Below are 131,272 nucleotides of genomic sequence, written 5' to 3'. Positions count from 1 at the left end.
TTGTCAACCGAATGAATTTTCCGTTACGCAACACGCAAATACATATACCCTTGTACAATTTACATTTCTGTCGTTATTTATATTTATTTATATTTATTTATTCGTGTATTTGTACGTTATGTATTATTCTATTTGATCCCGCTGTAATTTAATCAAAAACTGTGGATACATGTAAATGCACGCGGTAAACGGACTGCTTATCACAGCTTTCTAATTGCAGCGGCGTAATTGATACGTTGCTTCTAATTTATATTTCAGTTTAATGCGCGAGCTGTGATACCTCGACAACCATGTCAAACCGGTAATTCTCTTTGGCACGTATTTATATCCCATACTCAATATCAAACGCGACCGTAATTCTTAACTTGCGATAATACGATCTTACTTTCGTGTTACAATGTGGAGGCCTCGATATATATCAGATCGACCGGAATTCATAAGCGAACGAATTAATTGGCCGCTAAATAAGGATTATGACTATCTGCGAGATAGTCCTCCGGAGGGAGGGGGAATATACGTGTTCAGAGGGGGATGGGGGGGGAAGGGGAGGATAGCGGGGACCGAGCATCTCTCCCGATGGTTTGATTAGTTATTATCCGGATAGGTGGTACATTATTCCCATCGTCTTCTGGCGGCTCCTGTGTTACAGGCGACAGCGGGATGACCGCCATTGTTCGGGAAAAACTCAAGTGTAGCCGGCGGGAATCAAAAAGACCCGCGAGAGGGAGAGGTGAGGAGATGGACGGCGAAGGTAGGAGAGAGAAGGAGCGAGAAAAAAGGCAGAGTCGAGCGCTCGTTTGAGGTAGCCGCCGGCTCATTCACGTTTCGAAATGAGATCGGCGTTCCCCTTACCCTCCGATCTCCCCCTCCCGTTCCCCCGGCTTCATTCCGTGATATCCAGGAGGATGCTCTGTAAGGCTCCTTACAGCGGCAGACACCGTGCCCTCTCTTCCTGGAATCTCGGAGGACCACCTTTTCGACATCTACTCCGAATTCGAGCGAATACGAGCTTTACACGTCGGAATTTTCGTCCGATGTAATTTCGAACGATATTCCGATTTTTTTCCAATCACTAATTTACAGAAATTAATAGTCTTAATTAAAAATTTGATTTATATTTCTCACGCGTTACTCGATGCGCTCGTCTCGAAGAATTCCTAATCTGACGGTCAGATCTATTTCTAACGACAAAGAAACGTGTTGGAATACAATGGTGAATTTTATCTTCTTCGCATAACTTTTCCTCGTCACGTTTCACTGTGTGACCACGGTGACAATGGCAATTCATTTTCCATTCATCGAACAGAAATATTCGCCGTCGGCGGTAGAGGAATGAAACTATACGGCCGAAAACGAAAAACCCAGAATTGGCTTATTCGGTAGCAGGTAATGACGTCATTTCCCTGTCAGGGGTTTCCGGTGTAAATTAATTTATCAAGACGGCCGGGCCGACGGTCCCGTCGGCTCGCTCGCTAGTTGGACCAGCGCTACGAAAAATTACGTGCCTTTTTTTGTTCGACACTCTCCCCAAATTAGGACCCAATTGGTCCGCGGCACGATCGACCCACGCGGTGTCCCGCTGATTTCGCGATTTCGTGCATTCTCCGTCCGGACGTGGAGAATTGGGCCTCCCCCCCTCGGCTCCCCCTCCGTGGCCTCGCCACGAAGACAAATGAAACGCGGCGCTAAAAAGCCGACAAGATTAATGAAATCTAACGCACGTCGTGATTGCGGTGAAATAGCGCAACGCAACCTGCGGTCGGCCGACCGATCGTTTCGCATTTAGCCGCCTTACACTTAGAATTCGTCCACGTAAGTAAATTGGATTTGACATTCGGTTTCGTTTTCCATCGGTTTTACACAGCTCGGCCGCGCCGTGAAATTAAATCCGTCCCCGGGTCTCAGCATCCCTCGTCGCGTCCCCCCCCCCCCGCGACGCCCGCGCGGATTTTCGACGCGACGCGTGTGTGTTACATGGCGTTTTCACGGATGCCGGTCAGATGTGTAAACGCGCGCGCCGCTCGCTCACGGCTAAGGCGTGGACCACGTGTCGGCGTGACCGCCGCGACGGGCCCACCTATTATTAGAGGCAATTAATGAGATACGCTTTCTGTACGGAATGTATCCGTGGTAACGCGCGTTCGACTCGCCTATCTCGCCGTGGCGACTTCCTACCCGCCTAATTGCGAGGCCCCGGCGCCCTCGTACGACTCTTGGCAAGCGCTTACACGCGGCCCGACTCTCGTACGGTCCTTCGGAAGCGGTTTCATTACCGTATTCACAGCTCGAACTCGAATTAGCAAATGCAATTCAAAATATTCACGATGCTGTCATTTCACCTCATCGTCGTTAACTCTCAAATCCCTGGAGAATCCTTATTGGAAGCGAGGCGACTTAGCGAGGTGGTAAGAATCGCTTCTGTTTTCAGGAAACGCAATTGGCGGTGATTTACACCCATATTTGGGTGTAATTCACTGCTAATGTTAAAAATTTACAGTAAATTCACGTAACGTATATTATATATTGCCAGAGTTAATAGTAAATTTTGGAATACATCTTCTGATCCAAATTGCTTTCCGTTTATAACTTTGTTACAAATTCAATTGACACTTTTCGACTCTTCTCGAATATCGAATAGTGTCGATTGAATTTGTTGACTTGCGTCAAAAAATGTATTCTAAAATTTGCTGCTAGTGTATAATATGCGTTACGTGAATTATGGATTTTTAATACTAGGGAATCTTAAAACACCCAAACTGTCGACTGTGTTTCCTAAAAAGAAATCATCCTAGGATACTTCAGCGATCAAATTTTCCAAATCATAAAAGATTTTCTAAATTTCAGTTAAAAGTAAAAATACATTTGTTGCAAACAAGATTTCAAGAATGTTTCACGTTCCTGAGTTAAATTTTCCTAGCGGAAACCTCGCGAATTCAAGTTCCGCGAAAAGAGGCTTAAGGAGAAAACCAAACGTTTTGATTAACAAGAAAATGTAATGGTTGGAAGACGGCGCTATAATTGGTTAGCGTGTCTAAATGTATCCTTCATCATCGTGACGCCCCAGCAAAGTCAAAAGGAAATTTTATGACAACCACGCTACTTATGTTGATTATTACGGCGTCTTGTTTATATCATGTATAAATATCCGTCTTATGCAAAATTCCGCGATAAACGTTGCGCTGTAATTCCGTGAATGTCGTAAGCAAAGCTTATTCGCCACTCGAGCAGAGAAGATTCATAATTTAAGTTCTCAATATTTTTTTAATTTATAAGATAATTGGTATTTTATGAAAACGTATAACTTATATTATCTTTAAAAGTTGAAGCTTGTGCTCAGACAAAAAAAAAATCAAATCAAGGAATTTGTACGAATGAAATTGTGATAAATTTGTTAACATAAATTTATTAATATGTATTCATTTTTTTAATGTATCTTGGATAAAAATTTGCATTGATAATTCAATTAAATAGTTTTACAATTTCAATTGTAAAATATGTGATATTAAATTATGCATATTTGCTATTATATTATATTCGGAAACATTAAAGAATTTTCTTCGTCAAAATTCATAATAAAATTTATCATTGTTATTTGCTTTTTATTTGAGTGATCAAAACATTTCTACGGCTATTTTGTATTTTGTCGTGAAATAAGTAAGAATATATCTGAGAGATTTTCACTTTGAAACCATTTCTAAAATTTCTTAAAAATATCCTGGGGATTTTTCAAAAGTTCTCAACTTGCAAAACCAGTCGACTTGCCTTTTCTCAAGAAATTATTATTATTCGGACTTTCGTATTCTGTTTTTTTATATGCTACTTTTCTTTTATATTCTGTTTTAAAGTATGCGACAAAGAAACCGACACTCTATTGAATAACAATCAAATGCTTTTTTTTTTCCTTAGTATCCTGCAACATTTTTACTTCACAACGAGCTGCCAAAAAAATATTAAAAATGACCATATGGACAGAGAGAAAACCACATTTATTGTATTGACCGTAGTTAATCTTTCGATGAGACAACTTACCAAAGTATGAATTTAACTTAGAAATATTTTTCAGATTTTCTTTTCTTGATAAAACTAATCTAAATCTTTCTAATACAAAATATAAAACTGAATATATTGCGCAAAATGTTATAATATTCGCAAAAAACTACATTAAATATATTTTTATATATATTAAATAAATTATAAATATTTATTCATACGTAGCATCAAAAGAGTCAAATCGCGCTTTTAATTATCGATCAGTCATATTCTCTCTCATTATCATAGAAATTATTATTATATTAAATATTATATTTACTCAATAGTTATTGATTCGAGCACTAAAAATTATGAATGATTTTTCTCTTTATGCGCCTGTCCAAAACATTATTCTCAATATCTAGCACACTTAACATTTATATTGAAATAAAAAAATCTAAAAACAAAAAAAATGTTTCCTTTGAGATTTTATTTTCAAAGTTTTCAAAATCTTCAAAGTTTTTTTTAACATACATAAATCACAATTCTCTTAAAATAATATCAAATTTAATTTTTTAATAAAACGTAACAATGCATTCCTGGATATTCAGAAAAATGAAATTAGGAATATCAACAATAAACTAAAAAAAATTTTAGATTAATTTCTTTCTAAAACAATGTAATACAATGTAGTCATGTTAACCGCATTATTAAGCTCTTATTAATTCGTTAACGTTATATAATCCGATAATCTTCAACTCTCTTCTAATTAAAACGAATCTAATTAATCTAATTGATACGATGCTTTAGTGACACGATATATTCTAATACGATTACGCATACTGAAGCGGATCGTGGGGCTGATACAAGCGAAGTTACATCGCACCGCCAACGTAAAGCATCGTTAACACAGCGCAGAATATCGCAGTTGGCGGTACGCCGTATGCAGCGCGACAATTATCCAGGCGCGACACTGCAATTGCCGAGCAATTTCATCCCCCTCCCCTCCCAACTCCCCTTCTCGTTTCGACGGTGCAACTGTCTTGCGCCCTACCATCGGCAGCTGCAAACACGTCGAACACGACGACGAGGTGTAGGCGTGACTAAAGGCGGGCTGACGAGCCCCACTACCTCGAGCCACGACGAAACCGGACGGTGAACGTCGAAACGTGGGTGTTTCGATTCTGTTCGGGCCGAAGATGAAACACCAATCTCATCTCCTCTACCCCGAGCCGGGTTCTTCTTTTTTTTTTTCTCTCCTCGCCGCGTCATCTTGACGCCTTGGACACCTTTTATCGCGAGTTTTCTTCGTCTCGCTGATCGTCTCGCGCCTCTTCCGGACCGTTCGTCTATAGCGCGATGCCCCGCGAGAGAGTTTTGCCACCCTGTAACGGCGCCATTTTGTAGCCAAAGAGATCGTGAGAGTAACGGGGCGTAAGAGTCGAGAGACAACAGAGTCAACAGAGTTGATTCCCGGCGCGACCGAAATTGCACGTCGGAAACGCACAATTTTATTCTTATCTCTCTTGAAATTACGGTCGATCTAATCGCAAACCATTTTCCCCGTTTGATATGACAGTCTAGCTTTCCTTTAATCCGATGAAAGATTAGCCTGTTGCGGCACACGAGAAATGAACTGTTCATTTATATAATGTCAAAAGGAAATTTACCGACGTCGGCAATAAGAGCTTACTCTTTACAGCTGCACTTTTGTATGTACGTTTCCTGCGTTCAAAAAAAGAAAAAAAAATTGAGGAAATAAAACGAAAATAAAAATCGACAGAAAATGTATATATGAACTAACTTAATAATAATAATAATAATAATAATAATAATAATAATAATAATAATAATAATAATAATAATAATTTCCTTCTGTACAATGATAAAAACTTTTCGAATGAATTTGGTATCTTCTGAAAAACTCGTTTATTCGCTGATGAGGATCTTCATTTTTCAAAGTTATATGGAAGTCACGTTATTATAAAGTCTCACTCGTGCGCGAGAGATCGGTGCACGAAATGTGGGTAGTTTCATATGTGCATAGTAGTAGGTAGTTTCACGTGTGATCCGCCGCTTGTTATTTTACGACCGGTCAGTCTTCTGCATAAACGCGATCAGAGGTGGAACGATGTTTACTAAATTCGAAATGAAATACGGCACGCAATCGCGGTGTTCTCAAAGGGACCCTCCACCTGGTAGGAAATACGACTTCCTTGTTCCTTCGTTTTACTTTTTCTTTCTTTTTTTTTTTCTTTTTTTTTTTTCCCTTCGCTTCCACAAAGCGCCGCTCGTGGTGCAAGCAGGCAGGTTGAAGGCGAGCGAAAGAAAGAGAGGAAATCACACGCCGCGAGGAGAGAAGCTCGCTGCGAGAAGCGGCGCGAGCTTTACAGCGGCGATTCCGCGCGCAAAAGTCGTAAATCTTGAGGTTTTCCGTGTGTCACGCAGATGTTTATACGACGGCGCTATTTAAACGCCGCATTTAGAATCGGTTAAATCAAGTTTGGCAAATCAACTGGCGATCCCTGAGCGATGGATCCCGAAGCTCTGAATAGTCAATCTTTTCGAGGTAAAAAAAATACATACTCCATAGTTTCTTCTTTAATAATATAAATAAAAATATAAATAAAGATAATAATACAAAATAATATAAATAAAATAAGAGATCGATGATTTATGAGATAATTTTATATTGATATTTGTATATCGAAATTTTTCTAAAAATTTATCTGAAGTAATGCAGAAATTGATAAACAATTATATTTGAACACAGATATTCCTCTTCTGAAGGTGAATTATGATTTATGGAAATTTAGTTAGCATCACGACGTTTCTGCGGTGTACGTTACAGCCACTCTTTGAGCCGGCTCGTAAACCGCAGGTGGCACAATGGCGACAGGTTAACTGTGTAGATGCCGTAAGATAGGTCTGTCACGCGATCCTTGAAGGATTCACAATGCACACGCGCGTGTATAAGTGAGCGTAATAATGCGGCTACCGGTGTTGCCGGCGTCCTTTAAATTTCGCCCCGTCGTTTTCGAAACCCTGTGACTCGACAGATTCCTTCCCCCTCCCCCCCCCCTCCTCCGCCCCCGCCCCTGCCCCGGCGGTTCTTCTCGAGATAGATGAGCGGATGGATATCACCTCTCGTTGTACCGTTACCGGAATAATGTTCCACCTTTACGACTGTGGTACGCGGCAATTTACCCGCGAAATTATCTACACGGATTGTGAGTGCGAAAATAACAGTTTAAAATACTGGCCGTAATTAATCATCTCTCTCTCTCTCTCCCTCTCTCTCTCTCCCTCTCTCTCCGTCGTTGTTGTTACTATTATATCGTACACCCTACGAGAACACATGTTCTACGATATGAAAAGTAAATTACTTCCCCTTCCTCATAAATGAGGATTCTAAATTATTATTTGATTATATGGCGCGTATAATAATTACGTCTCTCTTTTTCTTTTTCTTTTTTTGGTCTCGCGTATATATATATATATATATATATCGTCTATAGGTGTTATACATTACATATCGAACGGAAATCATTTGCGTTAAAACAAAGCGCTCGTTTCGAGATATGGCACTTAACGACGTTATCGTGATCGTCAGAATAGAAGTGTTAAATACATAGCGGCCGTCAAATTGTCATTAGTCCGAAAGTCAAACAAACGATATCGTAATAATAATAAAAATTGTCAATGTAAGATTGCTCAATAAACTGTCGTACGTGTCGGCCCATCGTACATATACCGTCCACGAGTTTAATTTAATATTAATATTTTACTCGCGTGGAGGATCATTGAGACGCGTTAAAGCGTATAAATGAAGAGAATCTTTGATGACTTTTTTCCATTACACCTTTTCATTATTTTTATTATTACATGTTAATTACATGTTACTCGAATTAGCAGGTGATCAGATGATTGTGTATCTTGGAACGAGATGAAATTTTACAAAATTGAGGAAATTTACTAGCTTCGATACATAAAATTGACACAGACACTCTAGTGAATTTTTGTAATTTACACCTTGTGTCAAAGTATACAATTGACTCTCAGTTTCTGAATTTAATGCGAATTTTCTGCTTATTTAAAACTGCCCACATCTCTTTGCCGACTTAAACTTGAATAATACAATCATAATCGTATTATTGTTATTATAAAAAGTTAATGGTTTTCTTTTACTTATCTTAAAGCTAAGATTGATCATCGATAAGATGTCACTTCTAAGCGTCGTTGATCTTATCGAAACATACGCGATAAAGATCCAGAAATAAATCCAAAATACTATGTCCGAGAGTGAAAGGAAGAAAAAGGGCGGCCTCCTCCGATTTCATACGTAGCCTTCTGGTGGCTGCTGCCAGAAATTTGTCGCGGCACGTTCACGGTTATCCTTCCACCCCACAGCTGTTTAACCAGCTGTAACGTATCACACCTTCTCCCTCGATGGCCGCCTTCCTGAGCGCGGGTGGGGAGGGGGGAGGACCCGGCGGGCCGGAATTTTTTCACAAAAGGCACGTGTGCATCGATAATCTACTGTACGTGATGCGTGACTGCCGCTTCCGTCCGATCGAATTTGCGTTCTCTTCTGTCAACTTATTTTTTTCCTTTTTTTTTTTCAAGTAGATCCGGTATCTCCTCGCGTCGCGCATCTTCCCGCATCATCTTTCGCTTCGCCCTCACCTATATTACGACGATAATTTCATTCGTTTCTTTCTTTTTTTTTTTTTAATAATCATTTCCGTTTTTTATTTAAGTTTCATTGAATCTCGAAGAACATCTTCCATTTTAGTTTGGATGATAATTCTATTTTTCATTTTTTTTTTTTTTTTACTTGCTTGATGAAAATTATAGGCGGTTTTCGCAGAAATGCAATTTCGCTAGTATAGCATTTTGGGGCTCTTAAACGAGTCTGAGCCGAGAAAATTATGCGTTTGTAACCCCCTACGAACACCAGTAGTATCGTGCTTTTATAACAAGGCATTATAATACGACGATAACATTATTCCGGTCTTGACTCTTAACGGGACATTGTCGGGACAGCGACGAATGTCGAAAAAAATGTATTTTCGTGGTCGAGGTATTTTTCAGAAATTTTATGCCAGTAAATCTCTATTTTATGCTCTATTGTAAATGGAACGTATAAATATTAAAAGGCACGTGCCTCGTAGGGGAATAAACTCTCAAAGAATTGGAGAAAAGACACAGAGGGAGGAAGAGGAATGAAGACGAGGGATCTAGGTATAGAATCGGACCGAGATTTACGTTTTTCCCAGGACGAATGGTAGCTAAACAGTGATGGAGAGAAAGTGGAGTGTCTATTTGAAGGTTTTTATCCTTTGTTCCGCTGATTTACGAGATTATTCGGCCAGTCGAATGAAAACGATGAAAAAAAATAGGTCAAGCTCCTGCCACGCGACCCGCGAAAGCCAAGAGAAAGAGAGAGGAGAGATCGTTCGATACTCTTTGGTATCAAGCAAAATAATACATAATTCCTCGAAACATCTCCAGACAAAGGACCTTACTTAGAGGCCATTCACGTATCGGAATTGAGATATTCCAAAATGTTGAGACCGTCGTTGGGCATCGAAGAATAAAAGCGTGACATTTGAACATTCAACGTACCTATTTTTACCTACTTTTCCAAACATACAAATTTTGATTTGTCGAAGCTGTCGATGGATTTCGAGCAATAGGGAAAGTAAGAAAATGAATAAAAAAATGCCAATGAAATGGAGAGAGGGGGGGGGAGAAACGGAAAATATTATCTCCGATCTTCCAATGATTTTTCAACGTCACGTTCGCGTCTTTTAACGCGGTCTGTCACTCGCAATCCCGCGGGGGTGAACGAACTCAACGGCACAGATCGATCTTGCGAGAGACGCGTCGGCGTCGGCGTCGGCTGTAAATTAGAAAGTTATTAACGCCCAATTGCGTCCCGATTAATTCGCCCTTGTGGCTAATGCGAGCATCCTACACGACAGCCGCGTTACCACGCGTAGCGGTGCGCGCCTATGGGAACCCGTATACCGGGTGTCAGTTGCTCCGTGAAATCCTTCATCAATCTACGAAATTATCCGCCATATGGCACGCCGCGAGAAATTTTTCTCATTTTTTTCCTCGCGTTTGCGCGCGCGCGCGCGCGCGCGCGCGCGCCCAGTGCTTCCGGTTTTATAGGCGGGTATATCTCTTGCATATCTCGATGCGGTTGTAATTTACAAAGAACGAACGAAAATCCCTCTTCGGCGCGCTCGCAGGTTTCCCAACTAGCGCCGTATTTTTCCTCGCGGCGCTTTTTTTCTCCCCTTCGTGCTTCATTGATCCTCGCGTTCTAACGACTCGGATTGCATAAGCGATCGCGATAGCGATTTCTCGCCGTCGCGGGCTCGTCGCGCGTACGTACGATCCAAATGAAATTTTTCATGTCGTTTTATTGCGGCGATTATCGCGCGGTCGGCAGATCCCGGGCGTTTCGCAACAAATGTATGATGCGTGTGGTAAGGGCCCCTAAATGAGAGGGATGGTGGTTCGAAGATGGTTAAGTGCGGTCGCACGTATTCAGGGCGGTCGGCATGGGATGGGCTCTCGCAGTTCAAAGTTCACGGTGTACGTACGAATTATGCATTCGGGATGCAGCCGGGATAATCGCTGAGCGCGTGCGTCGTTTATCCCGCGAGGCTTCCGTTTTACCATTTCCCACCTGGCACGAAATCCCGCATCGAGGATCGTCGTCGAAAAACGAGGAAGCGGCACGCCGAGCCAATGCGCGATTAATCGATGGTTCTAGTGAAATTAATTCTACTTATTACCAAATTAATCCTATATATATATATATACACCAAATTTTATATTACGCGTTTTATATGTCTGCCGTTTCTTCATACTGATTATTTTCTTAAGTTTTACTTAGTCTGCGCGTTATTTTCTATTTCATTTTTATTTACGCTTTATAATTATTTATTCTATTTGTATCTAGTTTTATCTTTTTATTTACCATATAATTGTAAGTTTTGTAGTTTCAATGTCTTTTATTATTAATATTATATATTATTTTTACTATAGTTTTTATGCACGTTTTGGCTATTCCACATTTACAGTGTCAACTTTTCGTTAAGTCAGCTTTAAGTTTTCGCCTTTTGATTTTGTTATTCCTATCTAGCGTATATCACTGTTTTTCTTTTATTGCATCGATAAAGTCATTAATGTTATAATTATCATATAATAAATTTTATTTTTAATACGACTGCACTAGTTCAACTCTAGTTATTAATAATTTTATTAAGAATTCGTTAATAACTATTATTGTTTTTTTATATTACAACGTTCATAGAAATTAATAGTTATATGATGGAGCAGCGACATTGATTATTCTAGGAACTTTGCTCTTGAAAACACTTTTCCATCCATGTCCTTTTACACGATAACTTTGTTTAATCTTATATCTTCCTGGTCCAGGAATGCCCCTTGGTGGAAGCGGTCGTATATACTGTATATTGCTATCGAAAGGATATCTTTTAGTTGAACTTGGTCTTTGTAGCATTCGAGGATTATAATGAGCAGGCCCCGGCTCATCAGGATCCTTGTAACATGTGCTGATATTTTGTAACATCATCCTCGTAGTCGGTTTCTTCGTGAATCTTTAAAACGACATTTTATCGTTTAAAATAATTTATGTATTTTCCATGTTACATGTAAATTATATTCAGAATTTATCTATCATTATTTATTTATTTTTTTTATTGTAATTTTAATTTAAATTTATTTTAATACCTAGGGTTGATGGACCATTTTCCCTTAAAATAGTTACATTTGTTCGAAAGTTTTTCTATTTCATCTGGTAATTTTCGTGGCCAATCCCCATGATCTTCTAATTTTGCACGTATCAAATGTCTAATAGTAGTCTCATCCCTCGGTCCTTAAATTACAAATAAATATTTATGCATTGTTATAATTAAATCTTTATATTTTTATTTTGTAAATTTAATTTCGAAATATTATTTTAAACTTTATGCTATACTAATATAAGATGTCACATCATATCAAATAAAATTTTTTTAATTGTATTTACTATGCTTGCAGAATAAATAAATATAAAATAATATAAGTATAATCAACTGAGAGAAAACATGGCCAATTTCTTGAAAGTAGGATTTTAGGTGCTAAATATCTATATAAAATAAATTCAAATAATTATATCACCAGTCACGTGGCATTATTTTTAACAGATTTACAACGTGACGATTTTACAACAATTTAGTTAATTAAATATTTTTAATATTAATTAAAAATATCTCCTTTATTGTAAAATAATTTAAGTATTTTTTAAAATATCATTTCTTGATGTACCTGTGAAAAGATCGTAAGGTCCTCGCTTGCCCGTAATTTTTTCGAGAAAGGCTTGCAGAGAATTTGGGTGTTTTACGCTGTACCTATTGTAAATATAAATTCTTGTACAATTTTATAAATTGTAAAAAATTCAGTGGAATGACATTTTAATGACTTTCTCTTTACCTAGTGCATGGTAGAGACCAACATTTTATAGTTTCTCGAAATCTAGGTACTAAATTATCAAACTCGAATGAAGGTATGGGAGAGAAACCTTTCAACCTTTTCTGATCCAAATAGAAAAAGGGATTGTGCGTTCTCAGCGTGTAGCCTTAAAAAAGATAGAAGACCATTGCTCAGGTAAATAAATAAACTTAAGAGAAAGAACGAATAAACTAAACATTCAAGTTGTCTTAACAATAAGACTATTCAAAGACTATTAATTAAAATTCAAAGAATTTTCTTTTAAAATGATAAATGTATAATATAAATATAATAAATATACAAATATAATATACAAATATAAAATATTGCATTTCGAGAAAAATTTTCTGCTTTGAGATAATTTAACTCATTCTTTCGAAATAGGATTTTATCAACCTGGACCAGGCGTGGTGGACTTGTAACTCGGTTCAAATCGTGGAACGGTCCCAAAGAAAACGTTTGTTTGTAAATTTTTACAGAGCATCATGGTACTCTCCGGCCAGCGAAGTATCTCGTGACTTCCTGGTCCACATCCGACTTTCATTAAACTCTTCCGATCGACAATTTTTCTTGTTAATCTGCCACCCATCGCGGCAGAGAATTCTTCCGTTTCTTGTTGCTTTTTCCAACTGCGCCGTAATTTGTACTATTTATATGGAAATTCTTACGCTATTTCGGAAACGGATCGAGGTGACAATTTACCTAATAATTACAGATTTACAATCAATCGGTCGAGGATCGTAGGAACCGACAGGCGGTGATATCGGTGCGTTTAATTTCGGATGCAGCCCTAGCTTATTACTTTGCTTCGTTCCGCTGTTGAAAGGTGGGTGTGACTTCTTTTTCCGTGGTACAAGACATTGACAACGCCATTTGTAACAACAACGACACAAACGGAAGCTCGTGGTCCCATATTTTCGTGACATTTTCTTACATTTATCTCTAAATGTTTAAAAGTGGAATTATTCTCAGAAACAATCTAGAAAAATACTGCCCTCGCTAAACTTATAAATGTAAAATGGTAAATATCTTATCACCCCTATTCATAAATTTTCCGATAGATTATGTTATTGCGAACAGGTTTTTAGGAGAAAAATATTTTTACTGAAGTTTAGGTTAAAAAAGGTGAAAGCATGCTGTGCAGTGAATCGTAACAAGTTCGCACATATTGACGCGAGTTGACAGCTCCGGACGCCATATTAAAATAGCAAATGATAAAAGAATTTTTTTTCCTTATAAAATATAAAATCCATGCTCTGAACATATTATTAACAACATATTTTAATTACAAAAAAAGAGCTTTTAGATTTATAAAGGCAAATACATAAAAAAAAAAAAAAAAGAAAAGAAAAGAAAATCATCAATAGTGTGGCAACGAGATATAGAACACTGAATTAACGGTTGTCGATATTTCAATTAATAAGGATTTGATTTTAATTAAAAATAATATTTGCGATTATAAACTTGGTTTGAAGAGGAATATCTCGTCTTTAATTTTTCAATTTTTATTTTTTCTACACGATGACTAATCTGGAGCTAACTCGTATCTGCAGTCGGCCTCCACCTATTACCTCCTTTCTGTCATTCAGAGCAAAGTTTCCTCCGAGCAACTTGAGGCACGAAGATGGCGTTTTCTTACACAACATTACAGCTGTTTATTCCGTTTACTCCATTCCTGGCCGTTCATTTCTAAACTTAAACGGCCTTGCACGCGAAGCCGTCCACTTCGTTGATATGTAAAGTCAAGGTGTTCCCTCGGAGAGCACCGACGATGGTCGCTCATGTGCAGCTCGTTGCCATCCAAATGAACACATTTATCACCATGACGTAATAGCCGATGAATTCAGACCAGCCGAGAAACATACTCATACTCGATTTCCATCGTGTGGCGCACGAACAACAATGCACGTAGTGTGAAATAAACATGTGTTGTTAAAATAAACATGTGTTGAGCAGTTTTCCGATTGCATTTTTGTTGTTTATTACCCGCCGTTTCACACCCAGGGACTCATTACACATCAGAAGAATCAAGACATATCCATTAATGTTTCAGAATTCATTTATTTATTTCATTGTATGTTAATTCTAAAAAAAAAATCGGAGGCTAATTTGTATGAGAGATGCACGAGATGATTTGCAAGAGGTTTTCGTTAAGTACAGGTGATGATAGAATTTATTAAGTTAAAGTCAGGGATTATTTATAAAATTATGTAAAATATAGTCAGATATTTTAGTTTAAAGTGTTCTCTGATTATTTAATAACCATAAGTGCCAATGCTCAGCGTGATGTAGCATCTTTATCTATAATATGATTTTATCTGTGATATGATATCGATAAATCGATAGGAAAGATCGTCCTAATTGATGAAGTAGACAGTAAAACACCAAATCTTTTATTCATTCATAATACAATCAGGACAAATGGCTATATTAAAGATGTTGAAGCGTGCTCTGTGCAAAAATATCGCGACAAGTGGATCAAGATTTGTGGGTATTATGGGACCCCTAACAATTCCACCGCTGCAGATTGCAACCTTGTATTACTTCTGGCAGGATTATTCAAGGGTCGTTGATAAACGATACTGCTCCTGCTCGTGCTGGGACACTGTCTTCAAAGGTAAAAATTTGTTTTGAAAATTCATAAATAATCAGTGTAGCAAGCCAAGTTTCAAAGAACAAATCAGAGAGGACATTATTTGATAGATCAGATCTTAAAAGTCTAATTTTTTTTATATTATTGAATTTATATCCATAAATTCGAAAATCTATAAATTCGAATTTATAGATATAAATTCAATAATAAGAAAAAATTATTAGAATTCTAATGTTCTCTTTGTCTTGTTTCTTTTACTTTTAATTCTTACACGTCATTGTGTAATTTCTATTGCAGGCTCATACGAATCCGGAATCGCACCCTACAAGCACATGTATTTCAATGCCACCTCGAACATGTTGAAAATATGGATACTCATCGTCGTCGGAGTGATCGCGTTTTACGAGACGATGAAACACCTAGCGAGATTGGCGATCAAACAGAGACTCAGGCATTCCATGATGCTCCTCTTCTCGACTGCCCTGTTCTCCAATTATTACACGTGGTGGGTCTATATTAACTACTGGAACGACGACTTCTATTCGCAATGGTATCACCAGCTGTTCTTTTCCATCACCGAGCTGATATCCACCGCCTGGGTCGTTAATCTCGCGGATAAGAAAAATCCCATAACCCACAGAAAGGCGTTCGGCATTGCCGCGATAGCCCTTTTGCATATCATGGCCGGGGGGTGGGATCAGTTCTTCGAGAACGTCGTTAGAGGAGAGGGCCACGCGCACCAGGTAACAATAAATAATGATAATAATATAAAGATAATAACGACAAAAAAGGAACATTTTTGTAATTTTGTGTCTTTAACTCGAAGGTCATACGTGATCTGGGCTTCATGATACCGGACATCCTCCACCTCGCCGTCCCGCTGTGGTTAATCAAACGAGAGAGTATTTACAGTATCCATCTTCCTAACTCGTTAGCGTACATGTCGAGCATAGTGATGATCGGACTGTGCATTTGGTCGTTTTTATTATAATGCGAGATCGTCGGGGACAGCGAAAATGAACGTGCGAAATTCCGCCGGCCGGCGATTCGATTCCATTCTTCTCTGCGAGAAGAATGGCCTTCTTTAATCTACTACGTTCTTCCCGAACCGCGGAAAATTCCGCGATGCGACAGACTCGGTCTAACGCAAACGCCAAAGTCTTTCCGTCTCCGTATCGGCGGATCGATCGCTACCGCGGGGGACACACAGCAGGAATTTTATTAATGCCGCTGAGATGTCTCGCGGGGCATGTTCCGTGATAGTATTATCGTATAATTAACGAATGTGTTCTGAAAGTAATCCGACTGAACTTGAGTTGCGTGCCTCTTGCGTTTTAAGTTACCACCGTGTCTCCACTTTCCGCAAGTATTTGACTGAGCTTGAATTGCGTTCGCCTCATGCGTTTTTAAGTTACCGGTGTGTGCCCTTTATTCAGTACCTTATTGTGTGCGTGTCTAACTTTGTTATTTATGAAAGACCTATAGTATTTATGTAATGGTGAAACGTATAAATTTTGGACGGGCGTCTTTAGACAAGCGGAAGAGGGCGGAGTCATTGAAAATTTTGTTAATACTAATTGCTTTAATTTATTTAAGCTTTAAATTATTTATTTAATTTATTAATTGCGAACGAATAGCGTTTAAATAGTCATATTACTCCACAATTTAAGTGTTACATTAATTAAGAACATATCATGTAGCTAGTTTACATAAGCAACACGTTACCATGACAGGATTGTACAACTTACAGGCAATGCTAACCAAAAAAATAGTGTCCTAACTTCTTATACAAGTGCTTAAAGTGCCTAAACATAATATGTTATTTGTATGATTATTGTTAACTTAAGGCGATAAACAATTGCGAACGAGGTCAGTTATATCGTACATTTCAATCAATGGCAAACGCAGATGATTTTATTTTAAAAATATTTATTAAAGAAAAAGAATTCCCACGCGCTGCAACAACAATCTCGATTTGCGAATGCTAGTTTTTTAACGTGTCGTATTTAACGCGTTTGACTCGTTTTACTTCTAATCTGGCAATTAGAAGCTCGTTTACTTCGATTAACGAAGCATTTAACACGCACAATATTATCCGTGCGGCAGGGTCACATTTATCCTGGTAGATAAAATGTGGCCTGATTAACGAATGCAGCTTACATCCACCAAAGTATCAAAACTACTTTTATTATTGTTATACATATACATATATTTATTGTAGGATATGTACATTAAGATAAGATCACTCCCGAAAAGTACTTGCGTAGTTACATGCGGCATTTCAATTCAATTCAATTCTCAATTCCAAAAAAACATACCGTAGACATAAACATATCGTAGCGTAACGTGAAGAAAAAAAAAAGAGATGAATATCTCATTCACGTAAAAAGACAAAATAGTGTATTGCATATATTGTAGATATAAAAGTCGTATTAAACGATCGATCGGTTATAAATTTTCGAATTTAATTTAATATTTTATTATCAAACACGGAGCGAAAGAAATAGACATATACGATTGTCGATATAATTGTAGATACATCTGTCTGATGATTTAAGTCAGAAAAAGTCTCTCTCTCAGTCTGATTCATAATGCTGATTAAAATAAAGCGGCCTAATTTCCGATAATTGCTTAATTATTTCCAATGTCCCCGTTACAACTCCCGTAAGAGTCTTTGCGCAGATCGTCGAACTCACGCATTGTCGGATCGAATTATTCCGCAAGACGCGCAAAGTTTTATTACATAAGGAAGAGACTCGGACGAGAAAAATGTAAAAATAGAAGAGACAGTCTTCCCGCATTCTTCTGTATATTATATATATATATATATATATATATATATATATATATATATATGTATATATATATATATACATATACGGCTACAATGTTGCATATTGCTCCCGGCAGACGTTATCGCCGTCTTCGTCGATCCTCGGCCTCGTCCCCCGACGCGCATGCATCCGTTATTACGCGTCTCCGCATCCCTCGCATGCGGCCCTTCCGCGTGATATCAAAAAGCCGCGCATGAGCGACGAAAAGTCAGTACAGACGGCGATTGTGAGGACACCTTCAATCCCCTTTGCCACGGAGAGGGGCTAAAGCGCAAGCCTCGAATCGATCTTCCACCCCCTCGTCCCCGGCCCCGGGAAACGTCCGCGAGGAACAATCCCCGGCCGACGACTCTGTTGTCGACCCAACAACAGTTCAAAACCGCCCGAGCAAACCTACGGCAAACATGGCGTTGGATTTCGCAGCGACGTACAAGGTTCTGGTGTTGGGCGACTCGAACGTCGGCAAGACCTGCATCGTGCATCGGTACTGCGACGAACGGTACTACGACACCTACATCTCGACAATAGGTGAGGAGACACGCGTACGTGATGAACAAAAAAAAAAAAAAAAAAAAAATAGTATACACCGGGCCTCCCGTTCTACCCTCGCGGCCTGCCGAAGCCGCGTTGATGACTTTTCACGAGCTGACGACTTTTCAGCGACTTTTGTTGTCGGGTGATCATTGCGACGCCGGCAGTTACGACCGGTTTATGAGCAGCTCGTCCCCTCGTCCCCTCGTTTCCCTCGAACAATAAAATCAGGCAATTTAACTTTGATTTGGACGCGACGAGTCGATACATCAGGTTCTATATATCGTTGACGGAGGTAGCAGTTAATTAATCCTCGGCTATTCTATCGGCGAGGTCACGTCTTTGTTTCCAACGTGAGCGAATCTCACGTATCGCTGGAAAAAGGAATTTCTATCTCAATTTGTTTCCTTGATATCTTCCTTGATTTTGCGCGTTTGATGCATCGTTCGTCATGCATCTTTCCCATTTGTCACGAAATAACGAGACCTTGTCCTTTGTCTCTTTGAATTATTTACGTGATTTACGTGAGAACAAATAACGTATTCAAAGATCTCATTATTAGATTTAACCGAATTCTTCAATTGTTGTCGCATATGGTGTATCTATTCTATAAAATGTATATTGAATCAGCATCGATCAGCTGATTATTCGGTTGCATTCGCCCCAACTTCGGAATGTAATTTTAAACTTAAAGCTGAATTAAACTATTTCCATAACAACAATCGTTCCATAAATTGACATTATTTTAAAAATACTACAGATATATTTATCTGGTTTGTGTGCAAATATTTCGCGTTTATATTCCGTTACCAAAAACTAATTCAGCTACCGTATACATAAAGTTTTAATCATCCTACTTGCACGCGAGGAAACATGAAATTCTGGTGTGTAAATTGTTGCAATATCCATCTAATTAATAACGATAGCATCTAATTGTTCCGTGCTATAAACATAATTGAGGTATATCGCGATTTCTTGATTTTATTTGGAATTTAGAATTTTTTGCTCATTGTTGTTTGCTCATATCCTACAAATATTCATGCGGTTAGATATAAATGGCGAATATATCTGCAGGTATCGATTTCAAACAGAAGATCATTAACTTAGACGGAACGCCGATTAAATTACAAATCTGGTGAGTAAATAGTAATTTTTTTGTGAATTCTCAGTGAATTCTCAGTTACCGTAAAATAATGGTCGAAAGTCAAATAAAAAGAAATACGATTTCTTTTTCACAAAATTTTACACTTTCTCTGAAGTCTCTTGTTCCATGAATTATAGCCTGTAAAGTGGCAGATAAAAATGAAGACAAAGTAACAGGAAGTATATCTGTGAAACCTTTTTTTTTTTTTTTAAAGGGATACCGCCGGCCAAGAAAGATTTCGAACTTTAACGACGGCGTACTATCGTGGTGCCATGGGTATTCTTTTGATGTACGATGTCACTAGTCTGGAGAGTTTCAACCATTTGTCATATTGGTTGCGAAATATCCAAGAAGTAAGATTAAAACCGATTCTAAAGATAGAGGCATTACCGCGAGCAGAAATAAACTCGCGTTGTATCTTCGATTGGCCGCGATCAAAAAGACCTTAAGAAGCCTAGGAAAGAATTTTAAGGTGCTACAAGACCAAATAAAATCACGATTCGAAACTTCAAAATGGAAAAAGTTCGAGCAACGAGCAAAAGTTGATAAAATATTAAATTAGAGGATTGTAAGTCGCGCGTACAGCGACACGGCTAATTGGGCTCGTTATATTCGGAATCCAGTAAATTAATTCTAAAACACGATAATGAAATTAATTTCACGAGAAAACGTTTTTTTCCGCGAGCTATTCAGGCGCACATTTGCATGCAATTGAAATGTCGTGTGAGTGCATGAATCATAAGCAATTCCGTCGTTTGCATCATAGAACGCGTCGCCGGACGTAGTAAAAGTTTTGGCGGCGAATAAATGCGACGCGACCGCGCATCGCGCCGTGGACGCCGAGAGAGGCCAAAAGATCGCCGAGAACTTCGATATGCCCTTCTTCGAAGTGTCATGCAAGGAAAATATCAACATCGAGGAGGCCTTTCTGACTCTGGCCAGAAGAATACGGGAACAACGAGGCCGCCGGGTAAGATTTCTTCGCCTCGAGTCCAATTGCGGAGGAAAGCCATCTCCATGCCGTTGCTTTCCGCATCGCTTGAGAAAGTTTTTAAAATATTTTTTCTAAAATCTAAAAATTTATCTAAATTTAAAAGGTTATAATTTAAACAAAATTACAATTATACTTTTTCAAAAATATATTTATATTTATTATTAATTAATAATAATAATAATAATTATTATTATTATTAATTTATTAAATTTAACATTAAATTTAATAAATTAATTAATTTTATTTCAATATTTTATTCAAACAAATTAATTTTTTTTAAACACTTTTTTTATTCCTTTATTCCTTTTTCCGTTATATTTTTAGATAAAGGTAAATCTTTTCTTGCGGGAAGAAAGATTCTATTCTTCAAATCAGAAAAAGACGGAACTTTCCCCGCTGTCACCTTTCGATTGCAAACGTAACGGGACCGAGCTTTCTCAAGCGCAATGAAACGATCGCTGTTGCAGGCCAGCCTGTTCGAGGCTTCCGAGAGAGAAGGCGCGGACAGTATAATTAAGGCGCAGTCACCGTCTCAACAAGGTGACGCCTGGAGATGCAGCTGTTAGTTCGGCGATCTGACGACGATCATCGGAGGTCTACCTCCGGCCGGTTGGAGGTTTCGACGGCAGCCGAGAATTAAATCCGGGCACAAGGGATTTCTGTCTGTTCATCGTGTACGAGGGGGGTGGGAGGAGAGGGGGAGGGGGAGAGGGAGGATGGTCTCTCGTTTCTATACCTGTACATATGCGCGAGGCGATATTGTGTGCGTTCGTCGGTCGTCGAGCGGAAATCGACCTGGCATCGACGCTGAAGGGTGTTCGTACGTAACTCGGCGAGAGTGACCCGGGGCAAGTATTCACGACACCACCACCACCACCACCACCACCACCATCACCACCGTCTGCAATAATCGCAACGGATATTATAGGTATTATCTCCCTGCACCCTCGCACGCGCGAGAACCGCCCGCGTGACGACGTCGTGAGGCGTAAGAAGCAACGACGTCGGCACGAGGCAAATGTCGCGATCCGATCGATCCCGGATCATCTCCCGGATCATGATAAACACTATGGGGAATATCTGTCACCCACGCGAAGTAAGCCCTCGCCTCGAATAATCCGAAAATACACACACACACACACGCGCACATTACGATTAAGCCCGAGCTACGTTCGACATTATCGCAAAATTTATCTATGGTACGCGATTATTACGTCATAGATGTCTATTTATAGTCGTGCGAGTTCAGGTTCGCGTTTAAGATTAATATAAAGATTCGACGGGACTCTTGGAGGTAATCGAAATCGGCCCGAGGGCATCATCGAGAGACGCGTTCGACGAACGATTTCATCCGATTTCACGAATATCGATCGTCTCTTCTTTCTGGAAGTGAACCGGTGACTTTTGTTCCGCGAGAATTTTTTGTCGTAAGTCCAGTTCAGCAGATCGGGAAAATCGGCTGGGAGAGAAAAGACTACAAGTATTATTGAGATAGAAATTCGATGAAAGGCTCGCGAGATGTGTATTTATCTATTATGGAGAATCTTCGTGTAAAATCTCGTTGACGTTAGACTTTCGCGGATCAAACGTATTTATTGGGGTATCGTAAGCAGTTTAAGAACGTTCAATTAGATTCGCTTGGCATATCGGTAAGGCCTAAACTAAAAAGGAAACATCCTCTCGATGCTACTAAAGCGACACACTTTCGCAGTAATCGATGTATTACTATTTTAATAAGTCTACGCGAGAAAAAAAAAAGAAGACATCATCAAGCGCATTGTGATTACCGTCGAAAAAAAACGATACTACTATGTAAGACTTGCGATTACTACCGATGTCTCTCAACGAGGACCAGAATTCTTCCTTCAGGGAAAGATTTGCGCGATTACGTCGGGATCATTTGATGCACAGATGCCAAAGTTTGCGCAGGTTGTTTCTTTGATACGTAACATTTGAAGCGAATACCGCTACAAAAATAATGTTTAATGTCGAGGCGTGAATAATTTTTAAATATATAATTTTCAAAATTAAAAAATGAAACAAGTTAAGTAACAAAATGTAATTTTAAAATTATTAAAATATTTTATGTCAAAAATGTTAAACTTATGTAACAGAGACAATTGTTAAAAAAAATATTCAAGAAAGTTTTTTGAAGCACTTTAAATTTTTGTTTAATCCACTATATATATATATATATATATAAAACCGCAATTTATTGCACCATTGCACGCAAAGTTTTCTTTAAAATTGACTATTTCGAAATTGATGTCAGACTAAAACTTTCTTTTCGCATCGAGAAAATGACATAGCAGGCACGGCGAATGATATTTGTACTCAAAAAGGAGCCGCTGGTATTCATGTATTTATTAAAAAAAGAAAAGGGACAATATTCTCCTGAGCCTGAAGTGAAACTTCACTGAAGTGAGGCCGAAATGAGGCCGAATCAATACTGGCAGGCACTTGACATCTGTACATCAAATATTTTATATCGGTGCACACACGTGATAATCCACGCTTAATTAATGCGCTTTGATAATCGTGATGGAACATTTTTTCGGTGATCTGTGTTATTATTCGATAGATGGCATTTCGCAACAACAATGCAATGTACATTCTGTTGCGGCAGAATGTCACAGCACCAATCTTGTTTCGTATGAAAAAAAATGGAACACTTAATAGTCGTATGGGACAAGAAGGATAATAGCATCCTTGCATTTTTCACGGGCCATATCTGCGGCCGGAGGGAGATTATAAGGGCCGCGAGAGATTATATTAGCTGCCAAGTAACACACGCTGCAATATGTGCACGTTTTAACGCGTAATAATAACGTAAACTATGCAATTATTTAAATAAACGTATAAAATCGAGATGGTTTATTATAAAATTAAATTATTATTATTTATAAAATTTAATCAAAGTTAAATATTAAATTTAAAAAAAATTGAATTAATAAAATTAAATTTAAAAATTAAATTCTTTTAATTATTATTATTTAAAATTGAATTTAAAGATGGTTTATCATTTTTTATTTAAGATTAAGATCGTTGAAACGCTAATTTTTTTTTTTATTCAATCGTTGTCACAGAAATATTTTACTTCTATCGTTTAAAAACTTGATCTTATTTATCTATTATTAAGAAATTATCAATTATCAGTGCGTAAAATAGTCAATAAAATTATTGTTGCCCTTTTGATAAAATCACTTTCATTGTTCTTGCACTTCTTGTTTACGCTGGCAGAAACATAAAAGCCTTTATTGTGCCTATCAGTGATTATAAGAAAAAAAAAATGGAGACGAAAGGAAGATGGATAAGAGAGATACATAACACATAACGTTGTACGAGATATCGTAACAGATCGCTTTATGATCGATCAGAAAAGAAGCTTAATAAATATGGGAATAATAACACCGATGCTGATCGGTGCCCGAGTGAAGCAACAATTTGCAAATCTCGCTTCATTAACATCCCCGAGGACGTTGTATCTTCGGCATTGCGCGAGATAGAGAGTGAATAAATATTTGTGCGATATATATATATATATATATATAATATATAAATATTATTGTTTCCTCGTTCACGCATATATCTCGAAGATCGAGTCTCCCGTCCCTCCGACGGCGAAACGCGAACGAAATTTTCATTGCGTCGCTTCACTGCGATTTCTGATTTTTACGTAAAAACAACAATCTCGTTGTACGCGCACACCGCCGTTTTTTTCCGGCCGCGTTCGCACGCGACTTGGCGATACATCGCGATGTCGGCAATCTCGTTACTTTTTTACAATCTCTCGACGGTGCTGTAGGCACCATCGAGACCTCGCGGAGACCCAGCTCGCGCTTTTTCGCACGCTTGCACGCGCGATTGCGAGTCGCATCGTGACACACGGCCGAGTTCAAAGAGCGCATGCACTCGCCGAGACGAGAGACGAGAAAGTGCACTATATCCGTCGCGATCGATCGACATTGTAGCGACGATGCCGACGAAACGAGATCATCACGCTTACGTTAACGGATTAGCGATCGGCACGATTTGTTTTTTTTTTTTTCTTTTTTGTTTTCTTTTTCTCTTCAATCGCAATCCCGAACGTAATAGTTTTACGGCGTAGGCTTTGTACCATTTGCAAAATGAATTACACACACACACACACACACACACACACACACACACACACACACACACACACACACACACACACACATCACACGATACGATGGAATATATTTGTTGCTTTTATATATTTATAAATCGCGGCGTATTTGTATAAAAAAAGATATTCGGACGGAATTTGATTGTCTCGCCCGCTAGAAGTAACTTACGCGTGCTCTTCAACTAATAGCCAAGATTTCCCAAACTTGAAGAATGCGGACGTGGGCTGAATCTTTCTTTTTCATGTTTATTTGCCACAGCCCGAAGATCTGATGGCACGCTGAAACAACGAAACTAATGTACTCCTGTCCGTTTAAAAAAAAAATTAATATATCCGAAGGAAAATGAAAATTAATATTGTTAAAAATATGTAAGAATTTTTTCCTTTAAATAATAAAAATTTTATATGAGGTAAGCGAATATCTGTATCGTTATCCGGACCAGTGTATATATATCTAGAAAGTTTGGGAAATTTTGAATTAGATGTGATTAGAGATGTCGAATGTACTCTACTCTCAGCTCTTCTTTAGATGCGCGCGTGATTTGTCGGAGCTATCGTTAATTTTCGTTCTGTGGATTGTCTGTAGCGAGAAGCAGCACCTGTAGATTTCGAAATAAATCTCATTTTCTCAAGAATGAATTTTCCTAGTCGAGAAGAGACAAAAAGTGCAAAAAGAAGCAGAGCAGAGTGGAAAAAGAAGCGAGCGGCACGATATACATTTTTCATGATAAACTTATCACAATATGTCAGCGTGAGAAGGTCGGACATTTAAATGTACAATTTTGATTTCAAGTTCACGGGTGCTTGTTTCTCACGAGGAATGGAGGAGTAGAAAAAAAAAAAAAAAGAGAGAAAGAAGCAAAAAGACACAAGTCAATTTGTAAGAACGGCGTCGCCCACGTGAATGGTAGGGTCGTTTGTACGAATTTCTTTTGAGCGACGCTGGATCGTTTGCCTTCGTCAAAGTGCTTCATTTCATTTCGCTCGAAGCTGGTCTTCGGCGGAAGAGAATTTTTTTATTTTTTTAGTTGAGCCTGCCACGTATGTGTGCAGCGTCGTAACTAGCGTTTCTTTCCATGTGTGTTGTGAGTTCAACAGCAATTTTATCAGTTATTTGCGAAAATGTGCATAACGAGATATCGGAATTACGCTCGAAACGGACTTTTTATTCCTTGCATAAAATTATAGAATTTGATGGATTCTCTGGATTATACAGGATCAGATACTTTTGATTTCGTCTTCTATTCTAGTTACGGCTTTGCGAATTCATAGCCTCAATTTTTCAACGATCTTGCAATTTTCAACGATATGATGAAAGTTTGTCGATAAGAATCACAGCTACGATTTTGTTACGAATCTTGTTAAGATATATATAAATAAAATGGCTGATCGGGCGAACAGTTTCCGCTGATAATTTTCTTTGGTTTGCGTCATCAGCATCGTTTAGAAAACTATTTTCTAAAAAAAGATCAACTAAAAAACTTATATGGGTGCTCGAAATTAATTAAATATATATGAGCTTGAGTTTACTTTGCGCGATATAATTATCTTTCTCAGATTTTGTAGAGCACGGAACACTTTGCTCGATCACCGAAGAGATAACTGCGAGGATGTTAAACATACGATATAATACAATAGCTTTTAAAACATTTCATTTATCATTATATCACCTCACTCTCAAAGAATGATCTTTATGTTACGTCATTTAATTCGACCTTCGCGATCGATTATCTAAATGTATAAGTGTATAAGAGAAGTTTTTAAGTTTGTAGAGAAACAACTTGTTCAACTCGATGTCTGAATCAATAATAAATAAAGATACACACTTTTTACCTATGACAACGTCACGCCTTTTTTTTTTCTACTACAAAATTTAATTCCGAAGTAAATCGAGGAGAAGCGAGAGAACGAAGATTCAATCCGTTTTCCGTTCGTATTTGTCGCCGGAGAGCAGTGGGACAAGAGAAACGGGCGGATTACTCATTCCCTCGGTAAGAAGTAAGGAGAAAAGTGAGACTCGTAACGCAACGGTTCTCTCAAGTACGTGACCCGAGTGTGTGCTAAACGAATTGCTCAACCTCGACGGCGCGCACATAACGCGCACGTCGCGTACGACGAGGGGACATCTCCGACATACGCGATAGTCTTTGGCGATAAGGCGCGAGCGATTACCGGCGTGAATCAGCGCATAAAAAAATGGAGGACGACACGGCACCGTTTTCCAGTTGAGCGCCCGCGTTGAATCACACGCACCAGGAAGCCCACGGAAGGCACGGAGGAGGATCCCTCGAGGCGGGTGACAGATAGGTACATTGCGCGGCGCCTCCTCCTCTCCCTCTCGGTCGCGGGAGGAACGGAGAGGAACGCGCCACTCGCTCTCCGTCAGCGAAGTCGGAATTGATCGATTTTAGCGGATTGTCACGTTCGCAAATTGCACGCGATCCGGTCCGCGACGCGCGGAACGCGGATCGGCAGTCGCGCGTGTCACGACGATCGAGGACGTCGATCGCGGCGATTGGTGGCGTGACGGTGGAAATTAAAGCCCGGGAGAGACCGGGATCAACGATCGACGATCGAGAAATTCATAATCGGGGTAAATGCGTATCTCTCTCCTCGTAATTCTATATGTAAGAAAAATGTAGGATCTGAACGGTCTCCTACGTTTGTAGATATATATATATATATTTGGTCAGCATTTTCCTTGTGTTTTTCTATTTGGACAGTTTGAAAGACAGCGTTCCGCTGATCTTCCGGATGCATCTTTCGGATTGACGATCTGTTTTGATTGTGGTGAAATGACAGTGCGGGATAGCGGTACGTGCGCGGACAGTGCGTGAAACTCTGCGGCGCGATGCAGCTTGTGAAGCACGTGCGCGTCATGACTCACACTACGGCAAGTAAACGCGCCTCCATTCAAACGAGCGCCTCCGGCGCGTCCGGAGAGATGAATCACGCAGGCAGATGAGCCGAGGCGCATCATCTCTCGTGACGAGCGCCTCCCGAGAGCCTCGACCGGAAGAATCCGACCGTCCTCCGCCATGTTCCTCCGCTTTTAAACGCGCCGGAGCCGCGCGGCTGCGGATAATCGAGAATAAAAGATTCTCGCCCGACTCGAGGCGTCGAGTTCCCCTTCGGGACAGGTTTCGACTTAACGACCAATCGCCGTCCGTAATGATTTTAAAATAGGAAGAGAGGAACGCGTTCGTGCCCCGTAAAAATCGGGACGTGCGCCAGGCCGCCGCTCGTGGCCGCCCTCCCGCCGTTCGGCCGAGCATGGCGTTCGATGGAACGTCCGGTGTCGACGGCCTCCGGAGCAGGTGGCATGCGCGCCGCTTCGCCCCGGAGATCAGAGCCGCCTTCGGAGTCGTGGTATCTCCGTAAGCGTAAGATGGCCGCGGTGACAAGCACGGGGGGCTGTCAACTCCACCCGGGGAGTGCCTGAAACCTAAATCCCGCGCCACCAGTGTTTCAGCGCGTCGCGTTACGACGAGTAAATCGTCGCATCACGTTGCATCGCGTCGCGTTGCATCGAGCGCCGCGATCGGGTTACGCGATGCGCGAGTACGCGAATCTGCTCGGGACTGTTCGTCTGACAGAAACGCACGCCCGAGACAGCCGGAGAGCGCACGTCGTCTCGTAATCCCTCCGCGCGCGAGCTGCGTCGGCGTTCGCGTGCACACGTGCGACCCGTTTTCCTTTCCCTTCTCGCAGACGACTCTCGTCGGCGTTCCGCGCGCGTCGGTCGATCGTACCGAGGCGTGTCGGTGCCGAGATAATTCGAACGGAGTTCGAGTCCGATCGAGCTCGCGGCCGCCTCGTCGCATGGTGAGGTAAAGGCATTTGGTGGAAAGCGTTGCTCTCTCTCTCTCTCTCTCTCTCTCCCGCAGAGATTAGATCCCTCGCCGGCTTTGGAACTCGTTCTCGAGCATGGAGGCGATAGTGGAGTACAATTACATGGCGCAGGAGGATGACGAGCTGACACTGAAGAAGGGTGACATCATCACCGAGATCAAGGTGATGTTCGGAGGATGGTGGGAGGGAACCCTGAGGGACAAGCGTGGCATGTTTCCCGATAACTTTGTTAAGGTATTAAGTATCATCAAATCGCATCATTAGTCTTATCATCAGAACATGCACGCTCATCTCCTTTTATACCTGGGAATATCTGGTGTACAGCTGTTGGACTCGTCAATCGCTAGCGGAAGTAACGGCAGCGAGACCAGCACGAAGTCGGACGAGGTCACCTTGAGAAACGGATCTGGTAGACGGTTCTGCAAAGTTCTCTTCAGTTATGACCCTTGTAACGAGGACGAGCTGACCTTAGTGCCGCAAGACTCTGTGGAATTCTTGGGAGTAATGGAGGAAGGATGGTGGAGGGGTCGTCTCAGAGGTAGAGTCGGCGTGTTTCCCTCGAACTTTGTTTCATCGCCTGCCCCGGAAGAGCAAGAGAGGCACAAAGAGCGCGATAAGAAGGAAATGTGTAGGGTGCTCTTTCCGTACGAGGCTGCCAATGAGGATGAGCTCACCCTGGTCGAAGGAGATATAATCACCCTTTTATCTAAAGATGCACCGGACAAGGTATATAATTCATCTATTCTCTAGAAATGAAATAATTTTATTATTTAATATTTAATGGATATATTCAATATGTATAATAATTCACATAGGGTTGGTGGAAAGGAGAGCTGAAAGGACAAATAGGTCTGTTTCCCGACAATTTTGTCGAGGTGATCGGCGTAAAGAACGAATCCCAGGAACAAGAATCCCAATGGGCGCACGAAACAACGTCAAGTATCAGACATTCCCATAAAGTGAAGAAAACCGAAAAGGCGCACGTTAGAAAAAGTTTGGACACCAGGAGCATACATTCAAGTAATATATCAGGTAAAATACGAGCACTTGCTGTATCGAGATGATGCTTCTAGTTCGCGAATGAATGTAACGTGAAATTTCTGTGTGTAATTTCGTGTTTCCGCTCGTGGTCCAGATCATTTTCCTGCCATAGACACCGCTAAAAAGGGCCTATCTTCGTTGTCGTCCTCGACGTCCTCGTCGTTGACGGCTACCGGAAGCGGAAGCGGCGATAAGAAGGCGGCCGGCAGCCACTCGATTATATCGAGCCTGAAGCGTCTCGTGAGCGACGTGGGGAATAATAACGGTGTCAGCAGCACGACGAGTGTCGCCTCGGAGTGTCGCGAGGAATTGGACGGTGTAGAGCGGGGGGAGGGCACTCCACTCTCGCATTTGACGGCCTCTCGCGCTAAGGCGCCTCGGCGACGTCCGCCTTCGTCGCAGCACCTGCGCTACCACGCTGGGTCCAGCACGAACGCTGGATCTTCGACAGTTTTCAGTGCCCTTTTGGTAAAAAAAAAAATTAATAATCGTTTGAATGAAATCCCGAACAAAAATATCTATCAGTGTCTTCTATAATTCTTACAGGAAGATAATCTGTCTAATGGACGCACCGATACCACGTCGGAGCAAATACCTGACGAAGAAACGGATGGGCTCGCGGCGAAAGCGAGGAGGAAAGCACCATGGGTAATACAGCACTTTTAGAGAGAAGAAATTAGAGAAAGAATATAAAAGATACATCAAAATTTATCGTTATTAACGTGATCGTCGTTTTTTGCCTGCAGGTTGAAGAATTGAAGATGAATCAGATGGAGAGGAGAAAAACTGCCACGGTTGATCGAGTCGAAAAAGTGGAAGTCAAGAAGGATGGAGATTTCCCGCGGTTTGATAGGTTTCGATCTTTTTTTTTCTTTTTTTAAATAAAATTCATCAGTTTATTTAATGCAAACACCATAATGTACACCGGTTTTATCGCTCGTTAGACTGATGGCACCATACATCGTGGATTCTACCAACAAGCCGGATATCGATAATGACGATAGCAAGCCGAAAGATAAAAGTCCAAGAAGCGAGACAAGCCCTCACGCCGATCATAGTCCTAGTCCATCTGGTCAACCAGGCTACGTCCCATATTCCCTCTACAGCAAGTTATTGGAAAGGGTAAATATAACGATAATCCATACGCCATTAAATTTTCATTTCAGTACGTTGCATGCACGCGGGAACACGCGATATTAATTTAAATTGCTTTAACAAGGTCGCCGCGTTAGAGGAGAAACAAGCGGTATTGCAGGCGACAATAGGACAGCTCTCCGAACAGCTCGTACCTCTTCTCGCGAATGCATCGATTAACAACAAAGTATAATACGGTATTATCGGTGTGTGTGTGTGTGTGTGTGTGTGTGTGTGTGTGTCTGAGAGAGAGAGAAAGAGAGAGAGAGAGAGAAAGATCAATAGTATTTATCCGCCTGTACTACCAATGTGTTGTTTTCTCATTATATCAGCAATGAGAAAGAAACTAATACTGCGGCTAGAATAACATTCATTGCTACTACCGTTGTTACACACATATATATATATATATATATATATATATATATATATATACACACGTATATATATTATATATTTATTCATTTGGTAGCATTCGTTTTATTGTTTGCTCCGTCGATGCAGTATTCGCAGTGATTCGATTTAAAAACGCAACATTCCATACGCGACATTCTTCGCCCGCGAAAGAGCATTTTCCTTTCACTTGGTTTCCAATAATTTAACAGATCTCATTGTGCCTGCCGGAGTTTGTCATTCTGTCGATAATCATAGTTGATTTGACGGATGCCTACGCAATCGTGCATGGCCATTGAGCGCTACTCTTTTTACTTCAAACTCATGACACATATCAGAGATGCAAATCTTCATAAATCAATGTATATTTACACGTATTCTAGATTGTTATGGCAAAATTGTCCCATTGTCAATAGCGTGAAAAATCTTGCGATATAACGTTCCAAAGAGAAAAAAAAAAAAAAGAGAAGAAAGAAAGGAAAAAATAGCGCAAGTGTCCTTCCAGATGGGTGCCTGTGCTTATCTTGTACCAATTTGCATTTTATTCATTGTGTCTTTTTTTTTTTTTTACGTTACTTATTTGCGTATACATTTTAAGAATTTTAAGAATTTACGAAAGATATTGCTGATTGTCTTAATTTTAATATCGAACGGTAGGAATACGGTAGGAGGAGGATGCGAAAAGTACTTAAATTCGTAGTTCGAATAGGGCGTAAGAAATATGAAGAATACATGTGATTCTTTTTTAATCCAACGAACGCAGCTGCCTCGCGAATAACCGCGTGTGTGATGATTTGTTATAAGTTTCTTCAGTAATCTGAGTGCCAATGCGAGCATTTTGTTTGTTGCATTTACATTTGAGATGCCTCATTCGATACGATAGGGATAAGCGATCCTCGTTGATTTTAACGAGTAATATCACCGAGCTACGGACAAATACGACGGACGTACAAGCCTAATTCGACAACGCGTTCTCTCGTCGAGCCATTTATTTTCACCCGCTTATCGAAGTATATATTTCACCCCGGGATATCTTTGAGACGGTGCTAATGACGCGATGTGTGATATGTCGTAGCGTAACATGTATATATTATATATATATATATATATACATATAGGAATGAGGCACGGCGAGAGAGAAGCATTCATGAGGGAAACTTCCGTTCTGGTCCTAAATATGAAAGTGTCATGGCAGGATGATAACGCTAGGTGTGCATAGGCCGCTTTAAACAACAAGAGCATTAGCAGCTTCATTCGGTACATACAACCGCCAGTCGTGTTGAATATGAAAGAAAAAAAAAAAAGTTTTTATTTTTTTATGAAAACGGAATTTTAAGTAAATATGGTAAAAACGTAACGGAAAGATCCTAGATATACGATAGGAGATACGAGATGCTATTTAATTTTTTATATCAGTATTCCATAAAGTATATTTAATATTTTAACAATAGCGGACTCTGAAAGCTAATTCCTCTAATCGATCGATATAAAAGAGATTTTATTTTTATGCAGATATGCATATATTAAATAATATGTGTATGTATACATATATATATATATATATATATACATATATATACATATGTATATTTTATTCTCTCTCGTCTTCATTAATTGTTAGCAATCAATAGTTCCATACTGCGAAATCTGGCAGTGTATTTAGAAAACAGTATATTTATCGTATTTACTTCGTAATCGAATGTATATGTTAATTGAATTGCTATTCACCAATATATACTGTGCTGTGTATTTAAGATTTATGCGTAAAGTATAAAATATATTTTGGGGCGGCTCAATCACTTAAGGAATATTTCGCAAATACACTACATACGTTGACGTGTATTAATAATAAATTTTGCAAAGATAAAGATTTATATTTACGTTAAGTGGAATGTCTTTTCTTAAATTAATTCCACTAGTAACGGCATGTATTATATGACTGTTATAATCCTTGCATAAAAGTTGCAATGCAGTAAAGAGAAGTATTTGAAACGTAGGCTCTTATTTTACGTGTAATCCGTCCCCGAGCATTAGAAAGCAGATCCAAATGCAATTTATAAGTTGGCTGAATTATCGTAAGACTATAATGTTTACAAGACTATAATGTTTACAAGGGACACATGCATTAATTAAATGTATCGAATATTTTATATGTAACTATTTTCTTTTGGGAAGAAAGTATTTCAGTATTGATGTACAATCTATATTAATCATTTTTTTTTTTGAAGTACATAAATACGCTCTTTCGATAATTTATCGCAAAAGACATCGCAAAAATATCTCTACGAAGCATAACGAGCTGTAATTGAATTCATTCAAAGTAAATGGCTTTTATCGACGGAGGTACCTCTTAATATTCGTAAATAACTCTGAAGAGTTTTTCATTGATTCTGTATAAGATTGTATCAATTTGCGTAATATAATTGTAGGACGTTTTTTTTTTTTTTTTTACAATACAAACTCAAAGGCAACTATCTTAATCGGCATCTAACACTGACCATGCTTACAAAAGAAAGTTCAAGGTAAACGAGACCACGAGACAGAACATTCAGATTCATACGTCACACTGTATAACGGAATCGTGTCTTTTTGTACTTTTATATTTCGATCACAGATCAGGCCGCTTGAACGGAATAGTTTTTACATAAATATATGTTCACTCGTGTCGCATGCAGAGCCTCTGTTTACAAACGCGACACCATCATGCAAACTCTTGCAAGGCGGGACAATAATAGTTTTTAAGCAGGTTCGACAGAATTTTTGCTAATTCTTTTTTTCTAATTACGTTTCGAGTAAAGTCATTTGTAATTCGGGATCCGTGGAGGCTCAATTAAAATATTTGATTGCATTTTACGTCTTTTGGGGAAACATACTTTTTACAACAAATAATTCGTCAGTCGATCATCGTTTCGCTGTACTCTTACAGGTACATCGTCTTCCCCCCCCCCCCCCCCCCGTAACATTCTCCCGCGCCATCCAAGCACCATAAACACAATCATCCGAACACTTTTAATCTTAATGCGACCACTTTTGAAAAACGATGTGAATGCGTTATTAATTAGATTAAGCATGTACTTACGACTTTATATAATAATACGTTTCCCGTTTGCCGTTCAAACTTCCAGAATTTGTTCGAAATCAATATTTCCGGAATTATGGAGACAATGTTGATCTGTAAATATGACAATGTTGAAACGTTAACTCTGCGCAACTCGAGTGAGAATATTGCGAGAAGTGAGTGACGAGATTTTTATTCTAAAGGTATCACGTCCCGAATATTACCCTAACGCCACCGATGTGGATCGACAATTGTAATCGACAATGTATTAATCGCGATGTAACTAATCTCTTACACGCTTTCGATCTGTCACTATCTTCGGCGCTACGGCGAATGAATTATCGCCGATGAGGTTGTAGGACTACGATATATAATGGCAGACTTATTTCCGATTGTTGTTGCTCGACCTCGATCGAATTTGTATCGAGATTGTATCACATTTTTTTTACATCACGCTATGGTGAACTGTGCCCGGTGAGTGATCCTGTCGAAAAGCGCCGGGCGGATACGGGCAGTATACCTGCCTGTATCGCTGCACAGCTTGCTAAGTGATATCGCTGTAGAAAGCATGGCTCTAGAACGTAAGGAAACTGGAGTTACAACGACTCCGAAGCGAGACGATTTTTAATGTTAATTAACGTTTAGGCCTATTATGTACATATTACGTGTGTGTAAGCGCAGAGCGATCGAGTGAGAGTTATACAGATCTATTTCCCCCCCCCCCCCCCTCCTCCTCCCCTCCCTCTCCCCTTCCCTTTGTCAACCGTACATATGTCGAATTAACAATCGTATCTGTAAATAAAGCCATCGAGGAGTAAGTCCACTCTCCGCATACGCAATGCTGGAGTCCTATAATCCTACATTAAATCTCTGTACATATATTTAATGTCCGTCTTTATTTTTTTTCACCTTATCTCTCAAAGGCGTATATATAAAAAAAAAAATATCGAAGGCGACAGGAAGGAATTTGGTTTTTAAGTCAGTATAGTTAATGTCACATAATAAGATTAGAAATTACTTCGCGTGTCTTGTTGTGTGTTATTCTTATGTGTTATTCGTGAAAATATAAAGGAAAAACTCAGTTCTTCCGATAGAAATTATAAATTTGTGTTCGTAAATTTATTTTTGTACAATTGTATTATACATAAATTTATGTTGCGTATAATTGTACCACTTTATATTATAATTGCGTTTATTATTACATACAATTTTGTTTATATTATGCGCGATGACGATCTCCATGAGATCGCCGTCGCGACGATTCTCCAGGCAACGGCGAGATTTCGCAAATAAACGGCAACGATGCGTAACAGGGCACTACTTTCCAGAAGGGTGACGGACTTTTGGCGGACGGATTTACGAGAGCGACGCAGCCTTTCGAGTGCGACGGCTCTCCCTCGCCCCACCCTCGATAAGTGAAGCACGACAAGGGCTCGCCTGTGTGAAAATTGTGTACTTTCTGAATTTCTCGCTACGAACATTTTCGACGTGCGATGAAAAATTTATTAATTAGCCGCAAAACAAGACACGACGTAAACAAACGAAAGCGAATTACCGAATTCATTCTTCCAAATTCTCTCCTTGCTCTCGCCGCTGCTGAGACCCACGAATCTGGAATGATTTTGCGACACGTATTTACCGAGGCCTTCTGTGCGCTCCTCGCTTATCACATGCGCGAGCGATGCGTTTTGTTTCTGGCAAAAACTTCGCGCTTCCGTGTAATTCAAACTCTCGGACGAGAATACGAAGATCCCCGCTTTAGGAACACACTCCACCGTGGCGTTCACTGAAAGGAAATTTTCTTCACTGAGAGTTTATTTACATTAAACTTACGTCGGAAGTTCCAAAAGTTGATTTACCCATTGAATATAATATTTAATTGGACAAAGATAAAAAATAAAAATTGACAAAATTTTTACTAACGCTCGTATTGTGCAATGCAACCAAGGAAGGGTAACAAAGCAAGTTATATTAATAGTTTAATATAGTTTAAATAAAATTAATAGTTTAACAGATTAAAAAAACTGAAACATGATACAATAAATTGATAATCAGAATCACAAATGTTGACATGACTTTTGTCATAAAAATAAGTGAAAGATTAGATCAACATCAAGATTAAAAATAATACAATATATATATATATATATTCGAAATAGCATTATATAGCCGGTAAGAAATAAATAAATAAATAAACATAATGTAGAGTTGAGCGGTTAAAATTAAAACGTATAATAAAAAAAGTAATGTAGAGTCGGGTAAAATTAAAATAAAAGATGTAAATGTTGTCCTGACATAAAACGATCATAAATAAAAATTAAAAAATAATTGTAAAATGTAATACTTGATTGTTTCTGCAAACGTATAAATACTGTCAATTTTTACATAGATTTTGACTAATCGCAGTTGCAATTACCAGGTGGATTGAAAATGGGATACATGCTGTAATATTTGCAATTCGCCACAGGCACGAGGGTGGTCATATTCTGATCCTCGGGACATTGAAGAGCTTGACATGTGTTTTCTCGTCCACCTGTAACAAGAAAAATAGGCACTATAAGAATGTACACTGGGGAAATTACACGCGAAAAAAACACGCGTCAGATTAATCCCGCTAATTGAACTGACTGAAATTGAATTGCTGGATGTTATACTTGTTACATTACAATTCGCGTTACATTCCGCCATAATTATGAAGCTATCACATGAAATTATCATAATTATACGTTGCAATTACGTTTAATTGCCTGCTATTCGCGTACCGGTACGGTTTCTCGAGGAGATAAAATTGAAGGCGAGGGCTCTCTTCGAGGCGGCGAATTTCTCGCACTCGCCCACACTGGGAACAATCCTTCGCGATATGATCGCTTGACTTGACCGCGAATTGGTCTTTATTAAATCGTATCGCGGTAACTCGTGGCGACTAATCAAGCAGCAGCGATCGCAACCAACTGAATACACCACATATATAATAAATAAAGACAGCAGTAAATTAACGCTTGATACTCTATGCATATTTTGTCTCAAGAGAATGCGATCAACTATTTCGAAGCATAACAGATATACTGCGATTCATTCAACGCAATGTTTTGCATTTTTTTTTTTTTTTGATGACGTAAGCGCGAATATTACCTATTTCCGACTTCGGAAATATACATCAGTCGGACAAGATAATTATGCAATTGTAAACACAATAAAATCGTATGTTTGTAATAAAAGCAAAGCGCAAACGATATCGTGATTTAATGTCAATGTTCTCTGTTTTCTAAGAATCTTTCTTAATTTACATTTAGAAGTGTTTTACATTAAAAGTGTTTTTTTTTTTTTTTTTTTACTTAGCTTGGTAAGTTTTTTAGAAAAAGGAATTAGAAAAATGGAATTATTTTAACTCGCGATATATGTCCGAGATATTTTTATTAATAATGGAACATACTGTATGTTTCTGTAACAATAACAATTATAAAGAAATATATGTATATTATGTACACTGCTCTAGATATTTGCAAGACGCTGAGATATCAAAGGTAATCTTCATGTTTCGAAACTTATAATATTCTTATATATCGATAATGTGATTTCACATCTTCTAAACTTTTTTCTCTTGTATATCTGCTCTTTTATGTGTGCCGTCGCAAAAGGGTCGGTTTGATGTCTGCTTGCAGTTGCACAGCCAATATTCCTTAGTCTCCGTAACAGTAAAACGTATAGGTCTGTGCTTGATTTTCAAGTAAATGTCTTTGTGCGTGCCATCACAGAACGGCTGGTTTTTGCTTCGTCCGCAGAGGCACCACGAGTAATTTTTGCCAGCTTTGAGCTCCATCCTGAATGGCTTTTTATCATATATCACTCCATTGTCAGATTGCTTATTCGCACTGTATATGTCTTTAAGTGGATTCGTGGGTATTGGCGAACCATCGGTTTTTGTGCAAAAGCAAGAGACCTGAAAATTTAAAAAAAACACCAAGCTGAAATAAAAATAAATTTTGTTTTACATTTTTTCAAAAGAAGATTATGTACTTTCAAACAAAACTGTCAACAGCGAGATCATTGTACTTTTACGTTATTTAATTGTTTATAATAATCTCGCACATGAGCATTAATTCAAATTAAGGAGAGAAATAAGGTTAGAGATGGATTGTAAAGTAGAGGCTTATTTATTTTATCGTACGTTCTTATGACGAAAAGCGCTCAGGCGAGTGAACTGTGGAAGTCGATTCAGCATGCTCATTCTGTTGAATTCACGTCAATTAAGTTTGAGTGTGGCAACAAATCACCAACTTAAGAGCGATCTGTGAATAACACAATGCCGACCACGCTAATTCCTGACTGGAGCACAATGTTTTTACGCTTGCTCCATTTGATTGTGCCCTCTTGTGCAACACCGAAGAAGACTGTTAGAAAATGTAGCTCAGCCAAAAGAAGAAATCGACTTTACCTATCGCGATGAAGTTTAGTGCTGAAGAATTCAGAATTCTGAAGGGTTGTGTGTTACGCGTAAAATAAATAGTTAACATTATATGTAAGCAAAACTGTATAAATCAAAACTGCGTAAACTATGTATAAAATGTCATCTATATAAATTATAATTTATGGATCATAGAAGATTTATATTCCGTTTATATTTGGCATATTTTATGTAGACAAAAAAAATATATGTATATATAAATAATGTATATATAAATTAAAATAAAAATTAACTTAAAAGTTAAAAAGAATATTATAAGATAGTGATAAATAATGACAAATAATGATATATCAAATTTTTATTATTATATTACATGTCAGATTCAAATAAAAGTATCAATTTATTTTCTAATTAATTTTATATCATATGTATTTACATGTTATATATATATATATATATACATTTTTTAATATGTATAATGATACTTTTATTTGAATCTGATGTATAATATAATTAAAATTTGATATATCATCATTTATTATAAAACTTTTTTAATTTTTAATATATATTTTTATTATTAATATCCTAAAATCAAATATATTAACAATTTTAAAATTTAATTACTTTTTTCTATATTGTGTTCTGTATTATTCAATTTATAGTATTTGTTGATTTATGTTTGTATTATTTATATGAAAAAGGTTCGTGTAAAAAATACATAAAAAACTTGTATAGATGTAACCTTGAAATATACGGCACGACCTTGCTAAAGATTAATAATTTTATAATCTATATTTATATAAATGATAATAAAGAATTTTTTTAATTTAATTTTTATTTATATTTTATTATAGATATTTATGTCAATAATCAACAATGTTTCATTGATAGTCGATTTGATTATTAATATTTTCTACTATTATTATTTTTTTTAATTATTTTCTCGCATTTTTGAGAATTAATAATTATAAAAATTTATCTAGCCTTTCTTTACATTTTTAAAAGTAATGATAGATCATGTAGTTTATTAACGAATTTAATTGTAACGTGTAAGTGAATTGTAATTTGTGGATAGCTTAACTCATTATGCAATTATGAATACAACAACTATAATGGTATTGTAATTAAAACGAAATTTTCACAAATTTTAACAAAGACTCAATGTGTTTCAAAGAATTGATTTTTGTTTAATACACCTTTCTTTAACCATTCTTCAATCTTTTTCATCGTCTCAGTCCCATTTCATTTCTCTAATTTGTTTCGTGATGGATTCAAGGTATAATATTCGATTACAAGCGTGCAAGTAGCTCTTGATGCAAATTGGCCGATTAGAAACGTCGCCGCGTCCCATTCACTTTCGCTGACGAAAGCGAGGAGGATAAGTATACGATGTAAGAAACAAGCGACAAGTACAAGAAAAAAAGATGCTTCTGAAACCGCATTCCGAAATTTTACATTGCGCGCGGCGATCGCGTGGCGCACGTAAATGCAATTAGGGAAAAATACCGAATCCAGGCAAACGGCAATAAAAGGAAAAAAAAAAATGATGCAGATTGCAGATTGTAGATTCTAACTTGTTATTATCTTAAGTAGCACATCAAAGTCAATAAACTGACATTCATGACTGACTCGCGTAAAAGAAGAACGAAATAGTAGCGTAATAAAAATTAAGCAAGTAAACGGGTAAAAAAATCATGGGCGCTAAGACGTTAGGCGCTGCCTCCAGTTTAGTGGGACAAGGATGAGAACAGTAGCTCACGTTTTATGAATGCACCGTCGTGAGATGCATTTGCGAGGGTAATTGACCGTTCACGACGCCAGTGAAGACGTAAGTGGAGCGAACGCCGGAGTTATCCCTCTGAGATTCTCGTGCGCTTCTATCGATTAGAAAGCCGATAAATACGTATAACAAGTAATATATTGAAAAAAAAAAAAAAATATTCTCGATATCATCGAATTATGACAAAACAATACGTAGAATCGAAATGCTAATTTCATTAATCTTTTTTTTCCTTGAATAAAATCATAATCGATAAATTTTGATAAATCGTTACGCATCGATTTTCGACGTATCGTCGAAAAAATTTGCACGATTACAATCGAGGTAGTTCAAAGTACATCAATTCGATCGAAATTAATTTTTAATAATGATATTTGAGATTGCTATCACATAAAGATAAGATCTTTTGCGTGCGATTGATCATCGTGCAAAATCAATCTTGAAAGATTGATGAGTTTTGCGCGATTGATGAGTTTTGCGCGACTAATCGCATGCAAAATGTGTGTTATGACAAGTAGGGTCGAGCGGTAAGACTCTTCAAAGAGCACTTAATCGTATTTGGGACCTACTTTTAAAACGTGCGGGAGAGAAAGTAAGAGGAGTTGCCGATGGAGTCGCGTGCTTGAGAAAGTAAAGTCCCTTTCGCGCATAGAGATGTACACTTGCGTATACACTCGCGTCAATATACGCGCTTGTATACACCGTACATGTTCGCCATGCCGATCTATATGGGTCGCGAAAGGAAGTTAGTGTGACCAGCGATACGCCAAAGCCTCATCTTATCCCTCTTTATAATTTTTATTTTAATGTTACATGTTAATGTGAAAAAAAAATTACATCTCTTTTAAATTATAATTTATTATAATTAATCTTAAATTACTGATTATTCATAATAAATTATGATTTAAATTATAAATTTTTTTTACAATAAATTTTTTATATTTATATGTTTTAAATTATTATAATTTATTATAATTAATAATTAAATTAATTATAATAAATTATAATTTAAAAAAGATATGATAAGATTGGGCGAGAGATTAGGAAAGAGAGATATTAATTAATGTTAAAAGAAAAGAATAATGCAAAAAGTAAAAATGCAAAAAATAAAAAAAGAAAAATGAAATGATAATAGAGCAACTCTGAAATTAATTGAACGTGTTTTAACATTGAAATAAATTCGTTTGTATCACATTTAATATTATATTTAATTGTTAGATATTACGTTTGGTGCATGATTATTTTATAGAGTTTCTAGCATCGGGTTAATAACATTTATAAGTCAATAAGCCTTGCAAATTATTGGAGCAAATACAAAGAGGAGTCTATTCATAATAGCATATTTTCCTTTTACGAGGAAGATTACGAACGAGATTCCTTTTATACCGCTCTAATTAATATTATGTCTGTGTATTGCACGTACACGCAGTAGCAATTAACTACTTAAAACCGCTTTATAATTTTATTTACGATAAAAAAAAGATTTTTATTTCATAAACTTGATTTGTTAAATTTATACCTAACATATTCCGAATATAAAATAATGTTACGCTTTTTAACTTTTAGTCTTATTTATTAATTCTTAATTACTAAGAAAGTTATGTTATGTTTTTCGTAATCAATGATAAATAACAAATTTAAAATGCATAACAAATTTATTCTTTCAAATAAGAATCTTCTTTATATTTGAAATCACAATATATTTTTAATTACGATAAATACTTGGTTAATTTTCGTTTCTCTAGAGACGCTTATCATACAATATAGATAGGCGCTTATTTACAATATAGATGGATAGGCGCTTATCTGCAATATAAATTTCATATATGAACACATGACACGTAACGAAGTTGCTAATAATAGCTTATCACATTGTACTTAAATATCCATTCTCGATTTCGACAGGCGGATGACGTATAACCGCTTTTTATCTCTTTCCTTCCTCTCGCGGAAGTTATACGTTAAATATGAGCTCGTTACACAATGTTCGCTAATACGTCATAATGGCGTGATAATATAATGACGTATAATGTTGTATAATGTAATCAGTATAGTGACGTGATCGCGCTCATTCGACGTCATTCTGCCCGCGCTTTTTCTAATGACATTTTCGTAACGCCCGTCCGGTTAATATTAATGACATGCGACAACCACCGCATTCCATCAGTATTTATCTATTCACGTCACAATAGTTGCGTGGGCACGTCTTGTGTACGCAAAAGACTGTGCAATGCTGCACCACCTAATTGCATCCCGGCATCTTCGGCTTCCTCGGCGTTACGCAATAACGCACGGTCCCATTTCTCTCCCTTTCTTTTCCTTTTCTCATCTCTCTATGAATTCTATTTTCCAGCTTATTAATTTAAAAATTTGCATAAGCTAGAAAACGGCTAGAAATTTAAAAAATTAAAAATTTTTATTATAAACTGCACACTGCAATTAAGATTTAATAACTCTAATTACAGTCTGCAAAATGCCCAAAGTAATTTTTAAAAATAAAAAAAATAACTCAAAAACGTCTTGATTAATTTTAGAGAACCAGCTTAAAGATATAAACGAAACAGATTTTGATCTCAGCCTGCTTATTTATCACACGCGCAACCCCGCAAAGATATAAACCTGTCTGTTATCCGAGATAATAATCGTATTAATAGAGAGCGATATATCTAAAGAAGAGAAGAAGAAATTGGCTAACTTCCGATGGAAAGATACATAATTTGTGTTCGCAAAGCTGTCGCGGAGTCGCGCGATAAAGGCGATGGATACATCGGACTTTCGAAGTTCACGGAGGAAGTTACACTCGGTTGACTCTGGAGGCGGGTTGACTCTAGGCGACTCGTCTAGAGGAATAAAAGGAGCATCGATGATTTCGCGATCATGCTCTCAACCCAGTTTTTGCACACCTCGCACGCATTCCCCCGGTCCCGTGACATTCTTGCGGGGCGAGTCGATCTCTCAACAACAGAATCTCGTCGAAGAAACACTTTCGATTTTAATTCATCGCATTCTTTACGCCGATCTTTCTTTCTAATAAATGCAACTGGTTGCTAACGAGATTCATTAATTGGACTCATTTATCACGTTGCGCCGAAGGAACTACGTGGAAAGCTGTATATATATATATATATATGTTTAATTAACTTTATTTCAATGTAAAAAAGTTATTATATTAATAGTTAATAATAAAATCATTTTATCTGTGAAAGTCTACATATAATAAATAACACAATAAATAATATATATATATATATATATATATATATATATTCGGCAATGTCAAGATTCAATTAGAAATAGAGGTATCACAATAAAAAGATCGAATTAATTTCAAAATGAAGTTTCTAATTCGGAGCAATAGGAATCACTTATCACTTTGTGGAAACCTAATTCTGCATATTTAATGGCCTTATCTTGTCACTCTCACTAATGCGGATATACGTACACTTTAAGCTTGTCGTGTTGTCAACCGGATCGTTTTCGCAAAGAGATAGTTCCTGTAACAAGATACAATCCCGACGTCTTGGTCGGAGGTGTCAAAAAGGAGAAAGGAGTTAATAACGCATCGCACATGACGTATGTAACATCGCTTATACTTTCGTTTTCAGCTAGAATATAATTTGCATAAATTTTCGACGTTTGTACACATGAATCATACTGACTTATGTTTATAATTTCTCGTTGCATTCTGCATTGCTCATAATTGTTTTTTTATCTCCAGCGTTCCATAAATCAAATTTAATTTTTCATTTAATATTTATAATTTACAATTCATTTCATCACTCAGTAATTCAAATAATTCATTAAAATTCAATAAAATTCGTTAGATATTTCGTTTAATGTTTAATTTTTCACTTTAAAAATGCCAAGGATTGGGACGGAAAAAGAAATGAAAATGAACGAAAGCCAAAGGAATAAAAAAATGTTGAATTGTTGTTTGTCTGAAACTCTTATTCGGCTCTTACATTACATTAATTGTTTAAATTGTTAAATTATTAATTATTAAATGTAAAAATGTTATTGTTAAAATGTTTAATTGTTAAAAATTTTTAATTGTTTTATGTATATATTATTCTCTTTAAATGTAAGTTAAATTTTTTATTTAATATTGTTCCTCGTGGTATATAAAAATTCTTGTATAATATTAAATAAATGTTTAATTAACTTTATTTCAGTGTAAAAAAGTTATTATATTAATAGTTAATAAAATCATTTTATCTGTGAAAGTCTACATATAATAAATAACATACAATAAATAATATAATAAATAATAAATAAAAAATAAATAATAATAAGAATACAATAAATATTAAAAGTATAAATTAAATAATATTAAAATTATAATTATTGAGATATAATAAGGTTATCATAGTGGTAATATCACGCATTTTCTATCAGGCAGGTGAGATAAGGATCTGATAAGGATCTGATCTTTTGATTCTTACCAGGTTTTTAACGAACAATTGCGTTACATTTTTTGTAAGATCTCTATCAGGGAGCTCCCTACCAGGACCTGATTTTGCATTTGATTAAGGATTACGTGATAAGGGCCTTATAACATCCTGATTCAATTTTTACTCGGATAATTACTCGAGATACCAAAGTTATTCTATAATTTGATGAATCAACACGTTTCCATCGTAAAATGTCATTCGCCACTTTTTTTCTCCACGGACAACTTGTTCCGTGTTAAAATTGCTGATCGTTCTTGTTTCGCGTCCTTGCAATCGCATATTACCGATACGGATTCGCAAGATCCGTAATTGACATCGATCAGCGCGCGGGAATGTTATGATAATCGGTCCCGAGAGTGATCTCGAAAGTGATCAAAATGACTCATCATTTCCCGTTCGCTTATCGCAAATTGCAAAATTCCCGAATCCAAGCATGAAAATAGCACATTAGAGCACTTTACACCGAAAAACAATTTTGTTGCGATTGTTCCATCGCCTCTTGTCGACTTGTTAGCCAGCTTTCTCTCAACGCCGCTTAAATAATCGTTCACAGCGATGATTTCCTGATGCTCATCGTAAATTCGCATAAACGGGAATATCCCGGATGAAAAACGGTGTCTGCTTTTTCTCAATGGGTCAAATGGTTTTTACCTAACACTGGAAACTCTTAATTAGTAATTCCGATCCCGAGATTTAAATAGCGTTAATCTCAGCTATAACGCACAAATATTTTATTAATTAGTTATTTTGCAGATCTGAAATAATGTGACGGATGCAACTACACTTAGCCGTGCAATAAATATATCTTTGTAAAAGTCACAAAATTCAAGAAAAGTTTTCTTTTTTTTTTTTTTCATGCTCTTTTTCGGTAAAACAATAGTCTACATTTATCCTCAAAACGGTTGGCTGCAGTTAACTGTTTCACACTGCCTTAAAACGTTGGAGGGATATTATGCAAATTGCACTATTTTTTGTTCGTCTAACACACACAATGCAACAAAAGTGGATCGGTATCTGATTAAAAGATATTAATTGTAATTTTAGATATGATTTTCTATCGTTAACCGGCGAATTCTTTGGATGTTTTGTAGATGTTTTTCGATGGGAGATGAAATTTTTTTTCTGCGCAAAAGTTTCCATGTAATAAATGTACTTTCATTCGCACATTTTGAAATATTCGCGCGAACTCTCACCTTAATTAATTAAATAGAAATGTCAGGTGTCTGTAACTTTCTAGTATGTCAGAAATTAGGCACCTTCGCTACACTTTTGTGGTTATTAACGAACAAAGGAACAATGCGACGAGAAATTAGGCAGACCGTCACAGATTTTCGTGACTCTCGTTCATTTTTTTTGTACGTTTTAGAAGATATATCATAGATATTTCGATTTTGCGCCTTTTCGCAACAATCAATATTTATTTATTATCTCCATTTATCTTATATCAATACTTGGATATAACAAAAGTGCAAAGATACGCTAATACGTACGTATTACAAACGCGTTATCACGTCACCGCGTTATCACGCGTCACCGCGTATGACGAAAATGTGCGTAAAAGATTATAATAATTTCCTTCAAAAAAAAAAAAAAAAAATTAAAATTGTTTCGTTATTAAAAAGTTATCGCATATCCTTCCGGCATAAACTTCCATTTCCATCATCGGGAATCAGACGGACTGTTACGGAAGGTCGGCGAGGCCAACGGCGGATAATGGAAGGAAAGTGGGAGAAGAGGAGAGTCATTCTGGGCTATTGAAGGACAATCACGGGTCCTCCCCGCGGGCGCCAATTCTTTTTTTTTTTTTTCTTTCTTTTTTTTCTCTCTCCGATCCGGATGTCGTGGATTGGCGGCGGCGCCGGTGGCTCTCGTGCACGGATAGTGGGGGGAGACACACCGCGAGAGAGTTTTACGTACCGAAATGAAACTACTCGACGGAGAAAGTGAGAGCAGACGTAGCGGTGGACACCGACGAGACGACGAGCCAGGCGAGCAGGCGTTCTCCGGGCTCCCTCGACGAGAGAGGATAGACGTGGTGCGAGGCCTCCACGCGATGTGGATCTTCGCCACCGTGTGAGTAACCGACACGCTTCATCGGTCGTGCCCGAAGTGCTCGATTCTTTTACGTCGAAAGGGAAAGAAATTCTCCCCCTTGAAATTGGAAAGAAAAATCGGAGAAATTGGAAATTGGGAAATTGAAGGACCTTCGTATGACCGTCGTCGTCGGTTGTCTGTCGGGTGGAAGTGAGGAAAAAAATAAAATAAAAGAAGCACTGGTAACGAATTGGCGGTCTGAAGACATGAAGGAGAAGACACCCGTGACTTGACGAGTATCAATTCTTCAAAAAAACCCAGGCGGCATTTCGAAGATTCTTACGTGAGTCTCGAGTCACGTAAGCCTTAGCTACTGAAGTGCGATAATAATGGCACGATAATAACGGCCGATAATTAATTATTGGTATAATCGTTGTATTATTATCGTATAATTCGTAATATCGTATTATCGAATATACGACACGACACATCGTTATCTCTCTGCAGTACTCTCTGTAAATCTCTGTGTCTATCTCCGTGTCAATCAATCATAGAAAACCGAGAAGTTTTTAATTATTTATCGTGATAATACCGTGAGTGATTTCGACGTATAAATTGGACGTTTCGTGGGAGACGTGATCGTCGGAAGTCAGGAGGATAATCGACGACGAATATACGACGAGGAACATACCCCCGCCGTAATACCCCCCCCGAAAGGACCACTTGTCGCAACGGTATCTTCAATTGTGTTATGGTGCTGAGGACTACCTCGGTAAGACGAGGCAGACGAAGAGGTCGCAGAAGAGAGGGCGGCAGGAACAGCGTCCTGGCGGGTTCCCTCTGAGAAATCGCTCGCATTGCTTCGATCGGCCGAGGAGAAATCCGGGAAGGTCACGTCTGGTGAAGCGGTGAGTGCAGTCTCACGCCGATTTGTCTCCCCCCATCCCCTCCCCCCCCCGTCGTAGACCGTCGTTGGTCTATTTTATTCCTCGCGTTTTCTATTTTCTAATCTTAAAACACCAATATAAAAAGAATACAAATATTCTGGGAATAATTCACATGAATAAGACAGAAACGGGCGCCTAAAGTAGCGCCTAATGAACATTGTTGGTAAACTGAGGTGTGAATATAATATAAAATACTTCTTTAAAAAAAAAAAAAAAAAAAAAAAAAACTATGGGGAAGTGTTATTTATTTATAACGAAGAGAAAGCAATTCGAAAGAGAAAAGATTGCTGTTGCGCTTCTGTAACGAGACGATGCAATTTGAGGTTCATAATCAGGTCGTATGTGTAGTTCATTATCACGGAGAAACAATATTAGAGGTAGGCGTTTTCTAAAACGTAGCGCAACGTCGAAGGATCTGATCTCACGATCAGAAACGCGTATCTCTCCATTTTTTTTCTTCTTTTTCTTCTTTTTTTTTTTTTTTTTTTTTAACAACGCGGTCTGCGTAGAGCGATCGACTCGCAACTTCAAAAATAAAAACTTTCTCCCGTGGTTTCTTCGCGCGCTTGATTATGCGACTGATAAATGCGCGATACGCGGAGAACGCGTCTCAAAGCAGATCAAATTTATTCGATTTATTGTTCGGAATGTATGTATCGACGAAGGCGATAGGCGAAGGCACGTAGAACGGGGAACGCTCGGTTTCGTTTCGTTTCGTTAGGCTTAATGTGTGATTAAATGGTAGTTACTGTAAAAGCGGGGAGAAAGCAAGATCGCCTCCGAGGAGAGCACCTATCTTTCCAAAGAGAAGCTATCAGCCGTCTCTTACGTATAAAAAGTATGTTAAGCGAAAAGCGCAAGTCGGTGCGTGCGGTGATTTTGATGCAGCGCGGCAATCGGTGCCAGATTTATTCTCGACCTGGATTTCAACGTAGCCCAACATTATGCCTAATAACTGTGTGTTACATTAATGCTTTCCCAGATGCGCAGATTTAATAATAGGAGCCCGTTAAGAAGGAAACACTCCAATTGGATATTAATTTTAGATAATACGCAATTACGTTAAAATTGGGTAAATCTAAAGGGATATTTTTCTTCGTAATCGAATAAGCGATTTTGCGTGATTGGATTAAATCTATCTACTAAATCTTCCGCGCGGAGATTTCACCTGCGCACTGCACCGATCTTATCGAGCAATTGTGTATCAATTAACACGATTTACAGCGGGAGCTTGTTTTTCGACGAGACAAAATGGCCGCTGGAAAACACGCTTCTCGATCTTAAAGCGAAAACGGTATATATATATATTTCTGTTAATTTTACAAGAAGAAAGTCCCTCCGCTTGATTTTGGAAAGAAGACGCGGTTTCACAAGAAGGCGCGTGATCGCCGGTTTGAAGAAACGAATTTTCGCGTCATGTGGCCGTAGTGTCGCCTCGGCCTCAGAGGTGGGTTTTTTTTAAACTGCCATCCTCGTAGGCAGTGAAAGTACTTCCGTTCTTTCTCAAAACGAAACGCTCGCGACGCCGCATCAAGGATGCACGCTTCGGTACCGTTGTACACGCATTGCCCAAACACACTTCTCGTCGTTTACGTAACAGAATTCGATAGAGGTCTGAGGAGAGAAACGTTCATCGGATTTCCAAGAGTCACCGTACGAGCAGACTTTTAACTCGAATGTCATGTCGAATTGTTTAAGAGTCGTGAGAGTAGGAAGCAAAATGGTCAATAGAAATTTTGATTAATTCTTAATATTTTGATATTAATTTCTTTCTCCAATATTTCTTCCATATTTCAACATTCGATATTTCTTCAATATTTCAATATCTGACGTTTCTTCAATATTTCTTCAATATTCAATATCCGATGTCTTCGAGATTTCTATCATAATTTTTGTCTAATTTACAATCGTTGAAAAGTATTCTATCATTCTTCTGAAAACGGCCCAGAAACAACGAGAAAAGATTCGTTATACAATGGAAAGTGTTCGTCACGAAAGATATCGGTGAATTAGACCGCGAAAATGCTTATTCTTTCCAAGGCCACGAATAAGATCAGCGGCTGCGATGCCAAGATTTCTTCGGAGAAGAAACTGGTTTCTATCATTCGAAAGGAAACGCGGATGCGTTTTCGAAACAAATTAATACACACAAAGATGAATTTCGAATATCTACATAGAATCCGTTCAATCCGTCTTATTCCTATCGCTTTACTTTGATAAGGAACAGACGACAAAGGTCGCTTACGTGCGCTATATCCGGTGTGGTTACAAAGAATGAGTGTGATCGGAGGATAAGAATTCCCCTCGACGTATGTGAACTTGGCAGGCTTGGTCTAGATAAATTTATACAGCCAGTGTCGCCAACCTCAAGAGTCAATTCCGTTATCTTAACGGTTAATTAAATATTACAGAATTAGCGCAACGAGTGACGTATAAAACGATCATGAAAGCGTGAACGATCATCGCAAACGCTATTTATTTCTATCTTCGTTAAAAATAATCGGCAACGAGTGATTTTATAGAAATGCATAATGACAGAGTACTTATCGATGTAATACGCCATTTTGAAATATAATATACTTACCGAGCCCAGAATCGTTCTCTTATGCGTTACGTTATACGGAAAATTAATAGCCGGTTAATAGATGCCGCGACGCTGATACGCTTAATGACCCGCGCACGATTTGATGGCGCCTCATTTTCAGCGAAATGCGATGTTGTTTAGTTTTTATTTACTTTTATATAATTCCGTATCGCCGATATTATCGTCGCGGCTCGGCGACGCGGCGGCGCGTGCAGCCGAGCTTTTCTCCGTGACGCTTGGCCAGCTTTATTGTTGTCGTCGGCCATTACGGTGTACGCGATGCGTCGGAGGAAAAATCGTAACCGATCCTAGCGCAGCGCGGAACGCGAGAACGATTATTCTTTCGATTTTGGCGAAAGTAATGGCCGAGCTCCCGCGCGATGCGCGGGAGAAAGTGATGGGTCTCCGCCGCTTCTTTAATGCCGACTCCACGTGCGCGTTTCGAGATGGACCCCGCGGGAGGGAGCGAAGGGGATGCAATCGGAGAATCGATCCGTGTGGATGCCTCACGTGCATTGCTTTCACTGACAGCTGAAAACAGACACGGCTTATCTTCAGTCGGCGGGTAGGCAATACTGATGATATAGAATTATTGCGATTTCACGAATTATTGCGACGGTTAATTGTCGTCTTTGATTCCCCGCCCTCTTCCCCCGCCCTCCTCCCCCCTCCCCGAGGGATGAAGTAACGACAAACGAATCTAGCTGGAATTGTCATTAGGATATTCAGTGTCTAGGGGAAAAAAATAAACAGTACGCAATCCATCATCCAGTGTCGTGCGATCGTCATCGCAGTCCGATTTCACAATTCAATATACACTTGGTCTTTTATTGCGTATCGAGGTGCGCTTGACGGACGCTTGCAATTTAAAAAAAAAAAAAAAATCACAGTTTTGCTGATCGATGATCCTTGAAGCAAGAAAAACAGAAGAGAATCGCGACCGGGCATTATAAGGATCGGGGCAAATGCGATCGCTTTATAGCAATCGAACACTTTCATGGTGAAATTCGTCGCATGCGCATCGAATTCGCGTGCGTTCGCGTCGCGTTTTGCGACGACGCGGGGGACGACGAGGGGGATGTAACAGGGGGAACAACAAAAGGCTTTGGAGAATGACGCGGGACAACGATTCGTAAGTTCCGTCGCCGTGGCGGCGGCTGGCACCACGTGAACGTGAACTTCACACTGCCGTGCACGCAAGAAGTACACTTTCACTTCTAGTGGATCCATACGACGTGTAGAGCCAATGACCTACTAACACATCGAACCGTTCTCATCTCCATCCAGCAATTGGTGCTGGCCCGGCAAGGCCGTCCATCGAGAGATTATTTAACGAACAATTATATCCTTCTCTTCTTTTTTCCTCTTGGCGCTTTCAACGCCTCAAAAGCCGGCCGTTGTTTGCCTAGGCTGAATAATGCTAATGAAATACGCCTTTCATATGAAAATTTGATTTTTCTGAGAGAAAAGATCTGATTCAGAATCTATTCGTTACACTTCCACTTGTAATAAGAGCCTAGGGATTCGTTAATTAATGCAAAATTAATTGTTTTCTAAGAAATTGAAACGTTAATATTATAATTATATGAGCGCATGGAAATTGCAGAGGTTTACAGGTTTCAGGCTTTAAAGCCTGTGTTAATAGACAAGGAAGTTTTATTAAAATTTACCGATGCATCATTTTCTCTCGCTAATGCCGTTCATGGCCGATAATTTCGTTCGACAGAGATGTTGGTGGATTTAAACGCGTTCAGTGAATCTTTCTCGCGTATAAATGCCATGATCTTTTGGTTCCGGGTGAACCTCTTTACTTTCACTCGTTACGGAGGATCGTGACGCAAACTGGATTTCGTCCCGTCACGAGGAATTCACGCAGGCTACACGGAAGTTATTTTCTATTTTGCCTCGTTTGTCTCCATACGGGATATTCCCGCCTACCCGTCATCTCCGAGTCGCGAATAATAATATAATAATAATAAATTTGGAAGGAATAACGGATCGTTTGTCAAAATGTTGAAGGCGCTTTTTAAAAATTATACCTTTGATGAGTGGAACTTTGTTCGGAAAAAACATCAGTAAGTTTAAATATTATCCTCTCAAAATATATCGTGTAATTTATCTCCGCGGCATTTCTCGTCGTTTCATATACAGAAGCGATACTTATATGAACGATTCGGTGCCAAAAGAAAGTTCTTCGATTTACCGCTACCGATAATTGTGGGTACAAGTAGCGTGATATTCCTCGACGTCGGATCAGAATCTCCGATTCCACCTGGCTGCGAATCCAAACGATGCGTATTTCCTTTCGCTAGGAAACAGGCGTTCTAATATCTGGCACCCGATGATGATTAACGACTCGTGAAACTCAAGGAGAAAATCGGCCTGAATCGAGTAATGACGAGATTGTCTAGAATCCGAGGTGTTATCGTAGGTGGAAAGATGATTTAAAACGCCTTGTCTGATACACATTTAGAATCAATTTCTACCTGAAATGTAAAGTCTACATTTTTCATGTTCGAGTCTGCGCGATAATACTTTTTTCATAAATTACTTACGTTCATTATATTTCTAATTATGTCTTATTTTATAATTTCTCATTTTATTATTTTCACTACTACTTTATTTTATAATTTTTTAATAATTTTATTTTCAACGAGAATACGTGAATTTTAATTTTAAATACCAATTTTCAATTTTTCTCAGCAAAATAATGGGTGCATCGAAGCAGCGTCATTGGCTTCTCGCTGCGGTCGTTCTGAGTCTGTCCTCGAGCTTGATGGCGAGTGAGGTGCAGCAGTTCACCAACTCTGATAGCCCTTCGGCTATCGATGTGCGAAGAGACGAGACCAATCGTACAGGAATGGCGGCGATTCGCCGGCGAAGATACGTGCGGTTTCCAACGGGATCCGCTTACCTCTACGAGGGAGGCCCGTCGGCACACGGCAGGAACCTTGGACCTCATTCGACCGCGCGTTTCGTCCCGCAGTCCATCAGCTCGTGGAGGCAACACAAGTCTCTATGGAGAAGCCCCGTGACCGCCGATTACAACAGGCCGGTTATGTCTCACCGGACACCGCGATTGATATTTCGCGACAACGATTTCCTGCCGCCCATCGGAGGTGGTGCAGCCTCTTTCTTCCAGCAGTCCAATCAGCTGCCAGATTTCGAGGACGATGTTAGAGGTAAGATCCTCTCGAGAGGAGAATGAGATATCCTCCAGTGTTTTAATTTATTGTTACTTAAAACCCTTTATACGATCGAATTTAAATTTAAATTTTAATATTAATATTATAATAATTTAATATTAATTTAAATTTTAGATAGATGATAAATTTTTCTCATCATTTCCGCGTTCAACTATAATTATTTCAAAACGACTTTTTTCCCTAATAAAAGTAAAAAGTTGCTTTTTCGAACTTTACTGTAGAGTACAAGTAGCAATGTTCAATATTCAAATGACTCGGAGTCACGCTCGTCAAATGTTGCATTCTTGACGCTTTAAACGCTTAAAAAATTAGAAATTACGGGTTCAGACGCGTGTAACACTCAGACATATTGCATATTGTTTTATGCGCAGGTTCGCGTTTATCGTTGCTCATTATTCTTTGAATGCGTAATAAGTATTTTCCCCCTTTTTCCCCCTTTGTTCGCGCGTAATCTCGCCTCCTCCGTTCTTCGGTTTGCCGTGTAAATAACGCTTCATCGGTAAGGCGCTTAGAGAAGCGTGCGAATAAGGCAAATAACGGGTCATACGAAACTTTCGAAACGTTTCAATTACAAACGAACCGACATAACGTATCTCCGGCACGATTGAGTGAACTTAGCCGCGAGCATAAGCGTGTAAGGTATGTAATGTCGAACGCAACAAACTGTAACAATCGCCGATTCGCATCTTCATCTTCACAAGTAGCAATTGTGTGATACATAAAAACGCCAGATATAGTCAGACGCATCGGTATTTTAATCTCTGTAAAAAAAATTATGAGAATAAAATTAATGAATGTCTCTTAATTTTTTTGTATAACTAATTCGATTTTGATTCCTTTCACTTTTTAAATTGAACGGGCCGTTCTTTTCGTAGAGAACTTTCTTTCTCTCTTTTGTTTCGCAATAACTGCGCTTTTCCCGAAATAGCATCCCGTCTTTATTTCAGATCTCCGGAAGCAGACGCCGGAGGACTATCCCAGATTGGAAACAGGTACGTGTTACTTGCCTGGTGGAATTGCAAAAAATCAATTATCGGTCGTAGAGATAACATCATTTCGAGGAATGTCCGATTCTTTTCAAGTTCGCTTGTTTCTCGAGTATTTGATTACCACGGTGACTTTGTCCTCTCGCAATAAAAACTCATGGAAAAAAAAAAAAAAAAAATCGAACGATCAGTCGCGCAACGTCCCACTTCTTAATGGTGCGCGAAACTTATTTCCATCACAGTCGACGACTTCCGTCGTGGTCCAAGACGCGGAAATCGTTACGCCATCATCGAACGTTGTTACACCGAGCTGGTACGAGGTCCTTTTACGATTGTCCGAACGTCTCTCCATAGAAAGTCTGAACGACGTCAGAAACGACGATTTACATTATCAATGTTTACATATATCAATGTTTTTTTTTTTTTAAACAAATGAAATTATTGCCTTGAACAATTTTGTTCTGATAGGTTTCAATAGGATTTAATTCCCCTTGTTTTAAATTAATATGCAATATTCTATAGTAATTATTTTAAGCCGCACGTATTTAATTACGAAATATATATTATTGAATTACTCGCAAATTATTTAAAAAATTCCGCTAAAAAATATTTTTACCCTAGAAAAAGATCAAATCAGCTCGACAAGATCAAATCAGCCACACTTCGCGCGGGACATAAATAGATAGGCAGGCGCGTCGTGTCGATCGATCGCATTTTTGGTTCGATCTAAAGTATGATAATGATCGTACTAGTTTTGAACCAGATTTTTCAAATCCGAGTTTTAACTCGCGGTCGTTTCGTTTTTTCGAAATTAGACTTGGAGTAATCGGCGGAGTTAAAGCGAGGACCACCCTTCGATTATCGAGAATTGCATTGATCGAGCGTCAATAATCGGAGCATCCGGTTAAAAAAAAATGAATCGGGAATACTTGTATTTCGTGAAGAAGTCTCAACATTTTTTACCTTGACATATGTTGCGACAACAGCGTGTATCGATATACAGTAGGCCAGGATTCTGTGCGTTTTATATAAATAATTTTTTAATTTTTAATTAATCGATATTCGACCACGAGTCTTTATCAAGAGCGTTTCTATTTTCTGTTAACGTAATTGCACAGATTAAGGTTATTTAGGTTTAACAACCGCAATAGCACGTCTCTCCGTAAATCTGTCCGGATTTTTCCTTATTTTCTCATCCGGACGCGCGGCCGCACACTTATACATAATCGATATCCGATATCGTGAGAGGAGTCTCTGTCGGGGGCGTTTCTATTTCCGGCCAGCGTAATCCATGCTATTGAGATTAGATTAGGATGACGACCGCAATAATGACGACTTTTCGCGAGTTTCTCTGCTCGGACCCTTTCCTCTTCTCGCCCGAGGCGGAAGTGCGAGCACGGCCGGCACTGATGGCTCGACAGTCGTTCGCAGGACAATTACGCAACTTGACAGTCGCGGCAAGACAAGAGCATTCCATATTTTCTGCAGAGACGCGCCAACAAAAAAGACCGCTGTGGAAAGGCGACGATACATTGTGCGCGGACGGACGGAGCTGCGAATTTTTTCTAATGTGCTGGATGACGGCTGGCCTATTGGACGGCAGCTGCGGCGGCATTATGTTCGCGTGTTGTCAGCGGAGAGACCCTAAAGCTCTCACTGATTATAACCTGATCGAGTCGCCTAGAGATCAGTCTCGACCGCTTCCGCTGGATTTGTACACGGAGACCGCCAGTGACGATCGTAAGTCCTCCCTTCGAAAAGCATGCCGTCCGCAAAGTCTAGCACTTCGCACTTCGGAAGCATGAGGTCTATCCCTCTGTATCTCTGTATTTCTTTTTTTCTTTTTTTTTTTTTTTCCTCTGTCACTCTCTCTCTCCCACCTCGAGACTCTTTGTCGGATCGAGATTGTGATTAGATTGGAATTTACCTGAAAAAATTAATCGGAAAAAAGAAGAGTCGCTCTCAAGTGTCAAGCAAGCTTTTTTTCGGATCAAGTTTCAATCTAATCCCAATCTCAATCTCAATCTTTAATCTGATATGAGTGTCTCTTCAGATTCTCAACTGTTTCACGACCCACACATGTATTTCGCATGTATTCCAAGAGCATGTACTCCTCGCACGCCATTTTTATTCCCGACGATGCCGCACAATTTTCTTTTCAGATTTTCCTCTCATCTGTCATCTTTTCTGTCCCCTTCTAATATCACAATTCTTTCTTCCTCACGTACTTTACGCTCCTTCGCTCTTTTTGATTCGCACCTACTTTGATACGCAACCCACGAGCATGTTAAATAGTCACATAAATTTCTATTTTCCATGCATGTTCGCTCAGTGATGATTTTTATTTCGGTAATCATATCATGTTGTGTTTTTCCGCACAAATATCCGCCTAAATTCCCGTAAACCTGTCTGTCGACGGTTACAAATGGCCCGTCTCCTTGATCTTGATTCTTTCGCGCTTTCCGCCGCGAGGTAAAAACGTAACCTTGTTAAAATCAAACGTTCGTTTGCGAAGCATTCTTCATTGAGTAATGACGGATGAAAAGCTGCGCGATGGAGATCGTAGGTCAGTTCTTACAAAGGGACAATATAAACTCTTGAAATCGATAGAAAGCGCGGCAGGCGAGTGGATGTAGGTACAGCTGTCGTCGTCCGCGGATTAATTTTCTAGATGGTGAAACGTGAAATTTTTTTTTTCTGCACTGCCATCGGCTCGTAAAACTTTGGCGATCTATACTTCGCCTCTTTCTCAGACAGACGATAAAATGCTTCGCTGCGTTCGCGACAATCGAGTTTCGCGCACTTTTACTTTATATAAAGTAACGCACTAATAAGCGCGCGGATTTGTTCGCGACTGACTGACGGATCGTCCTTCGTATAAATCATCCAAATCATCTAATAAATCTAAAAAAAAAAATGTCTCTTAGCTCTTTTACAATTCAAATGAATTCGTGGAACGCATTAATAAGGTTATATTAATAAGGTTAACACTTGGAATTCTAATTCTCCCCAAAGTGTTGTGATTCCAAGTAAATAACAGTGTCGCATGTGTGTGTGTGATGTGTGTGTGTGTGTGTGTGTGTGTGTGTGTGTGTGTGTGTGCGCGCGCGCGCGTGCGTGCGTGTGCACGTACAAAAGTATAAATAGTTATCGTAACAATTATCAAGGGGTGTCATTTATTAAATTTCTCTTATTAACTTTGACTAATGTCTGTATAAATATTGTTCTCTCTTGTTGCTTTTTTGATCGGACGATTCGAGTGATCGATACAATATTGGAGGTTAATTATTTCATTATTATCGAAATTATTCGATTACAATGCATGGTCTAACATTGAAACAGGAAAGAAGAGGTTGTTAGAGAGTCACCATATTACTCCAAGTCCAATTTCGACGTAAGAAGAATGGAGAAGAGACATTTCTCTTGCGTCAATTACCACACACCTTTGACACAGCTCGCGCGACTTCGACTTTTAAAGACGTTGATTATTATGGAACTATGTTTAAGCGTTATTGTAATTACGAATTGCGACACAGCTAAAATTGCCAGGATTCTTAGTGTACCAAACAATTTAGGATTCTCTCGTTTCATTTCTTGCAAAAAAATAATTTTGCGCTCAACTATTTCATATATATATATATATATATATATATAGGTATTATTTTAATTGCTGTCCTTTGTGTCTCCGGAATTAATTTACTTAACTCCTGCATTCTAGAAGAGAAAATTTGGTAACTCTAGTTTGTCACGCCAAATAATTAGACAGCCATAATTATAATTGCGGCGACACCTTTAATTGCACGCGAATCCAGGCAGTTGCGTTTTACAGATTGCGGCATACCGGTCGTCTCGAAACAAATCGCCCAGAGGAGGATCGTCGGCGGCGACGACGCCGGCTTTGGCAGTTTCCCGTGGCAGGTCAGACACGACGATAACGCGAAATATCTCAGTTCGAATTTCAAACCTATTGTTTAAAATCGTTTCTCGCTTCGACAGGCTTACATACGAATCGGATCGAGCAGATGCGGTGGCACTTTGGTCAACCGATTTCACGTCGTCACCGCTGGACATTGCGTTGCGAAGTGAGTGCGGAATAATCCATTTGCTTGTTTTACACGTACATACATACACAATTCATTAATTATCAAATTTTAAATAGAAATTGATATTAATTGAAATAAATAAAAATAAATAAGTAAATAAATTAGTAGATAATAAATTCTAGAAAAATAAAAAAATAAATAAAAAGAGTAAAAGTAATAAGTAAAAGTAAGTTATAGTATAGCAGTAGTAAGTTATAAATAATAAGTTAAATAATAAATTTTTTTTTATGTCAGAGCGTCGGCGCGACAAGTTCAGGTTACCCTCGGCGATTACGTGGTCAATTCTGCGAGCGAATCTCTGCCAGCTTACACGTTTGGAGTTCGAGAGATCAGAGTGCACCCTTATTTCAAATTTACACCGCAGGCGGATAGGTGTGTGTTTCGCATATAGTATTACTGATTAGTATTTTATCAAAATCCGCCATATAAAACATGTGAATGCTAGACAGAGTTGTGATAAACAAACTGAGGCCTATCGATTTCATGTCACTCACCCATCATATTACTTGTCAGGTTTGACGTGGCTGTGCTTCGATTGGACCGACCAGTTCATTACATGCCCCATATAGCGCCGATATGCCTACCAGAGAAAAACGAAGATTTCTTGGGACAATACGGTTGGGCTGCGGGATGGGGCGCTTTGCAAGCAGGTAGCGTTTTATTTATTTTTAAAAAAATTATGTTTTATATTTTTATCCAACGATATATTTTTTTTGCACTTTTTATCTCTAGCCTTATAAATTGAAATTTTTTAAATTAATGTAATTACTGAAATACAATTTTTTGCACCATTAGAAATGAAATGTTTAACTTCTATTGTAACTTGCGAATTGAAATCTTGTTACTTGTTCTTGACAATTTCATCTCGTTATTTAAATTAGTTTATTAGGAATGAAGGTTTCTTGAATTTACTTAATAAAGCAAGATTCTTGTCTGAACATTTATAGCTGAATCTTCCTATTGTCTGATTGACACACTGATCTAAAAATATATATATATATATATATATATATATACTTATTTGAGTTATTTTAATTAGGTTCCAGGTTGCGACCCAAGACGTTGCAAGCGGTAGACGTGCCCGTGATCGATAATCGCCTATGCGAGCGATGGCATCGATCGAATGGCATTAACGTTGTCATTTATGACGAGATGATGTGCGCCGGTTACCGCGGCGGCGGTAAGGATTCGTGTCAGGTAAGCGATTTCATCATCATGGGTGTGTAGTATTTGAACGATGAATCGTCGTTCCGTTTTCTTCTTCTTCTCCTCCTCCTCCTCCTCCTCCTCCTCCCGTTTCTTCCCCCCGTACATTTCCTCCAAAATACGATAGTCATCTGATTCTCAGGGTGACAGCGGAGGTCCGCTAATGTTGGAGAAAACTGGTCGGTGGTACCTCATCGGCATCGTTTCCGCCGGTTATTCCTGCGCGCAGCCCGGTCAACCGGGGATCTATCATCGCGTGGCCAAGACCGTCGATTGGATCACGTACGTCATAAACTCGTAGCGTGTCCTCGACCGCGGGAGAATTAGCCCTCGGGGGAGCTCTGAGAACGCCTGAGCCGCGAATTTTGCATGACACAAAGTTCGGGCGGTTCTTCGTGCCGAGAGTAATAGAAATCCAGGAATCGCGAATTTTCCAGAGATCAACGTGACGCGGGGATAGAAAGCGATTAACGAGAGGACTAATTTAAATCGAAGTTTCTCGAAGTTCGAAGAACGCGGATTATAACAACTAAAACAAAATTATTAGCCATTTTATCGAGATGCAAAAATAATTTTAGGATGAAATCGTAACGTATCGTAACGTGTCGTGTTGTGTAATATCGCGCAATTCCGCGTTTCTACCAATATTGTTGCAAAAGCGAAACAAAGGACCGACGGTCCCTTTTAAATATAATACGATATTTTATATATATAGGTATCTCTATTGACACAGGCGGGTGGTGCAAGTGTGTTGTAACTGTAACGATGTGTAACGAATGCGTTGTAAATTATGCGTGTATGATATACGTATGAATTTGCGTTTAATAAATACTCTGTTTTTGATTTCATTATTGGCTGATTAATTATTTTTTTCCTTTTGGTTCCTCTTAATCGCAGCGGTACATTGAGTGTTTCTGTTAATTAATATACTGATATATATTTTAATGCACTATTCCACATATTAATTATATAAGATTATAATTATGACTAGAGAGAGACTATGCTATATCAAAATAATACATATATTATTAAATTAATCTGAATTTTTATATTTGTTGTTTCATTTTTATCTTTTTGATTATATATAACAAAAAAAAAAAAACAACGATGAAATGAATAAACAGCGTCTACATTAAAAACATATTTTATTTGACAACCGCTACTTTTCAACACGAACTATAGCGTCGCGAGTAAACCAACGCGATTAAGTACCTATTTCCGTTGCGCATAATTCGTAAGTACACAGTACATTTTTTTTTTATTTTGACGTAAATATTTAACAATAGATAATTGGCTCCGAATGGCGATTAATATCTAATCTATCGCTTATCGATTAAGCCTATTTTATAACATCGCATAATATTTAAGATAATTCCATCGCTAAATGTAATATGCCTAAATATGTATTTTTTTTTTTCGATAGCCACCAAACCCTTTGCAACATCACCTTTAATTTAATTAGTCAAATTGTTGGAATGACTTTTCCGAGATGAATGCTTAACAACAACAACAACGAATCAATTTCTATCATTATTCGTAATTACTTTCCAAATCTCATCATTCCGTAAAATGCAACGCGCATATACACGTGTTTTAAATTATTTATATACAATCATGTTACATAAATAAATACAAATAAAACTCGAGGATATAAAAATGCATTGGGAAAATGAGGTGCTCGGGGAATAGCGGCCAGGTGGTTAATGTTAATTTCCGTCCCAGCTAAACGTATTTTGAAGAATTAAGTCAGTTTTAGGTTGACCTAAGTATTTGTTTGAATCGCAATGAAAAAAAGACATTATCACGCTGAGTTGCTCTCGAAGTTTCCACTTTGCTCTAAGAGTCGATGAACGTTACCATTTACGTCTCCAAAAGACAATACACTGCGCTCCAGCGCGATCTTCTTTGCGCAATAATATACAATATATATATATATATTTTATTTTACATTTTCTTGGTTTTAAATAACAGTAATACTTTTTCAAAGAAGGTCGAGAAAGGAGGAATGAGAGAAAAGAGGAACGGGAGAAGAAGGGTGGGTCAAAAGGGACCCTGGCCTGAGTCGATAAATATAAATAAACCGAAGTTGGAGAACACGTTTTACGATTGGGAAATTAAATAATAATTATAAATTACATATATATATATATATATATGCAACAAAGTACATATTAAATATTAATTATTTTTAAGCGCGAAGAGCTGCTCTACGAAAGAGTAATGAAATAATCAAGTCTAATTTAAATAACTAGAGATCGCAAGTAATGACTAAAAACAGCTTTATGCTGTTCTAACATCCGATTTACTCTTATTTAATTATATGGCTTAAGTAACGTCATTAATCATCGAATCGGGTATCGTTACCGGCTAAATGCAATCGAATTTGCTTAATCGAATACGAAATTCGAGCCGGATTCCATTTGTTTCCTACATAAAATTAATCGTCATCGCGACCGATATCCGAATATGCGTTCTGGTTATCACAAATGTCGGATGGAAGGAGAGCTTATCGGAGATCGAAATTACAAGAGCATCCTGCATTCAAAATATAAAGTTGCCGCGTCGAAGATTCGAATTTTTCCGACCTTACGTATTGACGCAATTATCGCTCTGATATCCTAAATGCGTCGATCTTGAAAATGAAGATCTCAAATAATCACATCGAGTCGATTCAACTGTTCGGTTGGTCTCAAAATACTCAGCTACCTTTCGATCGATTTCTCGAGCGCTTTGTTCCTCAGGACGGCAGAATATCTAATTCGAGCACGCTCTGAGCGTTGGACGTCACTCGATCGTCGCTCTTGTGCACCAGAACGTCCTTGAAGTCTCTCAGCTTTTGCGGCTGTAGGGTCGCGTTGGGGTTCCTGGGAAGTGTGGCGATAGGGTTGGTATTACGATTCATGTAGGGCTTCTCGTAACGATTAATGCCGTTCTCCGACTCCGAGTTGTGTCGCCGCTTCACCGTCGCGATCTCCGCGTCGGATTGCTTCGGCGACGAGTCCTTGTCCTCGAAGCACGGCACCGTTTGCATCGACACCGTGTTCCGGCAGTCGTCGAAGAGGGATCTGGGATTGAGGGTGACCTCTCGAGCGGACCCGAAGTGCTTGAAGCCGACGCAAATCGGCGAGTTGTTCACGAAACTGGTGTCGACGGGAAGGCACGGTTCGGTGACCCGTTTCTCGATCTTGATCTCGGTGACGTTCTGCCGTATTAACAAATTCGGCGCCACTTCCGGCAACGGTTCCGGGGAGATCGGCGGCCATTTCAAATCGCGCGCCATGTCCCGCTCGATCGCCAGGAACTTCCGTCGAGATTTATCCACGTCGTGCCAGCAATAGCGCAGCTTGCTGAACACGAGGTACTCGACAAAGAGGTATTCGACCAGCAGCGCGATTACGAAATTCATCATGCCGTAGCCAACCAGGATGAAGCGGAAACCCAGATCGTTCGGCAGCACGAGCTCGAACCACTTGGCCAGCCATTCGAAGGGGCATATTGCGAGATAGATTGAGAAACAGCTAAGGAACACAAAGGAGGTGAGTAGGCCGTAATTGGTAAAGAGGGATTTTCTGTATGGCGGCCCTTTGGAGAACGCTACCGCCAGAATGATGTACTGCATGGAACTAACGATGAAGACCGTGTAATTCTCCAGGCAGCCCACGTCATCCTTATTTTCGGTCGCGTTAAACGGCTCGAACCAGGGCATCTGACGCAGGTGCCAGAGACTTGTGTACTGAAAGATCGCAACGATCGAAAGTTGAGTGATCAAGCTCAGTATCGGTGACGTGCTGATGAGGCTATTGAGCGGCGCCATTTTCACCAGCGGACCCTCGTAAGCCTCGGTGCGGCCGAAGAAGAAAGCGAATATGGAAATGATGAAGAGATCGATGTAGAGAAACTCGATGTCCGTCAAATTGGATTCAATGCTGTAGAGGAGCATCACCGAGATGAATTGCGTGAGCGAATAGCCGGCCATGTACTTGAATATACCGAAAGAAGTCACCAGTGCGGCGCGACCTTCGCGTATCACCGTCAGGACGCAGGAGATGTTGGTCTCACGACTGGTGAAGGGAGAGGCGACGGAAGATTCCGTGTCCGATAAGGATATCCCGGTGTGCGCCGCCTTCAAAGCCCCGCAATCGTTGGCGCCATCTCCCACCATGGCTGCAAGAAGGCAAATCTTTTGTCAGATCATTAAGACCTATCGTAAGACTTATTGTGAGTCATCGAGGATGCGTCACATTTCCATACGGCATACTTTAATCACTTACCAACGTAGTATCCTAAAGATTGCAGTTCTTGGACTAACTGCTGCTTCTGGTCGGGCGACATTCTTGCGAAAATCGCACCGCGGGTGACCACCTTAGGTATCAATTCTGGATAATACTGCTTCATCAATGCCCACGTTTTTCCCGTCAAAGCAAACACGTATTTGTTTTTGGAATATTGCACACTGCAATTATTAGAAAGTTCGATTATCCTTTTATTTTAATAGATTTCGTCACCGATAAAGATAACAGAGATACTCACTCGTCCGATAAATAATTGATATCGTTCTCCAACTTGGTATTGCCAAAGGAGCCACTCTCAACGGTTTCTAAGCTAACCACGCTATTCAGATCGGTCATCTCGGTTAGATCGGGTTGACCGTTTGGTGAAGTCGGTGATGGCTGACTATCGCTTTTCGTGAAGTAGATCAGCGGTTTCAACTGACTTTGCTGGGTCGTCGAGACGGCGATTACCGGCGTGCCGGGCTTCACGATGTCGCAATCCCTGGCTACTGAGAGAGCGGTTAATATATTGTCACCCGTCACCATCACCGTTTTGATGCAAGCGGTGTTCAGCTCGGCGATCACCGGCAACGTTTCGGGTTTCAGTCGGTTTTCCATAACTATAAGTGCCAAGAATGTTAAATCAGTTTCGGCGACTTCGCGATTTATGCGTTGCACCTTGGCGTACGGAAGACGGTTGAGGGATTTGTGCGCGAGAGCGATCACTCGATACCCTTCGGATGTATATTCCTGAAGAACGGCCGCGAAATCTGGAGGTACTACGGAAAGAGCGAGATATGTCATTTAATAAAGTCGACAATATAATAATTATAAAAATCAGATAAATAAATAAATATAAATATAATTTTAAAATTATATAATTTTATATATTCGTACGTAACGCAACAAGGTCATAAAGACTCACTGGATTCTGCTTTTGAAAGACTGAGGATCATCTCCGGACTACCCTTGCAATAGAGATCATAGTGATTGGCGCCCAACGTTCTGGTGATGACGCTCATCCTCTGGAGGCTCGACGTAAAGGGAAACTGTCGGACAATGCCTACTTCCAGCCCTTGCTCACCTAATTCCGTCGTGGAATCGCCGAATGCGGCATCATGAAGATTATTAAGAGATATACCATCCATTATGTCGGAAGACATGGAGTTTTGTCGACTGAGCGTACCGCTTAGATCGTTGGGCAGTCTCTTCAGAAGCTTCGAGTCTTTTGCCGGTCTGACGATCGTCGGGAACAGCATGGAGAACTTGGATGTATCGGACACGTCGGGTTCCTCCAGCGTCCATCCGGTGGATTCGAACATCTTCAAGTCAAGCGGATCTCCCACTAGTTGGTTGTCGATAATGGTGATCCCGTGACACGTGACCATGCCGATAAGGATCTCGGATAGCGGCAAGCTAGCAATGTCCTTGACTGGCAACTGGAATTTCCCTTCCGATACGCTCACCACTCCCCACATATCCAGACCGTCCTCGGTCAACGTTCCAGTCTTGTCGAAACAAATGCAATCGATGGATCCTGACACGTTAATCGTTCTTGGGCTCGTGCAGTATATCTTCTTTTTTTCTAATCTACGTTGTGCCACGAGACGTCCGACGGTCATGGCAGCCGGCAACGCGGGCGGCACCACGATGGTGAAGAGATCTAAAGCCTCTAGAGTGATGTGACTGCCGTGCACGCCTCTCATCATTTTCGTCACGATAGTGTAAATGACGCCGATGCTGGCTATGCACGCTAACATTATGACAAACTTGTATGAGTCCTGCTCAAACTTGAAATCCACGGGCGGGGGATACATGATGGACCGCACAAGGCCGCCTTTGCTGGTATTGAAACCCGTTCTAATGACCACTGCCAATACCTAACATAATTATTTACATTTAGAGAGAATCGAAAATAGATAAGGTGAAAAGGCTCCTTCAAGAAGGAAGCTCAAATCAGAGTTTACCTTCTCACTGCCGTAGTATCTCGTCTGAATAACCCTGGTACCGCAGAAAAGCGTGTGCCTGGCGTGTTCTTTGGTATTATATATCACATCGTTGGAGGAAGGGACTGGCGTCTTCGTGACCGGTACGGATTCTCCCGTCAGCATGGACTCGTTGAGGATGCAATTGCCGGTTAGTAGCACGGCGTCGCACGGCATCAGGCATCCATGAGATGGAATGACCAAGACATCGCCAGGCACCAAGCGTTCGGCCGGCACGACCGCGGTTTGGCCGGTCGTGCGATCCCGCATAACCGTGGCGACGTCAGACGAATGCACCGTCGAACGCAAATTCTGTTGATTCTGAGAGAAACAGAATGATTTTGATTAACTTAATCAACGCCGTGACATGATAGGTCGTAGCTGAAAGAAGATTCGAAAAGTGACTCACTCGTCGTGTCTGGAAGACTGCCATTATAATGCCGGCGCTTGACATCGCGAGAATGACCATGGCATAGTAATAATAGTCGTCCGCGATCCACAGACAAAAACTAAATAATTGGAAGACGTAGAATGGATTGAGCACTTCGAGGCAGAGCAATGTCAGTACTCTCTTCACGGGAATCACAATCTCGTTGTTGCCGTAAACGGTGCGCCTGTCGACATTGTAAACAGTCCAATAAATTAAAAGTAAATTGTTATACGAGATCGTTATGACGCACGATTTTCGTTAAGAGAAAACGTCAAAACTGGTTCGAGCTTCACCTCATGTACTGTTCCTGAGAACTGAGACCTTGTGCCTGATGTAACGTGGACATCAGAACGTCGGTGTCGAGGCCGCGCAGTTTCAGAAATTCCGATCTCTCCGGATCCCAAACGTAAGTCAGCTTCTTGCAATTGAAAATCGTTATGGATGGCACCTCTAAAAATAGTCTCCTCGTTAAAACCTTTGTCTTATATTTGAAATCGACGAGTCACAGGACACGCCGATGACTTACGTTTGAATTGACCCCCGCAAAGATGTATGGATAACATCGGATAGGTTTCCTTCTCTTCCTTGGTGGTTATCACACTACCGTCCCATGCTTCATCAATCAGAGATTCTTCGTGGAAAGATTTGTTACTGCAAAAATAAATATGATAAACAATTATACGTTTTCAATTTTGTTGATATTTTTACAGGATCAATAATAATTAATAAATAATTTTGTACTAAAAGAATTACTAACATAATTTCCTGAGCGGTCAAGATTCTCAGCTTCTTCACATAATAACTCGTGTGTTTTCCCTGAAATTTCTCAATCAGCAAAACGGTTTCCGCCTCTTCCAACGAGCATTTCGTATGGGTGGCTAGGAGCATGAGATACGGCACCCAGTGGAAGACCAGCCTCAGGAGGCCTCCGGTAATGACGATCAGGAACCAGATAATAATCGTCCACGCGTGGTTTCGCCTGTATCTGTAACGATAATGAGCGGAGATTGAGCGTATCTTGCGGGAGATTTCATCCCGCGATTACGTGACGCAGCGCGAGCGGCTTACCCGTAAATTTCCATCTGGTCCTCCTCGCCGGGATTGATGTAATCCACGCCATTTTTCAAATGTAAAATACCGTTGGCCCTGGTACCTGAAACGACGCCGATATGATTACAACGAGTAGCCATTTCTACGGTCGATTAGCCTAACGGACGTTTCGTTCGACGATCGCGAGCTCTATCCGATCGGCACTTTCTCCGCGAAGTTTTTCCGCAAGATTCCGTTTGCCGTCGACGATGCTGCCGGTGGTAGGCATGTGCGGAACGCGGCACGTCTCTCTGACGAGAACAATGCCGCTGGTGCGGCCTTTATAGCTCGCGATCGCGTCAAATCACGAGGGGAATAAGAGAGAATGGAAATTGTGCGGTCATCGCGGAGGATAATCGCGGTAAAGTAGCGAGGTGGAGAATGGGACAGTGCGGTTATTTAATGTCGAGCGGTATCAATGACCACGACGACGAGACCGATGATGATGATATTGAGAATATAAATGTTCCCTCCGTGCTCCTTACCCTCCAGCAGTTCCGTTTTTTGCTCGCGCTGATGCTCGTTCGCGGTAGCCGTGCTGCGACTACCGAAGACGCTGTAAGCGTTTCTGGCGAAGCTCAAGTTTAGCTTGTTCGGCGTGGATGGCATGTTTGCGACTGAAAAATTGCAGCTCAACCGAAACGTGAGAAAAGGGAAGTCAGTAGAACGATTGTTAATGGAATCTGCCCGCGTTGCTAGGCTCTTGCCTTATTTTTCATCCGGTTCTCTCTCTCTCTCTCTCTCTCTCTCTCGCTGTTTATTTCTCCTTCTCTCTTTGTTATTCTTTTCTTTTTATTATCTTTCTAAGAATCGTATTGCAATCTTTCAAAGAGTAACCTTCGATTCGTTCTATCTGCCGTCCCTTGACTTGCCCTTCTCCCCCCCCCCCTCCCTCGTCGTGCTACCTTCTGTCTTCACTGCTAAGTATTATCCTAACACTATTCTTAATACCTAAGGGATGATTATTGTCCGTGCATGGGCGCTTCTCGAGAATCACTTTTTTGGATCTCGCTCGATGTGCGCTCGAGAAAACAGAGCTTTCGTTGAAACTCGCTGAAACTAAAAAGTTCAGCCGGGACGTCGAGACGCGAGGATAGTGGAAAAGAGATGGGAGAGGATGCCGAAGACGATCGGTGAGCTGCGAGATACGACGAGGCGTGTGGCGTGCCGTTTAAAAACGGCTGCGCTCTTCGGGACGTTAACCCCGTCTGCTACCGACACCGATTGCCCGCCATTTCGGGGTCCCTCTTCAAGATCCTCGCGGCTGGTCTTGGCGGCGCGTTATCCGGCATCTGGCCGGCATCGAGCTGGCACGGAAGACGCGACAATGGCGAGGACGTGGACGGCGTCGTCGTCCGGGAGACCTCGAAGGCCGTCTCGCGGCTGTGCCGGGGCCGCTGCCGGGAGGAGGCGACGACGGTCGTCGAGAGAGTGGCAGGAAAACGAGGATGCTGACGAGCGAATAGCGACAACAGTTGGTGCTATCGCTTCGGACCTGCCCTCGGCTTCCTGGATTCGTGTCAGTCGCCGGGGTCGGTGAGCTTTCGCCAGCCGATTCGTGGCGTGATCGCCGCTCGTTCACCCTCGCTCATGCCGCGTTTCAGGTACACCAGGTCCGAAGCGCCTCTGCTTGCGGAGCCGCCTCGTAGCGGCCGCGGCTGCGGCTGCGGCTGCGGTTGCGGCTGCGGTGCCGGTGCTAAATCGCGGTAACGGTCGCTCGCCGATTTCCTCTGCGTACCGCCCTTGGCCCTCGAAGACGACGATCCGTAAGCCCTGCGACCGCACGCGGCCGCTACACCAGCTCCTACCTCCTCTCTTGTATGCTCGTGCCTCCCGTGTGCTGCTCGTTGGCGCGATCGCAAATACATTACGGGTTATAGGAGTATCCGGGGTTGCCGTCGGGATGTCTCGACCGGCAGAAAGATCGCTGTGTGGTCACGGTGTTTTCACGCGCGCACTGTGACGTTTGGGATTTTTTCCCCCCTCGAAAAGTGCGAGAGTGTCAGCTTCGTCTTTGTCTCTTTCCTCAGAAATACACGAGATTATCACGTACACTTTATACGAAACTCGCTCGTCAAGGCGTCAGCACGAATTGTCGTCCTCCTTAGGATGCGACCAATCGATACGAAGAAGTTGCGCGATATTACAGAAGTTATCGCACTCTAAGATTCCGCGGAAATCACAAATCACAAATCTATTAATAGACCGCCGACGTCTTACGTCAACGAAGACGTGTTCTCGATTCTCGAGAATAAAAGATTCGCGTGACAAACAAGGAAAGAGAAAGACCTTTTTTTTTTTCTTTATATGGAAACACCAAATGGATTTTACACTTTTCACGAACACGATTGTCCTCGCGGGGAAACGACGATGATAACGATGACTCCTCCTTTCGTCGCGCGCGATTTTTTCAGATGATCCGCTTAAATTCTTCACTCTCCTCGGGACTTCTAAGTACAGAGAACACGGTGCGATAGTTTGTGTCTAGCATCTTACTCATAGTGCCGGTACACGTTGCCGTTAAGGTGCGATAGTACAACCCGGTCACCCGCAAATTAGGAAACGGAAAAGAAAACGCCACTCTCCTGCGGGAAATCACTTTGCGCGCGGGGGTTTTCTCGGCGCGGCGCTCATCCGTGGTGTTGTCGCCACCACCGCACCGGGGTGCCGGTGCTGTTCCTCGCAGATGGCACGTCCTACGTCCCAGATCCCGGAACGTTTTCCCGCAACGAGTCACGTCCGAGTGCGGGACAATTTGCGAAAACGTGCTCGCACTAAAATGGCGGCGCGGCGCCGTCGTTTCGGAGTTCAGCTCCGAAAATTGCCGATACCGGCTGGGTAGCCTGGCTGGCTAGCTGGCTGGCTGCGCAGCGAAATTCCTCGCGATTGGCTGAACGATGTCGCCTGCTGGTCGAGGAGCTGGTCGAAGGCTATCCACCGGGAGGCTGGCCTCCCGCACTGCGAAACACCGAGAGACAACACGCGGTCGGAACGCACGGCGCGGCGACGTGCCCAGGTTTTATCCGTTCTGGATCGCGACCAGCCTCTGAACGAAGCGAGCGAATCGAATAAATTGCTTGGCACGGAGACCGACCGAGAGGAAGACTTGCGCCCTGAGTCGTGGCAAGCTCGGCTGCAGGAACGTGTCTAAATGGGGCGCCTCGCCGAGCGACGGAGATCCGGAGCTGAGCGGAGTTCAATGCTCCGACCGCGCTAACAGCTAAATATCTACTGGCTGCGCGACGCATTCGGCCTGCGCGCCGATGGAGGAAGAATGCGATCAATCACGGTCCGTCAAGGCAAACAGACTAGATAAGTTTTATCTAGCACTTGTGCGTTTCGTCTCGCAAAACCGATTGCTCTCGTAATCAAATTAGGAGGATCGCAGTCACCGCGCTACGGAATAAATTGCGTCGTTTACGCATTACCATTCTGTGATACTTCACTGCAACAGCTACTAGACGCGTTCGACAAAATATCGATCACGGCTTTCAAGATACACGGCTTACATCTCGCGAGTTCATTGTCGTAATTTTTTTTTTTTTTTTTTTTTTTTTATCGTTCGGATTCGTACTCACTCTTCTCGAAACGTTTACGTTTCTATCTTTATGGCGCGTCTGCCATTTAAATCTCGCTCCTTATCTCTCACGACGTGTCGTTCTGGATAAAACGAGTTTATATTAATGCGCTTTTTTCGCTATTTCGTAGATAAGTTTCTCGAATGCGATGATAAGCGAATACGAATAAGGGTCGATTATTATTACGTAAGAATTGTTTGTATCTTAATGTTAAGCTCGCCCGAGTTGTGAGCTTTGCTTTGAAAGGCTGGAAATTACAGCGCACATCGCAATTTCCTTCGGCTTCCTTGTATAGCCGCACCTGAGGTTTCCCCTACCATCAGCTGTCCAACTTATAACGATGACGAACGTCGACATCATCGTCGATGCCGACCATGACTCATTTTTTTCGCTAGCGCCGGCGCGACCGAGTTTCCTCGTCACCGTTCCCACTAATTACGATCCTGATTTAGCCATCAGCTTTCCCTTCCGTCATTTAATTCGGAGCTTCTAGAGATCCAGGTATACAGTCTTTTACATATCCATATATCGTTCCAGGCCCCGCTGGCTGATTGCACCGGTTGTGTCCTCCTCGACCCGATCTCGTCTCCTCGTCTTTTACTTCGGCTCCCGTCTGCCGTCTCTCCCTCTTGTTCCCTTGCGTCCCATGAGATCCCATCCCCTTAAAATATCGAACGACCTCGTGGCTTATACTTCATTCTTGCTAACTCGTCACTGGTAACTCACAACACGTGCTTCCCTCCCGAACATTTAATAAGCTTCACTCGCTGTGACAGACTCGCGTACTCGGGACGAAATTTTAATAACTTCCTCTCGTGAAATCGGTTACAATTTAAAATCGGTTACGATATATAAATTTTAAAAGTTCTCGTGGAACATCTCTTCATAATTTAATTTTCCATCTTTTTGTCATTATTAATCAGTTCTTGATATTGTGCTATTTTCTCACTTTTATTATTAATCTTTATTTTTATCTTATATTTTTTTTTATTAGCGTTACATAAAATTTATATTTAGAAATAAAGAACACTATGAAGACTAACTACATGCTATAAATTTATTCATTTATAAATAGAAATTTTACAATAAATAAAGATATATGGTTGGCTGCATAACTTAAGGCAGAAAACTATTGTCAAAATTATCACGGTAAAAGTATTATATTGTACCTTTCCATTTACGTAAACATAGAATTGCTCTTATCTTTTTATAACTTTTTTGCATTAATTACTATTATATTATTTAAAATTTTCAATGAGCTTGTGATTAATTAATTAAATACGTGAGAAGAACGAGCAGACATTATGTAAAGACATTATGTAAAGAGTTCACAAAATAATAAAGATAAAACAAATATTTTTGCAAAAGGAACTTTCTTCGAAGAAATTTAATTTTTCTTGATAAAAATAACGATTAACGAATCGCTTTAATTAAAATGAAATTAAACAGAATTAAAGACTCGTCAACGTTGAAGAGTCGAGACATCGTTAGTAATTGAGCAATATTACTTTTGTCTAAGCGGTCGCGACTTTAAACGATGCCAAAGGTCGAGGACAATATTCCTAGCTAAATTTATTATTTCGATTTGTTTGTTTCGACTTGACTCGACAGATTTAAATATTAAGTAATAATTATTTCAAAGTCCGTGAAAAAATATGAAAATGTAAATGTTGATAATAATATCAGGACTATCTAGCTTTTAATTAAAAAAATCACAGAGATACGATCTTGGTTCGAGCATTTATTAATTTTATATATTATCGATAAACTTTTCCATCCATTTATAAAGATATATTCACTGCCTCGCCATAATGAACTTTAAAATGTAAAATAATACTGCCGGTTATATAAGATTACAGAATGATGGATGTGTATACGCATGCTGAGCACGAATCTTGCACGGCCAGTTGACTCTATTCTTTTTAAAAGTTCTGTCGTGAAAAATATGAGGGAGGAAAGGAGAGAAACATTTATATAACACTTTATAAAATTAAAGTCCACAAAAAATATCTAAAATAACTGTGTTAATAACATTATAATAATTATTAGTTATTAGACTATCGCTTTGTTAAAATATTAATTAAAATTTAATATTTCAAATTAAAATTAATATTTTGATAAAACTTGAAAAAAATGTATGTATTATGTTTTATCGCATCACATTTTGTGTGTTTCCAATAAATTTTTAATTTAAGGTATTTTAACCTCAATTTTATGAGATATTTTATGAAGAATTTTATTTGAACAAGATTTAGATAGATTAGATATTTATTAGCTTTATGATATTTACACGGCACGTTTTACCCACAACGATTTTATGCGATTTTATTTTATTTTATTTTGTTAATATAGATTAATCTTTTGTTTGTTATAAATTACGCGTTCTAGTTTCACGCTTTTTGAATAAACAGATTGGAAGTCTTATCTTTCTTGCAAAATATGGTTTTAATAATTCGTCAGTAGGAAAATTATCACGTTTCTTTTTTTAAGCTAACACCGTCTTTTTAGAATCATTTTTGAGCTTGACTTATTTTATTATCTTGAATAATTATTTTAAATATTAATGTAAAATAGATTGAAAAAAATTACTTACGATGAACCAAGAAAGAAAGAATGCATTGCGCACGTTAGTGTTATGACACGCTATGACACGTTATGTCATGCTGTTTTTGTAATGAAAACATCCAAATGATAAGTTTCTTAGTATGCATGTCAGACACGAATTCATCATAATATTATGATATTATAATTTTACGTGGAATTTAAAGCGCTCTTTGAAACAAAGGTATAATCGTACACTTTAGAGACTCGTATAGGTGGTTACAATATGAAAGTGTGTAATTTACAGATTTAATATGAAAGTGAAAGTGCTAAGTTACTCAGATGATAGTTGTACGCAGTATCAGCGTGTTAAGGATTCCAGATACGAGGCCGATAACCGGAGTCAGATTGGCGAACAAAGCGAACGTTCCATATAGCCAGGCAGTTTGACGAGGATAGCGAGATCTTTCGTTTTCATAAATCATAATTCAATTTCACTCGGGCAAAATGATCTTGGGAAATCTTACCGTTCGCCGTAACATCCATCTTGGCGTCGTGCGAAGATTAACAGTATACTCGCTCGTGACTTTTCTCGGTAGTCTTCGGCAAGTCTTTCTCTTTTCTCTCGCGAGATAGATGTACACACTGTCTCGAGGAGCTGCAGTTTTGCAACTTCTCACTGTAGACTGCGAGAGACCACTTAGTCAGATTCTACGAGACCCCCCGGTGGGGGTATTTGGTAAAAAAAAAAAAAAAAAAAAAATTACACTAAGACCCCACACAAGAATATCTATTTCCCATCAACTCGCCAACAAATTCGGGATACACACAAAGTTGTCGATCTCACGATACCTCTACCTCGTATTAAGACAACCGAATCTCCGTCCACGTTACGTCCGTGTTACGTTACTTCTCGTGTTTCGAAATCGAGAAAGCCGAATTAATTGCCGAATTAATTACCGAGGTGCGGACTCTCAGAAGTAATCGAAGGGAATCAGGGGATTCCCGTGCATCGCGCCGAATTCGACATTCGATTCGCGGCGCGGAGAGATCCCCGATCTCTCCTCGATCCCTCGATCGCGATCTCGCGGTCGCGCGATCGAGAAAGCGACGACGATACGCGACGGCGTATCGGACGACACTGCGCTCTCGTCGATACACCACGCTGCCGATCGCTCTCTTTCCGCCAGTAACAAACAGTAAGTGCTACCGCCACCATCGGCCAAAAGTCGCCTTCTCTTATCGTTTCCAAGACGTTTACGCCCGTCAGGCGATTCGTCAACGATCTCAGATCGACGGCTTGATAGCGAGCCGAGATGCGAGAGGGAATCGCGCTTCGCCGAATTTCTTCGCGATCGCAGATCAATATCGACCCGTTACGCGCACATCGCGATCACGTGATTGTGAAGATAGTTTCATTCATAGTAATTGTCTGAACGATAAAATTTAAAAAAAAAACGTTTGTGATTCCGACTTAGATTCGGTATCGGAATGGAGAATTTATATCTTTGAAGATACTTAAGATATTTATTATGAAACTTTGATCATAATTCAATGGTATTATCTTCATTAATGTTGTCAATGTTTGTAGATTAGGCAATCTCTGTATCCAAGTACAACTTCTTCCAATAAAGTCTTTCTTTATCGAATTTCTCGTAAAGATTTTTTTTTAAGTCTTATCTTGTTTAAATACTTCAGCAATCCTGAAAAGTAATTTTTTTTTAAATATTAGTTTCTACAAATATAGATAAAACGTTTCGAGACAGTGAGAAAGATTTCTATAGAAACAAGAAAATAAATAAAAATTAATTTTGGTGAAAATAAACAATATAAATAATTGCAAAAAAATAAAAAAGTTTGTATTAAATGAAAAGATTTCGCCTTTTTAAAGATAACGTCACGTAGCGCAATAACATTGATAACTATTTTCTGTAGAAAGGGAGAGTGAAGAATATGTATACATACACGCATATGAGGGAAGAATTTTTCGAGACTTTTCGAGAAGACTAAAATGTTGACCATAATGGTCTTTATTTTCTAAAGAGAATAATACAATGTACACGTCGTAAAATTCGACGTCATAACAAGACTGATATACAGACTCGAGAGTATTATTCATATAAGTTTATCGAGATATAAATCTCATTAAAGCGTCACTTTGCTTAAAATCAAGTGAACGCCTCGAGAGATTGCCATGCAGCTATTTAAATAATTAATTAACATAATAACAATTAAATATATATTAGAATTTTTTCTCCCATCCCAATCTCTTTCTATTCTCTCACACACGCTCTTGCGATTTTTCTTTCTCATCTTTAATAGCAACGGAATTGATTTTTTAAAAATAACAGTTTCACAACAGATTCACAATTATTTTTTTAATTCGCATGTTATTTTGCGATGGTTTTTACGATAAGCTACAGAAACAGAAGAAATCCTTCTCATTTTTCTATAAAAACAATTATCGTATAAAAGTGCAAAAATTATTACATGTAAAAATTTTGTAAAAAATAATTATCAATAAATATGTCATCAACAATTAATATCTCACAATCCAATTATTATTACGTAAATAAATACATAGAATCAAAATCAGATAGCAGACTAGGTATCCCAATTGTTCGCTTATCATCAAAGTATCTGTACATGCGTTTTCTGCGAATCTCAATCGACTACTGCGAGTTTTGCGAGCGTGGCAAACGAAAGCGACACTCGTGCGACGATGAATTCCGCTTCGAAAAGGGCTTAGAAGTTCTTCTTCTTCTCCTTACCTACCAGGATGTTATCGTGATAACTGATCTCTTGTCCGGCGACGGCCGGATGCAGATAATGCGGCTCTACGTCGATCTTCTCTTTCACATCCGAGTCTAAGACCAGAGAGTGATGCGGTCCGCGATGAAGGTGCTGTTGCTGCTGCTGCTGCTGCTGCTGCTGTTGCTGATGCTGATGCTGATGCTCGTGCTGGTGCTGATGATGATGCTCGTGTTGGCCCTCCTCGTCCTCCTGGTTGTACTTCTTGATCATCTCGTTCAGCTTCTCCAAATCAACCTCCTCCTCAGACTTGGAGAACAACTCCTTCATGCGAGACTCGTCCAATTTCTGCGAGTTCTTCAATTTCTTGACGAGTTGGAACCGCTCGTTGGTCTGCGATCCGTCTCGCGTCGTGTTCTTGGAGGCGTTTAAGTTCGGGTCCAGCAGTAAATCAGGCGTCTCGTGCGCCACATTCACATTCTTGTCCAAGTTCTCCTCGGTTAGAGATTGCAGCAGGGTATTGTAGTCCGGCTTAATCTTCGAGGTTTCCATGCAGGAGCTACAGGAACAATTTGTGATGATCTGGACTTTCTTTTGCATGGTCACCGGATTGTTCTGCTCGTCCTTGCAGTCCAGCGTAACCTGAGAATAGGAATAGCGAGTTCGATAAGAATATATGTATTAGCATAATCAAAAACTTTTGAAAATAATTTAAAATATATTCTTAAAATTACTGATTCTTAAAATTTTTGCGCTTATTTAATAATTTATTATTAAATTTATAATATGAGAAATTATAAAAGGCAAAAAAGAGCGAAAAAAGCTACGCTATAAATTGCATACGATTGCATATTTGTGAAAAATGCGATTACACGATAAAATGCAACTTAGTTACGACTTAATCAATCAGTCTTATCAAATGCATAAAGGCCATTAAAAGATAACGATAAAAGATAACGAGATAACAAAGAGATGATAAATGTGAAACATATTTTTAATCTTCATGCGATTCTTATATATACGGATTATAATCGGAAGACAAGAAAGACACAACATGACATTTTAACTTCAAAAAAGATAAAACTGATTGTCAGTTGTTGTTTTAAAACAGATTAAGTTTTAAAAGAATTGGGATCTTTGTACATATTTAATGACTCACAGTGTGCCAAACGCTGTCCAGGGGTTGACAGGAGTCGCAATAGGGTCTTATAAGATCACCGGGTGCCGATGGTTCGCTATGAGGGACCATGTATGAGAAACAAGCGCCGACGCATACATTATTGTCCAATTCTTGCGAAGAACACTGGGGCCACGTCACTACTTGCTTTATAGGCGTTGTCTTGCACCAGCTGTGCTTATCGGGATACAACACGATGTTGTGAACCTAATAAAATTTTTTATATTTTTTATCAGCCTAAGCTCTAATATTCAAGAAAAAAATATTAGATTAACTAATGCAAAAACATTACTTTATTTTTAGAAATTCTAATCAAGAGGGAAATGTTCGAAATTGATTAAACAACTTTAGAATAACGTTTTGCAAACCTTATGTTCACGATGAGCATTAAGCAGAGCAGAATGCATCATTAACAAGAACGTCATCACTGACTGCCGCCATATCGTCCCCATGATTTCTGAAACAGCACCGAAGAACCGATGATATCTGAACTTTTTAGTTAAACAAGTAAAATAATTTAGATATTGAGAATATCTCAATGTTATTTTCTTACAATTGAAAATAAGGGATTCATGTGATTATTATTATAATTATTATTACAATATTGTTTTTCAACATCAAAGTATTATCTCGATAAATATACGGCAAGGAAAAGAAAAAATAAAGTGTCGAGCTTTAAATATTAATTTTAATCTCTTCTACAAAATAAACTACTGTTATAATTTGCAACATGTTCGATCTTGAAAAAAAGTTGTGATTATTTTTTCGAATAAATGATAGTCGCGTGCGATGTCATCTGAAGCCATTGAGATAGCGTGCCATATAGCTCGGACTTTCGAGTTCAACAACCGGTTAGAATTGCATCACAGGATCAGTACACTGCGTCATGTTTGTATCTTCTTACCTTCGCACTCGCACAATATTTATAAACTTTATAAATCATATACACCGACGATGAGAGATATATATAGATCTTAAAGAGGCGTCGAGAGACATTTAACTACTGGTTTCTCGAAATAATTGTAAAATATACAGATATGACGCAAAAGATAGCATCGGAAATAAATTACTTCCACTACCGAGAAGTTAATTAGTTGGCTCGCGTGCGACCTCCAAGTATCCGTAAAAAGACGCGTTGAAAGTTACGGTCCGCTCGTTTCGGCGCCAAAACGAAGGAACGGGTTCTCGTTATTAGGTGATGGCGCGCCGCGCTTCATTCATAGATCGTTAAGGCCGATCCCCCGATCTCAATGTGGGATCATGCTCGAATTTTAATTTTCCGAGATTTCCGAGATAAAAGGAGTTCGTGTTTCCTTGAAGCCTGACGCATAGACAAGGGAATCCGTCGTGAATGTCCCCGCCATAAATAGCGGCGGATTTAAGGCACCAGCCATGGGAACGCGATGCACTTCTTCCGGCGATGTAAATATTTTCAAAGTCGGGGGATATGTGGCGCCCGAGAGATAAAAGATAAAAGAACCTGCCCCCTATAACAAAACAAAAACGAGGAGAATCAAGATTTCGCAAATAAAAAATTTGACGACATAAAAATGAAGTAAAAAGATGTTTGCTACATATAGCTTCCAAATTTTATTTTTTTCAAGCTGATTTGAACATAAAAAGTTATATAAATAAAAAAACAAATAAAAATAATAATAAAATTTAAAATAAATATACATATTAAATATATAAATTTTTATCTTATCTAATATCAAAGAGATTCTAATGTCAAAGAGATATATATTAAATACACCTGTTATGAGCATTTATCAAGAATTAAATCTTCTGCAAACCAACCGCAGCGACATCGATATCAATGTCGAACTAGGAGGACGCGGTTCCAATTACGCGAATCCCGTTGTTTTTTCGGCTGCACCAAAAAAAAAAAAGAAGCCTCGAAATCGGGAGATCTCGCGACGTTGCATAGGTACACTTGTGCCGTCCTTCGGAAAGATTCGTCGAGGATGAGATCCTCGCGAGCTGAATTCCTGACAACGGCAAGAATCTTGTCCCTCGCCGGACAATTGGTCGCCGGCATTTCCAGAGAGAGGATCGATTTTTCGTCTCTCCCGCCGTCTTACCCACGATGCGATTTCGATTTCGACCCCTGCCCCTCCGCGCTTCTCTTTTCGTTCGCCTCATTTTCTGCTCATTCTCCTCCATCTTCTTTTCTTTCAATTCCACGACTTCTGCTATACCCATCCAACCCTACAAACGCGTATCGGTTCAGAAGAAACGATCTTTTTCTTCGCTTCGCAACGCAACCCTTCGTCCTTCCTTTATTCTCACGCAGAATCTTTTCGATCTTCTGTTTTTTATTTCAAATTCTAAGAACTATGGTGCAGTCAGGGCTGCAGACCGATTTCGTAAATCTGAGAGAAATCGGCGAAATAAAATGTCAAAAACAATACAGCATGCAAAAATGGAGAACAGCAAGTTGCTTTTTCAATATTCCTTTATAATTAAGGATATATAATTTTATTTAAAAATGCTCTTTCTCTCTCTCGTTCTCTCTCGATAATATTGTTGTTATTTATCGTATCGCGAAGATAAATCTTATTCTTACTTGGGAACGTGTTTACAAGATGCAACTTGAGAAAGAAACGAATCACGAAGAAACGTATCACGTTTCAAAAATTAGGTCTCTTGAGTAATTCTTGTTGAATCACCCTGTACGCTCCGAGACCGCGAAGGTGTAGGGCAACACGGCGCGGCCGCCCGTCTCATTTCTACAAGCGGAGATTTGAATGACCGAATAGGATGCAGCAGGAACGTACCCGAGCAAGATTCGACAACTAGCGACAATGATCATCAATATTTGCGAGATCCATCATTTTGCGAAACTACATAGCTCGTCGATATTTTAGATATATAATAAAAAGAAAATTATATTTTTAAAATGAATATATGAAAAATATAAATTTATATGCTTAAATTGATATTGCATCAACGTAAAATTAATTTCCTAATGTTTTTAGTAAAATTGAATTTGAATGTTATTTCTTATACAATATTTAACTTTGTTATATAACTTAGTTATTCTTACGCTTCCACTAATATATTTCTCAGATAATTATATTAGTATAATTAATCAATTTAAGTATTTATCTCTTTATATTTGTCTAAATAGATCAATGTGTTGGCAACTTAAAAAGTTTACATATTGAAAATCCAATTACATAAATTATTACATTTAATCAATATTATTCAACAATAATTAATCAGAATTTTTTCTGTCCCTTCCTTCTCCTTTAAATTTGCATATTACAACATATTGTATTTACATGTTGTGTTACAACACCGTCCGAACGTATAGCTATACACTTGATGTTTCATATTCCGCAACACGGATAGAGCGGCTACGGCCCTGCGATAGCCGCAGCCAGAAGTCCAAAGCTCTTTGTTGCTGCGCCACCTTCTCTTCTCGCCTCTGGGTCCGTGTCGGTGGCACGGAGGACCTCCGGCCCACCTCCTTCTTTGCCTCCATCTCGGTCCCGTGCCTTCGATTTGCTCGTGTCCTCGAGATACCAAGAGAAGCCGAAGAGAGAAAGAGAGACGCGCAATGGGAAGGAGTGAGAGAGCAGTAGGATCAAAGCGAAGAGAGAAAGATGAGGCAAGAGAGAGTAGGTCCTGCGCCCAACCGCGAGATTAATTTGATTTTCAAGCAAATTTGACGCGCCCCCGAGCCTAGGCGGTACCGGCACAAAGAATGCCGCGGCTGTCCGCCCATGTGTGTGCCTCGTCGAAATCCCCGACGGTTTTCCATCGATCCTTCCGTTGATCCTTCTTCATCCATCCTCCGTCGACAGCGCATCGCTCGACGCGACGGCGCGTTCGTTATAAAGGCGCGATGCGTATCACAGGCGTTTTAGCGTTAGATCACGAGAAAATATCGAGACAACGTGATGGTTAACTGTACATATCGATGACGTCAGCTACGAGAAAGCCAATACGATTTCTTCGATTATGTCTCCACGTACGTTTTACGATGGTAAAAAGTTTTAATAAAGATAAAAAAATTGTGATACTTATTTTGTTGTTTCTTACTTTGATAATTACGTAAAAATTAAATTAAAGAGAAATAGTAGAGATAGTAGAAATATAATATATTATTATAAAAATAATACAATATTTTTATTTTTTAACGTAATATTTTTTAAAACTGTATCATGCAACTTCGCGTTGCAATATTAATGTAGTAAGAAACGAAAAAGAGAAAATTAAATTAAAAGATAAAAAAAAAGATTTTATCTATCAACAGAAAATATTCGACGAACGATCATGTATTCTCGCGCATCGATCGAGACCATACTAGTTTCCTCTCCCTGCAATTTCCTCCCCACGTAACTCGACCACCATCGCCAGCATTCTCTCATCGACAACTGGAAGTCTCGCGAGATCGCGAGATCGATTATTCGCGAGTGAGCACCGTAATCGCGCAGTCGCGCCATTTTTCTCGTAGTGAAATCGTCTTGTGGATGAAAATAATATTATTCTCTCCTCCCCTAGTGCCAATCCGCGTACACACCGATCATCCTCCGGTTCGTGTCTAACAAAATGTGCCGGGACAGAGGGATCCGATCGTCCCAAAGTTCAATCTCCCGAACTTAATGATCCGGTACACGGCCGAGCGATCCGGAGATGACGGCGAGTGATATATCTATAATTAGGTGTCTCGGGCTTTAATCTCCCATTAGTTTTAATGAAAATCTCCACCCCCCGTTTTGACATACCCTAATTTCACATTTCGCTGGGACGCCGGCACGGCCCGGCGTTTTTCTTCTTCTTTCCTTCCTATTTTTCTTCTTCTTTTTTATTCTTCGGGATATATCGGGGGGGGGTACCGTGGACGAACTAATAGATGGCCCGGAGGTACGGGGTGAGCTTGGAAGATAGAGAAGGAGTAAGGAAATAAAAGAGAGGAGTTGGTTGCGCGAGGGTGCGGATCGCGCGAGAATACCCGAAGGAGAAAGAGAGAGAGAGAGAGAGAGAGAGAGAGAGAGGGGCCCACGGCATAAGAGGAAGAACCGGGAACGGGCGGGCACGAGGGAGACAGACGGCGCCGAAAAAAGGAGTTTGCCAACAGCACCGGGGGATGCCCTGAAAACACGCTGAACGTGTGGCGCCATTTCGGCTCCTTTTTTTTCTCCATCTTCTTCGTCGTCGCCGACCCCTCCGCGGCCGCGATTCCTCGTGCTTTTGTTTCTTCGCCCATACTAATTCTTCGCGGGCTGCACGGCGTGCCCGGAACGCGTGTGGAGAACGAACCGGGGTCCTCCGGTGAGAAGGGGACAGAAGATGCGGGACAAGCCAGGCGGAAGAGGACTTACACGAGCTTTGCTCCATTCTCTCTGATAAAGTGGCTCGCGTTTAAAATAGCCCGACTTTTCTTTTGCTTCACTTCCCTCTTCACGCAAAATATTTCTTACAAAACAAAAAAAATATCCAAAGAAAGTCTCTTACTCTAATTATCAACATTGAAACGACGATCGAATGGATTATTATTTTACATAGATAAAATTTTACTCTCGAAGAAAAAAAAAAAACATTCGCTCTGAAGCTACCTTGTCAGCTCGCTCTTACTTAGCACGGGACTCTAATTTCGCGTTGAATTATGGAAGGAGGGAACCGAAGGTGGTAGGTGGTAGGACGAAGTAGCCCCGCGTACGCGCAGCACACGCGACTCGTGTGCGCGAGTGTTATAGGGGCCCCCTCGGCGTGGCGTGGTGGCCCCCGTGAGCGCGGACCACATACCTGCAAACGAACGCTCTTAAAAGGGAGGGCAGAGCCAAAGAACAGGTCGTTAAAATGTAATGACATTGTTGTTTTTAATGCTCGCCTCTTTAAAACGGGCCCTTTCGTCTTCCTCGAGCCTGCCAGCTACTTCTGGCGCTAGCAGCCCCCCCTTCGACCCGCCCACCCCCTTCGGCCGCCCGGCCGAAATCCCTTTGGCGCTCTTCCTCCTTTCCTCGCTGACGTGAAGGACAAGGAGAGACTAATTGCAAATTACCCATCCCTTTTCGATCGATGCTGTTTGCTCGGAAGCATCCAGTTACGCGCTTCATCGAAACACGTTTCTTCTGCGAAAGCGCTTTTTAAGCTTCTCACGTTCGAAGGAATATCGTGGAACGTGAAGTAATGCAAGTAAGCAACCTTCAATAAATTTTTATCTCAAAAATAAAAGAAAGTGTCTAAACTTTATAATATTATAAATTAATAATAACATTACTGCAAAGACATACGTAAAAATCGAATTTCAATAACAAATTCTAAAGAAAGAAAAATAGGAAGAAAAACAAACAGTAAGTTAAGCAATGTTTTCTATTAGAAGATTTAATCGTGGCATCGACAAAGATTTTTATTTGATGCCGAAAGCGAAGCTGTCCATGAGAGAATGCGTGTTTACGTTTTATTCGTAAGAGACATTATAACGCTCGATAGTCGACGAGATCGACACTCAAATCTCAAAACGTCGTTATTCTCACCTTGTCGGACACCTATAAGACTGGCCAATTAAGTCGGACGGTAGCTGCGAGCCGTGGACCAATCGTGGACATTCTCCGTTAGAAAGGAACCGATTATGGGTTCGCTACCGCGCAACAGTTTAGCTTGGAACTTAACTGTTGCGTCTAAGAAGAGCTATTATTAAATCCGGAATAGGGGTCCGGGCATTAGGATTAGTGGCCGAAACGTTTTGGATAGGCTTCTGTATCGCTCGAGTTCGTCTCAGGGCTTCTTGCCCGCCGAGGATGAGGACCACGATCATCGTAATTCGATCAGCTGGTGTTGGGTCCTTCGTTCCTCGAAACGAACGGAGACACCAGAGATCCGCGTCCTCTCGGGACGCCCACGGGCTCGGGAAGAAAAGCGCGAACTTATGAAAGAATTCAAGCCAGGTCATACCGATGCTGTAACCAGAGATTTTATTCCCCCAAGAGACATTCTATATTCGTTAACAATAGACTCGAATGTTCTCCCAATTCCTCAGGTGTATTCAGAATTTCGACGCATTGAGAGTGCGTCGCGTACGTGCATGCAGACGTCGCCAGGAGAACGTGCATATATATATATATATATATATATATATATATATATATATATGCATACGCACGCGGAATATACTCGCATTCACACACGCATACACACACACACACACACACACACACACACACACACACACACACACACACACACACACACACACACACACACACACGATACATAAGTGCACATGCACATGCACGTTCACGCGCGGACAAATGCGCTTCGAATTTCGCAAGAGACAGACAGGAGGAGAGCTGTCGCGGGAGAAACGCTGGTCTCACTTTCCGAGAGTCAGCGATTTTCGAGCCGCTTTGTCGAAGCAGCTGGAGCAAAGCCGAGAATCGCGGAGCAGCCGATGAGAAGAGTCGCTATTTCTCAAAGATACATAACGATAAAGTAACGCGTAAGTTGAGGTCGCTCGTCTACTTGCTCGCGAAGGCTCCGCGATTTTTTCAGGTGCGCCAGCGGATCCAGGGGAAAACCTTGCTTTTCCCTCGGAAGGACCGTCACTCACCTCACCTGTACGCGTCACCTTCGCCGCCGCTGTTTCGTCCGCGAACTGCGCACCAACACGTCGCCGATCTTCTCGCGGAGCAACAGGTATTCTAGTCGCCACTCGAGCGACCAGGAATCTCTCGCGTCTCTCGCGAGCGAGCGGAGAGAGGACGGGAGAGATCGCAATTCTCTGGACTTTTCGTGAGGTGAGGCCAAGTGCGCGAGACTGTCCAAGGGGAATGCGTATACGGGGATCGTCGAAACTCTTTTCCTTCCTCGAGGTACCTCCTCGAGGTTTCCGATACCACGAAGCCGAGAGCCGAACCGAGCTAAGCTGAACACGAAACTGTGCTGCCGATCTCTCGTGTTCCGTTCTCCTCCTCCTCCTCCTCCTCCTCCTCCTCCTCCTCCCTCTTGCTCCCGCTGCCTCCTTCTCTTCTTCTTCCTCCACCTCCACCAGCGGGTTCTTCTCTCCTTCAGCGCCTCCTTCTACCTCGCGGTGCGCGGTGCGTTCGGTTCCCGTTCCGTTCTCCCTCTTCGTCGGCTTCGCGCCTCGGCGTCGACGTTCCCCGCAGGTGCGACAGAGCGAGGAGAAAGGACGACGGGGGCCAGCGCGCGGCGTACGCGCGAGGAGGGGAAAAGATCAACCGAAGTGAGCAAGGGAAAGATATCTCCCGACTACCACCTCTCTACAAACCGCGTCGCGCGTATTGTAAAAAGCGTATCGCCCGAGGCGTTACACCGCGAACCAGTAAAACTTGTCGTACGCCGGCATCGCGCGGCGACCGTCGATCGTAGTCGAGAGACTACCGATCGCCGATCTCGGACATGCGGCGTGCGGCGCGAAAGTGCCGATGAAGAGGACTCTCGAACGGGGATGACGAGCCGAACGTCACGACGCGCGCCCTCGCCGATGTTAACGAGATCACTAACGCTGCCGTCGGTCCGCAAGAATTCGAGGCCTGGCAGCTGCAAGCCGCCGGCCTGATCCTACCTCCCTCTCCTTCCCTCACCTTCCCTCTCGTGATTTTAACTTTTGGTCCCCTCCTCGATATTCATCTATAATTTTCTATAGCTTTTTAAATTTACAGACGTATCTTGCGTAAGGACGCTCGAGGTATAACCGAACGTCGAAGAAATCAAGTCACAAGTCAACAATCAAATAAATAAAAGATGGAAACGCGATGAATTTCGAAGGGCGGTCCGTTTCTTTTTAATGGAAACTTCGCGTTATCCCTTTGTCATCACTTTGAGCCGTTTTATTATCGGCGCCAGAGTCTCTTTCACGTATCGCAGCAGATCCTTGCACTTTTGTTCCGTGTCCGTGTCCTCGGAACTACCCCAAATGATCAGACCGTCGGCGCCGAGATTGAAGATCGTGTTGAACGCGTTCTCCGTGTCTTTCTGTACAGACAAATTTTTCCTTGAGATTGATAGAAACGGTCTCAGCCGAAATGTAAACATTTGGAGAAGTCTCGGGAGGACTTACCTCGCTTAGGAAATACTCTCTGCGGTCCTGATACTTGAACCAATAATAGGGAAGAGTTTGCTGTTTGCTGGGACTTTTCGCCGCCATACGTAGCGCCTCCGACACCCTACCCTTCACAAAACCCACCCGATCCTCCTCCCTAATCTCCTGCCTCAAGTACACGGAAGGCAAGTGTGCGTCCTCGAGCGTGAAAAGCCAAGACATTCTACGGGAAATTATTGCCCGCGATTAGCTCCGACGTTCCAGACGCCTCGCCGCCCCTTTATCACCTCGCGCGATTAGATAACGCGCCGCTCGCGAAACCGCTGCAGGTTCGCTCCGCTTTTTTTTTTTTTTTTTAGCACCCCGCACTGTCCTCGACATTGACCCATTTCGGTTCATATAAACACCGTAATCACGATACGCGATCCGTAGACCCGCCTGATATCCGGGATGACGTCACTATCGTAAATCAGTCGGTGAATTAAGTGCCACGCTCGTAAATTCTTTTTTTACCCGCCGGCGGCGAGAAGCGCGACACGCTAACGCGGCCTCGGTGTCAAGCTGCGAAGATCGCCTCGCCGAGATTAGTGCATTTCGTGTAACGACGCGTTTACACGAAGCAGTACGCGCCACTAAATTATACACACGCCATCGTCGTCTTATCGATCCTCGTCAGATATATTACTCACTCGTCGTTCTCCACCATGGCCTGGCGATTGCAGTGCGCGGTGCGTTGGCCAGGAGTCTGATTGAAGCAATGCGGATAGCCGTAATAGCCCCATGCGGCCCTAGGCCGAAGCTTCCTCGCCGCCTTCAGGGTCTCCTCCATGAATATCCTCCCGTGCTTCTCGAAACGACGCTTCGCCTCCTTCTTAATGGCCGCGTCACTCCAATTCGGATGTTTCTTATGTTCCAGTTTTATGGATATGGTTTTGTAAGGCTCGAGGGAGGCCCAATTTTGCCGAAAGATCGGCCGCCAACTTTCAAAGTCTATTATGCCGATGCCGCTGAATGACCCGTCGGGGATTTGCTTGATCAAATCCTTCCGGAATACCTCGAGATGTTTTGTTAGATCGCCCTCCTGAGGGACACCGCCGTTCCTCTTTGTCACGACACCTGGAAATATAAATCCGGCAAATAAGTAACTTAAAATTTTTTTTTTAATAAATATCTAAAGATATGTCTGTGTTTGTAAAAAATTATTGGTTCTTAAAAAAAAATTTTAAGAATATATATCTTTATAATTGCCTTTAAACAATTTTTGGTGACAAAGCACATTTTCGACTTACCAGCCCGATCGGTCAGTAACGCCGGGAACATTCCGGGATCATAAAGAATTGCGATCTGTTCACCACGAAATTTGTCCATTGCATTTTGACGAATTCCAAAATCCTTGAGATTCTCGAATGTCACGTTGTACTTGTGGCACAGGAAACTGGGTACGTTCCAATAAACGTCGAATTGCCGCGAATCGCTTGGCTTGGGGGTCGTTGTGCCGAAGCTGGACAGAAACACGAGGTGATTCGTAAGCGTGGACAATGACACTCATTAGATAAGATATTTTCGGGCCACCGGATCCTCTCTCGGACCCCACGCGTTTATGGGACTTCTAAGACTTGATTAGCAACCCCCGCACTAATAATAAATTAATAATACATTTCGTCTAATAAGATAGATCACATTTAAAACAATTATGTAATTCATCCATAATTGAATTTAACAGGTATTTTACCAGAAACCGTGAAATATACAAAAATTAATTAAAAAAATTAAGTTTTACAAATATTAAGAGAGACAAACAGACTGAAGAACAGCGATAAGCGATGAAAGAAGAAACTGACAAAATTGAAGTACACAACTAATTATACGAGGAAAAGCTCTTAAAGCTTTTAAAATTAAAAACTAAATTACTTCCAGTACAACAAACTTCGCGAGTTTTAAGCAACCGAAAGATGATATTCTTCAAGCGATGTACCCGAAAAAGGTGGCGGTCGCGACGGACGCGAGAGCAAAAATCAGAGAGCATCGAATTGGTAGCATCGTGGTGGTAGCCACGAAAGATGAAATTTCGTAGAACAACTCCGGCAGGCCTCTTGATAAATTAGAAACGCCCGAACGTCTTGGGAGCCGGTCGCGAGTATCAAGGTACTACTAATTAATCAATTGGTGAGATGGTGCCTAAACAATGAGAGTCTGCGCGAGAATGGGAGACTCCCTCAGACGGTGTAATCAGGCGGTTTATGTTGTTGGTACACGAAGTGTGCGACTGAATTCCGCTCGATTTCAGGCCAGTATTTATTCCGCATCGTGTGTCTCGTGTCTTTCCCCACCTACTCGTACTCGTCCACGCCTCGTGGTGTTATCTGGCTCCGGGTATTGTTCGACGATTCGACGTTTCCGCCTTTTGCACATATTTCCCCCGCGGTTCTCTTTTTCCCTTTTCTCTCCGCTTATTATTATTATTATTATGCAGTACAAAGGGCACGTGAGCGCCCGTGAGTTAGCCATCGCGCTCGATAGGCATCGTCTATCGGCATTATCATTAACACGACTCGGGATCGATACGAGCCACGTCTGGCCAGGAACTTCCTGGACGACCTGAAACGCGACAGACTCGCGGAAAAAATGAAACGCGGGAAAATCGTACGCGAAAAAAACGCCCCGCAATCTGTCTGTCTCTTTGCCTCTATGATGATAAACTTTCCGTCACTTTAAAGCAATCAAAGTTAACAAGTAGTTAACAAGTGATCATGATCAGACGACCACTCGCAATTCAAAGGAATTTCTTCAAGCTGCCTGCATTCGCAAGAGACATTTTGCTGCGAGAACGTTGACAATAAAAAAAAAATGCAACTTCACGATGTGACATATATATCAAGAGATATGTTAGTTGTTTACTGTTATACGAGCAATTGATGTATAAAAATATCGCAATTATTGTTATCGATGCCGGAAGCGATAGAAATTTCGTATCGCGGCAGAAATTTTAATGGAAAATATGACCTTATTGAAAAATGATAAAATGTAATTGTTCTCAATTTTGTTGCGTTACGAAATTCTTGTTACATTTGTTAACTAAAAGAGCAATAAGTAAAAAATCCTGATATTGCAAAGATTGCAAGGAACCTGGATCGATAAGATTCAGTTGATAAATATTCGTATACCACGTATAAACACTATAATATTAGCACATAGAAATTTTCCTTTTCGCACAGCACTCTCGGTATAAGTACTCAGTATAAAGTACTGACAAAGAAGTCGAACCATTTATCTTATGTTATTATTGGCTTCCTCGTAAGAAAACCACGTCACGTTTCACAGGTATTACCGCGAGCCCCTATTTATATTGTATCCCTGACTCAGTTTTTCTGGCCATCATTCAGCCCCGTTGCATTAACTAAGGGCCGACGTTTATATCGGTTCCGCTAGGAATTTAAATATATTTAGATGCAAATTTTGCACCGTCTGAAAAACGCGGCTGAAAAACAAGCAATAGTCATGTATTCGATTTCATATCGCTCGATCGACCGGTTCGTTCAAGGCGTTCATGGCATCCGTGCTATCCTGCCGTCTCAACGGATTATTGATCGACAGTTTGTGCGATTGGGTCTGCAAAACTTATTGATTATCGTTGTTAATCGGTCGTCGTCTCCCCGTCTGAAAGTAGAATGTAAATTTTAACCAGTTAATCGCTACGGGTACATTACAGGTTTCCTCTTATCTTCGGTAAGACCTTGCGCGCCGACTGTGCGCTAGGTTTGCTCATGATGCTTATGACAATAAAAAGAATGTTGTTGCACGAGCATTGCGCCTCGAGATGTATGACATAAGAAAATTAATTTTTCATTGATTTATTAATTTCAAATAAATAAAAGAAAGCTTAATTAATGAGCAATAATAGAGGATACATTTAAGCGAAATATTTTATTTTTATTTATTTGTTTATATAATATTTATTCTTTTGCTGTGCATCATACGAACATACGTTTACGTTTAATTCTTGTTTATTAATATTATTAATAATTTATTTGTCATAAAAACAGAAAATTTATATGATGTAATTTATTTCGGATTCGCGTGAAGTTGACTTTGCGAGATAAAACTTTGGTTCTTTCATTGGGATTGCACTATGTAATTTTTTGAAAAAGTACTCGTATATAATAAAAATCCTTTGTTCTTTTTATCAAAGCTATTACTTTTTTGAAACGAGGTTAGAAAAATATATTTGATATGTCGTAATCAAATGTTTTCCTTTTCGATATTGCTTAAGACTGGTTCTTTACACGTGTTTCGTGTTTCGCATATCTAATCGAAACTACAAATTCCGGGGTTATATAACTTCGAGTTCTACAGCCGCTATATAGGTTGCTAATAATTAACAGTGTGAAAAACATTGTTTGAGATAAACGTAGCTTATTTATCTATGAATAGGGAAATGCGCGAAATTATGAGAAATTAGAAAACAGCAAGAGGAGATTAAAAAAAAGGAGACGATTTTCAATAAATGTCATTTTATTTTTAACTCGTCTGTCACTCATACTTCGGCATACGTTCTCATCTAATTAGCTGAGAAGGTGTAAAGGAAAAACGGATAAAGATAGTTATCTGGCGTCTAAAGGTTTACATGATTGAAAATCGAAAATCGAAAATTCGAGACAATTAAGAGATGCCTTTCCGCTCGCTATTAATTGTGTTAATAATGTTTATCTACATTTGCTCGAGTTACGTAAATACGTATATACACGTGCGCTGTACAATGCACAATTTTCATAGTAGTCCCGATCACGTGTAATTCAATCTAGAATCTTCAGAGACGCCAATGACGAAAACAAGAGCGATTTTCGAGGGATTGAGTTATCCATTTGGTCACCGATCCTACAAGAAAACTTACATTCCTTTCAATTGCCACAGATACGTTATATACTTCCTAGTAAGAAAGATCGAGATCGCACTCGTTCTCGTTTAACGCTTTAACGCTTTAACGTCTTTACCGCGTTGCTGTACGTCTCTCGTTCGCTTGTATTTAATCGTTATCTCTTTCGCGAGATTGCACATGCAAAAGATCTTCTTCCTTTCTTTTTCTAAACAATTCCCTGAACTAGGAGTCTACTGGAGCACAAGACCGATTTTGCCGGGTGTCATACTGGGACAACGCCAATTATATAAATAATATTGGAGATTGCCATCGCCGATTCCGAATTTGAGGGGTTCTAGGAATTCCTTGTTATCCATAAGATCCAGCGCATTGAATACGTCAAAACCCAACTACAAACGAGGATTGCAAAATTATGATACTTTTATGTTACGTTTAGATTAGAAAGAATTCTTATTCAAAAAGTATGGAAGAGGAAATGAACTTACGTCACGCGCAGATATTAAGGCATCCATCATTAGTTCCAGCCACGGCGTTGTGGTAGACACATTGTAGAAACTGTACGCGGCCTTGAGCGTCTTGTGTGTCTGATGATGCATAATGGAGCTCGGCAATGTATAGTAACTCACCATATCGGTAATTTTTCCCTCCTTTTCTACTACAAAACTGTTAATAATACCGGCTTGTGGCAGGAACCAATGTTCAAATTCTTCGACCGAGAATATCGGAGCGAGGTCAAATTTCTCCAGATACTGTAAAACAAATGTGAACATTGAAGATAAATGTTGCGATGATTAAATGATTGTGAAAATACTTTCTTTATACTTACTTCTGTTAATATCTTGTGTGCTTGTGGTATATCTGTATAAACCAACTTTCTGAAACCTGGTACTTTTGTGGTCTCTGGCAGTTTATATAGCTTTAAAGTCCTCTGCATCGTCATGTTACGAGTGAGATGAGAGAACTTAATGTCGATTAACTTCTTTGGATTTAATGATCGATGCCAATACCTGATACATAATTATATCAATTAATTTACATTTTAATCGAGAGATGAATTTTTGTTTACTGACCTGCATGTCGCGATAGGTTTTGGTAAAACAACACCGGCAGTATACACAGCTTGAAAGATGCCTTTCAGATTCACTCTCCTTGTAATCTCACGTATCAATACAGGTGCCACTCTTTTTGATCGCAGTTTCTTATGCACACATAAAAAATTAATTTCCACCATCTTTTGAGAACTGAAAACATTTTTAAAACATTAGGAAATAGGAAAATCATACACACAAGTAAACAATACTTACTGACTGTAGACGCGCAGAGTGGCTGGAATAGCGGAAATAAAACCGACTAGACGTCCGCTCTTGCTCACTCGCACACCGCAATGCCATTCCTTGCACCAGCCAGGAGGTTGCAGTGCCCATTTTAGAAAATTGGGAGGATAATCAAATCTAAACATGGCATCATCATCTTCGACGTAATTTTCCGAGAGTAATGTGTACAGTTCTGATAAGACCAAAGGATCATCTAGATTCAAGGTATCCCATTGAAAATCAGCAGGTAGCGAGTATGGCTCTGCTCTAACAGATGTCTTATCAGGTTCAATTGGCTCATTGCGCACAATTTTTTCATCTAAAAAACCAGTAATATGAGTTTAGAGATAAAAGGATATAATAAAATAAAATTCACACTATAAATCAATTACTTACCCATTTTTGGTACAGGTTGTGTACTCCAAAATTGATAAGGCTTCTGCATTGCTTCCTCCTGAGTTTTGGCAGGCTTTTGTTGCAGATTAAATACCTCCATCGCCATCTGAATATCTTTTATGGAGATATTGCACGCGCTAGACATTTCCTTTTCCTCCTTGTTATTATTATGATTTTCACTAGTTGCATGCGCCTCTTTCTTTTTTTTCCGAGCTTCTCTCTTTTTGGAGCTATGACAAAATAACAAATATTTTTATGCAACACCTAATCTTCAACGTTAAATGTAACTAAAAGATACTAAATATTCAATATTTTATTATGTTGTATGAATAACAGAAATATAAACAAAATATATAAACAATAAAAAGTAAGAAAATAAAATTACATAAAATTTAATCTTGTTCATTTATGCATATACAAAAGAAAAAAAAAAAGAAACAATAATTGAAAAGCGCAAGGCTGCAGCTCCTTGTCATATTGATTAAGAGTATCAGTCAATGAAATGAATTACAACCAAAAGATTACGACGCTAGAAGCTACTAGAAGTCAGAAGTGAGTGACGTGAAACGAAGAGATCACTCTGAATAGAAAATAAATCCTGATCGATTCGAGGACGGCCGCGTTCCGTGCTGCGCCGTGATCGTCGGGAGAAATTCGACAATTATGATCGTGGTGTGGATCACCGGGCATATTCATCAAACGAATATAGGTTAAGTGGCGAAACGCGAGGCTAGCCCCGCCGCGGTCGTGTCGCAAGTGAGGCCGCGTTTCTTCAGCGGCACGAGACGTTCGCCCGCGGCGTACCTCTTGTTTCGCGCGTCCTTCTCGTGGGCTTCATCCTTCTTGATTTCTCGCTCCGCGGCCTGACTCTTCTCCTCCATTTTAATATAGATTTTCGTCGCGCGTACAATGACGCTGCTGGAAAACGTATCCAGATGGAGGGACCATTTCCGCGCATGCGAGATACACGCGTAGCAGATGCATCTCGTGGCGACATCTGTGCCCTTACATACGAAGTTAGTTATTTGATTTTCGATTGAAGGGTCTAAGAAATTGATTAAGATATCTTTTACACGTTATAAAAAAAATTAACGTCTATTATGTGCGCATGCGCTCTTTTCTTCTCTCTTGTTTGTTTGTTTTTTGTTTTTTTTTTTTTTAAGAAAAACTGATCAAGTTTTTATCTAATTCGGGGCATAGTTTAAGCGTAGTAGCAATTTCTGGTAACATAGTGTCTATCATATCGCACGTCGGTTATGATATATGCTAAAATTTCTCGCGTACAAATCGACTATGAATTACAATTCCATCCTAAATTTATACCGCAATTCATCCTGCTGTACGAACTGTAATTCAACTCTGACGTTTTACGCTGCGTACGAGACACGTCGGCGAATGTTTGCTAATTACTTTCGTTATTAATTGATGGAGGCGTTTACGTATTTTCGAACATCGTTTCGCGCCGAGCGAATCGGTAGCGACTCGCGCATGCGCGGCATACTTCACGTTGTTTCGCGCCGAGAAGAATTGATGTGAATGTGAGATCGTCGCGTTATTCGTGATTTTTACTTAACAAAAATACGTTTCATAGTGATTTCTGACATAGAAAATATTGCGTACCGAGCGTTGTTACAACATGATAGAATCAATTAACTGCGATTGCAAATCCGTCGTTTGATTTCCGTTCGTGATTGATTTTCGACCGCGCGACATGTTGTTTTTCTACCAAAGGGCGATCGAAATCGCATGATTCACGGCAATGCTCGCAAAGCCTGTCGAGTACAACGAACAGAGATGGCCATTCAGGTAGGATAGAGAATCCAAAAAATAATTCTATTTTAAATCTCTAAATTATGAAATGTATTCTGTCTGCCCCGTTTCCAACCTAAAAATTCATAAGATTCCACAGAATTTTACTTTTATGGAATCCATAATTTCTGAGCTCTTTTTTTTTTAGATACAAAAGAACATTTTTTTAAAGTTTATAATAATTCGCAATAAAATTGAAAGTTTTTAGATAGTATTTAATCACAAGATTTAACAAATATCAAATAAATATATTTCTCAGAAATATTAGGTCTTTAAATTAATTATTACACAAAATTAAATGAGATTGTACAAAATAATATTTTATTTTAATTCAGAATCTTATGGATTTACTTTCAGTCATCACCAGAGATGCCACAAAGAAATCGATCATTTTATCATTATTTTATTGGAATGATTCAAAAATCTTATGTCTTTTAAATCTAGTGTCTTTTATTTTAGGTTTGTGCTATCTTGATCTATCAACTTCTGATTATAATATAATAAGAGTAGTATGAACTCAATAATAAGAAAAAGATATATATTAAATGTAGTATAAGAGTAAAATATATTAATAAATAATTAGTGAATATTAGACAAGTCCTATGACACATATTTACCATGTGTAATATAGGAGTATAAACTATATACATATAATTTATATTGATACAATTTAAAAGTCACCATAAAATTACTGCAATATCAAAAAATCACAAATTTATCAGGAAAAGTATATCAAATGACATCATTACAATTTTTCTTAAAATGACTTTTACTTGATATTGATATTATTATGATTTTGTGTTCTATCTAAATCAATAAATAATGTTACATATTGCGGCAATGTGGCTGTAATATAGTTGCAAGATTGCTGTGGAATAGTACATTGCGTTAGTAGTGTAAATGTGCAATTTTTTTCTTTTTTATATGAATTTTATGCGACTAATATTAAAAATCCATAAAAATAAGCATATTGACAATATTGACAAAAATATCAGATAAATATTATTTTATTCGTGAACAATATATTGCATCGTGTAGCATAACGCGACAGTTTCGTCAGGCGTCACTTCTGTGATCGTAATATGAAGTATTGAGCCATTATAGTGCACCATATACTCAAAGTCGGTAAATTTGCGTCAAGTGATTTCTGTGCAATCGTAATATTATTTTTCAGATTTACACTAATTATTTACTACGCATGAGTTAATTAATATTGATGTACTCGTATAGTAATTAATATTTATGCATGTAATAATTGACAATGTTTATATATAACAATTGTGGCAGTATAATATATATGGCAGTGAAATATTCCACGTTGATCGCGATCATCGTTTTATAAATTAGAAACACGAAATAGTTGTATTGTCATTATATAATTATGTGCTTGCTTTAATTGAAATACATGGCAATAATTAGCAGTGATTGTAATACTATACATTGGCCATAATCGCTATTCAGTTATCCTAATTGGATACGAAGTAGCTACAGTTAACAGTATTACTTTTACACATTTCATTACATGTATGAATTAATTGAAAGACGTGGTAATAATTGAGAACATGAATATTATATAATGTTAATACCTGGCATTTAATAGTTGCAATTAATGCATAGTCGTCACATCTATAAAATTACATATCCAGGAATTAATCGATTTCTATTAATAGTAATTAATGACAATCGCGATAATCTGTATTGGTAGCAATTATTGTTTAAATGTTTTGTAGATTAAAAGTAAGAAATAGGTGCGCTTGACATTGCGGTTTATAAAATTATTTGTACATAAATTAATTTGAAATACGTAATTTGACATATGAAATTAATAATAATTACGATAATCTATGTTGATTACGATTATTATTTAGTTATTCTATAGATTAGAAGTGCAAAATGAATAATATTATTATTACATTTATAAAATTATGTATGTATCCAATTGATATGTACGACAGTAATGAATGATGATTGCAATATTCTGCGTTAATTGTTTATATATTTATATGTATTTTTTTGTAGGTAAGTAATGCAAAAAAAATTAATGTCGCAATTGTTATTTCTATAATATTATATGCATGAGTCAATTGAAAGACGCGATAATAATTGATAACTTTACTTATTCAGTATCAATTTATATATGTTTTATATATATATATATATAAACATGCAATTAATTTTACAACTGTTACATCTAGAACATTTTATGTATGAATTAATTAATAATCTTTACATTGTGTAGTGTAGTCAATATATACATACCGCATAGGTAGTCCATTAATGTTGTGGTTATTATGCCTATATGCTTGTATGCATGAATTAATTGAAATATGCGACAGTAATTGACACTGGCCATAATATTTTCTATCAGCCACGATCACTGTTTCATCACAGATTAGAAATGAACTTAATCATAGAGATATAGTAACATTGTAGTTGTAATTGTAGTAGGTGTTGTAATTGTAAAGTTGTTATATTTAATAGTATGAGATAGTTGAAATATTTGAAATCATTAGGAATTATAATATTAATTTAAATTAATATTAAATATTAATAGTTATATAATTAACAATTATATAACTAATTTTATAATTGCAATTATCATTAGTTTTTTTATATTTGAATTAATTTTAAATCAGAAATGAAAATATGCATAATCATGTAATATTGGCAGACAGTGCGTCTAATGGAAAATCTGTCGAGATAAATAAATAATATAAATCAACTTTTCATTTATTTCCATCGTCGTTTTTAAATAAGATGGTCGTTTTCTGATAAATAAATTGGTCATAAACCATGAATAATCCATACATATTGCATTATTATATTTCGCGCGATTTTATCGAGAAGTAGTGAAACTTTTTTATGTTTGCGCGTGCTTTTTGCATGTAATATATATTTTGCGTTGGTATCGAAAGTGATGCATTGATTAGCGAGTGAATTTCGCGATTTCCTGTAGAATTCACGAGACGCAGTAGACAACAGCGAATGAATAAACCGACCGATCCGTCGTGGCGAATCAATTAAAGCGAGTCACACTAATAAGCCGCTAGTGCGCGACATTCGAGTAAATTTATGAAATTTAGTCATATCGATATTCAAAATCAAACTGTCCAAACGTTATTAGTCTCAAAATGAACAATAGTGCAATAACGCGAGCGATCGTTACAGCGTGTTAATTGGCGCGCGCATAATTAACCGCATTTTCTCGGTCACGTAATGGTATAGTTCAATTCCGGGTTGCGTCGAGGTCGACGATGTCAATGAGAGTAATGTTTGTATAATGTCTGCCGTATTGATCATGAGCGGATATTTTTTATTAATAATATATGATAATTAACTTTGTATGTAATACAATTTATGCATAATTTTTCATTTATAAATGACAAAATACGTTTTGACGCCCAAAATTATTTCTTTATTTTCCTTCATAATTCTCTTTATTTCTCTTTAAAAATATTTTAGTATGCTATTTATAAGATAAATTACGTGTAAATTGTGTAATTATGTATAAAATCTATCTATCATGTATATATATATATATATATATATATATATATATATATATATGTGTACACATGGGTGCGTGTGGAGAGGACGGGGTGTGTCAAATAACAATTAACATGCTGGATATCATTACAGCCACCAACCTCGAACATATCGAAGATGATACGTCGTGTACAAAAGGATTCATTGGTGTGCGTGATTGCAATTAAATGCGGTTTCCACTTGCATTCATATGACTTGATGGACTTGAGGCTAGAGCGCTTCAAGCAGAAATTAACGCCGATGGAAGAGCTGATGGTGGGAGTTGTTGCGACGGGCTACGTTTTCGGTGAGTAAATTTATTCAATTTATTCAATTTATTTTATTATTTGGGGAGCTGGTATTGTTCGATGAAATTGGGATATTTCGCAACCCCCCAAGAATTTAATCCGCTTTACAAAGCCACAAAACCTGTAAATCAAAATTAATAGAATGAAAGACTAAAATAAAAGTCTCTCGCATTTATTTAAATTTATCTGGGAATCTAAATAAAGCAGTCGCGCATTTAAAAAGAGGAATGTGACAAGTATAATTTTTTTTTTATTTCATTACCAACAGTATTCTCTTACATCATGCCGAAACAATGTATAGTATCTATATCGTAATATATATATATATATATATATTTTTTTTTTTATATATGTAATTGTTAATAATTATAATAGCGTTAAAGAGTCTGTAGTAGGCGAGTTTTGTAGATGTGTGAATAATTTTTGTCGATATTTCGAATTCGCTTCTGGTGCATCGCTAACTGCGGTGTTACGCATTTACCGCAGCACTGAACAATTTGCGCCGAAAGTTTCGACGCAGCGAATTTTAAACGGTTACTTTGACTAATTATGCCCTTAATTGCAACAAACATTCCTGCTCGATATATTAATCGCCAGTCACACGCGATATAAAGTAATTTTATCCGTTCAATTTTCCACTGGATTAAATCAAATATATGCATTCCAAATATTTTGATGTCAAGAGGGAAATCAATTTAATTAAATTTTTTCGGTATCTTGGTATATTGCCTGTGCTTTATCAGTATACTCGCTAAATTAATTACTTTTCATCACACGATACGTTTATTTGGCTGCTTTTTTTTGTTTCTTTTTTTTTTTGTCTTTTGATTTTTCTGAAAGAAAGAGTGTCGCGAGTACGCGAGATAGATCGTCGTGATAGACTACGTGTTAGTGTGATTAGTAGTCGACTTTATTGCGTAGTGTCGTCTAGATTGTCGTCGGGTTCTCGCCGGAAACGAATTCGGATCTATCGATTTTCTTCGAGTCTCTCCTTCGACCGTACTCTTTGTGCCTTTAGTTTCCTTCTACTTCGAGGCATAGCGACTACCGATACTACGACGAGAAAACAATTCCTTTTGCCATCACGGGGGACCCGATTAGTTCGGAGAGTCCCCGATTAATAACGTTTCGGACAGCGCGGAATGGCGCCAAGTTTTTCGACCGTTCTTTCTACGGGATCTCGTTCTTCCGAATCTCTCTCTCTCTCTCTCTCTCTTTCTCTCTCTCTCTCCCCTTCCCCCTCTCTCTCCCCTTGAACTACTCCCAAACAATTCCTCACGGACGCTTTATTCCCAAAACGAAATAAGCACGCCTCGCTTTCCTGGCGTGCTCGTAGCAGAAGCGTTCGAGCGACGTAAACAATCAGCGTACGTCAAAAATTTACTATTTCCATTAAAAGTTAACGGCGACGCGAAAGTGTCGAAACGAGAGGTACGAAAAATAGAGGGGCGGCGGAGATTGTTTTCTTTTCAAATAATTGGACGATAATCGTCGCCGGGATTAGCTCGGCGATTGCGAATATAGTTGGAGCACGCGAGGTAGCTTTCCCGATGCGAAATATCAACCGCGTGAAGAAAGTCCGTCGTAGGACAGCTTGGTCGGATTTGGATATTTAGCGGCGTCAATTATTTAGGCGAGCGTGACGCCTACGGAAAGAGAATCGTCACAGAAAAGAAGCGAGTCGCGCCGAAGCGTTTCGCGGCGTGCGAAATTTCCGCGAGCGATTTCCGTGCTGTCCGCTCCGCTGTACGTGTGTGTGTGTGTGTGTGTGTGTGTGTGTGTGTGTGTGTGTGTGTGTATGCGTATGCGTATGTGCGCGGTTTATCAGTGTTGCTGCTTCCTCAGCAATGATATGCATAGAAGAGCGAGGCGGGAAGCCAGAGCAAGCTGGACCCGTAGAGTCGCGTCGCCGCATCGATCCCATTTCTCCCGGGTCGTTTGCGCTTCGATTTCGACTTGGCGCGCCGTTTGCGGGAATAGATCGCATTGGTAGCGTTGGTGGGCGACTCGATATTGCAGTAGCTCAGGTCGCAGCAACTTATGCAAACCTGAAACGAAATAACCGAATTTATTTCACCCGGCTCCGTCGACATTTCTCTTTTGTGTGTGTGTGTGTGTGTGTGTGTGTGTGTGTGTGTGTGTGTGTGTGTGTGTGTATGTGCGTCTATTTTTCTCTCTCTCTCTTTTTTTTTTTTTTTTTTTTTTTTGAGTTTCGTTTTTCTATAGTCTTTAGTTATTTTGCCTCGTTTGAATGATTCGAGAAACCTCCCTCCGGGTAGGACGACAAAATTCGCTATTTCGCACCTGCTGCGTGTCCACGGGAATGCAACCGACCGACGCTGGCCCGCATTCCTTGCTGCTGGCGCAACTCTTGCTTACCTAGAACCGAAGGAAGCCAAGAAGAAGCGCGTGAGTGAACGCGAAAGACAGTGATTCTGTGGAAATTGGAAATTTTTCGACTTTGTCGGCAGCCGACCAATGGTCGCTCGCGCGCGGTCTACATCACGGCGCGAGAATAACGCGCAAATATTTTCCGAATGAATTTTAAGCACGGATAAAAAGAAAGTGCCGTGGCGCTAAAAAGTTTTTGTTTATATTTTCGCGGCTTTTATAATCTTTAATTGGAAAGTTGGAAGTAAGTTAAAGTTAGCTCTATAGCGCCGGTAATGCGCGACATTAGATTATCGCGCATTATCGACGTCAAGCGTCGGAGCGTGGAAAGTTCCATCAAAGTTCATCCGCCGGGTACATCGACTGGACTCGAGAAGCGCTTAAGCTCGAGAGGGCTATCCATCTCGACGTCCAGGCTCGAATCCGTTCGCGTAACTTCATTCATTAATAGCCGAAAATTGATTATCTCCCTAATCTAAGTCAATTAACTACATACGATAACCTTTAATTGATTTTATTTGACCATTTGTGCATTGTACTACCGCGGAACGGTAATGAAATTTACTTCGATCGCGAAAGTCGATTTGTTATTGTCGGTTCGTGTCTCCCTTTCCCCCCCCCTCCTCTCCCGGTGATGTTTTCATTGCGATCTTGTTTCGTTTTGAAAGCGCGATTGGATCTTTGAAAAGATGACTCTCGCAATTGATACTTTTCGAGAGATATTCGCTAGGATTTTGAATAACACAGAGTACACGTGGGAAGGATTATTAAAAAGCATTTTTGCATGATGTGTCGAATTCTATAAATAATTCCAAGTTTAACAAGTATTTTTCTTGCTTAAAAAAAAAAGTGGATAACGCCGTCCAACTTTATTTGAAATATTTTTTTCTGTATTTTTTAATTCAAAGAGGTATTTAGTTTTAAAACAAAATATTAAGAGTTACGAGTTAAGGAAATATTACTCTTTCATTTTTCTCATAAAAGAAGAACACCTATAGAAGGGTATAGGATATTTTTTTTTTATACTTTATGTATATGCAAACTATTCGACGATATATTCAAAATTTATGTATATCGGAGAGAGATAAAGTTACGCGCGCGAGCTGGTTCTTGTACAGCGAATCGCAAGCAGAATAAGAATGGAAAAAAAAGTGTGCTTACCAAGACACTGTTCCCCCGGCTATCCAAAATGTGCAGCGATCGACAAAAATCACGGCCGCCCGCCGGACATGGTGTATCTATCGCCCATTCGTTGCACATCTGCAAGAATAGAAATAGCAGCATTCGCTACGCGAGGTCTCCACCATAAAAATCAGAGTTCTTATATTGCCAATATCGACCACTACGTATTTCTCGATACATACGAGAAAGCCAAAGAGGCAAAAAAATCGAGACTTATTTACGCGACGCTAGCAGAAATAGAAAGAGTAAACACAGAAGGTGAAATATGTAAAATAGAATTTTTATTGCATCTAAATAATTTCCAGTTTTAGCCACCATCGTCGATACTCCCCTTTTAACTGGAAACAATTCTTCAACGTGCAAAAAACCCGGCTTATATTAGATTATTTCATTATCTTAAAATTCAGTCAATGTTCCTACAAGCGCTCGCAAATGAATGGGCGATATGGTAAACTGTCGCGCATTTCTTCGCGGAGAAAAAAGGACCAAGAGCGAGGAAGGGGGAGGATTGGAGATAAAACCGTTAACCTGCGAAGGGGAAGAAGCGGAATGCAATAAGGGAGAGTTTAGAATAAACCGAAATCGATGGCGGAACGATCTCGAGTTCTATGAAATTGTGGCCGGACCGGGCACGGCAGAGTCATTATGGGGACTCTTAAGGGAGGGGTTTAATGGAGTCGTCGATACCTGGTTATCGCTGACGTTGACGCAAGTGTAGCACGTTAGACCTGCAACAGAGAGAGCACCGAGCCTGAGTAAGTGCGTCACTGGGACAATCGAGGCGAGAGACGGGACTGGAACGGGGGCGAAGGGGGAGAGAGGGGGGAGGGGCGGGTTAAAGACACAGGCGTTAACTCTTAATTGCACTGTCGTGCCGCCGAGATACGGAAATTCTATTTGGGAGAGAAAGAAAATTAAAGGGGGAACATACATTTCGGGAATTAAACGAGTTTAGCCGTCTTAGATGTCGAAAAGTTAACAGCAAGCCAAGCCACTAAGTTTAAACAGACCTCGGATCCGCCAGAAAAGGACTTTGCTACGACTTTGCCGGAAACGGGTATCCCGGAACAATGCGTCTTATGGCAAAAGCTAAATTCGTTAATGCAAAGTTGCGGCGGGGGTGACACTCTACCCGTGTAGCGATAGAGGAAGAGCTTTCGCGATTCAGCGAACACGCGCGTTGTACACAACGAGTACGGAGGTGAGGGGGAGGGGGGGGATGTCATTGACAGGAAGGGTTGTGCGGTACATGTACGAAGAGAGAGTTTGGTAGAAAGGATAAGCGATAGTTCGGAGATTAGTGGCGTTCGATTGCAGGATCGGCGAGCTGGGATAAATTCGAGTTAGCCGAGTAAATCACGGTATTCGATTCTTTTCCTTCTCTCTCTCTCCCTCTCTTTTTTCTCCTCTCTCTCTCTCTCTCTCTCTCTCTATCTATCTATCTCTGCCCCCTCGTACTTCTCTTCTTCGTCCCAGCTCTCTATCTATTTTCTACCGAACGTTTCCGTTCATTTTTCGACGGTCCAGCGCCGATACCCACGATAGATGTCTTCCTCGTCCGCGCTGACGCCCTTCAGGCCCTCCCGCCGCTTCGTCTCCTCCTTTCCGTTTCCGTTTCCGTTTCCGGAGAGGACGTTTCTGCCGCAAGTTTCCGCAGCCAGAAGCAGCCCGACCATCATCCACGTGATCATTCCTCACATCTCTGGAACGACAGAAATGGGGTCGGGCGTTACGTGACTGACCTCGAAGGACATTAGAGAACGCCAATTACTCGGAGGGCGAGAAGCATTAGGGGCGGATAATTGGCAGAAGAAAAACGGAACCGGACGCGAATTTTAATTCTGATCGATCGCGGCCGCGTCGCGGGGTATCGCTCCCTCTTGGGAGAGAGGTGGCAAAGTGACTTCAGACTCGCGAATGCTCGCATCGCGCATTTACCGTAAAATATGATCGATTCTCCTGCTCCTTCTCGCGCCGACATTCGACGTGGTCTTTGTTGATCGAACGAATAGAGCTGAAAATTGGATGGATCACGAATTTAGCAACGAAATAAAGACAGGGCTATAAGGAGCGAGTTTGCTCGTTCGGTATATTAAAAAATAATAGAGATTTTATTCCTCTTGAAATTACTATTTTGATTTAATTTTTTGAAAATTATATTTTCGAAATTATCGTCTTTGTTAATTCTCTTTCGAAAATTCCACTTTTTAATTTTCAATTCGAAATGCGAACGTACGTGAAAATCGTGAAAACGCCCTTCAAGCGAGGGAGCTCGGTACGGTGGGGTTCGATTAGAAACAGCAGGAGGAATTGCGGAACGGTAACGTCGACAACGAATGCGACCGATTTAAAGCGTCGTCTCGCCGACAACGTGCCTGCCGTTTGCGTACGTGCCGTCTACTAACGGATAGTCTGTAGTCTCGGGTGGATGTACATACCGGTACCGGGATGTCGATCAGAGCCCGATTCTAGGACACGGGCGACCTATCGGCCGACGTCAATTCCGTGCGTCGTATTAGGGTCTCGACGAGTCAATGGATCGAACGTTGGACCTTTCGGGATAGATAAGGTCGTGTCGTGGCTTTCCTCCCCCGGGGAAGGAGGGGGGGGGGGACGAGAGCCCGCCGCAAGAAACGCTCTCGCGATGGCAGGCACCCTCTAATCGAAGTAATTAATTCCGAACTGCACTGATCGGGCTCTGACAACCATTTTCCAATTCCAACGTAATAAGCAAACTTCGCGAAATTATTATTTTTTGCTCATTGTGGCCTCCGGCTATGAACTATGCGAGGCTTTCATAACGAAGTTTTAGTTCACTTCTACATGATCGATCATAAATTTTTTGTTTTGCAACACATATCGCTGTACGTAATTTATTTATAATAACAACAACAATAATAATAATAATAATAAATACAGAATAATCCTTTATAAGTATATTTCTGTGAAGAGATTAAATGAAAATTTAAATAATACGATTAATGGGAAAACTTTTGGTTTAAAACAGAAACTCCGTGCGAATGACTAAATACTAATTACGTTTCTTAGAAGAAATATATTGTGAAATATGTAAAACTTTCTATTGAAATGTATAATGATCGTTAGTTTATGTCACTTTAACTTTGATCGCGCGTTTTATCGCCTGTATTTAAATTCATTCTCGTAAGAGGGCTCTCACGCTCTCTTGGTCCCACTGATGTTACCCACATCCTCTCGCTATCCTTCCACTTCTTGAATACTCTCGAGTTTGAACTCTCTTAACGGAGTTGTTAATTATACACTTACTAACTTTGCTTTTATCCGTGCTCCACTTATTCGTGAAGTTTGGTGCTCAGCGATGTATATAATGCGCTGTATTTTTCTTCCTTCCCCCCCCCCCTCCTCCCGCCCGTGCGTTTCGCGACATCACGGAGGAATATAACTTTGTGGCAAAATGACGTTTTTATGTGTATCGTTCCGAAAGAGCCCGAGACGGAGTTTATCTTTTCCCGACGTTGCTTCGCTCCTCGTTTTAATTAGTTCGAGTAGCTGATGGAAAATTGTGCAAAGTGTATAGGGCGAGGGGTAGACTTGGTGCAATATGCAATACACCTGATTCATTTAAGCGGTACACTTTAATTAGGAATCATAAACTACCATCTACTACGATCTCGTTCGCTGAAAGTAATACCGTTGAAATAATGAGAGATTTATGTTTGCCTTTAAACGGCACGTTTCAAAATCCCGGCCGCTGCTCGATCCGCCGCCGCTCTCAAATCTCAAAGTTTAATTATTCAGAATGGACGGAAGTGAGTGATTTTACGGAATCCTTTGACGCCGTAATTTGGATGCAGCTTTGTAAATATGTACAGACCCCCCCTCCTCCCCAGTCGGGGGTTGATGCATTTCCGCGCATCACCTCGGATCCTTGCATAAATCTTCCCGCCGTTTATGCAAAATAACCATGCATCAAGATAAGAAAACCATTTTATGTAAAATGGCCCGCGCGCGGAAATACACGTCGCGAAACACCTGTCGCGCGTAAAACTTTTTCGCGAGCTTGGCACACAATACCAAGAATGACAAAGCCCTGCCATTTATTGGCCACGTCTGACAATGCGAATACCTTTCCTCTCTTATATCGACATACAATGGTATTGTGCCCTCTGATATATATATATATATATATATATATATATATATCAGCCATATTTTTACGACTGTGATTCACGCTTTATATGTGAAACGAGATATTGTATTTACGATCGGTTGGGTAATTAGCCCCAGTTGAAGTGAACCGTCTATAGAGTTTCCATCGATCGAAATTGCCGATTATCGTGCGCTAATAATTTCAGTTAGGCTCGTAAACGGGACGTTGATCGAGTAGTTATGTATATTGCCGTGCGCTATGTCTGGCTTTTGATCGAGTATAAACGCATTTGGCGTATCGGATTACGAAGGATGCCCTATCAATTTCTAGAAAGCGCAGCTTTCGTTCGTAGAATGGAGCTTCAAACTGATTAATACCGCTTATTATAATCCAGTAAATTATCGGAGGAGCAGAGGAAGGGCGGGGGGGGGGGAGGAATAAATAAATCAGAAGTGGCAATAAATAAAAACGATTGCGTTAATCCCGTTACATGGTTACGCCAATTGACTTCCAAGCTGTCGAAACAATCCTCATCGAGCCATCATCACGTGTATTTAATTATCGATAAAACCAATTAAAATAGATCCAATCGACGAAATGACGTTTCATCTCACCTCGTGCGAAAACTATCGACGGGGAATAATTTTTTTTCGTGAAAACAAATGCCAATTTAATTCCGCATCAATCATGGTGGCTTCTGCGTCCTCGAACTCCGATTAGCTTAAAGAGGAACTATTCTCTTAAAGGGGAAATTTTTAAAGGATATTTTAATTTAAAAAAAATAGAATAAGTTTAATTTATAATTTTAATAATAATTAAAGTTATAAATTAAATCAATTCATAATATAAATTCTACAATTAGAAGTGTGATTTGCATCCAGGATTACTACTCATGTTTAAATTTCGAGATAAAATTATAAAAAGGATTTGTACAAAATTTTTCACTTTAGAGAAATGTGGATAATATAATTAAAAATTATTTCAGTGAAATGTATTTAATTTCTTCAGAAATTATTTAGATTTGTTGTTGTTTTCTTTCTTTTTTTTTTTTTTTTTTTTTTTTTTTTTTCTTTTTTTTTTTTTTTTGACGTAAAACGATCATTTCCGCTGTAATAGCATAATGTGCGCGAGAACGAACGAGCGGTTTCAATTATCGTTGAATAAATGTAATGTGGATAAAGTTTTGTATGCAAGAAACAAGGGTAGGACGGAATCGGGCAAAAACGTAATTACCACGTCGATAATATATATATATATATATATATATATATATATATATATGCGCGCAAGAAAGGTATTTAAATTATTCACCGATTTAAGTGCGACAAGGAAAGCCGCTTGGGTACGATCGGATTTTCTGATTAGCGGACCGGCCAAAGTTATACCCGTGCGCTTTCTCTATTATAACGGAGAGTAATAGCTACCGCAGATTTTCAGTATGTTTTCTAAACATTTATAACAACGGATCCGGATAATTGTGAACTCTCGGCTTGTGCCCGCGCTTCTAAATCCCCGCCGCGGCCCCGGATGTGGGCGAATAGGCTCAGCGGATGAATAGATTTACGCTGCGCCGCGCAAACGTGCCGGAAATTGAAGAAAAACAGATCGTTGTAGTAATCCCAATGTTAAATTTGATGACCTTTTAACGTGTTACTATAATATTACCTTAGGTGTACGTGCGTTTTGTGCGCGAACAGTGCGAGCGCTAAGCGCGATATCCGGGGGAGATCCTCTTTAATCTCGAAAACGTCACAAAATCGAGCGAATTTCCATATAGTAGTTTCGATGTAGCCGAGCGTAGCCCTTGACACATTTATACATATACACGGCATAGCCGACAGCGGATAGCGCGACCTTATGATACGCGTACGCGTATCTCTCGCCGTTATACGTTATAATTTGCTTTTCGCCGATGTTTATTTGCCTTTGCTCTTTCGCGCATGCATATGTTTAGAGTGCGCAACTCTACGCCCGCGGATACGCCGAGCGGACTTCTGCGGAGCGGAGCGGCCGCGACGCGGACCACCGGAGAACAAAGGGGGTGAGTTCACGCAAAATACGCTCGCATGTTTGGTACCGGCGCGAATCGCGGACCGGTCGCGCACCACCACGAATTCGTCAAAGCGACTACAACGTTCATTGTTTATCCGCGCGTCCGGCCGCGCGGCTCTCTTTCTCTCTCTCTCGAAAAATGAAAACGACGTCGGCGTCGCGATCCACTGACTTTTCGAGAGAATACGAGACATTCCCGGGGTCGAGAGTCGACCGGATTTCTCCCTGCTATTTATTCGATGAGAGTTGGAGACGTTTCGCCGAGTTTCGTGGTAATCCCGGCTGTACCGTGCGCCACGAAGGCGCTTCAAGACGAGGGCGAAACGAGGGCGGAACGAGGGTTAAAGCGCGAGAAAGGGAGCAGCGAACGTTACGTTGGTACGATAAACATAACATATATTTCCGGCCGCGTGAGAGATACATACCGGAGAAATATGCTTACTGTGCGAAAACACATACGAATTGTATAAATTGCCTTTTATGAAGGGGAAACAAATTTTTCCATTTGCCTTTCCGCCCGGTGAAATTTCTCTCTTAAAAATTTTGCACATCTTTTTTTCTCGCTACGGAATAATATTTTACTATCGCATTACCTTGCGATACGCCACGTTGACTTATTCGCCGCGACTGGAACTTTTGTGAAGAAATCGCTAATTACGAGTATTAACAATTTCCGTTCGTTTCTCGCGAGATTCGTGAAATTAACGATAAGCTAAAAACAATTCTTCCCGGAAAACTTTTCCGCTTTAATTGATGATTGGCTCCTCCACAAAAACGGTAACGAACGGTTAAGAGCACGGTAATTAACCTAACGAGATTCTCCTCTGCAAAATGGCAGATTTAGAAGATTCCGCAGGATGATCGCAGATTCCGGGATGCCGGGAAGCGCCGTGATTCGCTTTTAATCCGGTCTGAAAACGTGCGAAAGTGAAGGCAGAGTGGACGGATGAGGTATAGAGTAAAAGCCGAAAGCGTGCGCGCGAGGTCGCACCGGTGGAAACACGTAGAAGCGTTTCGTATTAGATGGAAAAGGGCATTACTCGGTGGCGGAAAAGTATGTGGTTGGCGGGTGAGGACGCGTTGCTTTATTAAATATGGACGCTCACGACCCGTGCCCAGGTTACCCATCACGGGCTCCTCGCACGTATGCGTCTGTGCCAGTTTCGTGTACACGTACACGCGCCCGTGCGCGTGTGTGCGTATATGTGTGCGCGCGCGCGCGCGAGCGAGAGTGGCGAGGGTGAAACGTGACAGAACGTATCCTTCCTTCCTTCCGAATCCCATAATTCGCACGGTGGAGAAATTTGTACGTCGCCTCCCACGGTTTTATCGTGTTTCTTACACGGCCACTCATCTCCGTAAGTGCTCGCCACGCGGTGGTGGCGGCGACGGCACGAGGGATGACGGGGACGAGGACGTCCGGAACGGGTCGATGATAAAGGCTTGCCGTCTCCACCTCGTCCCTCTCCTCCTCCTGCTCTTTCCCCATGCCCATTTCCTTCGATTCTCGCCGAAGCCCCCCCCCCCCCTCCCCGCGATAGTTTCGAAAGAACCGCTCTCTCGCTCCGGGAGTAACCGCTCGAGTAACTACGGCGAAATCACTTTACAACGCGAACCTCTCCGTCGAACCTTAAAATTAAATTTGTCATAGCTGATTTTCGTTATATCCGAATTTACCGTCTATATTGTATTTACGGCGAACGGTGACCGGGAATTCAATCGAATCTCGCTGGCGGGAGGAATTTTATCCTTTCGATGTTTCTCAAACTTTCGATACCGAACTCGCGATACAGGGAGGCGTGCGAGCATTGCAGGCTCCTGACGAGGGAAAAACCTACGGTCGTATCGTTAAGCAGACGTTTCCCCAGAATCTTTTTGTATTCCTTCATTACGCGAATTGCCCCCCGGGCATTCCGAGAACGTGGGGGATGCTTGTTCTTTTGCGAATCTATCCTAAACAGTCGTTCAAGAATTCGAAAGCGGAGCGCACGGAACGCGCGTGCTGATTGCACGATGCGATCACGGCCCGCGAGCTGGGAAATGGAGCGCTGTAAATTGTGTGTGAACAGCAATTCGGCTCTAAAATGCCGGAAATGCAGTCGATTTATTTGTGAAAGATATTCGCGCATCGCTGCAGTCTTGACCTGCTTGCCAAACTAAGCACATCGCATCTCGGCGCACGGATATTCTTCGGCGGCCAAAATATAAAATTAGTACACCTCTGTATCGACCGACAGCAGTTTGAAGTATCTTTTTTTGTGACTTCTGTCATCTCGGAGTCTCTAATAAGTAGAATCTAAAATTTGTTTAATTTAACGCCTTTTACAAAGATCCACAAAACTTTTCCGTAAACTGTGACCTGTAAACTGTGAAGCCGTGATGAACTTTTCAAGTTCGATAGCGCGCGCGCGCGCGTGTGTGTGTGTGTGTGTGTGTGTGTGTGTGTGTGTCGAAATTAACTTTGTTCCTTACACTCGAAGCAAAAGTATCCCTCTGGGAAAAATACTCTCTTCGCCTTTGGTCGATCGAAGTCTCTTGAATCAGTTTGCGAATTGAAATAAATGTGGAGAGATTACTTGTCTACTTTCTTCTCCGCTACTTTCCTTGTATTTCTTTCATTTTGTTATTATTTCTTCCTTTTATAAACGCGAGAAGCAAAGAGCCAGATGCGTTAAGGACTACAAACGAGACGTCGTATCGATTCTCAATGCTGTCACTTCTTTGAACAGGATCCGCACAAAAGGCGGAAAAATCAAAATGCTAAAGTGCTTCGATCGATCGAGGAATGCCTCCTCTAAGGGAAACTTACGATAAAATAAATAGCCCCGTTCCTCGTAAAAATCGAGAGGATGGGGAAGTATCGTATAATACAAAATATAAATCTCATAATACATTTATGTGTCTTAATAAATGCGCTTGAAATAACTTTAATTAAAATTATACGACGAATAGTCGTATGCAGATCGAATCCGTAATGAAATTCCAGGTCAATTCTCGGCCGAGTCCGCGACTCGGCTTTGAAAGGGCGAAGCGATAAATTATATTTTATGGCTAGTCAAATATAATGAATAAAGATGTACGCCGTACACACAGGTTAATTTACTGCCGACGAGTGTTCCGAGTGTAGCTTTTCTATCTCGGTCTTTATATTTTTTATGGAAATAACCAGCCAAGTGTCATCGTGTCGCTAACGACGGTAATTATCGATCACTGGCTCGCGTTATCTCGCGTCGGGTATAAAGAATAAAGAGCGAGAGACATCGACCGAGGGCAAAACTTGCGCCCATTTTGCGCCCCCTTTGTTAGCCCTACGCCGAGAGAGCGGGCCTGAAAAAAGCGCGATATTGGCGATGAAAGATTAATGCTCGTAATTATGAACTTGGGGGCACTGTAAATTAAACGAAAAGCCGACACGCGGCAGATATCCGTTACGCCAAAAGTAATTTACAGAGTGCCGAACTCGGGTTTGCCGTTACTCGCCGGTAGTACTCACCCCCCCCGTATTAACTATCATCGTAGTAACGCGATGACAGTATCAACGCGCAACGTAGCGTCGCAGTTAGCGCGAGGAGAAACGACGCGGCGATAATTATCGGAAAAAGTTCGGATATCATCTGGATTTGGCGAAAAAGAGACAAGTAGTGATGAGCGCAACGTTGCAGCCATCCACCACGGTTGCCGGGAGGATATCGCGCGGCGGTGGCGCCGGTGCCTGAAACCCACTTTCAGTTTAACGCGATTGTGCAAAATCAATTACCGCGGAGTTCGCGTAATATACGAGCGAAGTTTACCCGCCGAAAGTGTCCTCCTCGCCTGGCCTCGGCGCGGAGCGGCGCGGCGCGGTGCATCGCACCCCGAAGTTGTCGTGCCCGGCACGATCCCAACTCTCGATCCTCGGGACCCTTAACTTACGAAATTATAGCCGCCATCCTCCCAGCCGGCATCGCCAGATTCTGCGGCCACCGCCGCGTAACAGTCGTGGAAACGGCCGCGACGTCACGGGCGACCGCCACCACGGTGGCGATGGCGACTATCCCCACGATTTTCAACAGTGGCGTCGGGCAGCCTCTCTATCGTTAATGCCCGGCACACCCGCAAATTCCCTTTATTGCGGTACTTGGCCGATACCCACCACCTAGATCGTACCGGGGACGCGGAACAACTGGGAGAAACGATCTCGATAGTTCGCGCTAAACGAGGTGCCGTAGCCAAACTCTGCGATGTTCCATCTCTGCGGTTTTTGAAAAGAATCGACTCTAATGGCAATTCCCAATTCGGCCCGCTTCGGTTTAATCCTAAAAATTGGGTAAACGGTAACACCGGTTACACCGCGGTGTCTGCGCGGTTATCGAGGATAATATAATGGAGATCTTCTCTCGCGCTCGCGCCCTCATCCCCCGACCCCGCGCTCATGCCCTCCGGATATCACACGGGTCTCGCGAATGTAACGCGAATGTAAAAGCTCCAACAACGAGGAAGAGATGAGCGGAGAGAGCTCGGAGCGCAAAACGGCCGTAACGCCGTTCGACCGAAAGGATGGCCGGCAATTCATTTCGTAATTTAATTACGAGGCCGTTACAAATTTGCTTTCCCTTCGGCGGCTTTTTCCCCCCCCCCCCTCCCCCGAAAGCCCGAGTATATTGCATATCGCACCGAGAGAGATTCTTTTACCAATCAAGATTTGAACTTTCACGTCAGATAAATTTTATAGAATTGTAAAAGCGATACCGGGATGGGAAAAAAAAAGTGATTTCCACATCGGAGCAAAATTCCCCCTTTGTCGAACGCAAACGCCCGCGATTGTACTCATCTCAATTTTAAACCTTCTGGAGCTTATAAAAAGATTGGAGATGGGCTATGTCAGGGGAGTGGATCCGTAATCCACTTCGGCTTTTCATTACAAGCCTGTTAAAACCCCGCTTTCGCACTCATCCTCGGGATTTTTTTGCAAAGTATCGTATATTATACGACATACCGCATTGAATGTAAAATTCAAATTTTTGTGGCGTAATTAACAGTGTTTTAATTAACGACGGTCGCAAAGAAATATGATTTTTGCATTAATTTTCCCTTCGTTGTCGGATTAAAATTTGCGTTCGTTCAACGCAAATATGCCGTATTGTTATTTTTCGGATTTTGTATTTCCTTTCGCTAGACTCCCAAGTGTCATTCGTCGGTTCGATGTCCGGTATTTAAAATTAATTACGGATCTGGTGGTGGTTCGCATTTATCCGCATTTATGTTTTTTCTTTCCTCCTCGAAAAGTCGATGTATTGAACAATAGAACCGATCTAGTTCTGTAAACAAAATGTTTGTTTTCCCAAACGAATTTATATATATATATATATATATATATATATATATATATATATATGTGTGTGTATGTGTGTGTGTGCACACGATAATTACGCTTGCGATGAGTAATTAACGTATCAATATATCGTCATTGTTCGGTCGGAGTTAAAATCATTTATTTATTTAACATACGATACCGAGCCATTGTCATTGCGCATTTTCGGATTGTTTCTTCCTCATAAAAGATTGGCAGTGTCATTCTGTCCCTGCGAAATGCAATCCATTTCGTAATTTAATTATGAATCTGTTACAACTTCGCTTTCGTTGCCACGAAACATTTTCCGAGAGTATCGCATGTATCGCATCTATTTTTGCAGACAAGATTTGAATTTTTACAACGATTTTGAGAGCCGCGCATCGCATATCACAATAAACGAAGAAATAAAGTTTTAATATCAATATTATTGTCATGTAAAATCAAAATTTCCTTTTCGCCGAACGAACGAACAAACCAGATTTATATCATTTCCAATATTAAATTTTTCATTGTTTATAAAAGATTGACGATATTATTTTATATCGGAGTCGGCGATCCATTACGTAATTTAATTATGAATTTACTGGTTCGCTTTAAAAGGCTTTTGTTACCTCTGTAATGGTAACCCTGTAAATAAATAGAGCTAAGTTTCCTACACCACCTTGTTATGTTACGTGCGACACTGTCACCCGAAATCCTTTACCGTTCAACGTGTATCGTAGGTTGAGTTATCACTGTCTTTTTGTTTGTTTCGTCGTTTTTCTGTTACTTGTAAATAAAGGATTGAAAATGTCGTTTCCGCGGTAGTAGCGTGCAGCACCGTTAAAGCCGAGGGAAATTTATCGCGACTACAGGTCGCAGGTCGCAGCACAGCCGTTTCCAGCCAGCGTGCCAGGGGTGTTACTTTATTTCACGTAGGCGCGAGTGTTGGTTTACCCTTGCACACGTGTGTAGGACACGTGTGTAGACGCGGGCTGCGAGCGTTGTGGCCACGGAGTCACCATAAATTCGGCCGCGGGATTTCGGCCCAGGCCCGAGGAAAAGGGATCGGTCCTCTTACTGACGGTGGCCTTAGCGAAATTATGTTATTTGATTTAAAGGACTGATAGGCGACCGGGGATATCGGCTGCGCCGCCATCGGCCGGAAGTCGACGAAGTAAATTAAACGGGCGACAAGGAGAGAGGAGAGGGGGGGAGGGAGGGAGGGAGGGAGGGAGGGCGAATGCGCGATAGCTATACTTGTTTCGGAGGTTCTCCTCTTCCACTCTCTTTCTCTCTCTCTCTCTCTCTCTCTCTCTCTCTCTCTCTCTCTCTCGCTCTCTCACTCTGGCTCTCGCTCTGGCTGTCGCTCGCTCGCGTGCGCGCTCCTGATAATCCTGTCGGAGAAAATGGGAAAGAAAAGGGACGAGTTCCGAGCCGATAATTCGAGCACGGTAGTGGATCTCAGGGAGGAGGGTACCGGGAGAATTCCGGAGAAGAGATTGTAGGAGAGAACGCTCCGATATCATCTCAGGAACGTCTCATTGACGCTTTTAATTGATTGCGGAAATAGAGTTCCACCCTTCTTCCGTGTTTCGTATCTGCATCTAGAAAACCGAAAAGGCAAGGTACAGAGATTTTTTTCTCAGTTTTTCGGAAGTTCGTCGACCGCGGAGGATAATTTTTCATCTCGCGCACATCTTTCCTCTTTCGCAACTTTTATAATTGTCGGGAATCTTCTTACGCGCGCCGAATCACGCGAGAGAGAGAGAGAGAGAGAGGAGAGGGAGGGGGACACGGATTTGTCTTTTGCGATTTATTCTCGAAGGATAAAACTTGCCGGACGAACTTTCGAATAACTTACGGTCGTCTCTGATAAAATATGCTTTCTGAAGATGAAATATGCGCTGGAAATCCTACCGCTTGCCCTCCCCTTAGCAACGAAACGTTCAAAACTTTTTATTTCCTTATAGAGCCTTTTACGAATGCTACGACATTGGCCGGATCCGCGGCTGATGTTTCCCCGGGGAGCAACGACATCGTTGATCCCCGTCGTGTCCGATCAGATGGAAAAGAATACGCGGAACAACGGAGGGGAGAAGAGGCGCCTCGCGGAAACCGACGCTTTACGAGCGTGTCAGCAATTTCGCTATCGACGCGCGAAACCCGCGAAAATGCATTTGCGGCGCTGCATACGCTACAAACGCTCGCGTGACGTGTTCGCGATCGTCAAAGTACCGCGTTAGGGAAACCGGGGGGAGGGGGAGTTGAGCAGAGGGAGGAAGAGGGTGGTAAGAGGGCAGATTGCCTTTGACGCGAGCAATAAAGTAACACCGTACGCCTCGCGGCGGTGGTGAACCAACCCGCCTTTCTGCAACTCGTGTCTGGATCTCGTCACCACTTACACGCGAGAGGGTGGATGAAACGGAGCTAACCGCCGTCTCTATGTGCGCGCATCGTTAATATAATGCACCGTACCAGGGCGCAACTTATCGCGCCTAAAACACGCCCGTGTACGGAGCTCCCGCTCCGTTCCGTTCTCTCTTGTTCACCTCTTGCGCGCCAGACTAGTCGACCGACCTCCCTCCCTATTATCCCCCGGGGAGAATAACTTAAAGGGTAAAGCCGATGCGGCTGTAATTTTACAAACGCTTTTTGGCTAACTGATAATTAGCCGATAATCTCTTTCTCGGGAGAGAACTCTGGTCACGGTCTGGCGGCTACTTAATTGTGTGCTCTGCTATTTGTAACTCGCGTTTCCCCGACCCTTTACATCTCCCTGCAACTCACGCGTTCCTCTCCTCACTCCCCGAGCGCGCGCCCCCTTTCACATCCTAGCTCGCCGCTCTATTCACGGACTAACCTTTGTTTCCACTCCCCAAGTTGGACCAAGGGTTGGGGTAGTATCCATGGAGTTATTGCCCCGCCGTTACTTGAATAAATATTCGCATTTGTATAAAGCCTAATTTCGCATTTGTATAAAGCCGGCGCGGCGTCTTATGTAAAATATTTCCAACTTTATGCATCCCCCGGTCGGGAGGGGGGGAGGGGGGGCGGGGCGTTAAGAATATGTAACTGTAACTTTAGTTTGTTTAATTTTCCGAGTCGGCACGAAACGCTTCGCGGCACGGATCGCGCAAGCCGTAAGGGAAGGAGGAGGAGCACTTATCTCACGGCGGTGGATTTTTTCCTAGGCTCTTTTTTGCTCCGAGCACGTAGAGAGGCCGGCGGAAGTAGAGTGTAGTTACTCTACTCTTATATAAATGCTAATATAAATGCTGTATATCGTCTCCTCCCTGGACGCGGACGATGTATCTTTGGTGAAATTAAAGTCCCCTTCGCTCGCGGAGGGGAGGGGGAGAGAGAGGGGGGGGGGAGACTCTCGTATAAAAAAATTTCCATAAAGGTTTTTCGTGCGGGGAATTTGTTACTCCGCGTTTGCGATGATAAGTCGATGATATACCGAGCGGAATCAAATTTTCATGCAACCTTTTGGTACGTGCCTTGAAAAATGTCGGCATCGCTCCCCCGCGTTTTAAGTCCCCCGATACGCCTCGTGTCGGCGAGGCGCGACGGCGACGGTGTTGACGACAATGTTGATTCCGGGAATGACGCTGAAAAATATGTTGAATCGTCCCCCACAGCCCTCCCGTAGTATTCGCCCTAGTCCCCGTCCTTTTACCCCCTTTTCACTTCTGCTCGCGACACCTCTCTCTTCCATCCCCGGTTCGTTCCCGCTCCGTTCGGATTTCGCTTCCGAGCCACTCGCGCGCGCGGAATCTTGTCGGCGCGCCCATATAAATGCTAATGTTATACATTGGTATACAACCTGGCTCGAAGAAGTTCTACAAATTTTGAGTCGGATGTAATCCATCTCGCAGTATTGCGCGCGCGGCGCGGTATGATCTGCGAAGATTGATCGACCCCGATCTTTCCGGAATGGTTCCATCTGGCTTTAATTAACGATCGGAATGGAAGAATGCGAGCCGAGAAAGAACTGATTCAACTGGTTAAATGAAGGTATTTAAAAGAATGTGAGAATTAAGAAGTCGAGGTATATTACGTAATTTTCGTGTGGAATTATCGAGGGAGGAAAGGAAAGAAGGTAAAAGTTAAAAAAATGCCTCGCCGATGTACGATTAAAATTAAAAACCTGAAAAAAATGAATGCTCGATATTTTTTATAATGGCAGAAGTGGTCGCTTTGGAAAATCCTGAAAAATAGGTCGGGCGAATCTCGAGGTCATACCCTTCAACCATATCGACAGCGCCGCCGACGTCGCCGTCAAACGCAATCTCAAAGTAAAATAGAAAAACTTTTTTTCAAATTATACGGGACAATTGGTGCGCGTCGAACAATTAAATACCAACGATGGTTTAACTTATCGAATAAAAAAAAAAAAGACAGATTCAGCTCTTCCAGTAATTAATCGACTGTAATGTACGTCGTGTCACGGGGGGGAGGGGGGGAGTTGTATTTTTTTTCTGTTTTTGTTGTTGCGATTGGTTCAAATGTTTTCCGAAAGTTTTGGCGTGAAAGCTATCGTTAAGCGATCCGCGTTGTATACGCGATAGGTCGATTCGATGCCAACCGCGTGTTGGATTTCGCACCAAATGCGCTGGCTTAGGCGGTACGCATGCATCCATTACCAGCCTCCGTGATCCTCATCGATGGTCCAGGCTTGAAAAATGACTGGCGATAAAATTTCCCGAGCGTAAAGCGATAGTGCTAAAAAAAAAAAAAAAGAAAAAAGAAAAAAGAAAAATAGAAGAAGAAAGGGGAGAAGGGAAGAAGAATAAAAGGAAGAAAGAACCGTGCATCATAAGTGGTAGTCATAGTGACGGTTCAGTTAAAAATCTCGTTCGGAAAATTTCTCCTTGAAAGTTTTCCCCTGCCAACTTTCCTCCGGCGTATTTGATATGCTAGATAGACGAGACGTATCGATCTCTCTATTTTTGATTTCGGTTGAAAAGACTCGTCGAGGTCGAGCCTCGAATCCTCGCGCCCCTTGGGCAGTCTTATTTTTCTTTATTCGCCATTTGCGCGCCCACGGAGAAACTAATTTCGTTCTCCGTAATAACGGTACTTAAAACTACGTGTATATATCAAAGCGAACATTTCCGCAGCATAATACAACTCGGCGTTGCGCATTGCTACTTACTTGGAATATCCCAAACGCTGTGCCGAGGTGTTCATTTGTCCGCACGACCGTCGTCACGATCATTACTCTCTCCAGCTCCTCTCTGTCTGCCTCTCTCTCTCTCTCTCTCTCTCTCTCTTTCTCTCTCTCCCTTCTACTTCTCTCACAAGCAATTTCTCTCTCCGTCTTTCTCTCCTTCTCTCTTTGTTTCTCTTCTCTGTCACTCCTTTTTCCACCCTCTCCTTTTTCCCGCAGTCCCGAGTCCGCTTTTTGCCACAAATACTGTGTATCACCCACTTTTAGCTATTGAGAGCAAAGAACCGCGTTGTGTCGTAGTGGTTAGCTGCGCTATGCATCATGGACACGCGTGTACGAATACACGCGCGTGCACACGCGCGCGCGCGCGCGCGCGCTCGGCCTGCCGCAAATCTCCCGCGGATCTCATCCACGACGAAATGGTATGGCTCTCCTCCCCCACGGTGAGAGTAAGCCTGTCGTGGGATCGACCCACTTTGTGGAAAACGCAGTTTCACGCGGTTCGACCTCGGCTCGTCGTGGCCGCTCGATCGATCGATAATTCCAATCGTCGTCGATCGGCGATGGCACACCGATGTCGTTAACACACTCTGCTACGACTTCATTGAGGACAACGTCACACGTGCCGATTGTCGTGACATTGAATCCTCTCTGGTGCCAGTATCGCTTTCGGACGTCATGCCTCGCGACGACGCTCTTCCGGAACAGTCCGCGGTCGGCTAATATAAACGACGAGGCGCGCGTAGACCCTCAAGGCCCCTGATCATGACAACCCCTTCCCCGCACACGTAGACTGCGCCGCATCGTGCCGTCGCGCTCGTGCCACGCTCGTGCTACTGATCGGGCCACCCCGAGCGGAGAGACGACCTCGCGCGACATCGGGGACGCTGGTTGGGATACGGGAGGACCATGTGCCGCGCGCACTGCTGCTGCTGCTGCTGCTGCTGCTGCTGCTGCTGCTGCTGCTGCTGCTGCTGCTGCTGCTGCTGCTGCTACTGCTGTTGCTGCTACTGCTGCTGACGCAGATGTCGTGTGTGCGTTCCAAAACACGCGGAAGGGCGCGCGAGCGAGCGCGTTCTCGTGTGTGCGTTCTCGAAGGCACGCAGGCACCCCGCGTCGACGCGTTCCATGCGCCGTCGTCGGTGGAGGGTTGTAGGCCGCCCGCGGTCCAGGCTGCCACGCAATACACTGAGCGGCGGTGCCGAGAGCCCGGGAGAACCCGCGGGAGCCCGTTCGTGGGTGAACGAAGCTCTCCGAAAATCTGCGAAGATCCTCGATTCGATACACTCGGGGTCGCGCCACCAGCGCATCGAAGGACACGGATGGACCAGCGGGACTACCTGTCGGACCCCGACGGCATCGCCACACGGCCGGCGAGAGAGGAGCGTGAAATCTCTCGCCTCTCTTGGATGGACCCGTTCACCCTCTCCCCTCCCCCCCTCCCTCGCGTCGATAAGACTCGCGCGCGCAATCGCCCCTTCTTTCTCTTTTCCTTCTCGTCTCTTCCTCTCTTCTTTCTCTCTTTTTCCTTCCCCTCTATCTCTTGATCCTTTTCTTTTATCTTTGTAACAAGATTACTTGTTCTAAAGAGACGGAAAATCGAAGGTGGGGGTCGTGTCTCCACGTCTCAGCTGTATATATACGCGGGGAAAGCGTACCAAATTGACGATCCCTCTAAATTCGAAATCACAGGGATTACGCTGTCCGATGTCGTCGTAATACCACGGTCACGGGGTGTTAAACTCGCATTGAAACAGCGGTGCATCGATTTTGGATTATGGATGTTGTACGGTGAACACTTCGCAATTCGGGCGACACGCCGCGGAAAAACTCTCGTAGAAAAAGGAGAGCGTTGCCCGTAAATAAAATATTTCATAAGCCGCGCTTATCAACTACGTGCGAACAATTCGCGAATTGCGCGCCGAACAGACGTTACTATATTTATTTCATGACAAGAAGCATGATATATATATATATATATATATATATATATATATATATATATAGAGAGAGAGAGAGAGAGAGAGAGAGAGAAAATATTATCCGTTGCATTCCAGATTATTCCACGTCTCTCTCGGTATTCTTCGTGTTTCGGCGTTACGTCTAGAGTCTGGTATTAGCACCGGACTATCGATGTCTCACATAAATATAGCTGACGTGTCTTACACGGATCGATCCTCTCTTCATATTACCCGCGTAGATTTTTTTATTGACGCGTTCCGTACATATCTTATGTTTCCTGCATCGAGAGCCATCCGAATATTTTGATATTCGTCTGTTCCCTCTGTTGCGTTACTTTGCAAAAGCAGCCAGAGGAGCCGAGTTATAGGATTAGATTTGGCGAATACGAGCGTATCTCTGTTATCTATGATCCCTCCACTTTTACGATTTCGATTTCACATTGCTATCATGAACCAGATCTTTTCGTCGATCGGCGTGACTTCCAGCAATTTCTGTGGCAATCGAGAGAAGCGCCGTTGTTACGGAATACAATCTGGGAAATATGGATTCGCGGGATGCTGACTCGCATACCAGTTCACCCCCCCCCTCTCTCCCCCCCCCCCTCGAGGTGGGAAACATTATCCAGAATAGGGTGAATCGATCAGAAAATTGGATGAAATTGTTGCCCGATAAATGTTAAGAATTATTCCGTGCTTATTCAATTGGAAATTCAATAGAAATGTATTGATTTGCTCTAATGTACCGAGGAGCCTTCCATTCTTTTGTTTTACCGATATCTGCGCTAATGCTGGAACACATTACTGATTTTACAATTTCACTCTTTGCTGCTTGCAAGATATAAATTTTTTATATTATACCGTGCACTTTAAATGATTTAATCGTACGAATCGTGTAACGAACAATGTAGCTGCATGTTAAATTTAATGATATTAAGATGGTACGTCGGTTCCAATGAAATCCAGGATAATAAAATTCTTTTCGCCTACATCTTGACAGTTTGTTACTCAATAAGGAGGGATTCTATACGAAACCGATATAAATCTTCCTTGGAATTTGTTGAGTGCAAAATTGCCTGAGATTTGTACGAGAGGTTGGATGGGACTTACATACTACCTGTTTTGATTGGATTCCCTTGGAATATTTTTCGCGATCTTTTTAATTTTTTCTTTTTTTTTTTCTTTTTTTTTTTTAGTCGTTTCCAAGTTCCGCGAGAATGGAACGAAGTAGTCGGTTCCAACTATTTTGGTTCCACGATGAGCCTGTCCGGACAGTGTTTTACTCCGCATAATGAACCTTATTCCGAGAATGGAAATTGTTAAAGATGCTTTATCTCCTTTATTTTCTACCGGTACGAGTACTTGTCATCCGCGAGCGTTTTCTCAGCATAATTGCCGAGATGAGATAGAATTTTTTAATAGCAGGAAGTAAGAACTTTATAAGGAAAAATTTATTCTATTCTTCTAAAAGTTGCATTTATAGGAATAAAAAGATTTATAAAATGCAGAGACGGAGAGAGAGAGAGAGAGAGAGAGAGCGAGCATTTGGGCGAGAGAGGGGGAGGAGGGATTGGAAAAGAGGGAGAAGAAAAAGAGGAGACGTGCAAATATTGAAAGTTTACATTTAAATTCCAAGAAACTGGAATAATATTTTTATGTTACACGTCTCTTTCGGTGGTGCTGACGCAGGGGAGACGCGGTATTGATCGAAGGATCCAAATTTCTTGGGAGACGCAACGCCACCCTCGCGCATCTTCAACCGCGTTTATACGTCGGAAGAGTCGATCTTGCGGAAAGGGAGAGTGAAAGAAGGGGAGAAAGAAGGAAGCCTCGCGGTGGTGTTTATCGCATGAGATGGCCGATGTGGTTACTTTGCGAATCGAACAGTTTTGAATCGCCGATGCGAGCCGAATTAGCCCGAGTATCCTCGAGTGTATCCTTTGCGATCGATTCGAAATAAACCAGAGGTTTCACACTGTCGACCTTCTACCAGCCTTTTTCCCCCTCTCTTTCTCTCATCCTAATTCTCTCTCTTTCCCTCGCCCCCTCCCCTCTCCTCTCTCTCTCTCTCTCTCTCTCTCTCTCTCTCTCTCTCTCTCTTTCTGGTTTGGAAGATCCGCAATTTCCTCCCGTGAGGTTGACGCATCGTCCCATATTTAATCAAGAGCCTCGGACCAACCTGATACCTGAAGTCCAGGCTCGCATCTAATTCGGAAGCTGACATTACGCGTGAACTGCTCTGGGATTTCCGAAATTAGCCACGCGAGAGCTGGAATGGAGATACAAATTCGAGCAGGAGATTATGCATAAGGAGAGTTTTGCGGATTGTCCGTCCGCTACTCTGTCCCTCATGACTAAAGTAATTGGTTATTTCACCTGCAACTGTTCTTAGGGAACTTTTCATCAACTTTTATGAAAGAAAGAATCGAATTATTCTAATTAAAATATAATTAACAGTTTGTCACTTTTTTTTATTAAGATATTTCTCCACTTTTTCGCGTGGGGGCTTCACGTCCAACTGGACTTTTTTTGACGACTTTCTGATTGTCGAAGGGGAATTCATGTGGAGATCCTCGACCTAGAACCTCTCAGAGAAACTAGTAAAGAGATCGGCACAGGACTATTGTGGTTTTTCTTCTTTTTACCCCCTTTGTACTACGCGACTCTCGTCGAGAGAGTAGATGTACTCTTTGACCTCTCGGAGGTTGCAAGTCTCGTTTGTTCAAGGACTGCTTCTTATCCTTGCCTCACCGCACCCGGGGCAAACTTTCCCCCGAGACGTCGAAACCGCGTATGAAAGTCGTGTCGACTGTAATTACGATGCTGAAAGTATTAGTTGGATTCTTTCGACGTAAGTTCCTTGAGCAGCCAACATGTTGTTCCCTCCCACGGGACTGTAAGCACAAACGTTTGCTTCCATCTCACGATTTACTGGATATATGTTGCTGAAGAAACGCCACTGCTGTATCGCACCACTTTATAACTTTCATTACATGTTGCTCCTCCGCGGCGAGAATTTCCAGACAACTAGACGAAGAAAGAGTAAAGGTGATCATTCTTACTTGATATTCTTACGGCGTGCAATAAAACAGTATGATAGATTGCTGCAACAAAAATGGAAGTCATAATAAAACTGACGAGAAAAGTAAACAGAATTGAAATTAATATATATTTAAATTAAAAAAAATCTGTAATAAAATACATATTTATAAATTTCTTTTATCAATTTCTCTTTTCATACATAATTATCAGATATGATAATTGATATTTATCGTAATATGGTTGAATCAAATAAAGGAACTGTTATCTCTTGTCGATATTTCTTTGTTAAATGCAAAGACTGATTTCTTAATAACAAAAAAATTCAAATAATTTAAATTGTATTTGAATTTTCTGATTGTGTACTTTTATTTGCAAAGTAATTGTGAAGTTATATACTTAATTTTAAATTAAAATTAAATTCGACTTCCTAGCGTGTGGCAAGTTATTTCTGCCGTTAAGGTGGAGTTCTACGTCATGGTTCAAGAGAAAGACTTATACCGAATGCTGGTATCGTGCTTAAATAAAATCGTAAACGTCAATGAACCCGTCGAAATTGTAGGATTGCAGAATAATGATTGATAATTTGCTAGATGGCGTTCCTAATCTTTTCACTCCTTTTTGGCTATGCAAAATAAAATATAAAAATATATTTCATCACGATCGATCCGTTAAGTGGAATTCTATATCGAGATTAAAGAAGCGATGCGGCATTTCAAAGAATTATGTATATGCATATATAACCATCGATGAGGCATCAACTTTTTATCGAAAGTTTGGTTTTTTTTTTTTTTTTTTTTTTGTTAATAGAAAAAAAAGATTAATATTCGAGTAAAGTAAAAGTAGCCTCATCCGCCGGGTACGAAAGAAACTTCTTTTAACATTTGCTCTAACAGTTACTTGATGTAAATCCGACATACATATATAGCGAGAATTCCTGATCATGGTGGCAACGATCAATCATTATGCGATGATTATATATAATGATAACCTGCCATATGTATATCCTAAGAATATTCAATGCCAAGACTCTTAAAGTGGGCGGTTTCATTTGATGTGAATATATATATATATATATATATATATATATACACGTCTTGTTGCAATAAATAATATTCCGCGTTTCCTAATCACGTTGTAATTCAAGAGATACAATTTTTACACAACACGTTAAATTAATTCTTCTGACTTTTTTAAAAATTTATTAAGCGTTGAAATAAATTAAGAAGAAGAAAACAAGAAAAAAGAGAATAAGAATCTGCAGTTTTCATATCATTTTTTTTAAAAAAACCTTTAAGATAAATAAAAAAAATTAAATTTACATTTTTTGACGGTACCTTTATTTATAGTATCTTACCGATATTATATCGAACAGACGGCAGCGCGCATCTGCCTTTGCGGTGGATCATCAGTCTGGCGTTCATAAATCAATTAATTTTAGCTAGTTATGTGCTGATATGTGCTGAGACTAATTTAAATTCTTTCGGGAGTCTTCGCTCGGGATTGTCGCGACCAGCCGAAGTAGAAGACCGAAAGCTCGTCCACCCGATGTCGTGCGGCGCTCGATCGATTCGGTTTAGGGACCGATCGGGGTGACACACAGAGCCCTGGGAGAAGAAGCGCGCGATGCCGCGAAACAGACGGACGAGGGAGAGGGTGGTGATTGGGCCGGGGATGGAGGAAAGCGGCGGACGCCAACTTAAGTATTTCTGATCGAATTCCAAATGGCCGGTTCGTCGTCCGGTCGATCGGTTCAGAATTTCAAGCCATGACGAGCAAATGAACGAATCGCCTGTCGGCCGATCGCGAAAGGGGGGAAAAGGGTAAGATGAGGAGGAAGAGGAGGAGGAGGAGGAGGAGGAGGAGGAAGGGAGTAGGAGAGAAGGCGAAATAAGAGTCGGTGAAAATCGCGACGCAAAAAGCCAATCGCGACTCGCGTTGGCGCTAGCCAACCCCGTTCGGGGACTAATCGGTCCGCGGGTCGATCGATGAACTCTCTCTCAGATTCGAAGCTGTCACTTTTCTTCTTTTCGACGCGAGCGAACAACTCGCGTGCTGCGTGCGAGTTCTTAGCGGGGATTACATGAGAAACATGATTCCCGCTCTCTTTCTTCGACGATAAGACGCTTCGCAAGATCGTTCATTTTAAACTCGTTGTGACTCGAGAAGCGGTCCGCTTCGTTTGATGTCTCATTACCGAGGAACCGAGGTCGCATTTCTGGCGCCATTTCTTCGCCCTCGTCATTTGCTTCATATATCATATACTCTATCGTTGTTTGAATTTGACGTAAATATACGTTTTCGTTTTACGGCCCGGTATCGCGTTACGTTTGAGAGGTCAAGTAGAGGCAATCTCTCGTTTATCGTCGCGCCGCGGTTATTCGAATCCGAAATATAAATATAAATATAAAATCAGATTCACAAACGGTTAATACTTCCGATCGATAATAATATTAATGACATGTTACATTCGAGTCGCGACTGGCGCACGCGACTCTCGACACCCTCGTAGCGGAACGAAGGAGGAATTCTCCTTTGTTCGTTGCAACTTCTGCCGTGCCATCTGAGGGCAGTCATTTGCATACGATGCAGCGGGATAAAAAAAAAGGTCGGATATTATAACACGCGGGAGATGTCGTGGAACGCGATCGTACTTGTCAATAACATTTGTTTGTGCTAATTAAATAAATACTTTTTAAATTTGATTTTATTTAATAAAACTTCAATAATTATTGTTCGATTAACAAGGGAACGAACGCGAACGCTTGTATTGGAAGTACAAGGAATGAGAACAGCCATTTTGTGTCCCATCGACCTCACTTGTAATGACCGCCACAAAGCGCATCGCGTGCAAGCTAATGAGAGTAATCACTTAATAAAGGCGGTCCGGCATCGCGTGACGCTCTACGCGTATAACCGAGAATCAATATTTGATTTTCAGGTTTCTCCGACACACGTTTCTTTCTTTCATTCGGCTTTTATTTTTTTTTTTTTTTTTTTTCGCATCGCACGCTATTGGACGAATGAGGGGAAAAGAAACCGGTACTTGCGATACGAAATGGACGGCATTTTATAGGAATAACGATCATCTCACTGTTCACCGAGTAAGAGGGCATTTTCTTTTCCTTCAAAATTTCGCGCGATCGCGTGGAAAAATTTCGCAGAGGAACGACAATCAATCGCTTCTACAAAAATAATACGTAAATAAATTATAGCAGATTTCTTTCTTATTACTTTTGCGTAATGATATCGCGATCTCGAGCTTGACAGGTAGAGGAAAAGTCAGATCGAAATGCTTGTCTGTGTCATTCTAGTTTGTCGTATATAAAACAACGTTGAATATCAATGTTATTCATTAATTATGTGACAGTGTTGCTAAAATATTTGACAACTCGATGTCCGCCGTTCCGAGAAATCGGACGTGGTATCGGTTCGCCCCGGACTTTTTCCAATTCTACGTCCTGGCGGTCGAGCTCTTTTATTCGTATACGCGGTTTTTATTATTCTCGACGGCGATGAGATCTGGTAACGATCGGTTCCCACATGGTGGAATTAGCATCGCGGCGTCATCAGTCACTCGTTTTGACACACCGAAAATAAATAGTCCGGTCGATCCGGCGTAGCGGCGCGCGGGGAGCGAGAGGGGGTACGGAGGGGAAGGGGGAGGGAGAGGGGGAAAAAAAAAGAGGTAACAGGAGTTTAGTTTTCTCGTCCCGCGTCGATCTCTCGTCTCGCGATCGTAAATTTCTGCGAGCCCAGCTAGCGTGATACGTACGACGAATGCCCCGTGAAAATCCGAATGGTGCGCCGACGAGCGGACCGCGCGGTGCGAATTTTCCACGCGTGATCGCGCCTCTCCATCGATCAAATTCGGCGACGCTCAAGAAAACGGCGAGGATAGCGGCGTCGGCCGCACGGAGTTGATTTCGAGTGGTTGCGACCGAGTCCAGAAATCCATTTGTCATCTCGTACGTCAGGGGCCCGAGACACGATCACTCGCTTCCGAGAGGAGACGGACCTTTTTTTTTACGGAAAGGTCGCGACCCTCGCCGCGACAAATGTTAACGTTTTCTCGAAAACGGGTTTTAATCAATCGACTTTTCCGACGTTGAAAATCGCGGATAAAACATTCTCAGTCAATAACTTGTAAAGATACTTTAGCGCTTTTGAAAAATTGTGATACGAGAATTCAAATCAAATTCTGGAGGAACTAACATAGCTCAAATATATAATAGCAAATATTTATTAATTTTTAGACTTTTTTATCCTTACTTCAACGATATATTTATTTATGTAAAAAAAAAAAAGGGGTAGAAATTATGAAATATTAACGGAAATATGTATATGCGCACTTACTAAGAAGAAAGGCATAAATGTGGCCGCAAACAATGGTAAGAAAAGGGTAGTATAGGAAAAAAAGAGATTCGAAGGGGGAATGGGTACCAGGTGAAAATCAAATTTTCATCCAACCGGTCCGTACAAAATTCTAATTTGACGTCTGAAACTGACGACTGAAGGGGTAAAAGTGCGAGAAGGGATGATTATTGCTCCCCTTGGGAAAATATTTTTACGTATAATGCGCGTACCCGTGGCAACGTGCGTCGCGGGCGAAAGGGTGAGGCCTCTACCGCGGCGCAGAGGGGTGAAATCGTAGAAAATGATAAACAGGATGAATCTTATTCAAATAGAGAGACAAGATCCTGGATTTAAACGGGGAACCCCCCGGGTATCCATCGGGTATCTACCTAGAACCGCGGTCATATACCTGAGTCCTGGGAAAAAGGTACGGAACTTTCAACTTTTCTAGCGTTTTTTTTTTTTTTACGAAACATCAAGGGTTCAAATAAAGTGGCGGGATTTAAATAAAGATGAAAATTCTATCGCTGCGTTAAAAGGCCCACCCGTTGTCTCCCTCGAGCGGCAAAAAATAAAAGAAACGCGAGAAGTAATAATAAACGAGAAAACTTTTTTCTTAAGTGACATTCTCCGTATATTATTTCATTTTGCGAGAAGATTAAAATAATGATATAATCGTAAGTTTTTAAAATACTAATAAAGATAAAAGTAAAATTTATTTTGTATTATAATTCTTTCCGGTATTTGCTACTTTTTATAAGTTTTTTTGCATTAAATGTTTAACATTATTATCTTTATTGTAATGAAAAATATTTTTAATGCAATTGCGTTGATATTTTGTGCAATTTCTATATATTCTTCGACGTTAGTGTATGTATAAACTCGACAAATACCGGTGTGAAACCGACATCGATGCGGGATCAGCGTTTGCTCAGAGACAGTATCAAGATCTAGCGTCAAACTCGATCAAAAGCCGCGAGCTCGTAAACGAGACTCTGACACAAGATAGCGTTTTAACCGAGAGGGAAGAGAGAGAAAAGAGAATTCGCTGAAGAAAGAGGAGAATCACGTCGGACGCAAAGGAGGGAGAAACCGGGAACGATGACGCGATCCGAAAATCTTCAGAGAAAATACAGCTGGTATTTTTTGGTAGTCAGGTAACGGCGGGGTTCCATCATTCTGGAAGAAGTTTCTGGCGTCGCGGGAGGAAGAAAGGGGAGCGTACAGGCAGACGGAAGGTGGGGGAATAAAGAAGGGGGGAGAGCACGAGATGTCATCTCGTACAATTTCTTTTTTTTTTTTTTTTTTTTTTTTTTCTCGTCGTAATCGCACAGATCGCTCGCCATTCGAGGGTTGCATGTCGCTTCAAAGGGTTCTCGTTTTGGAAGGGTATGATATCCCTTCCCTCTCACCGTTGGCTCGCCGTTCGCTTTCGTTCCTTCTCGACGCTACCTGCCCAAACTGTTTTCGGTTCTCGGGTTACTAAAGACGCGGAAATCCAGAAATCGCGAAGGGTCCGAAGGGAAGCGAGACGAGAGACCCTCTTTTCGTGGGGTTGCGTAGGGTATATCGTGAATGGTTCCGCGGAGAAAACCATCTCGTCTCCTCGTCCTTCCTCGCGACGCGGTCCTTCTCCGTCTCAGGGTCCCTTCCTCCGCGTGTTGCGGCTTCTCTCTCTCTCTCTCTCTCTCTCTCTCTCTCTCTCTCTCTTCTTCCACGGATGTATCGGGGTCCTTAACCCCTTTCTTCTGTCAGCTGCCGCGCGTAACAGCTGTACACCCTGCCGCGGTCTTAAAACCTGTGTTTCTAAGCACAATCGTGCGTGGGTATGTAACCGTTGTCTCATAGCATATCATGTCACTGCATCGATAATGTTCTCTTTAAGAGACATGTTTTATATATAAAATCAATGTTATCAATCTTAATTCTCGTAGAATGCTTATAAAAAGTGTTCGTTAATATCAAGATTTTTATTTTATAAGTTATTACACTTCTTGTTTAAGTGAAAAATAGTGATATATTTTTATTTTGATTACAGGTTCGACTGCGAAAATGCGAGGTTCTGAGTTGGTGAGTAAAATTTAGGATATAATTTTTTTCTCATCGAAGTTATTATCTCTGAAAAACAATGCGATTTATATGCGACGATTGCATGCAGATATAAACTTTTCGTAGAAAACATTGAACAAAAAATGATATAAATCACATTTTTGTTGTTTTAGAAAACAAAAATTTTTTGCTAGATGAAAAGGTTTAAAATAAAATTATTTTATTAAAATACTCGTTCTAATTTTATCTATAACAAATTATACATTTATTAAAATTAAAATATAAATATGCAGAATTAATATTTTCACACTTGTTTAAATTAATATTGTTGAAATTTATATTGTTATATTTTATGACATTTTATGTGCTTATTCAATATGTATAACATGTTTGTATGCCTTTGTGTGTGTGTGTGTGTGTGTGTGTGTGTGTGTGTGTGTGTGTGTGTGTGTGTGTGTGTGTGTGTGTGTGTGTGTGTGTGTGTGTGTGTGTGTGTGTGTGTGTGTGTGTGTGTGTGTGTGTGTGTGCGTGTGCGTGTGTGCGTGTGCGTGTGCGGTCTGTGTGTGTGCGTGGTACGTGTGATTGGAAGTTGCGATATATGATTTTCTGCTTTATGAGAAAAATCTTACGATATTTATTGTAT

At 40.7% G+C, this 131,272-nt stretch overlaps 12 protein-coding genes and 1 long non-coding RNA gene across 19 annotated transcripts; 4 read left to right on the top strand and 9 right to left on the bottom strand.

Annotated features, from left to right (window-relative positions):
* Nucleotides 1–11,055: 11,055 nt before the first annotated feature.
* LOC105426318 (ciliary microtubule-associated protein 2) lies at nt 11,056–14,194 on the bottom strand. Its single transcript, XM_089078755.1, has 7 exons — nt 14,073–14,194; nt 13,204–13,443; nt 12,898–13,130; nt 12,484–12,628; nt 12,319–12,401; nt 11,743–11,887; nt 11,056–11,609 (listed from the first exon to the last, which is right to left on the bottom strand). Exons 1-7 carry the CDS (start codon nt 14,084–14,086, stop codon nt 11,306–11,308), a joined length of 1,164 nt encoding a protein of 387 aa, XP_088934881.1. The 5' UTR covers nt 14,087–14,194; the 3' UTR covers nt 11,056–11,305.
* LOC105426317 (uncharacterized) lies at nt 14,119–17,721 on the top strand. The gene is made up of 4 exons (XM_089078757.1): nt 14,119–14,661; nt 14,918–15,118; nt 15,392–15,837; nt 15,921–17,721. Exons 1-4 carry the CDS (start codon nt 14,622–14,624, stop codon nt 16,083–16,085), a joined length of 852 nt encoding a protein of 283 aa, XP_088934883.1. The 5' UTR covers nt 14,119–14,621; the 3' UTR covers nt 16,086–17,721.
* Nucleotides 14,879–15,653, bottom strand: LOC148935911 (uncharacterized). Its single transcript, XR_016139715.1, has 2 exons — nt 15,514–15,653; nt 14,879–15,416 (listed from the first exon to the last, which is right to left on the bottom strand). It is a non-coding gene; the product is annotated as an uncharacterized LOC148935911 (long non-coding RNA).
* Nucleotides 17,722–18,169: 448 nt separating the features above from the next.
* LOC105426316 (RAS oncogene family member RabX4) lies at nt 18,170–26,589 on the top strand. Its single transcript, XM_011637476.3, has 5 exons — nt 18,170–18,456; nt 19,534–19,594; nt 19,818–19,956; nt 20,370–20,573; nt 21,065–26,589. The coding sequence occupies exons 1-5, from the start codon at nt 18,333–18,335 to the stop codon at nt 21,161–21,163; spliced, it is 627 nt and encodes a 208-aa protein (XP_011635778.1). The 5' UTR covers nt 18,170–18,332; the 3' UTR covers nt 21,164–26,589.
* Nucleotides 26,590–27,023: 434 nt separating this feature from the next.
* Nucleotides 27,024–35,111, top strand: LOC105426315 (uncharacterized). 2 transcript variants are annotated; one of them, XM_025218072.2, is made up of 8 exons: nt 27,024–28,833; nt 28,924–29,325; nt 29,415–29,631; nt 29,753–30,108; nt 30,187–30,288; nt 30,387–30,493; nt 30,585–30,762; nt 30,860–35,111. In XM_025218072.2, exons 1-8 carry the CDS (start codon nt 28,675–28,677, stop codon nt 30,965–30,967), a joined length of 1,629 nt encoding a protein of 542 aa, XP_025073857.1. In that variant the 5' UTR covers nt 27,024–28,674; the 3' UTR covers nt 30,968–35,111. The 2 variants fall into 2 exon arrangements, with proteins under 2 accessions (XP_025073857.1, XP_011635777.1); XM_011637475.3 differs by having other exon boundaries at nt 27,085–28,833; nt 29,735–30,108.
* Nucleotides 35,112–35,254: 143 nt separating this feature from the next.
* On the bottom strand, nt 35,255–37,478 carry LOC105426314 (uncharacterized). 2 transcript variants are annotated; one of them, XM_089078756.1, is made up of 4 exons: nt 36,988–37,478; nt 36,642–36,758; nt 35,781–36,011; nt 35,255–35,696 (listed from the first exon to the last, which is right to left on the bottom strand). In XM_089078756.1, the coding sequence occupies exons 1-4, from the start codon at nt 37,238–37,240 to the stop codon at nt 35,440–35,442; spliced, it is 858 nt and encodes a 285-aa protein (XP_088934882.1). In that variant the 5' UTR covers nt 37,241–37,478; the 3' UTR covers nt 35,255–35,439. The 2 variants fall into 2 exon arrangements, with proteins under 2 accessions (XP_088934882.1, XP_011635776.2); XM_011637474.2 differs by having other exon boundaries at nt 35,258–35,662.
* Nucleotides 37,479–37,622: 144 nt separating this feature from the next.
* LOC105426313 (uncharacterized) lies at nt 37,623–38,589 on the bottom strand. Its single transcript, XM_011637472.3, has 2 exons — nt 38,394–38,589; nt 37,623–38,165 (listed from the first exon to the last, which is right to left on the bottom strand). The coding sequence occupies exons 1-2, from the start codon at nt 38,451–38,453 to the stop codon at nt 37,812–37,814; spliced, it is 414 nt and encodes a 137-aa protein (XP_011635774.1). The 5' UTR covers nt 38,454–38,589; the 3' UTR covers nt 37,623–37,811.
* Nucleotides 38,590–46,719: 8,130 nt separating this feature from the next.
* LOC105426312 (serine protease filzig) lies at nt 46,720–60,775 on the top strand. 2 transcript variants are annotated; one of them, XM_011637470.3, is made up of 10 exons: nt 46,720–47,803; nt 53,130–53,608; nt 54,580–54,624; nt 56,107–56,358; nt 58,448–58,536; nt 58,615–58,700; nt 58,956–59,093; nt 59,235–59,371; nt 59,761–59,918; nt 60,070–60,775. In XM_011637470.3, exons 2-10 carry the CDS (start codon nt 53,137–53,139, stop codon nt 60,226–60,228), a joined length of 1,536 nt encoding a protein of 511 aa, XP_011635772.2. In that variant the 5' UTR covers nt 46,720–47,803; nt 53,130–53,136; the 3' UTR covers nt 60,229–60,775. The 2 variants fall into 2 exon arrangements, with proteins under 2 accessions (XP_011635772.2, XP_088936416.1); XM_089080290.1 differs by lacking the exon at nt 46,720–47,803 and adding an exon at nt 50,295–50,991.
* Nucleotides 60,776–61,055: 280 nt separating this feature from the next.
* On the bottom strand, nt 61,056–74,550 carry anne (polyamine-transporting ATPase anne boleyn). 3 transcript variants are annotated; one of them, XM_089080289.1, is made up of 12 exons: nt 68,188–70,955; nt 67,682–67,766; nt 67,371–67,598; nt 67,140–67,264; nt 66,907–67,063; nt 66,593–66,797; nt 66,166–66,504; nt 65,385–66,078; nt 65,124–65,282; nt 64,458–64,977; nt 64,199–64,380; nt 61,056–64,091 (listed from the first exon to the last, which is right to left on the bottom strand). In XM_089080289.1, the coding sequence occupies exons 1-12, from the start codon at nt 68,309–68,311 to the stop codon at nt 62,665–62,667; spliced, it is 4,245 nt and encodes a 1,414-aa protein (XP_088936415.1). In that variant the 5' UTR covers nt 68,312–70,955; the 3' UTR covers nt 61,056–62,664. The 3 variants fall into 3 exon arrangements, with proteins under 3 accessions (XP_088936415.1, XP_011635771.3, XP_088936414.1); XM_011637469.3 differs by lacking the exon at nt 68,188–70,955 and adding an exon at nt 74,349–74,550 and having other exon boundaries at nt 65,124–66,078; XM_089080288.1 differs by having other exon boundaries at nt 65,124–66,078.
* A 1,265-nt stretch (nt 74,551–75,815) lies between these two features.
* LOC105426308 (uncharacterized) lies at nt 75,816–78,229 on the bottom strand. The gene is made up of 3 exons (XM_011637467.3): nt 78,118–78,229; nt 77,732–77,956; nt 75,816–77,214 (listed from the first exon to the last, which is right to left on the bottom strand). Exons 1-3 carry the CDS (start codon nt 78,199–78,201, stop codon nt 76,567–76,569), a joined length of 957 nt encoding a protein of 318 aa, XP_011635769.2. The 5' UTR covers nt 78,202–78,229; the 3' UTR covers nt 75,816–76,566.
* Nucleotides 78,230–86,516: 8,287 nt separating this feature from the next.
* Nucleotides 86,517–89,545, bottom strand: LOC105426307 (hyaluronidase). The gene is made up of 5 exons (XM_011637465.2): nt 88,735–89,545; nt 88,049–88,260; nt 87,449–87,875; nt 86,778–86,982; nt 86,517–86,692 (listed from the first exon to the last, which is right to left on the bottom strand). The coding sequence occupies exons 1-5, from the start codon at nt 88,797–88,799 to the stop codon at nt 86,519–86,521; spliced, it is 1,083 nt and encodes a 360-aa protein (XP_011635767.2). The 5' UTR covers nt 88,800–89,545; the 3' UTR covers nt 86,517–86,518.
* A 1,708-nt stretch (nt 89,546–91,253) lies between these two features.
* Nucleotides 91,254–94,310, bottom strand: Nmt (N-myristoyl transferase). The gene is made up of 7 exons (XM_011637464.3): nt 94,149–94,310; nt 93,345–93,574; nt 92,940–93,267; nt 92,706–92,876; nt 92,462–92,642; nt 92,121–92,384; nt 91,254–92,024 (listed from the first exon to the last, which is right to left on the bottom strand). The coding sequence occupies exons 1-7, from the start codon at nt 94,223–94,225 to the stop codon at nt 91,866–91,868; spliced, it is 1,410 nt and encodes a 469-aa protein (XP_011635766.2). The 5' UTR covers nt 94,226–94,310; the 3' UTR covers nt 91,254–91,865.
* A 4,906-nt stretch (nt 94,311–99,216) lies between these two features.
* LOC105426305 (uncharacterized) lies at nt 99,217–120,598 on the bottom strand. 2 transcript variants are annotated; one of them, XM_011637463.2, is made up of 6 exons: nt 119,213–120,591; nt 104,100–104,261; nt 103,247–103,287; nt 102,539–102,637; nt 101,291–101,365; nt 99,217–101,034 (listed from the first exon to the last, which is right to left on the bottom strand). In XM_011637463.2, exons 2-6 carry the CDS (start codon nt 104,248–104,250, stop codon nt 100,828–100,830), a joined length of 573 nt encoding a protein of 190 aa, XP_011635765.2. In that variant the 5' UTR covers nt 104,251–104,261; nt 119,213–120,591; the 3' UTR covers nt 99,217–100,827. The 2 variants fall into 2 exon arrangements, with proteins under 2 accessions (XP_011635765.2, XP_088936418.1); XM_089080292.1 differs by lacking the exon at nt 101,291–101,365 and having other exon boundaries at nt 119,213–120,598.
* Between the last annotated feature and the right edge of the window lie 10,674 nt (nt 120,599–131,272).

Source organism: Pogonomyrmex barbatus, unplaced genomic scaffold, assembly GCF_055798465.1.
Source record: "Pogonomyrmex barbatus isolate J1 unplaced genomic scaffold, ASM5579846v1 scaffold3, whole genome shotgun sequence".
Classification (NCBI taxonomy): domain Eukaryota; kingdom Metazoa; phylum Arthropoda; class Insecta; order Hymenoptera; family Formicidae; genus Pogonomyrmex; species Pogonomyrmex barbatus.
The sequence above is the reverse complement of the archived record's forward strand: the minus strand, read 5'-3'. Positions and strand labels throughout refer to the sequence as shown.

Coding starts and splice junctions, on each gene's coding strand:
- LOC105426318 (XM_089078755.1), bottom strand. Junction 13,131..13,203: donor TGTAAATCTGTAATTATTAG/GTAAATTGTCAC, acceptor ATTACGGCGCAG/TTGGAAAAAGCAACAAGAAA. Junction 12,629..12,897: donor GTCCACCACGCCTGGTCCAG/GTTGATAAAATC, acceptor ATCTTTTTTAAG/GCTACACGCTGAGAACGCAC.
- LOC105426317 (XM_089078757.1), top strand. CDS start 14,622: ATGCACGAGATGATTTGCAAGAGGTTTTCGTTAAGTACAG. Junction 15,119..15,391: donor CTGGGACACTGTCTTCAAAG/GTAAAAATTTGT, acceptor TTTCTATTGCAG/GCTCATACGAATCCGGAATC. Junction 15,838..15,920: donor GAGAGGGCCACGCGCACCAG/GTAACAATAAAT, acceptor TTTAACTCGAAG/GTCATACGTGATCTGGGCTT.
- LOC105426316 (XM_011637476.3), top strand. CDS start 18,333: ATGGCGTTGGATTTCGCAGCGACGTACAAGGTTCTGGTGTTGGGCGAC. Junction 18,457..19,533: donor CACCTACATCTCGACAATAG/GTGAGGAGACAC, acceptor ATATATCTGCAG/GTATCGATTTCAAACAGAAG. Junction 19,595..19,817: donor CCGATTAAATTACAAATCTG/GTGAGTAAATAG, acceptor TTTTTTTTAAAG/GGATACCGCCGGCCAAGAAA.
- LOC105426315 (XM_011637475.3), top strand. CDS start 28,675: ATGGAGGCGATAGTGGAGTACAATTACATGGCGCAGGAGGATGACGAG. Junction 30,289..30,386: donor CGAGGAGGAAAGCACCATGG/GTAATACAGCAC, acceptor TTTTGCCTGCAG/GTTGAAGAATTGAAGATGAA. Junction 30,763..30,859: donor ACAGCAAGTTATTGGAAAGG/GTAAATATAACG, acceptor TGCTTTAACAAG/GTCGCCGCGTTAGAGGAGAA.
- LOC105426314 (XM_089078756.1), bottom strand. CDS start 37,240: ATGCATAGAGTATCAAGCGTTAATTTACTGCTGTCTTTATTTATTATA. Junction 36,759..36,987: donor CTCCTCGAGAAACCGTACCG/GTACGCGAATAG, acceptor TTCTTGTTACAG/GTGGACGAGAAAACACATGT. Junction 35,697..35,780: donor AATTTGGAAGAATGAATTCG/GTAATTCGCTTT, acceptor AAATGTTCGTAG/CGAGAAATTCAGAAAGTACA.
- LOC105426313 (XM_011637472.3), bottom strand. CDS start 38,453: ATGAGCATGCTGAATCGACTTCCACAGTTCACTCGCCTGAGCGCTTTT. Junction 38,166..38,393: donor GCGCTTTTCGTCATAAGAAC/GTACGATAAAAT, acceptor TTAAATTTTCAG/GTCTCTTGCTTTTGCACAAA.
- LOC105426312 (XM_089080290.1), top strand. CDS start 50,846: ATGCCGACTCCACGTGCGCGTTTCGAGATGGACCCCGCGGGAGGGAGC. Junction 56,359..58,447: donor GGAGACCGCCAGTGACGATC/GTAAGTCCTCCC, acceptor TGCGTTTTACAG/ATTGCGGCATACCGGTCGTC. Junction 58,701..58,955: donor GCTGGACATTGCGTTGCGAA/GTGAGTGCGGAA, acceptor TTTTTATGTCAG/AGCGTCGGCGCGACAAGTTC.
- anne (XM_089080288.1), bottom strand. CDS start 68,311: ATGCCATCCACGCCGAACAAGCTAAACTTGAGCTTCGCCAGAAACGCT. Junction 64,381..64,457: donor ATCAATTATTTATCGGACGA/GTGAGTATCTCT, acceptor TAATAATTGCAG/TGTGCAATATTCCAAAAACA. Junction 64,092..64,198: donor ATCTTTAGGATACTACGTTG/GTAAGTGATTAA, acceptor GCCTTCTTGCAG/CCATGGTGGGAGATGGCGCC.
- LOC105426308 (XM_011637467.3), bottom strand. CDS start 78,201: ATGGGGACGATATGGCGGCAGTCAGTGATGACGTTCTTGTTAATGATG. Junction 77,957..78,117: donor ATGCTCATCGTGAACATAAG/GTTTGCAAAACG, acceptor AAATTTTATTAG/GTTCACAACATCGTGTTGTA. Junction 77,215..77,731: donor TGGACAGCGTTTGGCACACT/GTGAGTCATTAA, acceptor TCCTATTCTCAG/GTTACGCTGGACTGCAAGGA.
- LOC105426307 (XM_011637465.2), bottom strand. CDS start 88,799: ATGCTACCAATTCGATGCTCTCTGATTTTTGCTCTCGCGTCCGTCGCG. Junction 88,261..88,734: donor GCGACCGCCACCTTTTTCGG/GTACATCGCTTG, acceptor GTTTCTGTCCAG/CTTCGGCACAACGACCCCCA. Junction 87,876..88,048: donor GTTACTGACCGATCGGGCTG/GTAAGTCGAAAA, acceptor TTATATTTCCAG/GTGTCGTGACAAAGAGGAAC.
- Nmt (XM_011637464.3), bottom strand. CDS start 94,225: ATGGAGGAGAAGAGTCAGGCCGCGGAGCGAGAAATCAAGAAGGATGAA. Junction 93,575..94,148: donor AAGGACGCGCGAAACAAGAG/GTACGCCGCGGG, acceptor ATTTTGTCATAG/CTCCAAAAAGAGAGAAGCTC. Junction 92,025..92,120: donor CCTTAATATCTGCGCGTGAC/GTAAGTTCATTT, acceptor CCTCGTTTGTAG/TTGGGTTTTGACGTATTCAA.
- LOC105426305 (XM_011637463.2), bottom strand. CDS start 104,250: ATGATCACGTGGATGATGGTCGGGCTGCTTCTGGCTGCGGAAACTTGC. Junction 102,638..103,246: donor TCAACGTCAGCGATAACCAG/GTATCGACGACT, acceptor CTATTCTTGCAG/ATGTGCAACGAATGGGCGAT. Junction 101,366..102,538: donor GCCGGGGGAACAGTGTCTTG/GTAAGCACACTT, acceptor CTTCGGTTCTAG/GTAAGCAAGAGTTGCGCCAG.